The 144,179-nt window shown below is 38.5% G+C and overlaps 3 protein-coding genes across 4 annotated transcripts in view; 1 reads left to right on the top strand and 2 right to left on the bottom strand.

Moving 5' to 3' along the window:
* ABI3BP (ABI family member 3 binding protein) overlaps positions 1 to 26,981 on the top strand; it is a 288,504-nt gene extending 261,523 nt beyond the window's left edge. Inside the window, exons 59-63 of the mRNA XM_059890043.1 lie at positions 20,962 to 21,041; positions 21,749 to 21,778; positions 22,526 to 22,687; positions 23,944 to 24,066; positions 25,747 to 26,981. Coding sequence (XP_059746026.1) covers positions 20,962 to 21,041; positions 21,749 to 21,778; positions 22,526 to 22,687; positions 23,944 to 24,066; positions 25,747 to 25,862 — 511 coding nt within the window. The 3' untranslated portion in view covers positions 25,863 to 26,981. The remainder of the gene's footprint in view (positions 1 to 20,961; positions 21,042 to 21,748; positions 21,779 to 22,525; positions 22,688 to 23,943; positions 24,067 to 25,746) is intronic.
* Positions 26,982 to 27,290: 309 nt separating this feature from the next.
* On the bottom strand, positions 27,291 to 59,603 carry TFG (trafficking from ER to golgi regulator). The gene is given in 8 exon segments (NM_001192976.2): positions 27,291 to 28,105; positions 31,642 to 31,740; positions 37,547 to 37,687; positions 41,440 to 41,607; positions 45,467 to 45,613; positions 50,013 to 50,096; positions 53,855 to 54,081; positions 59,333 to 59,603. Coding segments are annotated over 7 exon segments (1,206 nt in total). The 5' UTR covers positions 54,039 to 54,081; positions 59,333 to 59,603; the 3' UTR covers positions 27,291 to 27,722.
* A 10,715-nt stretch (positions 59,604 to 70,318) lies between these two features.
* ADGRG7 (adhesion G protein-coupled receptor G7) lies at positions 70,319 to 133,581 on the bottom strand. Of its 2 annotated transcripts, NM_001083702.1 has the most exons (16): positions 133,241 to 133,581; positions 113,337 to 113,450; positions 111,886 to 111,990; positions 108,117 to 108,229; positions 104,986 to 105,135; positions 103,584 to 103,687; positions 98,932 to 99,071; positions 98,710 to 98,817; positions 95,177 to 95,340; positions 94,471 to 94,626; positions 91,235 to 91,347; positions 85,770 to 86,116; positions 84,691 to 84,787; positions 80,480 to 80,635; positions 78,258 to 78,414; positions 70,319 to 71,020 (listed from the first exon to the last, which is right to left on the bottom strand). In NM_001083702.1, the coding sequence occupies exons 1-16, from the start codon at positions 133,353 to 133,355 to the stop codon at positions 70,772 to 70,774; spliced, it is 2,388 nt and encodes a 795-aa protein (NP_001077171.1). In that variant the 5' UTR covers positions 133,356 to 133,581; the 3' UTR covers positions 70,319 to 70,771. The 2 variants fall into 2 exon arrangements, with proteins under 2 accessions (NP_001077171.1, XP_015326343.2); XM_015470857.3 differs by lacking the exons at positions 98,710 to 98,817; positions 98,932 to 99,071; positions 104,986 to 105,135; ... (2 more) ...; positions 113,337 to 113,450; positions 133,241 to 133,581 and having other exon boundaries at positions 70,322 to 71,020; positions 103,584 to 103,647.
* Between the last annotated feature and the right edge of the window lie 10,598 nt (positions 133,582 to 144,179).

The raw sequence follows: 144,179 nt of genomic DNA, 5'->3' as shown, positions 1-144,179 counted from the left end.
AAATAAAGAGGAAGTATGTACAGGATGCAGTTAGCAGGTGGTTTTTATTAGCTATAAAGAATGACTGTAATCACACTTCATCCCTTGTGGAAAATTTTGAGTCAAAATGTACAGTAAATTTCCCACATAGGCCAACTCTGAATGATAGCTGTTAAAACTCCTCCATGAGCTTCTGGAATTCCCTATTTGAAAAGCTGAAAGATAATACCTTCTGAAGGAATATCTATAGCTTTGTTCCTATTCTAGGAGACACATGTAAAGAATTGATTTTTAGTCACCTTTTCCATCATTTGTCCTGACTAGAAAACAGGAGCTCTAAAAACAGGTCATAATTACCGGCTAATTGTTAAACAGTGACATGGGTGGGATAAAGGTTGGTGTAGAACATTTAACCTGCATAATCAAGGCAGAGAAAAGAGATCTACAGAGCCTTTGAGGTTAAAAATTCTAAAAGTTCACACACTCTTTTAGAACCAAAAAGATAGTCAACGATGCTACCTTCTCCTGCCTGTTTTTAATGATGTAGCCAGGTTGTTATTTACTCTGGAGAAGCTTGAAAAATAACCCACAGTAAGAGACTTCAATCTTGGCATTAAAAATAAAGTGGAATACAGGTAGCAATGTCTTGTAAACTGTAAATCTGATAGGACAAAGCAGGCATGTGGAATGGCCATTACGACTGTATCCATCAGCAGTGATCCCGCCACTGGTAGAGTTCAGCGGCTCACCCGGCTTGAGGTGTCTCTGTCTCTAGAGCGCAGAGCTGCTTGGCTGCCCTGGGGAACCAGCTGCAGTTCCCAAGGCAGCACAGTGAGGACAGGCCCAGCCTTGCTGATGGCTGCTCGCAGCTGGGCTGACAGATGTACACAGGACAGAGGGGCTGCTTGGGGGGAGCCAGAAATGTTTAAGTCAAATGACGGGATCTGTTACCAGAGATGAACAGCTGGAGCACAACTCCAGCTCTTTCTCTGGAGGATCCCCTTCTCTCACCCTCCATCCCTAAAATACAAAGACAATGTAGAGATGTTAGTGTCCACTGAAACAGTACCCAACTGGCCCACTCTCCAATATTTATTTTCCCCTTATTTTTTTCCCCATGAAACTTCATTGTGTGCCTCTAGTTGAACTAAAAGAAAGTATTAAGAAGAGTCCTCCTGTCTGTAGCCAACTACTTTGTTTGCAAAGACCACTATGATTATGTTTAGTTCCATGAACAGAAGAAATGATGAAGTATGTAACTTAAAAAATAAGTGTTGCACCACTGCTTAAAGGGACCAGAACTGTGGGCTAATTGACCTTAAAGTCTCTCCCAGATCTAAAATAACATAATCTTAATGCTATCTGAAACCATCACAGAATAAAAGGGAAATCTGGAACTGAAAATAAAACCAAAACCTGGGTCTGTCTTACAGTGAGTAGGTTTGTCCTGATAAACCATTTTTGCTTTGAATCTATGTCTGTGGTCTGCAATTTCTTTTCAGACAGTTATTTTCAGCACACATTTTGGTAATCCATTGATGGGCCAGTTCTTCCTGATAAACTAGTTGGGGAATGTGGATTTACACACAATCACTCTCCACTTACAGAGCCCTCGTATCTCAGTCTTCTCTTCGTATAAGCCCATGTCTCTCCCTGCTTGGCTAAGAAACTGAAGAATTCTGTGTGTGTGCCAGACATACATGTGGTCCAGCAATTTCCTATGGAAAATGCACTCTGTCTGGTAATTAAGATAAATCAAGTTTACTTAACTGGCTCAAGCACTTCTACTGTCGTCTGTGGCTTGGGAGGATCCTGGAGAATAGCTCTTCCTCCAAGATTAAAACCTACCAAAGTTTCCTGTAGCTGACAGCAAAGATAGTTTGGGGCTGTTGTTTGTGTTATATGACTTAAATCTTGGCATTAAAAATAAACTGGAATAGAGGCCGCAACTTCTTGTAAACTGTAAATCTGATAGAACAAAGCAGGCATGTGGAATGGCCATTATGACCTTATTCATCAGGTTTTTGGGAAATTCTAGTCTCTGCAGTATGTATTAACTTTTCAGTATCTCTTCTCATCAGCTTTATAGAAAGGAATAAAATAAGCTGCCAGAGTATCAGGCTTTTTTTTTTTTTTTAGTTTTACTGTAGGTCTGAGCAGCAGAAGAATAATTGCTTCCTCATTAAAGAAATTGAGTTGATTGCTCAGGTTTGCAACAGCAAAGAGGCAAAGAGCATGGAACTCCACTAGTCTATAAAGACAGCAATTCTTCTTTTCACATCACTGTATTATTTTTATTACTTTGTACTTCAAATTCCATAGTATCTAGGGAGGGGGTGCAAGATACTCTTAGCAACACTTCAGTATTAGAGAGCAACCCAGATCTGAAATGTGTGTCCCCCTACAGAAATGCAAGATCAAAGAAATGTCCTTAAAGACCTACTGGGCAGCTGGTTAATGACCCCTGATACCTGCTCCACTCTCTTCTGACAGATTTAGGCTTATTTCATCCTCGCAGTATCCCCCCAGCTCTGCCCTTTGTTTCTGAGCTGTATTCCCAGGCAGCAGAGTGCCTGTACCTGGCAGGTATCCAGAAATCCTTTCCCCAGTCCTGCAGTCCTTGAAGAACTGGTGGGTTTGATCACCCTTTCCCCATTCCATTCCCCTTACTCTTTTTTTCTAACCCCCCTCTTTCCTGTCTTTCCCTCTGACTGAAACCCAACCTGAATGGGGCCCAGATATTTCAAAATGACACTAGGGGTCAAATCAGCTAACAAAACATTTCAAACCAGCAAAGAGCTACCGGGTGGCCTTTCTAAATAAAAAGTGGTTGCTTGAGGTTTAAGAGCTTTTGTTAAGTTTACCAAATAGTGAAAATTATAATTCAGCACTACGTTATGGGTAAAAATAAGGGGAAATCATTATAGAGAGGAGCAAAGGAAGAGAAGGCAGGGAGATGACAGAAAGATGTGTCTGCCCTAACCTGACCTGGAGGTTAGCCTCAGGCTAGATCCCAAAGGGTGGAGCTTCCTCATTTCTGACAGTTTTGCCTGTAAACCACAGATGCCTTTCTTATCACCTTTACAAACACAAGTTTGTGGACATAGTTCTGCCTTGAGAGTTCTATGGTAGGGTTTCTCAAATTCCCCAAGAGTAGAAGCACCTTTAAAAAAAATTCTTTAGGGATATAAATATAATATTAAAGAATAGTTATAATGACTTACTATGTGCATGGTACCTTAAATTTACATGCATCATTTCATGTAAGCCTCTTAAGAAACTCACAGATACTTTTATACACTTGCTGCTGCTGCTGCTAAGTTGCTTCAGTCGTGTCTGACTCTGTGAGACCCCATAGAAGGCAGCCCACCAGGCTCCCCCGTCCCTGGGATTCTCCAGGCAAGAACACTGGAGTGGGTTGCCATTTCCTTCTCCAATGCATGAAAGTGAAAAGTGAAAGTGAAGTTGCTCAGTCACGTCCAACTCTTAGCGACCCCATGGACTGTAGCCCACCAGGCTCCTCCGTCCATAGCATTTTCCAGGCAAAGTTATAATTACTGTATTTAATAGTATCCTCGCAAATTCCATGATACTCATTTTTATATATGAGGCTCAGAGAGTTTAAGTTACTTACCTTAAGGTTACACATTAATGCAGCTGTGAGCCCAAGTCCTTCTGGCCCCTGAACTCATGACATTCACCACAGCGCCATGCTGCCTCCTGATGGGCAACTGGGAAGATGGTTTTTGTTTGAATCCATAACTGTCTGGGAAAAATCGGACATGGCTTCTGCCAGGGGTGTTATTCATTTGGCTTGCCTTCCATGAGGCCCAAAAGCTTGACTGCAGCTGTCACCTAGACTGTACTCCACTTAGATACTCATTCTCATGAAGCAGGTCTTAGAAACACCTTTTCAAATTTAATTTTCATTTTTGTCAGAAGCAGATGTACTTGGTTTTAAAACTCAAATACTACAAAGCAGTTCATTCCTATTCCTAAATTCTATTTGCCAGAAGCAACTATTTTCAATAATTTTGTTCATTTTTCAACTTTTTTAAGGTATTTTAATTGATAAAATTTTTAGATATTTAAAGTATACAACATGATGATTTGATATACATATACATTATGAAAGGATTCCCCTGAATTAGTTAATATATCTATTACCTCATATATTTACTATTTTTTATAACTGGTAAAAACATTTAAATTATAATCTTTTGGCAAACAAATTATACAATACAGTATTTCAACTATCATTGTATTTTTGATCCTTGGATCCTATTCATCTTACAACTAGTTTGAACCCTTTTTACCAATATCTATTTCCCCAGACTCTGCAGTCACTTTTCTACTCTATTTCTATAAATCTGACATTTTTCTTAAAGATCCACGTATAAGTGATACCATGCATGACTTGTCTTTCTCACATGACTTATTTCACGTAGCATAATGCCCTCCAGGTTCATTCATGTTGTTGCAAATGACAGGATTTACTTATTTTTAAAGGCTGAATGATAGTCCACTGTGTGTGTATATGTGTGTGTATACACATACGTACATACAGGTCACCCTTGAACAATATGACTTTGAACTGCGAAGGTCCACTTATACATGGATTTTTTTCCAACAAATACAGTACTTGTATTTTCACTTTACAAACCTTCGAAGTTTGTTTGATTAGAGATCACAGTATGTGGAACCAAAAGAATCAGGGTTTGAGTCCTGATTCTATGCAAACTGTTTCAGTTTCTGCCCTTGGGTGAATCATTTATCAATCCCTTCATTTTTGAGGCAGAGATACTAATAACTCAGATTTTTACCTGACTGGGGGCTTGGCACTTGTAATCCCCCACACTGTTCAAGGGTTAGCTGTGTGTATCTCACAATTTCTTTATCCATTCTTCTATCAATGGACACTTATTTCTGCACCTTGACTAGAATGAATAATGCTACTGTTAACATGGGAGTACAGATATATGTTTAAGATAATGATTTCATTTCCTGGGATATACACTCAGTGGTGAGACTACTGGATCATTCAATTCAGTTTAGTTCAGTCTCTCAGTCGTGTCCAGCTCTTTGTGACCCCATGGACTGCAGCACACCAGGCTTCCCTGTCTATCACCAACTCCCGGAGCCTACTCAAACTCATGTTCATCATGTCAGTGATGCCATACAACCATCTCATCCTCTGTCATCCCCTTCTCCTCCTGCCTTCAATCTTTCCCAGCAATAGGGTCATTTCCAATCAGTCAGTTCTTCACATCAGGTGGCCAAAGTATTGGAGTTTCAGCTTCAGCATCAGTCCTTCCAATGAATATTCAGAACTGATTTCCTTTAGGATGGACTGGTTGGATTCCTTGTAGTCCAAGGGACTCAAGAATCTTCTCCAACACCACACTTCAAAAGCATCAATTCTTCAGCACTAAGCTTTCTTTATAGTCCAACTCTCATGTCCATACACGACTATTGGAAAAACCATAGCTTTGACTGGATGGACCTTTGTTGGCAAAGTAATGCTTCTGCTTTTTAATATGCTGTCTAGGTTGGTCAGAGTTTTTCTTTCAAGGAGCAAGCATCTTTTAATTGCATGGCTGCAGTCACTATCTGCAGTGATTTTGAAGTCCAAAAAAAAAAAGTCTGTCACTGTTTCCATTGTTTCCCCATCTGTTTGCCATGAAGTGATGGGACTGGATGCCATCATCTTCATTTTTTGAATGTTGAATTTTAAGCCAACTTTTTCACTCTCCTCTTTCACTTTCATCAAGAGGCTCTTTAGTATTTCTTTGCTTTCTACTATAAGGGTGGTATCATCTGTGTATGTGAGGTTATTGATATTTCTCCCAACAATCTTGATTCCAGCTTGTGCTTCATCCAGCCCAGCATTTTTCATGATGTACTCTGTATATAAGTTAAATAAGCAAGGTGACAATATACAGCCTTGACATACTCCTTTCCCAATTTGGAACCAGTCTGTTGTTCCATGTCCAGTTCTAACTGTTGCTTCTTGACCTGCATACAGATTTCTCAGGAGGCAGGTAAGGTGGTCTGGTATTCTCATCGCTTGAAGAATTTTCTACAGTTTGTTGTGATCTACAGAGTCAAAGGCTTTTGCATAATCAATAAAGCAGAAGTAGATGTTTTTCTGGAACTCTTTTACTTTTTCAATGATCCAACGGATGTTGGCAATTTGATCTCTGGTTCCTCTGCTTTTTCTAAATCCAGCTTGAACATCTGGAAGTTCTCGGTTCACGTACTGTTGAAGCCTGGCACAGAAAATTTTGAGCGTTACTTTGCTATCATGTGAGATGAGTGCAATTGTGTGGTAGTTTGTATATTCTTTGGCATTGCCTTTCTTTGGGACTGGAATGAAAACTCACCTTTTCCAGTCCTGTGGCCACTGCTGAGTCTTCCAAATTTGCTGGCATATTGAATGCAGCACTTTTAACACCATCATTTTTAGGATTTGAAAAAGCTCAACTGAAATTCTATCATCTCCACTAGTTTTGTTCGTAGCGATGCTTCCTAAGGCCCACTTGACTTCATATTCCAGGATGTCTGGCTCTAGGTAAATGGTTATCTGAGTCATGAAGATCTTTTTTTGTATACTTCTTCTGTGTATTCTTGCCACCTCTTCTTGATATCTTCTGCTTCTGTTAGGTCCATACCATTTCTGTCCTTTACTGAGCCCATCTTTGCATGAAATGTTCCCTTGGTATCTCTGATTTTCTTGAAGAGATCTCTAGTCTTTTCCATTCTATTGTTTTCCTCTATTTCTTTGCACTGATCACTGAGGAAGGCTTTCTTATCTCTCTTTGCTATTCTTTGGAACTCTGCATTCAAATGGGTATATCTTTCCTTTTCTCCTTTGCCTTCTGCTTCTCTTCACAGCTATTGGTAAGGCCTCTTCAGACAAACATTTTGTCTTTTTTAACTTCTTTTTCTTGGGGATGGTCCTGATCACTGCCTCCTGTACAATGTCACGAACCTCTCTCCATAGTTCTCCAGGCACTCTGTCTATCAGATCTAATCCCTTGAATCTATTTCTCACTTCCATTGTATAATTGTAAGTGATTTATGTCATACCTGAATGGTCTAGCAGTTTTCCCTACTTTCTTCAATTTAAGTCTGAATTTTGCAATAAGGAGTTCGTGATCTGAGCCCAGTCAGTTCCGATCTTGTTTTTGCTGACCATATGGAACTTCTCCATCTTTGGCTGCAAAGAATAGAATCAATCATATGGTACTTCTATTTTTCATTTCTTGAGGAAACTCCATACTGTTCTCCAGAGTGACTGTACCACTTTTCATTCCCACCAGTAGTGCACAAGGATACCCTTTACTCCATATCCTCACCAGGTTTTGCTATCTCTTGTCTTTTAGATAACAGACATCCTAACAGGTGTGAGGTAACATCTCACTGGGGTTTTGATGTGCATTTCTCTGATGATTAGTGATGTCTTTAGCATTCTTTCATGTGCCTATTGGCTATGTGTATCTCTTCTTTTCAGGTCCTTTGCACATTTTTCCCTTGGGTCATTGACTTTTTTGCTGTTGAGTTGTGTGAGTTTCTTATGTATTTTGGATATGAACCACTTATCAGATGTATGATTTGCATGTATTTTCTTCCATTCCGTAGGTTGCCTTTTCATTTGTTGATGGTTCCCTTTGCTGTACAGATTTTCAGTTTGATGTAGTCTCACTTGTTTATTTTTGCTTTTGTTGCTTTTGATTTTGGTGTCAGATCCAAAAATTATTACCAAGACTAATATAAAGGAGCTTGTTGTTGCTCTCAATCACCTAGTTGACTGACTGTTTGCAACTCATGGACTGCAGAACGCCAGGCCTCCCTGTCCCTCACCATCTCCCAAAGTTTGCCCAAGTTCATGTCCATTGCATTGGTGATGCCATCCAGCCATCTCATCCTCTGATGCCCTCTTATCCTTCTGCCTTCAATCTTTCCCAGCATCAGGGACTTTTCTAATGAGTCGTGGGTACACATCAGATGACTAAAATACTAGAGCTTCAGCTTCAGCATCAGTCCTTCCAGTGAATATTCAGGATTGATCTCCCTTAAGATTGGCTGGTTTGATCTCCTTGATGTCCAAGGGTCTTTCGGGAGTCTTCTCCAGCACCACAGTTCGAAGGCATCAATTCTTTGGTGTTCTGCCTTCGTTACGGTCCAGCTCTCACAACCGTAAGTGACCACTGGGAAGACCATAGCCTTGACTATATGGACCTTTGTCGGCAGAGTAATGTCTCTGCTTTTCAACACTGTCTAGGTTTGTCATCACTTTCCTGCCAAGAAGCAATTGTCTTCTGATTTCATGGCTGCAGTCACCATCTGCAGTCATTTTTGAGCCCAAGAAGAGGAAATCTGTCACTGCTTCCACCTTTTCCCCTTCTATTTGCCATGCAGTAATGGGGCCAGATGCCATGATCTTAGATTTTTAATATTTAGTCTTGAGTCAACTCTTTTACCCTCCTCCTTCACCCTCATTGAGGCGCTTTAGTTCTTCTTCACTTTCTGCCATTAGAATGGTATCATCTGCATACCTGAGGTTGTTGTTTCTCCCGCCTATCGTGATTCCAACTTGTACAACTTGTAACTCATCCAGCCTGGCATTTCTCACGATGTGCTCAGCATATAGGTTAAACAAAAAGGGTGACAGCAGACAGCTGTGTCATACTCCTTTGTCGATCTTGAACCAATCAGTCGTTCCACACAGGGTTCTAACTGTTGCTTCTTGGCCTGCAAACAGGTTTCTCAGGAGAGACGTAAGATGGTCTGGTACTCCCATCTCGCTAAGAGCTTTCCACAGTTTGTCACAATCCACACGGTCAAAGCTTTAGCCTAGTTGAAGAAACAGAGATAGATGTTTTTTTCTGAAATGTCCTTGCCTTCTCTATAATCCAGCAAATGTTGGCAATTTGATCTTTAGTTCCTCTTCTTTTTCTATAACCAGCTTGGACATCTGGAAGTTTTTGGTTTGCATAATGCTGAAGCCTAGCATGCAAGATTTTAAGCATGGCCTTACCAGCATGGGAGATGAATGCAACTGTCCGATGGTTAGCACATTCTTTGGTACTACCCTTCTTGGGAACTGGGATGAGAATTAAACTTTTCCAGTCCTGTGGCCACTGCTGGGTCTTTCAGATTCTCTTACGTAATGAATGCAAAACCTTGATGCCATCCTCCTTTAGGGATTTGAATAGTTTTGAGGAGTTTTATGATTTCAGGTTTTGTGTTCAAGTCTTTAAACCATTTTGAGCTGACTTTTATGTATGATATAAAATAAGGGATTGTGGAATATCTTTCATTTTATTGGTATCTTCTTTGATATCTTTCATCAGTGTCTTTAAGTTTTCAGTGTACAGATCTTTTATCTCCTTAAATTATTCCTAAATATTTTATTATTTTTGAGGCTAAATTGTTTGTAAATTGTTTCCTTAATTTCTCTCTCTGATAAATTTTGGTATACAGACAATCCAACAGATTTCTATATATTAATACAGGATCCTAAACTTTACCAAATGTATTAGTTCTAGCAGCTTTTTGGTTGAGTGTTTAGGGTTTTCTACATATAGTATCATGTCATCATCTGCAAATGGAAAAAAATTTACTTCTTCCTTTCCAGTTTGGGTGTTTTTTATTTCCTTCTCTTGACTGATTGCTCTAGCCAGGACTTCCAGTGCTATGTTGAATAAAAGTGGTGAGAATAGGGATTCTTGTCTTGTTTCTGAGATAGGAAAAGCTTTCAGCATTTCATCATTAAGTATGATGTTAGCTGTGGGCTTATCATACAAGCCTTTATTATCTTGAGGCATGTTCCCTGTATACCAAGTTTGTTGAGAGTTTTTATCAAGAAAGAATGTTGAATTTTTTCAAATGCTTTTTCTGCATCTATTTAGGTCATATAAATCATATAGTTTTTTAATCCCTCTTTTTGTTAATATGGTATATCACATTGATTTGTGAATGTTGAACCATCTTTGCATTCTTGGAATGAATCCCACTAGATCATGTTTATGATGATTCTAATGTATTGATGAACTTGGGTTTGCTAATATTTTGTTGAGGATTTTTGCATCTATATTTCATCAAGAATATTGGATTATAATTTTCTTTTCTTGTAGTGTCCTTGTCTGGCAGGGTAATGCTGACCTCATAAAATGAATTTGGGAGTTTCCCTCTCCCCTTCAATTTATTGGAAAAGTTTGAGAAAGACTGGTGTTAATTATTGAATCCACCAGTAAAAACATCTGGTCCTGGGCTCTTGTTTCTTGGGAAGTTTTTGGTTACTGACTCAATCTCCTTCCTAGTAATTAGTCTACTCAAATGATCTGTTCTTTCATGCTTTAGTCTTGATAGGTTTTATGTTTCTAAGAATTAATATATTTCCTCTAGATTATTCAATTTGTTGGCGTATAATTGTTCATAATTGTCCACTGATCTCCCCAAATCCCTTGTATTTCTGTAGCACCAGTTTTAATGTCCGGAGAAGGCAATGCCAACCCACTCCAGTACTCTTGCCGGGAAAATCCCATGGACGGAGGAGCCTGGTGGGCCGCCGTCTACGGGGTTGCACAGAGTCAGACACGATTGAAGCGACTTAGCAGCAGCAGCAGCAGTTTTAACATCTCCTCTTTTATTTCTGATTTCCTGATTTTACTTGAGCGCTCCCTTTTTTCCGTTACTCTAGCTAAAGGTTTGTCAGTTTTGTGTATCTTTTTGAAAAGCCAGCTCTTAGTTTACTGATCTTTTGTATTGTTTTTCTGGTCCCTATTTCTTTTACTTCTGCTCTGCTCTTTGTTATCTCCTTCCTTCTACTAACTTTGGGCTTAGCTTGTTCTTTTTCTTGTTCCTTGAGGTGTAAAGTTAGGTTGTTTATTTGATATCTTTTTTTTCTTAATATAGGTATTTGTTAAATTTATTTACTATAAATTTCTCTCATAGAATTGCTTTTGAGGTATTGCATAAATTTTGTTATGTTGTCTTTCCATTTTCCTTTGGCTCAAGATATATTTTGATTGCTCTCGATTTTTTTTTCTTTGACTCATTGGTTTTTCATTCATATGTTTGTTATTTAATCTCCATATATCTGTGAATTTTCCAACTCCTTCTTTTAAATTGAATTCTATTTTCTTACCATTCTGGTTAGAAAATATACTGTATATGATACTAATTTTCTTAAATTTATTAATACTTGTCTTGCATCCTAACATGTGACCTATCTTGAAGTATTAAAGAGTTTGGTCCATTTACATTTACAGTAATTATTGTTAGATATGGACGTACAATTACTATTTTGTTTTGTAATTCTTTTTTTCCTTTCTTCATCTCTCCTTCTCTTCCTTTGTGATCTGATGACTTTCTGTAGTGCTATGCTGTGATTCTGTTCTTTTTGTGTGTATATGTATTACTGGTTATTACTTTGTAGTTACCATTACTTATTACTTATGTAGTTGCCAGATTTACATAAAATATCATAAGTCTATTTTACATAAAGTCTATTTAAGTTAATGACAACTTCAAACACACACTAGCTCTGTTTTTTATACTCTTCCCTCCACGTTTTGTTTTTATGTCATAATTTACATTTTTACACTGTATATCCATTAGTTAATTATTGCAATTATAGTTATTGTAGTATTTTTGTTTGTTTTTTAACTCTCACATTAGAGTTATAAGTGATTTACTCTCCACAGTTTTAACATTAGAGTACTCTAAATGTAATTGTATATTTACTTTTACCATTGAGTTTTATACTTTTATGTTTCCCTGTTACTAATTAGCATCCTTCCATTTCTATTTGAAGAACTCTCTTTAACATTGTTGTAAGGCTGATGTAGTGGTGATGAACTGTTTTGGCCTTTATTTGTCTGGGAAACTCTATTTTCTCTTTAATTCTGAAGACCAACTTCGCTGATTTTTTTTTTAATTCAGCACTTTTGACTGTATCATGCTGCTCCCTTCTGGCCTGAAAGTTTTTGCTGAAAAATCTGCTGATATTGTTATGGGAACTCCATTGTACATAACAAGTTGCTTTTCCCCTGCTGCTGTTACGATTCTTTCCTTATTTTTAACTTTTGAAAATTTAATCATCATTAATGCAGGTCTATTAATGTTGATATGGAGCTCTTTGGATTCCATTGGAACTCTCTAGCTTTCCTGGGTCTGAATGTTTCTTTACCCTGGTTAGGAAAGTTTTCCTCTATTTCTTTGCATTGATTGCTGAAGAAGGCTTTCTTATCTCTTTTTGCTATTCTTTGGAACTCTGCATTCAGATGCTTATATCTTTCCATTTCTCCTTTGCTTTTTGCTTCTCTTCTTTTCACAGCTATTTGTAAGGCCTCCCCAGACAGCTATTTTGCTTTTTCGCATTTCTTTTCCATGGGGATGGCCTTGATCCCTGTCTTCTGTACAATGTCACGAACCTCAGTCCATAGTTCAACAGGCACTCCATCTATCAGATCTAGGCCCTTAAATCTATTTCTCACTTCCACTGTATAATCATAAGGGATTTGATTTAGGTCATACCTGAATGGTATAGTGGTTTTCCCTACTTTCTTCAATTTAAGTCTGAATTTGGCAATAAGGAGTTCATGATCTGAGCCACAGTCAGCTCCTGGTCTTGTTTTTGCTGATTGTATAGAGCTTCTCCACTTTGGCTGCAAAGAATATAATCAATCTGATTTCGGTGTTGACCATCTGGTGATGTCCATGTATAGAGTCTTCTGTTGTGTTGTTGGAAGAGGGTGTTTGTTATGACCAGTGCATTTTCTTGGCAAAACTCTATTAGTCTTTGCCCTGCTTCATTCTGTATTCCAAGGCCAAATTTGCCTCTTACTCCAGGTGTTTCTTGACTTCCTTCTTTTGCATTCCAGTCCTCTATAATGAAAAGGACATCTTTTTTGGGTGTTAGTTCTAAAAGGTCTTATAGGTCTTCATAGAACTGTTCAACTTCAGCTTCTTCAGTGTTACTGGTTGGGGCATAGACTTGGATTACTGTGATATTGAATGGTTTGCCTTGGAAACGAACAGAGATCATTCTGTCGTTTTTGAGATTGCATCCAAGTACTGCATTTCGGACTCTTTTGTTGACCATGATGGCTACTCCATTTCTTCTGAGGGATTCCTGCCTGCAGTAGTAGATATAATGGTCATCTGAGTTAAATTCACCCATTCTAGTCCATTTGAGTTTGCTGATTCCTAGAACGTCGACATTCTCTCTTGCCATCTCTTGTTTGACCACTTCCAGTTTGCCTTGATTCATGGACCTGACATTCCAGGTTCCTATGCAATATTGCTCTTTATAGCATCGGACCTTGCTTCTATCACCAGTCACATCCACAGCTGGGTATTATTTTTGCTTTGACTCCATCCCTTCATTCTTTCTGGAGTTATTTCTCCACTGATCTCCAGTAGCATATTGGGCACCTACTGACCTGGGGAGTTACTCTTTCAGTATCCTACCATTTTGCTTTTTCATACTGTTCATGGGGTTCTCAAGGCAAGAATACTAAAGTTGTTTGCCATTCCCTTCTCCAGTGGACCACATTCTGTCAGATCTCTCCACCATGACCCGCCCGTCTTGGGTTGCCCCACGGGCATGGCTTAGTTTCATTGAGTTAGACAAGGCTGTGGTCCTAGTGTGATTAGATTGACTAGTTTTCTTTGAGTATGGTTTCAGTGTGTCTGCCCTCTGATGCCCTCTTGCAACACCAACCAGCTGCAAACACTTACTTGGGTTTCTCTTACTTTGGGCATGGGGTATCTCTTAACAGGTGCTCCAGCAAAGTGCAGCCATAAATGGGAGAGACTAGAGATCTCTTCAAGAAAATTAGAGATACCAAGGGAATATTTCGTGCAAAGATGGGCTCGATAAAGGACAGAAATGGTATGGACCTAACAGAAGCAGAAGATATCAAGAAGAGGTGGCAAGAATACACAGAAGAACTGTACAAAAAAGATCTTCACGACCCAGATAATCATGATGGTGTGATCACTGACCTAGAGCCAGACATCCTGGAATGTGAAGTCAAGTGGGCCTTAGAAAGCATCACTATGAACAAAGCTAGTGGAGGTGATGGAATTCCAGTTGAGCTCTTTCAAATCATGAAAGATGATGCTGTGAAAGTGCTACACTCAATATGCCAGCAAATTTGGAAAACTCAGCAGTGGCCACAGGACTGGAAAAGTCAGTTTTCATTCCAAGCCAGAAAGAAAGGCAATGCCAAAGAATGCTCAAACTACCGCACAATTGCACTCGTCTCACACGCTAGTAAAGTAATGCTCAAAATTCTCCAAGCCAGGCTTCAGCAGTATGTGAACCGTGAACTTCCTGATGTTCAAGCTGGTTTTAGAAAAGGCAGAGGAACCAGAGATCAAATTGCCAACATCCGCTGGATCATGGAAAAAGCAGGAGAGTTCCAGAAAAACATCTATTTCTGCTTTATTGACTATGCCAAAGCCTTTGTGTGGATCACAATAAACTGTGGAAAATTCTGAAAGAGATGGGAATACCAGACCACCTGATCTGCCTCTTGAGAAATTTGTATGCAGGTCAGGAAGCAACAGTTAGAACTGGACATGGAACAACAGACTGGTTCCAAATAGGAAAAGGAGTACGTCAAGGCTGTATATTGTCACCCTACTTATTTAATTTATATGCAGAGTACATCATGAGAAACGCTGGGCTGGAAGAAGCACAAGCTGGAATCAAGATTGCCGGGAGAAATATCAATAACCTCAGATATGCAGATGACACCACCCTTATGGCAGAAAGTGAAGAGGAACTAAAAAGCCTCTTGATGAATGTGAAAGTGGAGAGTGAAAAAGTTGGCTTCAAGCTCAACATTCAGAAAACGAAGATCATGGCATCTGGTCCCATCACTTCATGGGAAGTGGATGGGGAAACAGTGGAAACAGTGTCAGACTTTATTTTTGGGGGCTCCAAAATCACTGCAGATGGTGACTTCAGCCATGAAATTAAAAGACGCTTGCTCCTTGGAAGGAAAGTTATGACCAACATAGATAGCATATTCAAAAGCAGAGACATTACTCTGCCAACAAAGGTTCGTCTAGTCAAGGCTGTGGTTTTTCCTGTGGTCATGTAGAGATGTGAGAGTTGGACTGTGAAGAAGGCTGAGTGCTGAAGAATTGATGCTTTTGAACTGTGGTGTTGGAGAAGACTCTTGAGAGTCCCTTGGACTGCAAGGAGATCCAACCAGTCCATTCTGAAGGAGATCAGCCCTGGGATTTCTTTGGAAGGAATGATGCTGAAGCTGAAACTCCAGTACTTTAGCCACCTCATGCGAAGAGTTGACTCATTGGAAAAGACTCTGATGCCGGGAGGGATTGGGGGCAGGAAGAGAAGGGGACAACAGAGGATGAGATGGTTGGATAGCATCACTGACTCGATGGACATGGGTTTGGGTGGACTCCGGGAGTTGGTGATGGAGAGGGAGGCCTGGCGTGCTGTAGTTCATGGGGTTGCTGATGGTTAACTAAGCCAATTATTTTACTTGAGGTATAATATGCCTTTTATTTTTTCAATATTTTATATAATGTTGAAAAGTGAAAGTGTTAGGTGCTCAGTAATGTCCGACTCTTTGCAACCCCATGAACTGTAGCCTTCCAGGCTCCTCTGTTTATGGAATTCTCCAGTTAAGAATACTGGAATGGATAGTTATGCACTCCTTCAGGGGATCTTCCTGACCCAGGGATCGAACTCACATCTCTTGTGTCTCCTGCATTGGCAGGCAGATTCTTTACCAGCTGAGTCACAGGGGAAGCCCCTTCATCTAATGTTACCCAAAACTAATTTCTGAGGGTCATCCTTGTTAAGGAACAAAAAAGGAGAGAGTTTTCTTCTTATTCTCTTCCCTAGTAATGGACTCCGGGAATTGGTAATGGACAGGGAGGCCTGGTGTGCTGCGGTTCATGGGGTTGCAAAGAGTCGGACACGAGTGACTGAACTGAACCTGAGCTCCTACTTGTTTCTAAAACCTCTGAGATTGTCCAAGCAACTTTCTTTAGCTTTAGTGACTCATAGTATTTGGGGGTGTGCCAAAACTCATTAGTGTCCCAAAGGGGAGAATCACAGTCACCATCTAGATGCAGACTGATTACAAGCTGAACACTAGGTAGCAGTTGGGAGATCAAGTAGTTAAGCCCCTTCTAGGGAAACACTAGGAGATGGCTGTTTGCCTGCTGAACCCAGGATATAGTTGGGGCGGGGAGTGGGGTGAGGTAGGAAGTATGCTCTGTGTGCATTAAAAACTGGTTCTTTGTTTGCTGCTGCTGCTGCTAAGTCGCTTCAGTCGTGTCTGACTCTGTGCGACCCCATAGACAGCAGCCCACCAGGCTCCCCCGTCCCTGGGATTCTCCAGGCAAGAACACTGGAGTGGGTTGCCATTTCCTTCTCCAATGCATGAAAGTGAAAAGTGAAAGTGAAGTCCTTCAGTCGTATCCGACTCCTAGCGACCCCATGGACTGCAGCCCACCAGGCTCCCCCATCCATGGGATTTTTCAGGCAAGAGTGCTGGAGTGGGGTGGCATTGCCTTCTCCACTAGCCCTGTGTATTTGTGAACACAAATTGCCTCTCAGAGCAGGCAATATGGAGACCTATCCCTTGGGCAGTAGTTGTGAAAGCTGAGACTCAGCCATTTGTACAAGTCCCTTCCAGGGACATATTAGTGATTTATTTTTATTGTTGGAGCAGGCTGGAGGGAGAAGGCAGAAGAAGGTGTCTGCCAACTTCCCTGTCTCTGGAGAAGATCACAACTAGTCTCTAAATATGTGCTAAAACTAGAAGCCTCACCCTCAGGTGTCAGCTTTTAAACTATGCAGTTAAACCCCTTTCAGGGAAAAATAGGGAGATGGGCATTTTTGTCTGCTCCCTCTGTGCTGAGCCCTAGGGGACTAGCTAGTTAAAAATTGCTTCTTTGCCACAGTCCTGTGGGACTCATGAATGCAAGGCCCCATTGGCTATCAGTCAGGTGATCCAAGGATTCATCCCTTTGGATGGAAGCTATAAACTTAGGGCACAAACATGTTACAACCTCCTTCCAGGGAGATACCAGCAACTTTCCAATGGCTTCCCTGGTCTCCAGGGAGGATCACAGGCCCCAGATACTTGCTAAATTAAAATCCTGGCCCTGAAAAAAAAAAAAAAATCCTGGCCCTCAGGCATTGTCTTTTAACACTGGCAGAAAAAATAGGTGATTTTGCCCTTTTGCTATCCAGTAAGGGCATAGCCATCGTGACTGCTCATGCACTTGTAAGAACAGCTTATTTGCTATATCCTTATGGTTTTCATAAACACAAGCCCTGCTGGCTTTCAGAGCCAGGTGCTTAGGGGACCCATCCCTCAGGTGAGAGTCTTAAAAGTTGGGATGTTAGATGTGGGTTATAAACCCTTTGCTCCTCAGGAAGAAGTTGGGGGTTTCCTCTTGATTATATGGTGCTGTGTCAGGGGTGGGCTTTATGGCCAGTGTGTCCCAACCCTTGCTGCCCATCTTGATACGGGTATTCTCTCATTTCCCCAATGTAGAGGAGTTGCTCAGCTACTTTCTGGATCTTTTTCAGAGGGAACTGCTCTATGTGCAGATGTACATTCAATGTGTCTGTGGGAGGAGGAGGGCTTGGGGCCTCCTATTACATCTTAGTACACCCTCTCTCATTTTCAATTATTTTAGGTGTTTCTTCTGTTAATTAAATCCGTATGTCTAGAATATTTCTCCAAATGGCCAAACATTCGAGTCACCTGTTACATGTGTTTGTTCATGGCAACATCTCCTGGGACCCCTCACCATCATCTCTTGTCTCTCTCCTACATTAAGGATAATTCCTATGTCCATGTCTTCCTTGTTTACTCCCTTGCTTTCTGGCATTTCTTGAGAAACACACCTTCAAGAGAGGTTATAGAAGTTATTTTGGGGTCCTTATGTGTCTGAAAATATCCGTGCTTTACTCTACTCTGATACTGTTTAACTAAACATAGATTGTTGGATAACATGAACCCTTCAAAGTATTGTTCCATTGTTTTCTAACTTCTGGAGTTGCTGTCACACGTCATTCTGATTCTGGATTCTTTGAATGTGACCAGTTTTCTTTTCAGAAACATTTAAGATCTACTCTTTATCCTAGTACTCCAAGATTTTGCAATTTCTATGCATTAGTCTTTTTTTTCTTATTGCTTGGCAAGTATTAGGCCTTTTAAACCTAGAAACCCATGTCTTTCAGTTATGGGAAATTACTTAAAAACTTCTAGGGTAATTTCCTACCTTCCTTTTCCCCTCCTCTCTCTTCTAGAATCTACTAGTTTTGTATTCCCTGAAATAATCTGCTCATTCCTGTATTTTCTCACATTTTTCATCTTTTCCCCCTAATATTTGTGTTTCTTATCTTCCAAATATTCTATTTGAAATTTTATTCTGTACTTTTTATTTCAAATAATTTTCTTCTGCAAGCATTTTTGCATAGCTAAAATGCTATGCTTATTTCCTATGTGCAATCAATATTTTCTCTAAGACATTACTTAAAAAAATTTTTTTTATTGAAGGATAATTGCTTTATAGAATTTTCTGACAAACCTCAACATGAATCAGCCATAAGTATACATATACCCTCTCCCTTTTGAATCTCCCTCCCATCTCCAGCCCCATCCCACCCCTCTAGATTGATACACAGCCCCTGTTTGAGTTTCCTGAGCCATACAGCGAATTCCCCTTGGCTATCTATTTTACATATTTTAAGTTTCCACGTTACTCTTTCCATACATCTCACCGTCTCCCCATGTCCATAAGTCTATTCTCTATGTAAGACATTACTCTTATACCTACAGTGTCATAAATCTCATGACAAAATGTGCTTCTTGGGGAAAATTTTGCCTTTTAAAATATACCATTTTTATATTGTTTAATATAAAGGCAGCCAAAAGTATCTGCCTTTTAGTTCCCATGCTATTAATTAAACTTAGTTTAAAATAATTTCTTCAAAACTTGTCAAGTATCATAAAATGGTGGCCAAAAAAAGCCCCCAAAAGTAGCTTATCAGTTTGTGGCCATACTACAAATATAGCTGAAGAGTAAATAACTGTGAAATAAAAAAGACACGGAAATAATTTCATCAGACTTGGCCAAAGCAGAGATTTTTGGCAGTGGCCTAGAATGTGGAATGCATTGCCCACTTGAATCAAAGTCTAGATGCCTGTGATTTCTTTTTTCCATTTTCAGTTCACCATAGTGGGATGATTTTTTCTTTCTTTCTTATAAGTTCATGAGGCCTCTGAGCTAGAATTTAATCTGTGGAAATATTCTATGCCAAAGCACCTGATGTATGTGCAATTTATTTAAATGAGATGGGTGGCTTTATATCAGCAGTCTCTTATGCAAAGGATAACGACACCTTCTACCAGCTGATTAGTTTACAAAAATTCTTTCATGTGCAGTCTCTCACTATAAAAACTGCATGTTTTAATTTCTATATCACAAAGTTTGGAAGTTTAGAAAAGCAAAAGCAATGAGTACAATAGTTAAGAGCCTGATTGTTCTCAACTGATAAATAGGATTAATACTTATTTCTTGGGGTTTGTGTGTATTGTATTACTTTTTATATGTAGTGTACTTTTTGAGTACATAGGAAGCACTCAAAAAGTGGTTGACATTGTAATACTAGAATCTGTCTTCCTTGTAGATTGCAGCAGTGTTTTAATGCAATGCCTCAGTAGCCAAAAATCTTTTGAGCCCCAGAGTTTTCCTGTTATTGCTCACTTGGTTATCCTCTGTACCAAACTGAGAGCTGTCATCCTTCTGTTTTTCACTTTTTTAATAAATTTGTGTGTGTGTTCTGCACTTAGTCAATTATAAACTTTTCAAAAAGGGGAATTATCTCCCAAAGTCTTTCAAAATTTTGAAACTCACAATTCTCAGCTGACTCAAGCTGGTTTTACATTTGAAACTACTTTCCTACCAAGTCTGCAACTAAAAGGAACTCTTAGTTTCAGGCAAACAGCAAACAGCTTTACTGTTTGAATTTAAAAGGATTTGCTCTGCTTGAGTGTTCTATGGGTGAAATTTGTCAAATATTGCCTAGCAATTTAGTGAATAATTCTTAAGGACAGAAATCAAACAAACTATTAGGGATATGAGCTTGTTTTGTCCTTTGTTTTTTTAACATAAAAGGTTAAGGACCTGGTCCATATGAATCTGGTTTATAGAGGGAGAGGGGGGTGTCTTTATGCCCATGCTTATCCTGAGGTGACATTACCATGCCATTACTCAGGATATATCGTGACTTCGTATGATCCACATAAGATGCGAGTTCCAGGTGATATAATCAGCAACTTCCTGCAACATAGTATTTTCATATGCATCAGTTCCCATAGTTTATCTAGTTCTCATGTGTCAGTGGCCACAGGATTCACCTCAGAAACTTACTATAAATACCTTTCTGGAAGCCCTCACAAATGGATTCAGTAGCTACCATAGAGCAAAAAAATCTGCATTTTAAACTTTCTCCACTACAACTCTATCATGTGATTCTCACATACATAGTTCAAACCCCACGGTAAGAAACACGAAGTCTAAGGCAACAACCCAAGTTGGGAGTTTTGCAATTCTTTGCTCCCAGGAAGTAGTTAATCCTTTGAAGAAAACTGAGACTCCTAATTACTGTAATTAGCCTGGGTCCACCGAATACTGCTTTCCTGCATGTCTATTAACAACCTCCTCAGCTATTTTTATTCTGTTAATTTGGAGATTTTAAAAGAGAAGTTTTTTTTTTTGTTTTTTTTATTAACCCCTTTCTTTTAGAAAACAGACAAGCTGTTTGAACAGTTTCCTGAAGCTGCTTCTAGAACATAAGTCCATTCAACATCATGATGATTTCAAAACAGAATTGGGAGGAACATTAAGTATGACCAGATGTTTCCTACTTCTGAAGAATGTTGTTCTCTTTTTCTCCCCCTTCAGCTATGAATTCCAGGTGAAACCCATAAACCCACTTGGTGAAGGGCCACCCAGCAACACAGTGGCATTCAGTACTGAATCAGGTAATTCCATCAGCCGGAATTCCCAACAAAGATATAAAGGGTCACAGTGTTTGCATAGCTTGTCTGAAACCAGCTAAACGAGGTAAAGCATTTCTTGATTTCAAAAACCCATCTATTTGAAAAACCAATGAAGCAACACCAGGGTTTTTCCTCGTTTATTTTCATGTCAGAAAAATGCTAGGCTTATCAATGTAAAAGAGAGGAAGTATAAGGTCTATACTAAATAGTGAATGAATGCTCCTCTCTATGCCTAGAATCAGAATGTCAGACTTAGTGAGCCAGTTGTATCCAGAATGGGAATTCATGTGATAGCTTTTTATGATGAACAGCTGTGAAATATTCTGATCTGGCCTAAGTTCCAGTTCCTTAAGATACATCTCCACAACTGCAGTTCATGGCATCCTGGTGATTTTGTCAATAGATTTTTTATGAAGCTAAAAAGAGGAAGATTTGAAAGTGGAAGTAAAATCTAGTACAGCAAAAAAGACTCCTAACTACTTAAACCACATATAAATGACATAGCTGAGCTTCTCCAACACAGAACCATCCCCAAAACAAAACTCACAATTTTCAAGTTTGGACTTTAGTAGGAGTGTATGTTGTCCAAGACTCCATAACATCTGTTAAGCACCCATCTTCTTTGCCACATCACTGGAATACTGGGACTTACCTAATAAACTCTGACTCTGTTTGCTATTTCTCCTCAGCTGACCCAAGAGTGAGTGAGCCAGTTTCTGGTAAGTACCTACCTCAATGAGAACACAACTGCATGCTTTTCTACAGTGATTCAGCTAAATGGGCATGGTAGAATTTTAGTCATGATTTCACTTTAGTCCATTTAGTCTTCTTCAATTACCTGTGAATGCTTACCTAAAATGTTCAGTAATACTGACAGCCTATGATGTTTTGGGAACAAGTTGAGTATTCTGAAACCTGCTTTTCATTCATATAACAGACTGGCTCAAATCTTCTGTTTAAGATATAGCACCCTCAATTCCACTTTTGTTTGTGACTTTATTTATTTTCACTGCTGTGTTATATTCCACTGTGTAGGGTTAGGGTTATCCATTCTTTTATTTTTTTATTGAAGGATAATTGCTTTACAGAATTTTGTTTTCTGTCAAACTCATCTCCATTTTTAATAACAAGTCACATTAAAGCAACTGTTTACACTGAAACAGTTTATCTCAGAAAAAGAAACCTAATTTTGTTCCTAACGTGATGCTATGTTGAGCACTGAAGAAACTAATCAAGTTTGACACGTACTGCTCCAAGATTCACCTCACTATTAACAGAAAATTAATGGGGGGCTTACGTGTTTAAACACCTGTATTTTTTCACTCCAATATTTAGCACTGGAGAAAACCAGGTATCAGCAGGTTGACAATGAACTTTGCAAACTGCTTTTTTAAAAAGCTTTTAAGATAGCTCTTCAGGACCCAAAGTTAGATACTAAACTCAAACCATGTGCTTTCTTTATGCAGCGGGAAGAGATGCCATATGGACCGAAAGACCCTTTAACTCAGACTCTTACTCAGAATGTAAGGGCAAACAGTATGTCAAAAGGACATGGTATAAGAAGTTTGTAGGGGTGCAGCTGTGCAACTCTCTCAGATACAAGATTTACCTGAGTGACTCCCTCACAGGTAAGACCAGGAAATGCTCTGTAGCATTCTGTGACCTAGACTTTTCTATGGATTCTGCCAGACACGACAGAAATACGGGTTTTCTTTTTGAGTAAGGTGTTATTGGAATCTTAGGATCTGAGAAATGCTGTAAGAAGGTAAATAATGAAAATGCAATTCGAAACAGTGCCATCATGGCAAAGTTGAATGTAGAGAAACTAGTCATATCCAAGCTCAATTATGTTACAGCCAATCCAGAATGAAAAGCTTACTGGTAGTAAAACGAGTGTATCTAACAATAATCATGGAAGGAGTATGACCTATTTAATATTTTAAGTCTGTCAGAGACAAGAGCAAGGTTAAGACAATCAGCCAGAAGGGCTATAACCCCTTGCTCCAGACTAAATGGGTTCTTTCCTCTTCTGTATTCATACAGTAGTAATTTTAAACCCCAACATAGAAAGGTAGACATTTGTTCCATCATTTAACAAATAATATATGTTTTGTTTTGACGTTGCTGGGGACAAAGCAGGACTGTTCCTGCCCCTTTTATAAGGCTACATATTAACACATGACTTTTACAAAGTCATTTTCTTGGCATTCCCAACCATTTCTAGTGGGGAGAGACAGAAAACAAATATGTAAATAAGAATTTCACATAGTACTTCAAAGGAAAAAAGGGATGAAAGAAAATGGTGGAATGGAATGAAAGCTCCTTTAGTTAAAATGTTTAGGAAAAGCTTTCCTCAAACGGTAACACTTACCTTTTGAGAAGAAAAGGTAAGCTGAGAAGAAAACTGGGAAGGAACCAAGAAAGACCAAGGGATAAAGCAGCAGAAGTAGAGGGAAGGTAACATGAAGACCTGTAGCAGAAACCCCTCTCCAGTTTACCAGCATGGCTGAGGCTGAGTAACATCAGGAAGATCAGGCAGGCGTGCGTAATCACGTGGAGCTTGGAAATTGGGTAGGGACTGGGTTTTATTCTGAGTGTAACAGAAGACTGCTGGAGAGATTGATCAAGGCAATTATTATCTGAGTTGCATGTTTAAAAGATGACTAATCTGTGAGGAGGAGGAGGAGAGGAAGAATAGGGAAAGCCAAGAGTAAAAGCAAGGATGCAGCTGGGAGATTCTATTGTTCCCTTAAAGAACACTGTGACTTGAACTAGAATGAACAGGTGGGGAAGTACAAGAACATGGAAGACAGATTATTTGAAACAATTTATTTCAGAGTTGTCCCAAATCAAAGAAATACCTCATGATCCTTTTAATTTCCAGGAAAATTTTATAACATAGGCGATCAGAGAGGCCACGGGGAAGATCACTGCCAGTTTGTGGACTCATTTTTAGATGGACGCACAGGACAGCAACTCTCTTCTGACCAGTTGCCCACCAAAGAAGGTAGGTTTTCTGAGCTTGCTCAAAAGCAAGAGGCTTTTACAAATGAACCCAAAAACCATTCAGTCTGAGCAAAAAGTTAAAGTGTCAGCTGCTCAGTCACGTCTGACCTTTGTGACCCCATGGACTGTAGTCCACCAAGCTCCTCTGTCCATGGGATTCTCCAGGCAAGAATACTCGAGTGGGTTGTCATTTCCTCCTTCAGGGTATCATCCGGACCCAGGGATCAAACCCAGGTCTCCTGCATTGGAGGGTGAATTCTTTCCTGTCTGAGCCACCAGGGAAGCCCTCAGGCTGAACAAAGCAATCACTTTAAAAATCATTCTGTAGCCTTCCTACTCTACCTGCCAAAGAAAAAAAGACTGTCTACATAAGACCTTAACATGAAGACTTTAATAGAAGTTTCTCAACTTTCACCCCATTCCTCAAGACTCTGTTGCTTACACATACATTCTACTTTAAGAAAACCTGAATCTGCAAAAGCAGCTATTGAACTTCAAGAAAACCTGAATCTGCAAAAGCAGCTATTGAAAGAAACTTTTCCCAAGCTTAAATCATTCATGTACTACCTTTATAATTTGTCATACTCAGCACACAGGCAGGTTTTAATTCCTTCCTAAAAAAAATTAAAGCTTTACTACTATCATGGAGAAGGACATGGCAACACACTCCAGTATTCTTGCCTGGAGAATCCCACGGACAGAGGAATCTGGAGGGCTACAGTCCATGGGGTTGCGAAGAGTGGGACACAACAGAGCAACTCACACTTTCACTTTCCTACTGTCATAAAAGGAAAAATATTTTTTGCCTTATAAATAATTATATAACTACGCAATTAAAATAGAAGAATTCTGCTAAGAAGTGACTAATCACTGCAACTTTCTAAAGACACTTTAGCACCAAGCTGTGTCATGAGGACTAAAAAGACTGAAAATCAATCCCTGTCCAGGTAGGGTAGGAGAGGGTAAATTATATATCCCTTATTACTCAGGAGCTACCAAGAGAGACTTGTTAAATACTTAAAATCATTTGATTGGTCTTTTTAGCTACATATTTTGGTCACTGGCATTAAAAATAGCAACCATAGTAAAAGATGACTGAATAAGATCTGTGAACTCATTAACAGAAAATTGAAACTATAGCCGCACAGGAACTAGATAGAAAAGATAAGTTCTGTCTATTTCCATAACATTTTACATTCTCAGCAAAATTTTAAATCATTTAGTGTAGGGTCCTTGAAGGATGATTTCACCAAATTTTAATTCTAGACATTTAGCAATCTTAGACCTACCCTTTCGTTTCCTAACATTTTAGCACAACACACCTCTCTACCCAGGTCACTTCTTCAGACTACCTCTAGGCTATAATGTGCAGAAAGTACACTTTCACGTAGAACAGTGTATACTGAACTTGGTCAATGACACTCAAACATAAAACCCTTCCAACTCCTGTCCCTTTTCATTTCAGCTTTCAAGTATCAATAGTACCAACCCATCCTAGGCATCCGTATGTTTAGCCCACCATTACCACCTCAGGAAAGACACTGGGGCCTCTGTTGCTATCCACTGTCTAAAACACTCTGCTTCACCTAGACTAACCTTCAAGCATTCAAAGGCACCCTTCAATCTATGAGGACAAAACATATAACACAGCAGCTATTAATTTTAATTATTTCCCTCTTAGGCTATTTCAGAGCAGTTCGTCAGGAACCAGTCCAATTTGGAGAAATCGGTGGTCACACTCAAATCAATTATGTCCAGTGGTATGAATGTGGGACCACAATTCCTGGAAAATGGTAGATGCTGCAGTCACATTCAAAAGTGCCTTCTGTTTCATCGTTTCAAAAAATAATTGGAAACAGTATGGTATTTGCCACATGCATTTAAAGCTCTTTTGTTTACTATGTATAAAATTTTAAAATCTAATAGCAATATTAGATGTTTATTAGAAAGATTGCTAAGAATATTTATCAGGTTTTACAAAGTCATTTTAAGAAAGCAAGATATTGATATTAACAGAATAACATTTTTGGGGAAGCTGGCTCCCTATTCATGGTATTTTAAGAGATCATTTGTATATTATTTATCACACTGTTGTAATGATGTTCTGAGATACTTTTATAACAAAATTAACATCAAAAAACTAATATACTTTAAAAAAATATTTACATTTATTGTGTACTCTTCCTACTGTTAATTCCATAAATCTCTACTTGGCTTAACTTATTAGATCAAATTATCATCAACATATTATATCTGGGGAGAAAAGGTCCTAATATTCACATGTTTATTTAAACTTCAACTTTTTAGTAACAGTTGAGTAACTTTTGAAGCATTTAAATAGCCATTCATGCAAATATACATTTCATTAATTATCTACAAATTATTGCAAAGGTTGTTTGAATCAGTAAATTTCAGTTGAAAATGGAATTGAAAATTTGATATATTATTTCAAAAATACGTATTTTGTGCTTTGTCTACCCATAAGTATGCTACAATGTCTGAATGTTCTTTGTCAAACTATCCCTTTAAGCAGTTGTGTTCATACTGTTTTTAATTCTAATCAAGCTGTATCCAAAGACTGTAGCAAAGTCTAAGCATAAAAGGATAATCCATGATGAGAAGCCTACCATTTTATGATATTTACTCTATTTTTACACAGAAGATCTCTAGGGAATGAATGTATCAGAGGCTGTTTTCTTAATTCTAACAACCTGTAATGAAAATCTGACTTATTTTTATTTAAAACAGTATTATTCTCCTTCATTGGGGAGGAAGACAGGAATGCTGCATTGGTGCCCTCATTCTTAAAGGACCTTTCTGTGCTTACCTTTGAACATGCTTCAGTTTTATCAATACTTCATTTTATATTTTTCAAACAGTATAAACTCTGCAATAAAGAGATGTAGTTTTTTTTAAGACTGAGTTCTTCATTTCTAAATGGTTGATTTCTATAAGGAAACTCACAGGTTGTTTAGAATCTACCAAGCTCCCTTTCATCTTTTAATATTGTATCTACTGTGTTTATATATAATGCTAGTCTTGATCTATTTTAAAGTTTTGTCATTTAAAACCAAAATCAGGACAGAATACAACAGCACTGTGCTTCTTTGAATAGAAAGGCCTAAAATAAAATGTATTTCAAGACCAAAAACATCATTAAGGATTTTTCTCATATATACGCATATATAGAATACCAAAGACTAAATTAAGTTACAAGACCACTAATGGATTCAATCATCTTTATTAACCTATCAATGTTACATTTTATACATAATAGCTAGTCTTCTCAAAGGGATCTACTTTAGTACATCGTGTTAATAATAAAAAGCCAAGTAAGAGGGCTGAACTTCAACCTAGCATTTTAATATCCTCTGGACAAGGCAAGCTAGAAAATCAATCACTTTGCACACATGTAAGAGTAGTGTTCCAAAATAAGTAGGAAGCTGCTATACTTCTAAGCAGGGGAGGAAAAAAACTTCCATTTTGGTCTTTTTTCTTCCAGTAAATTATACTTTCAATTAACTGCAATAATGGTATCATAAAAAAATGCTCTGCTTTTTAAATTCCTGAACTTCAATACAAATTAAAATAGTAGTATTGGAGTCTTTTGGGAGGCAAACAGCTAGCAGCTACATTCATCAGTGTAACTGAGCCTCTTTATCGATAACCTGGTCCAGGTTGGGTATAGCCCTGACCAAAGGGAGGACGGCTACGTGCATATGGGTTAGACCCACTTGCAAGAGGGGTCATGGTACTTCCAGGAGGTGGGGTGAAACCTGGTCTTGGCTGGTAGGCCCCGGGTTGGCTTGGAGCCATTCCTGGTTGTGAGGCAGGGGCCACAGTGTAATTAGTGGGCTGAGAAGTTTGGGTAGTGTAAGTTTGTTGAGGGTAACTGCTCGCCTGATACTGCTGTGGAGGTTGAGCAGGCAGTTGCTGAGGCTGACCAGAAAAGGCAGGTGCCGGTGCCTGGGAAGTTGGTTGCTGGCCATATCCTGGGAACTGCTGAGGTTGTTGGGGTCCAGTCTGCTGACTATAGCCTGCTGAAAAGGCAAAACATATACCTCTTACTTTTTCTTTTGGTGAACATTTTCCAGAGAATTAGTCTTACTGTTATGGACAAAAAAAATAATAATAAATGAGAAATTTAACAAACTTAATCCTAAGTATTTAAGCACCAAGTAGAGTAGTGGATTTTATATTTCAATACCATATAGTAACAAAGAAGCATTTTCTAGACAATTTTGTAAACCCTCTAAAATGAAAACCACTATATATATATATTTCTTCTACTTCAACTCCTCCTAGACTGTATAATCCCTGAGAGTAAACGCCTGTTCTAGCATAACTCCCAGTATAGAGTACATGCTCAAATGACAAATGTCAGAATTAATGCAAAAGCTAGTCATTAACCTGGTTTTGAGGGGCCTGTTTAATAACAGTACCAAATAAAAACACATTGTAGAGAATGAATGTTTTTAAATGAAACAATGCTGCTACAAATACAACTTACTATGTTAGTGAGATGCTTTTTAGGCTTATTCATCCTATAAAAATTAATAAAACATTTAAGAATAAACATTAAGTGCCATTTTCACAATCCTTAAAATCTTTTAGATTTGGTATCATGGTTTGCCTTTACAATAGCAGTAACAACAGAAAGCACATTATACTGCCCCACAAAAATGAACATCTATATTCATTAGGTACTAGGATGTAAAGCTTTTTAAAAGAAAAGGTCTGCTTCACTAAAAACTTTTATCTCTACCATGAAACACACCTGCAGCTACTTGCAATGAAACCTCTCCATTGACTGGAATCCTGTCAGCATTAAATACCAGATACATAAGAAAATTATTAAAATATGTACAACCCTGCATTAAAAAAAAATAAAAAGGATTCAATGAACTGAGTATATTCTGAACTCACCTTGAACCTGGGTTCAAAATTTACTCATGAAAGAAAGCTTTTGACATAGTCCATGAATAAAACTGGAAAAGGTCAGAGGAAAACTGCCAAACCAGCAGAGTGCCAAAGATGGTCCAATGTTACCACAAGCACTAACAGTCTCCAAGCAGAGTATTTAGGTGACTGTTTCCATATCTCCCAATTTCAAGTTAATAGGACTAGCAGGATCAGAAATACAAAAATAATACTTTGAAAAGAACTAAACTTTACTCAGTGAAGATCCTAACTAATCATTATGAGCAAGCTTAATTTTTAACAAGTAACTCAAATACCTAATGCATTTTACTCATGGCAGCACCTAAATCAAACTAAATTCATGAAAAAACACTGATGTCATACAATTTCTTCTATCCTCTACATAAAAACATAAAAATTTTTTTACTGTAAGTTTTTGGAGAAACAGGAGGTTTTATACTGAAAATGTCTATTCAATTTAAGACTGTGAGCAAAAAAAAAAAAGCTGTGTTTTCATCCTGCCAATTGATATCTAAACTGGCTTTTCAACAGACTCTGGGGACAACTAAATCTTTATTTTTCAAGAGAGAGGATACTGCCTAAGAGCCTAAGTTGCTGTTTCATTAGCAATCTACTGTCTTTGACCATAATATAAAATACCTCTGTATATATAAAAATCCTTCCTTCCACCACTATCCCCTCCCTTGAAAAACAAAATAACTTTGGTGAAAATCACCATAAATGGCAAGAAATGGAGATTGTGTGGTTGTGTGAATAAAGTAAAATTAAGGACAAAAAGTCACGTGATCCATAAAGCCTAAAATATTTACTATTTCGTTTTTTATAACAGAAGTCTGCCAAGCTCTGGTTGGTGCTGAGAGAGTGAGAATGATGTAGGGAAGTAAGTCATTAACTGCAAAGTCAAGTGTACCAGGTTCTGGTCTAGTCCCCCACTAAATAGCTGCTTGTCCTTCGATGCATCACAACTCTTTGGACCCTAGTTGCCTCATTTATAAAATGAGTGGGTAAGACAAGATCAGTGGTTCCCAATTCTCACTACACTTTAGAATGACCTGCAAACCGTTTAAGATATCAATGCCTGTACCCCACCCTCAACCAAATAAAACAAGATCTCTAGGAGTAGAGCTCAGGCACCTGTAAGTTTTAAGAAACACCTCTCCAGGTGATTCTGAAGCATGGTGAAGATGGAAATTGCCTGGATTAGACAACAGTGAAAAAAACTTATTATTTCTACAAATTGCCAATATATAATTGGTAACAGATTTTCTCTAAAAGACTGCATTCTGAAAATAACCTTCCCCCAATATTATAGTCCAAGTTTAAATTCATTCCACCTAGTTTATATAAAAACTAGCAGCTACAGGTTAAGTCACTCTACAGCAAATCCAATCCAAATCTTTGTGTTAAAATATGTCAAACTACAATGGTAGAATTTTATGGTCTAATTCAGGGAGTCAGCAAATGTTTTTCTATAAAGGACCAGATAATAAACATTCTAGGCTTTGGGGACCACATGGTCTCTGAAACTTTTAAATGAAGGCGTGGTGTTTTCACAATGAGTTTCAAGTAGATTAGAAAAATAAAAAATAACAGAGCAATGTACTTGCTTTAAGAATAGTTGTCCCCTGTCATTTTCTATTGAGGAACATTTTAGACTTCTTTGAGTGGGAGTTCCTTTGGCTCACTGGCAACAGTCTACTATGTGGAGCTTCAATCTCAGACTTTTCAATGATACCTAGGTTAACATTTATATTAAATGAGAATGTGTACAAAAACTCCTTTTAAAATAATGCTCTAGAGTTATGCCTGGCTTCCAATGATGGTTCCTACTAGCTGTGATGTACTGACCCAAGGTAAGTTGCTTAACCTTTCTGTACCTGAAATAGGGACTGATAATGAGGCTAACTTCCCCCCATGTATTTATTGTGTGTTCACAGCTCATTTTTGTAATTTTTTTGTAATTTTTTTAAATTAGTTGAAATTCTGATACTTAAAATATTTGACTATAAGAGTTGAACATAAATTCTCATATAACAAAGGTAAAAATTACCCAAATTATAATTATTTGAATTATGATATTCAAAGCTATACTGAGAGATTTTTATGTTCTTAGTTGTCTGAATTACATTTCACACAACTCTACTTTTATGGACTGTTTTTAGTATTCCTACATACTTCTGGGAGATTTAAAAACCTATGTAGCTTAATTTGGTTCTTATTTAATAAGATCACCTCTTTTTACATATGAGGGAACTGTTAAAAAGTTTTTCCAGGTACTACAGTACACTGGGATAATGTGCTACATAAAAAAGAGGAAAAAAAATTGTGCATTTTGCTCTACATCACCAAGCAGGTAAGTTGATCACATGAGTAGGAGATATTAAAAACTTCTTTATACTACAGGTTATTACTGAATCATCTACTATGACTGTGTTTTACCTGCCCACTGGAACTGAAATGGTGATTTACAGTAAAATTTCTATGTAAAGTATTTATAAATAAATGATACAAATGTTATTTCCCCCCCCCCAAAAAATAAATACTTAATACTTACTATAACAAATCAAGGACCCAGGAGGAAGGAATTTTAAGGTTTCATGAATATAGACACAGCTCTCTCTGGGCACCTGCTCACCTGAATACTGAATACCGTACTGCTGCGGCGCCTGGGGGGGCGCCTGTGGCTGCTGAGTGCCATAGCCGGGCTGCTGCGAGTACTGCTGGTACATCTGACCTGGGGATGAGACAGGGCAGAGGCAGGTTTAACTCAGCAGAAGAGAAACATCTTTAAGGCACCTTTAATTCTCTCCCCATTCACACACATATACACTCAGAGAACTAAGACACAGATTGTGTTTGTTCCTCTTTAAATATCTATGAAGAAGAGAACAAAGAACAATTTGACAAGTGTGGCAACTCTGCTGTGGATTAACTGTGGAGAACTCTGACATCAAATAATGAGTGGTTACTTCAGAACTCCAAAAAACAAAGGTTTTCAAACTCAACTGCCAAAAGATATGTACTACTAATGTTCAGTAAAAATCAATAAAGAAAAATGTGAAAAAAGGGACAAATACCATGAATAGCTGCTGTGATTTCCAAACATGTAAGTACTTACTGGTTCACATCTTACACCTCTCTACACCACTTACAGTTGTTCCAATGCCTAGATCTAATGCCTAGAGCAGCAATAAAACTTGCTGTAATATCTAACTAGCACTTAAATTTTTTAAAAACCTAGCTAGTATTTAAATCTTTAAAACAACTTTATGTTGCTGATACTTTAAAAGTATTCAAATTACCTACTGTTAATCAAAAGACTATAGGTAAATAGTATACTTTCAGCAGAAAAAGACAGTGACTAAAAGTCAATGCATTATCTAGTGCCATTCAAACTGAGGTACAGGAAATAGCTAGTTCTCACAGCTGAAATCTCAAGACGAAACCCACTTTACTAGACGGGGTGTCCAGTCTTCTGTACTGCAGCACTGAATACGTTATGCCCCTACTGACAGCTAGCTTCTTTCCTAGCAAGTAGTGGTATGCTTTCATGATAGGAATAAAACTGAAAGAGTAGCACTGACATATATACACTACCACATGCAAAGCAGCTAGTGGGAAGCTGCTGTATAACACAGGGAGCTCAGCTCAGTGCTCTGTGATGACCTAGAGGGCTGGGATGAGCACGGTGGGGTGCGGGGGGCAGGCAGGCTTAAAAGGGAGGGGATATACATATGCTTATAGCTGATTCACACAGTCGTACAACAGAAAGTAATACAGCATTGTAAAGCAATTATCCTCCAATTAAAATTTTTCAAAAAAAAGAAAAATTTGCTTATTTTTAAGTTATTAATCCTCTTCCCAAATACAAAAACCGACAAGAAGTTTGTTAAACACTTTCTTAACACTTTGAGATTTATAGACAACATAAAAACTACTACAGAAGCTAACCACCTTTTAGAAGATACTGCCTTAACTGTATCTCAAGTTGCCTAGATTATATCTCAAAACTAAATTTTGGAACAGAAGTGACAAGGATCTGATACAGAAATATGATAAAGGGGGGAAATACATGTAGCATTTGACAATGGGTTCTAATTCTTACAAAACAGAAGGATTAACTTTACAATACAAAAATGAGCAAAGAACATGCAATGAATATATGAAGGGAAAAGTCAACCTCATTAGCAGTCCCTATTTCAGGTATAAAAAAGAATAAGCAACTTACCTGGGGTCTATGCATCATAGCTAGTAAGAACCATCACCAAAACCCAGGCATAACTCTAGATTGCTATTTAAGGAGTTTCATACATGTTATCTCATTTAATACAAATATTAACTTAGGTATCATCAAAAAGTCTGAGATTAAAGCTCCATACAGTAGAATGCTGCCAAGGAGCCCAGAAACTCCCCACTCAAAATTTTAAGTCAAATCATTTTCCTCAATAAAAAGTAACAGGTACTACAACTCTTCTTGAAGCAAGTGCTCCATTTTTTTCTTAATTTGCTTCAAACTCCTTGTGAAAATGCCCTGGGGATTAAACACTATCTCAACAAAGTATTTCTCTTATTTTAAACACACTTCCTTCAAGTCCAAAGTGGAACTCTCATTCTCTGTCACAGTATTCTGAAAATTAAGAAGTCTGTGTTCAGTTGTAAATGAGGAGGAACAACCTGACCTAATTGAAGGAGAAAGCTACAGGATATATTAAGTGAAAAAGCAAGGTGCCAACATAGTTCACCGTAAGTTTATGATTTGGGGGGGGGGGAAATATATATATATATATAAGCTATGTTTTGTGCATTGTATTTTCAGAATCGATGATAGAAAAAAGTAAAAGCAATAAAACATATTACCTAGGAGAAAGAGAATAGGATGAAGCAAAGAGTAATGGTGAGGATTCTGGTACTATATGTGTGACACAGATTGGTAGTCAGCCTCTATAATGACCCTCAATGACTCCTGCACAGGTATAATATAAGATAATGGGTTGGTATCCTCATATTTTTAGAAATTAGAAAGATTAACTCCACCATACAAAAAAATGGCAAACAACAAGCAATAAATACATGTGTATTCATTCTCATGTGTAGTCCCCTCACACTGAATCAGGCTGATCTATATATATACCATTAGGACCTGGCATGCTGAAGTCCATGGGGTCACAGAGTCAGACAGGACTGGGTGACAGAACAACATATACCATTAGAATACATGAAATGATATTTCTGAGGACATTTCTGAGGACAAGTTGAGAAAGACAAGTATCTCCTTTTACTCTGTCTTGACCACTGGCTCTGGTGGAAGTTTCCGTGTCATGAAGTCACCCAGGAAGCCCATGAGATCCATTTGGTGAAGAAATGTAGTCTCTTGCCAACAACCGTATGAAGGAGTCATCTTAAGATATGAATTCTTCAGTTCAAATTAAGCTTCAGATGACTGTAACCTCACAAGAAACCCTTAACCAAAACCTTCAAGCTAAGCTTCTCCTAGATCCTTGATTCTGAAACTGTGAGATAATAATTTTTTGCTGTTTTAAGTATCTATGTTTTAGCATAAACTGTTAAACAGCACGTTCACATACATAGTTTTGACTTTAGAAACATGTAGGGTTGACAGCTATTAAAAAAATAAAAGACTTAAGACACATAATTAAATGAAAAATGTGAATCTTGGGAGACTCTTAATTTGAAAAAGCCCCCAAATGTAACAAAGTAACTATGAGACAACTACGAAAATTCAAATATAGTATGTGCTGACATTAGGAATCACTTAATCACTTAAACCATAATGAAAAAGAATATATACATGTATAACTGAGTGACTTTGCTGTATAGCAGAAATACACAACATTGTAAATCAACCATACTTCAATAAAATATTTTTAAAAAGAACCATAATATTGTTAGGTAAATAGTGACATGGTGGTGACATTAAAAAGAAAAGAATATCATTTAGACATGCATACTGAAATGGCTGAGTGAAAAGCTGGGGGGGGATACGGGACAAGAAAGCTGGAATGTTAAAACATTAAGCTACATGAAAGAAACATGAAGTTATCTTTACTTTTGTATGTTTCAAAACATACAAATTTTATAATTTACATAATAAAAGCTACTTATCCATTATATTAGCATATGATTTTACAGATTCCAATTATATCTTTGTCATCTTTTTGCTTCTCAAACAGCAATACTTTCTAGTCTTCATTGACTTTTAAGTGCTCTTCTCTGTATCCTCACCACTTTATTGTGTTTTTGGCAACTACTCAAGTCACATAGTTTTCCAGTAACAGAAGCACTTGCTTCACTGAAAAAGGATAATACTGCCCATTTTGTTTCTTTTCATGACGCTTAACATTTTGTTGATCCTTTTAAATGAACAATATATTAAGACTTAAATCCTTAGGAAAAAAATTTACAAATCCAAGATCCCTCTTATGGAATTTAAATAACTCAGAATTATTTATTTTAGATTATTATTTCACATTCTAAGAGATTTATATGTTAATTATTAGTAATAGATTTGTACTTCTGTTGGTTATTCTGCTCAAAGCATAACCAGCAGCTGATCTAACTAAATGGTGATACCAGGAACTCATTATATATTTCGCATATATCAAAAGGTATTCATTAAAGTAGCCAGTCTTAACCATGATATGCTATACGTATTGTGAAGTGTTTCAAATCAGTCACACTCCAGATTTCCAATATGTAGTATGAAAACCAGAATGTTTTTAATAATGATTACATGCTAATACACTGGATATACGAGATTAAATTAAATATATAACAAAAATTAATTTTACCATTAAAAAAATTTTTTAATGCAGCTAGTAGAAAATTTAAAATCATATATAGCTTCCACAGTATTTCTTTTGAACACCAATGATCTAGAGATTCACCTCTAAAATGCTAATCTATTGACTGATGTCACATTAGTAACTATACAATTTTTTCTACTGTAAGTTTTAATGTACACTAAAAAGTAACAGCTTTAAGAAGGCATATAATTAATGCCACCATATGGTGTCAATCTGATGACTCGGAAAAAGGGAACTTGGTTGCTGGGTGTCAGAAGTGAGAGATAGCATTTTCCAATTTCCACTGTATATCCTTTTATATTTTTAAAATTTACCTATCTGAAAATAAACTTTCAATTAAGATAAACCCTTGAAAGAATAATTTGAGATATTATTAGCAGATCCTTAAATCCCTTTCCTTTATAAGTGAACAGCAAACATAATTTGGTACAATTACCCTTCCAACTCCCATCCTACAGCCGTATACGTGGCTAAAAATGGGTTGCTTTTTTCTTTTTTAAAGATGTTAGTTCACCTGATATAGCCATTAAACTCCCATCATATCCAAACTCTGCTTTTCCCTGTTTCAGACACATCTGCTTCAATTCTAACTGGTCCAGTTCTGGCAGCTGCACCTTGGTACAAAAGAAAAGACTAGAACTAAAGTTGGTTGAGAAGAGGCTTCAACAATAAGAAAATTCTTCCCAAACTACTCATTTCTCAGCAAAATGACACCTGCTGGTTCCTATCACTACCATTCATCCAATTCATCCAACGGGACAAATCTAAAAGTACCCAAAATAATTAAGAATCTATTACAAAAGTGCCCCTTCATTTAAGGCTGTTTTGGGAGATTTACTTAACTTGACTGATAAACTCAGTCACTTGCTTCTGGTGCTGAAAATACATCTTATCACACTACCTGACCCCTTTATACAGATAGAGCACCACCTGGTGACCTTTAAAGTAAAATATGGGGCTTTAAAAGGCCTAACATGCACAGGCAATTCAAAGAAAGACTATCTGACCATCTAGAAGGAAGCCTAAATCAGTAAGTCTGAGGGCATGTTCTGCAGCGCTTCCAAGGGTTTCAATGAGGCACCTCAGTGTCTGCTATTCTGCACTTGCAATTTCCTTCAACAACAGCAATGACCCCTTACTTGTTTAATGACTGAGCTTTTTTACATTCTGTTTCATTTAGGACTTAAGACATTCTCTGAAAACCACTGATTCGGTTCACTTTTCTGTGGGAGAATATCAAAACCCAGAGATTAAACTGCTCATCTGAGGACGTGATATTTAGAGAGGAAAAAGTCTGATTTAAAATACACTGCTTTTTCTATAAAAGACTTATTGCTAACTGCATAAAAATATAAAGGGCTATTTATCTTTAAAAAAAAAACTGAAGTTATGCTTTACCTTTGTTTTTTAAATCTTTTTAAATTACAAAAATAATACACAGTTGCAAGACAGGAGGGGAGAAGGAAATAAAATAGAACCTAAAAATTATGCCTTATACTTTAGGTTTTTTTTTCTTTTCAATGTTCAGAAGCATACCTGACATTGTTCTATTCAGTTTTTTAACCCGAAAGCATACTACATCAGTACGTCAAAAATATTGACAATTGTGTTCACAGCATGAATGAACATGTAAGCTTTTCACCATTACCAAAAATGTCATAATAAACATTTCTGCACATGTAACTTTCCGCACATGTGCTTTAAGCTCTATTTTACCTTCACTCTGACCTGCTTGAGTCTGAGCTCCTGTATATGGTGGCTGCTGTGGCTGAACTCCTGGTGGGTGAGCTGCGGAGGAGGAGGAAGCAATGCTGTCGGGAGTTCCTGACCGGTCTTCTGCAGGAGCACTGGGAGGCCCTGGGTGGTCATGAAAAGTCAGCTCAGTTTCTAATATAAGATCTGTCCCCAACAAGCTCAATTAGTAAATTTGGTTAAGAGACTAAAAGTAAAGTACTACAGAATAAGCATAACCCAAAGGCAGCCTTCTAAACTGATGTGTGTATATATACTTTTTTCCTTTGCTCCAATCTCACAAGAATCCAAAGCTACGACTAGAAATCCTTCCCTATAGAGTGTAGTGCTACATTCCTGAGTCTTAAACTCACCTCTGCACTGCAAAATATCCACCCCTTTGTACAATCCTATTCATTCCCCCAAGTGATCATTAATTGCCATTCCTTCCACAGTACCAGTTTTACCTATCTAAAACATTCCTTAAATAGTCCTCCACACTTCTAGTGAGCTTTCTTCACTCAAAAATACTTTTCTCCACTTGTGAACTTCTATAGAGTATACGTCTATTAAGACTTTACCAACTTCCACTCTGCATTTTTAAACAGAAAAGTCTTCCCTCTTAGACTAGGAGTTCTTTTGGCCAGGCACCTTTCTGATTCTGTCTCACAAAGTCTACATCTTAAAATATACATGGAACCACTCAAAATTCTTTTAAAATAATGAACAAAGAAGTAAATGGAGAGAATCTGCTGTAGTTCTAATACTATATAATGAGCAAAACAGACATTCTGAAGACAAAAATTTGTTTAAGTTATTTTTGTTTGTGCAATACAGAATAGTATGATTAGAAACACTGGTTTTGGAGCCAGACTGCCTCGGTTCAAATCCCAATGCTGCCACTTAGTAGCTCTGTAAATCCAGGCTTGCTACTTGATCTCTTTCTGTGCTTCAGTTTCCTCATCTGTAACAAAAGCAATACTAATTCCTACTTCATAAGATTACATAAGGATTATGAGTTAATAAGAGCTTATAGCAAGTGCTTATAAAAGTAATTTTATGGGGAGGGGCAAGAGGCATAGGGGAATTAAGAGGTCTAAACTATTATATATACAGTAAGTAAGCTATAAGAATATATTATATCACAGAAAATATAGCCAATATTTTATAATAACCATAAATAAAACATAACCTTTAAAAATTGTAAATCACTATGTTGAACATCTGAAACTTCACATAATATCATAGCATCAGCTATACCTCAACAAAAATATATATTAAAAATAAACATTAAAATATTGTTAAAATATATTAAATATATCAATATGGCTAATATAAAATGTATTTTAAATGAAAATTTTAAAGTGATTATATAACAAGAACTTATAAAAGTGATTACCACTTAAAAAGCCCTACATAAGTACTTGTTATTAGTAGCAGACTAATTTCCCTGAGGCCAAACCTCTATCCTTTCAACTGGTCTAACCCAAAACTTACTAGCACTGTATCAGGCATACAGTTGGAAGCTGACAGTTCAGGTATTCATGAGAACCTAAAACTAGGATAACGGTACTGGTAGTGCAAGAGAAACTGATGAGTGCCAGAGTAAAATGTATGATCACTGCTGTGCACCACCATTTCACTGATATTTATCAACATTAGACAAATACATACACACACATCCCCAAGAAGGGTAACACAGATAACACAAAGACACTATGTTATTATTCTAAAAAAATATTACTTCAATTCTTTTCTCCCCTGCATGTAAGCTATTAATGTTGCTTATCCTATCGTTAATATTTTATCCCTCCTTCCCATGTCTACATTCACTACTGCTACTGAGTTTTTCACATCATAACCCAAGTAACTACAAAGAACCCTGGCATTTTCTACGTGTAGTTTTTCCTACTTCAATTCAATATACAAAGCTACCAGAAAAATGGCCTTCAAATACAATATGAATCATAGTAATCATATTATTCTGGTCTATACTATATTCTTAAACATTTAAGCCTAACTTCATATATAACTATTTACTCCCTCCACCTGGCTTATCCTGAAGTCTTAAATATTAAGAAGCTGTAATATTAACTTGTGTTTCAGTTAATCTACAAAAAGTTTCTGTTTTTCAGATAGACCACTTATCTGATGTCTTCTTTTGCCAACAACATACATGATATACAAGTAGCTGTCTTTTCCAGAATGTTACACACACAATTCTCTTTGATAAATAACCCCATAAAAGTCTCAAAGAAAAAAAAATTAATAGAAAATCCTATTTTTTCAGTTACTGATAATGACAAAGTAAACTGATCAGGTGAAACCTCCCCCAAAATAACAATTTAAAACCCTGGTCAAAGAAGACGAAAACAACTACTTGAAATTATTGGAAGTCAGCCAAATGTTGGCGAACACCAGGAAAGAGTCTACCCTCAATGGAATTACAATGGGTAAGAACAGCAAACTGTGATCTCTGCAGTTTCAACTGCAGAAAACCAGTGTTAACTTCATGGTTGGCTACATAGCTAGAAATTTGAGGAAAATCCATTCAGGAAGGAACGAGAAGAAATGAGATCTAAAATCTGAATATAAGCTCCAAAGCCCGAGCTGACCACAGAATTAGGTGGAGAGAGGGTGACACCAAGAGGGTACAGAATAAAAAGCAGCATCTAGAGCTGAAAGGACTGAGCAGAGCTGAGTCAGAGCTGAAGCAGTCAGCGGCTTCACTCTGGGTGAAAACGGGAGTAGTGTGAATAAATATTAGAGCAACAGTAACAAAAAATCCTCACAAGAATCTAAAACAAAAATACCTTAATAAATTGAAGAGAAATACAATCTTAACCACCTAAGGGCTTCCTTGGTGTCTCAGATGATAAAAATCTGCCTGCAATGCAGAAGACCCAGGTTTGATCCCTGGGTCAGGAAGATCCCCTAGAGAAGAGAATGGCTACCCAGTTCACTATTCTTGCCTGGGGAATTCCATGGATAGAGGAGCCTGGTGGGTTTGCAGAGTCAGATACAACTGAGTGATTAATACTAAAACAATATTAATGAATGAAAAGGTAAGGAATCTTAACAGAAAAAAAATTAAAACTATAAAAACAACCAAATGGAAATTCTAGAGCTGAAAGCACAATAAATGAAAGGGAAAATTCACTAGAAAGGTTTAACAGCAGATTGGCAATGAAAGGAAAAACACTAGTGAACTTAAAGAGAGATCAACAGGAATCATTCAATCAGAACAACACAGAGAAAAAAGAGTGAAGAAAAAGGAACCTCAGAAACCCATGGGATAACATCAAGCTCTCCAATGGATGTGTAATAGGAATCCCAAGAGAAAAAGCAGAAAAAATGTTGAAGAAATGATGCCCAAAATATACAAAGAAAGCACAATAAAGACACTGTTTTAAGGTTAAGAACATTCAAATAAAAGCACTTTCTACACTAAACTGTCCAGAACTCTACATTTAAATTTCCCTAATTTAAGATCAGAGGAGAGATTAAACCATCAAACATAATTTAGGTCCAGCAAGAAATCTGAAATAAGATTATAAAATGATTCATATTTTTTAAAAAATAAACCCTCTGAATTCTACTTTTGATAAAAGTTACTTGAACCAATCACAGGTTTATTCTTTAAAGAGGAGCGTTCTACTGACTGAGAGAGGGCATGAGAAAGCTTTGCAGGAGCTGGAAACCATCTGCATCTTGACCTTGCTGGTGTTTTACATAGTGTATACATACGTAAAGACTTCCTAAAATGAACCCGTAAGATTTGAGCACTTCACCATTTGCAAGTTATCTTCTATTAAAGAAGGAAGGGGAAGAAAGGAAGGAGAGGGAGAATAAAGGATGCAAGGAAGGCACTAACTTACCTGAAACCTGATCATCTGTTAAGCCAAACGCTGACATGACATTTTTATTGATTTCATCTTGGTTTTTTAAAGGATCAAAAGCTGACATACTTGCTGCCATAACCTGAGTAGACTGTTTACCAGAAGAATCAGCAGCAGCAGGCTTTTCTTCCCTACCATCCACAGTATCTATAAAAGAAATAACCAAAAACTTGTTTCTATTTTATCTATATTCAATAAGGCCTAAAAAATACATGATAGCAAAATACATATGTGCATAAAGTCTGGAATGGTGAGGGTATCTCTGAGTACAAGATTATAATCTTCCTTTCTTCTTTGTTGCTATTTATACTTTTTGTAAAATGGGGGGCAAGGTCAAAAAGAAATGAAAGATAAGTAATAGCTTTTATAAAAAATTTTATCTATGTACGTTCTTAAGAATTATCAGATGAGAAAAAAAAATACAAGCATCTTTACACAGAGAAACATTTTACCGTTCTTTTTGGAGTGCTATGACATATATCCTAGTATCAGACACATACTGTGCACTAATGCTTTATTTTCTAAAAGGATAAAAACCTTTTTAAATAAAGTTATGATTATCAACTTTTATGCTTTACTTCTACTTATCTATTGGTTCTTTATCTGTCGGTACATGGAAACCTCAAGCCAACACATATTTTAATTTACAACGTCTTCCTTTAAAATACTTATTACAGATAAAAGATATGTGTCTGAAATGTGCTCAGAATAACATAGGAGGAGTGGAAATGTGTGAGTATAGATGGCATGATACTGTGAGTTGACAACTGGTGAAGTTGTGAGGGTTCATGGGGTTCATTATACCATTATGCCTACTTTCATATATATTAAAATTTTTCCATAATAAAATATTTTGCAAAGTAGAATTTTAAACATTATAAGCAGGAAAAATTTTAAACCACACACTTTTCTTCTAAGGATACTAAGGTTCTGAACACGCATTTATACTACCACCTTGTGAAAGAAAACAGATTCAAGAATAACATACATTTTATAAACAGAAACGTGTAATATTAAAAAAATATTACAAATACTTAAGGCCAACACATAAAAAAATATTACAAATACTTAAGGCCAACACATAAAAAAATATTACAAATACTTAAGGCCAACACATAAAACAATATTACAAATAAAACAAACTAAACAAGTAAAAGAAAACTGCTAACCATTTACTGAAGTAACTGATGTTATCAATTCCTTTCTATTACCAACCAAGTAAATGAGCATTAGATCACCTCTGTGATCATGACCAAAATTGATCTTATGAAAAAATATTATGAACCAAGTGCACTATAAGCACACATGGGCTTGCAGCTCTTTTATTCTTATCATTCCTCTAGTTACATTAGTATCTCCTAAATCTCAGTAGGAAAACTTTTGTAAGTACTCCTTTAAAATGTCTGCCAGTCATCCATCGTCCTCACCAACTTCCCTCCTTCAATTCCAAGACCATATCCCAAGAGCATATGACACCAATTTTAGGATTATTTCCCTTCACACTGCTATCTTTCACTACCTATGTATCCTTCCACTTATGGCAAACTAAATTCATCAGGAAACACAATATATACCCACTAGCCTACTACCTGCTCCAGTAGCTACTGCACAGATACTGCAACAGGTCAATCCAGTACTGAAGGTGACCTACACATCATCTGTCTCACAGAGGAAAGCAACTGTCCAACAAGTCCACTACAGAGGCAGAGTGCTGAAGGACATAGGTAGCTGCATGTTTTGGGCGAGGGCAAGCCACAGGATTCTAAAGAGCTCTGACAGCTGACCGGTACTTTTTTCTGGTAAACTAGACTTTTCTGATGTTTCTGAAAGTTTCTGATGCAGCTTATTTTATGTTTTTGGTTCCCCCCGACCCCCTTGAGAAGATTACTAAATCAGAATATGTTCTAACAGCTTAAAAGCTTAGGAAACTTCATAAAATGAAGCGGGATCAAGAGTTAAGCAATCTAAGTATAGGAGAGGAAACAAAAAATAAACTATAACTGTCTATAAAAATAAAACACAGAATGTCATATTCAGTTCATTAGGCAACTCAAGACACAATAACTAGAAGGATGGCCACATAAAGAAACAATATATGAAATAATTTCCAACATGCAGAGGAGAAACCAATTTTTAACATCTCTTTCCATTAACACAGGTGAGAGGTGAACAATAAAACATATGAACACATGGAATTAAACTCATAAAGAAAAGCAGTATGTGGCAAGAAGTAATGAACAGAAAGGCTGTTCCACCAAAAACAAAAAGCTTATAAATCTATAGGTAATTTCTACACAGTACTGGCTCTACTTATTGAATTTTGATCTAAGACTTCTCTGGTGGCTCAGATGGTAGAGCATGTGCCTGCATTGCCGGAGACCCGGGTTCAATCCTCAGGTCGGGAAGATCCCCTGGAGAAGGAAATGGCAACCCACTCCAGTACTCTTGCCTGGAGAATCCCATGAACGGAGGAGCCTGGTAGGCTACCACGGGGTCACAAAGAGTGGGACACGACTGAGTGGGACACGACTAAGTGACTTGACTTTCTTTCTTTCTTTCATAATACTCTATAGATGCTTCAAGCCCCTAAAATTATATGCAAGTGTTGTTATATCGACATCTATGATTTCTTCTAGGAAAACGGTCAAAGTTTTCATTTTTATGTGGAGAGACAGGTCAGGAAAAGGCAATATGCTTTAACCTGAATACAAAGGCTTTATCATAAAGAGGCTGTAAAGATCTCATTGTATCTCAGCAAATCTTTTTAATATGTTCTAAAATCTAGAGGTAGAACTAGAAATTACTAATTAATCACCAAATATTTATCAGGTCATCTACCATTAACACAATTTCATATGGCTGGAGAAAGCAGGAAATGATTGGGAAAGGCATCTTTATTTAAACTATAACTATAAATTAAACTCCAAAATTTAGAGTATTTCAGAATCTAAAGGTTGCAAGAGATTGTATAATGCTACTTTTCCACAAAATCATCTTCTATTAAGCCCTTTATAGCCAGTAATCCAGAATCTATAAAACCTATGAAACTTACATGCAAACACAAAAGTGGTTTTTTAAAAGTGTATATTTTTAAAGTGTAACATCTAAGAATATTAAAAGTTGAGAAGGCAAGTTTTAAAAATCTACTTTCAAGCCATATTTAAATTTCAGTCTACATTTAATATTTGGTCCCCAAACTACTTTCAGTTCCAAATCTGTCATAACAGAACATAAATAGTATGCCATATTTATCATAACATAAATAGTATGTCTGTAAAATGGGAAAAAAATATTTTTTTGCATATTATGAACACTGTGCTTAAGATAAACATTACAACATTTGAATGTACTAATCTACAATTACCTTTACTTGAAACTACTTCATATATCACATAAAACTCAAGAAATGATTTCCATTTCTGAGGTTCATTAACTTTAACATTAAAAAGGGTTCAAGAGTCAAAGGGATTTGAAAACTGACCTATGTCATAACCCAGGAGTCTAAGACTACCTGTAAAACAATCACGCAGACAGCACTTTAACAATGGGATTCCTGGCCCTGCTCCCCAGGAAGTCTGTGATGAGATCCAGGAACTGGTATAATAAAATCTCCCTATAATCAAGGTTCCCCGGGTAGCTCAAACAGTAAAGAATCTGCTTGTAACGTGGGTGACCTGGGTTCGATCCCTGGGTCAGGAAGATCCCCTGGAGAAGAGTGTGGCAACCCACTCCAGTATTCTTGCCTGGAGAACTCCATGGACATAGGAGACTGGTGGGCTCCAGTGCATGGGGTCGCAAAGAGTGAGACACAACTGAGTGACTACCACAACAACAATCTTGATGAACAGCCAGGTTTGGGAAAACAGATATTGAATATTAGCACAGATATAGAAGTAAGAAAGGGTGACAATGGAGGTACCATTTTACTCCTGCTGAAGAATTTTTTTTTTAATCTGCAAAAAGTCATAAGTAGGATAAATGAGAATAAAATGACTTCATGGTCTACCGTTTTCAGGAATGCTGGAGGACGGGCCTGGTTCTCCAGGTGGTTCCAAACTATCCAGTAAGCGATTCACTTTATTTCGAAGTTCTATCAGTTCTCGACGAAGGTATTTCACCTGACTTGATTCAAGGGGTCTTGGTTGGCCATTAACTGGAATAAAAACATTCATTTTCTTAAACTTAGGAAATATTCCTGAATAAATATATCAGTAGAATTATATGTAACAAGGAAAAATCAAAATTAACTTCTTTAAAAAGTTAATTTTGTTTGAACTCAAACAAGATACCTATTGATATCATTCAAATAACTTTTTCAGGAAAGGATTTTCATTGCTAATTTATTTTTGGAAGAAGTAAATATTCATCAGTCTTTGCTGATGAACTACGGCTTATGACCTGTAAGTTCCCCCAAAAAAATACTCATTAAAAGAATTCAACTACAGTGAAATAAAGTAAAATTACAGAAAGCTTTAATGTATTTTAATAGAAATTATGTACCTTCAAAAGCTTTTACTTCACCCAATTCTTTTATAGCCTTGAAATAATACAATAAACACCTTATTAAAAATATAACATGACTGTAGGTCTGTTATCCTTCTTGCCTACTTCTGACCCGCGCCCCCAAAAATTAGCTACCTAAAATAAATGCCCTAAATAAAAAGTAACCTCTTTTAAAAATATGCAGAATTTACAAATTCACATCACCACTGTCCTTCAAAATAGTTACTTTAAAAGAAGCACACAAGCCAGAAAAAGTCAGATTATTCAATAATCATTGGGCCTTTTTTTTAAAGGGTAATGTTAACCTCATTTACCTACTTTATCCAAATGACTTTCAGCTAACTAAAAAAAAAAAAAAAAAGGATCCTTCTTCCAGCAAGAAAGACTGTCATCACTGAGATTATTAATTTAAAAAAAAAGTGACATAAGGGTCTGACTGCAAACCTCAAAGTAAGAGTTCAAAAATTAAACTTTTTATGCATTTTATATACTTACAATTTGTGTGTGTGTGTATCTTACATATTTACAAACTCCTAAAGCATCAAACTAGAAAAGGACATCTACTTCAAAATAAAGGTTCAAGGAGATTTTTTGTAGAATATGTTTCAAACATCAATATAAGCTTTAAAAGCTAATCCATCAGTATTTTACATACTACCTATATATTTATGAGAAAGTTCAATATAATTTCCTACCTGTATCAATTATTGGCTTTTACTGGGTATTACTGTTTTTCCTTTAATAGCTGAAAAGAAGGAAAGCAGCTCCTGAAAGCTAAGAACTGGCCCTGTACTGTAAGACAGGCTTTTGGGTTGCTCTAAAAGCTGGCATGGTATTCCCATGTAGGTTGTTGAACATAAACAATTTCAGAACATACCAATAGTACATCAACTGCATCTCAATAAATCTTTTTTTTTAAAGCAAATAAAGAACACCACCAACTATTATTAAAGATCACTCTGGGACTGATATAGCTCAAGACAAAAAAGAAAGCCAATCCATAATCATGTGAGAACTTAGACACAAGAACATTGACCAGAATGTCACAAAAATGACCAAACATCCCTGGCTAATTATGAGTGACACTATTTTACCAATTGCAAGCTTTAGCCTCCATTTACTCCCCATATTTTCTGGATAAGATTTAGTAAGATAAATCATAGGACTACTACCTAATAGGTAAATCATAAATCATGGGATTACTACCTAATCATAGGACAACCCGTACTTCCTGACAACAGCCAATCTAGAGCAAAGCCCCATTACTTCAACCTTATGCAAAACCATCTAACACAAACTCAAGCCCTACAAAAAATTCTTTCTAACACATTTTTACTGACATGCTATTGTTCTCCAAGGTGCTCATTCTCCTTCACAGCAATGTATTAGTATTTGAGGTTAAACTCCCTTTCACTCCTAATATTGCTTACTTCTGCCTTTTAAACTTAATAGATAGAGGTTTGCTAGTTGTATATCTTCAAAATTGCTGATCCCTTCAATTCCCCCAACTTCTAGTTCATTTCTGCTTTTTATTATTTTCTTTTTTCTAAGTTATCTGGACTTACACTATCCTTTTTGTATTTAGCTTTAGCACACTCTAAAAACTTTGTCATGTAAAACTCTTCACTAATTTGAAATTTAACTCCTAATTTGATTTCTTCTATGGTATGTTACTTAAAAGCGTATTTTTATCTTCAAAAATATGGGAGTTTGGGTTATCTTTTTTGCCCAATAGTTTCTAATAAAACCAGAAGAAATGATCTCTAACATATTCCTTCTCTGATACTGAGACTCACTGGAAAACCTAGCAGATGGTCAACTTTTATAAATGTCCAAATGCACTAAAACAAAACTGAATCCTGTCCTGATTGCTAAATGCACACGATCAAGCCTGTATCTATTTTGCTTAAATTTTGAGGCTGCTTGATCTATCAGTTTTGGAAAGAAGAGTATTAACAGTTCTCTTATGATTACAAATTTTTCCTTTTTCAGGTGTGCAGCAAAATGATTCAGTTATACACATATATGTGTATATATATGTGTGTGTTTATATTCTTTTTTTAGATTCTTTTCCATTATAGGTTATTACAAGATATTGAATATAATTCCCTATACAATAGATTCTTGCTATTTATTTACCTTAAGTTTTTTTTAATGTTTTTTCCATAATGCCTAGTTCTTCTTCTTTTATGTCTAATAACAATACATAATTTATTAACACTTCTACTAAGTTCTTAGAAATCTAATCCCACTATTAGTTGTACCCATTGTTTCTTGTTTACATGGATGTTTTATGTGTCCTACAGTTTTAAACTCTAAATTCATCAATAGGATTTTATCTTTGAGAAGCCTATGTTGTTTGGATTGAGAACATATACCCTCCAGATAAGATTTCTGCCTTTGTTTCTTGCACTTTTCATGGTGGTATCCGGTTTTGGGAGTTCCCAAAGGACCATGGTTATAAATCCTTAATAGCTAATCCCTAATAGCTCAGGATATATCAGAGTTTCTTTATCAGTTTCTTGACTTTTCCTCTACCAATGAAGAGATATTTTTCTTCTACAATCTGCTTTTTGAGAGTATAGTCATTGAGGGTCTAGGACACAAGACCATGAAGACACCAAGTGACAAGTCCTTAGATTATGCAGACTAAAACCTTCAGCATTACCACCAAAAGCATCCCAAGCCTCAGCTTTTGGTACTTAAGGCCCTGGTTTTTAATTTCAATTATATTTTGGTCCCTGACATCTTCCTCACGTTCCTGAGCAAGCTCAGGTGTGTAATTCAAAAAATATATGCAGTATTGTTTATCCAGTACATTCTCAGTGTTTGAGATGAAGATTTTCGGTTTACCTAATGCCTGATAACTGGCCAATAGTGGTTAGGTTTTTAGACTCAATATTGTAAAGGGATATGTTTTATTTTTTTTTAATTTAGTAGTTTTTGTTATTAGCATTTTAAAGTGATTCATATTCACCCTTCTTAGATGGAGATGAAATAAATACAAATTAAATCAACTGGCCATTGATCCTATTTCATGGAAATGGGTGAGTCAGTGCTACATAATTTTTAAAAATGCTAACCAAAACATCCAGGAAAAAAGTCCACATTTTTTTTCATATAATCATGCTACTAATTTAACTTTGCAATCATTCCTATCTTTTCCCTTTAGTGTTCTGCCTTGCACATCTGTCATGATCTGTAAGAAAATAAAATCTATAAGATTAAATTTAGTCTTATATTTGTTTTTTAATCAGAAATATCTCAGATCTTGAAATACTACTTAAAAAAACAATGTCTAAAAAAAGTATCAGTTCAGTCACTTAGTTGTGTCCGACTCTTTGCGACCCTATGGACTGCACCACACCAAGTTTCCCTGTCCATCACCAACTCCTGGAGCTTGCTCAAACTCATGTATCAGTCCTATACATTAAACCCTGAGAATAAGTAAAAACATACTACATTGGAAAACAATTATATATTCTTAAAGAACTAAACTAAATTGCAGTTTTAACCCTGAAATTATTTTCAATCCTGGAAACACTTATACAAGTGGCATACATTATTATTTAAGGTAACAGCAGATGAGTTATTTAAAATATGTCTACTTTCTATTTATCTTCAAAGGATATAGTTAAGCCTTAAAATTTAAAAATTATGATATAGAAGAAAAAATTATCACTTAATTTTGAATCTTTAAAAGGAATAAACTAAAAAGTATTTCTGGAGAAGGCAGTGGCACCCCACTCCAGTACTCTTGCCTGGAAAATCCCATGGATGGAGGAGCCTGGTAGGCTGCAGTCCGTGGGGTCGCTAAGAGTCAGACATGACTGAGCGACTTCACTTTCACTTTTCACTTTCATGCACTGGAGAAGGAAATGGCAACCCACTCCAGTGTTCTTGCCTGGAGAATCCCAGGGACAGGGGAGCCTGGTGGGCTGCCGTCTATGGGGCTGCACAGAGTCGGACACGACTGAAGTGACGCAGCAGAAAAAGTATTTCATAAAAATACAAAGAAGAGTAAATATATTAGAAAGTTTAGCACTTACCAAATAATGTCAGTTTCAGTATCCTACTACACTGAATTGCAAAGGAAAGGTCAGAACTATCAAAAATTGTTATAAGATCTCCATCTGAAACAAATAAAAATTTCAGATTTGCATCAGTAGTAAGCTAGGATATATATCAATTAAAATGCAAAATGTGGATCACAGAGCATAGAGAATCTTCCATAAAACCTTTAAGCATAAAGGATCTAGGGAAGACGTATTTATCCAAAAGAATACTAAATTAATTTTATTTCTTTCATGGCAAGATATTTCTCTTATTCTCATAAGACGAGCCAACACATATCTAAGATTAATGTAATCTTTTACTAATCACCTGGAGGAAATTACAGTTTAGATTGAAATCTTTTCTATTCTAAAATATTTAAATATATTTACCAGAAATCAAGGTAATAATTATTGTCAAGATTCAAATTTTAATTCTAAGCACAGTAAAACACCACTGACACAAACGGAGGGGAAGCCATATATAACAGTAACTAAAAAGGTTGCAAAAATTTTTTTTCTGCAAAATTGTTCTAATAAATGGGTAGACAGTTGAGTCTTTCAGGTCTCCAATCATCTCAACACTAACATGAAAACCATCAATTCTCCTCAGGAAAAATATTCCTGTACACAAGATTCTGAAATCCCCTAGATCCCAAGGATAAAGAATACTATAATCAGCATATCAATTGCCTGTTCAAAAGCTTTCAAAGGGCTAGGGAAAAAATGGCTAGAGAAAAAACAGAAGAGAAGCCATTCCAAGGTATCCTCACAGACACAGCTGGGGGAGCAGGGCTGTCACGGGGAGGCTGAGAGGCTGCTCCAGCCATGCTCTGTACACCAATTTTAACACTGATTAGGCCGGTTATTTTGGATAAAGATGGCAATAAAAGCCATAACTGAGAGTTTTATCTTCTCTTTACAGCAGACCAATGTTTTGGGTTTTTTTTTTTCACAACACACACATCTAATGCTCAACTTTAGGGATTCTACTCATAAACATATTTTTAAGTACATATGTAAAAGAAGGAAATTTTCTATAACTGATTTTTTCTTTTCTGATTTCCCCAACAGAAATAAAGAGTATCTATGACATCAGGAATTCTTTACCTAAGTCAGCTCTCTAAACTAGTACCCAATACAGTCTATGGAACACAAATCTGTATAATTTAAAAAAGCACTCAAAAACACAATGAAAAACAAATTCAATGTGATAACCAGATGTAGAAGACAGTTTCAACAACGACGATACCCTAAGCTAGGGAGTTACAAACTGCAATCAATGGATAAATTCTGGCTTAAAGAATTCAAACTAAGGATAGTTTTTTATATTTTTAAAAGGTCTACAAAAAAGATTAGCAAGGCCTTATAGGACCCACAATTCTAAAATATTATGTTGTCCTTTAAAGAAGGAGTTGGCTGACCCTTCCATAAACAAAAATGAGTTAAAAGAAAGGCAGTAAAATAGTAAAGTTCATTTAAGATATGCCAACTCTGAGGTAAGAGCAAATCATCTCAGGTTTTGTTGTACAGTCACTAAGTCGTGTCCAACTCTTTGTAACTCCATGGACTGCAGCACACCCGGCCTCCTGGTCCCCCACTATCTCCCGGAGTTTGCCCAAGTCCACTGCCAGCTCTGAGGTAAAAGCAAACCATCTCAGGTAAAACCATTAAAAACTTGAGTTGTAAAGTCAAACAAGAAAAAGAACAAACTCATCACATTTACACACACATTTGGAAGTCAAACGGGATAATCAATATATTGTAAATAGATGACGTTACTAGATCAGTTCAGTTGCTCAGTCGTGTCCGACTCTTTGCGACCCTAGAAAGGCAGCACGCCAGGCCTCCCTGTCCATCACCAACTCCCAGAGTCCGTTACTAGGGAAGAGAATAAGAAAACGCTCTCCTTTTTTGTTTCTTAACAAGGATGACCCTCAAAAATTTGTTTTGGGTAACATTAGATGAAGGGGTTTCCCCTGTGACTCAGCTGGTAAAGAATATGCCTGCCAATGCAAGACGGAGAAGGCAATGGCACCCCACTCCAGTACTCTTGCCTGGAAAATCCCATGGATGGAGGAGCCTGGTAGGCTACAGTCCACAGGGTCGCTAAGAGTCGGGCACGACTGAGCGACTTCACTTTCACTTTTCACTTTCATGCATTGGAGAAGGAAATGGCACCCACTCCAGTGTTCTTGCCTGGAGAATCCCAGGGACAGAGGAGCCTGGTGGGCTGCTGTCTATGGGGTCGCACAGAGTCAGACACAACTGAAGCGACTTAACAGCAGTAGCAGCAGCAGCCAACGCAGGAGACACAAGAGATGTGAGTTCAATCCCTGGGTCAGGAAGATCCCCTGGAGGAGAGCATAACTATCCACTCCAGTATTCTTACCTAGAGAATTCCATAAACAGAGGAGCCTGGCAGGCTACAGTCCATGGGGTTGCAAAGAGTCGGACACAACTGAGCGCCTAACACTTCCACTTTTCAGTATTATATGAAATATTGAAAAAATGAAAAGCATATTATACCTCTAGTGAAATAATTGGCTTAGTTGACCATCAGTGATTTATACTCTCCTTCCACAGGCTAAGTTGTTGTAAAGTGGCTAACCAAGCAGGGACAAGTTCCCAACCCACTAACATCTCAGCACAGTCATGTGACTGGGGTCTGGTTAATGTGATGTGAGCTGAAATATAAACCACCTCAAGGCCTAGAGAATACAATCTCCCATGTGATCCTCTATACTCCATCTTCATGCATCTGCTTGCTGAATGCATGTGAGCTTGTAAGCCATGTACTGAAGACATCAGAGCTTATGTCAACCTGGGCCCCTGAATAATTTCTTGAACGTTAAACCACTGAGATTTTAAGATTTTTATACTAACAGCTGACATTACTTTAAACCAACACGCAGAGAGAAACACAGAAGCTATTAGGAATAAGAAAACTGAGATAGCACAGTGTCAGAGAAGTAAGAGTATTTATAAAACGATGCTGAGGATAGCAGTGCCAAGTGTTGAGATCAAGATGAAACAGACTGGAAATAAATTCAGCAGTAGTAAAGATACTCGTAACCACCTAAAGCCCAATTTCATTAGAGATGTTAACAAAGACAACAGATCAAAAGAAAAAGAAATAGAGTCTACTGAGGCAGGTGTGAAACCCTGCAGTCGGAACAGCAGAACAAACTGTAAATGCAGGAATAATGATTCTGATTATATTTTCATTATCAAGGCCAATTTTTTAAAGAGATTTTGCCTTGATTATACCAATAATAAACAAATGCTTTATGTTTCAAAAAAGAGAAACGACAGTCTACTAATATAATTCCACTATGTCGTTGATGATATATTTGTCAGGTAAAACCCATCTCCATAAAAAGTTTTGTAGTCAAATTAGCCTGGGAACACTGCATAAACTGAGAAAGTACTTCAGCATATTACGTGCTCTGAAAATTCCTGCAAAAAATCAGCTTTTCCATACTTTCACGAATACTTTCTCATTCAAAATGTACTACCATCCCTTTCACTTTAGGAAATATAAGTGTAAGTTTGGTTTTAAAGCAAAAAGGAAGCCAGAATTGTACAGGCATAAAAGAAAAACAAATGGCTTGTAAAAATGTGTGACAGTATCCTATCACTTAAAACCCCTTTCTAATAATAAATCACTTGGCAAATTTTTAACTTATAACTAACTACATGAGCATTCCCTTAAGTAAAGGAAAGTGGTACTCAATTACCATAGGAGGAAACAGAATTTTTATTTGGAGTTCAATGAAAAATGGGCAAAAGAACACATATAATATTTAAACTTCTAAAAACTTGAGAAATACTCTTACCTTCATCTTTATATTTTATTGTAACTTCATCATTACTCAGAAGTTTTCCTCTGAAGACTCGCTGCATCATTAACACTAACTCATCATAAGTAATATCTTCATTATGAATGGGAATTCGTCGAATATCCTCCCCAAGTTGAGCTTTTATGATTAGTTTCCCACTCAGATCCAACTGCCCATTCATGGTGGACTCCAGGATGTTGTATATATATAACTCTAGAGAAAGACTGACAAAATGATCTTGATGATTAAATAGCTATAAAACATACTTAAAAAGCTAAAAAGCAAAGCTACTATTCAGTTCAGTTCAGTCGCTCAGTCGTATCCAACTCTACGACCCCATGAATCACAGCACGCCAGGCCTCCCTGTCCATCACCATCTCCCAGAGTTCACTCAGACCCACGTCCATCAAGTCAATGATGCCATCCATCCAGCCATCTCATCTTCTGCCGTTCCCTTCTCCTCCTGCCCCCAATCCCTCCCAGCATCAGAGTCTTTTCCAATGAGTCAACACTTCGCATGAGGTGGCCAAAGTATTGGAGTTTCAGCTTTAGCATCATTCCTTCCAAAGGGCTGATCTCCTTCAGAATGGACTGGTTGGATCTCCTTGCAGTCCAAGGGACTCTCAAGAGTCTTCTCCAACACCACAGTTCAAAAGCATCAATTCTTTGGCGCTCAGCTTTCTTCACAGTCCAACTCTCACATCCTTACATGACCACAGGAAAAACCATAGCCTTGACTAGACGGACCTTTGTTGGCAAAGTAATGTCTCTGCTTTTCAATATGCTATCTAGGTTGGTCATAACCTTCCTTCCAAGGAGTAAGCATCTTTTAATTTCATGGCTGCAGTCACTATCTGCAGTGATTTTGAAGCCCCCCAAAATAAAGTCTGACATTGTTTCCACTGTTTCCCCATCTATTAGAATCTAAGAAATTCTCAGTTTCAAAGGAAATTCACTGTTCCAATGTTACCATATTTATGGTAAAATAGTCTGGAACTGGTTTTATTATGTGCATAAAAAAATAACTTTTATTATTTTATGTCTGTTATTATTTTACCCATATATTTAACTGCTCATCTGATTTAGATTTCTTACTTAACATGTCTAGAACAAAATCCTGATCTTCCCCTCAAAGTGTGCTTCTCTTGTAGTTTTCTCCATCTCTATTAATGACAATTCTCCTAAGATATTCAAAATAAACAACAAAAAAAACTTAGTTCCTCTCTTTCCCGCACACTTTACATATACCAAATTGCCAATGAATATAGCTGCCACAACTTTCAGAATATCTCTAGAGGTCTACTCTTCACCTCTATCAACTTAATCCAAGCCACCATCATCTCTTGCCTGGATTACTGCAAAAGACTCCTAACTGGTCTGCCTGCCTTTTACCTTTGTTTGCTTAACAAGTGAGTGAGTGAGTGAGTGAGTGAGTGAAGTTGCTCAGTCGTGTCCAACTCTTTGCGACCCCGTGGACTCCTCCGTCCATGGGATTCTCCAGGCAAGAATACTGGAGTGGGTTGCCATCTCCCTCTCCAGGGGATCTTCCCGACCCAGGGATCGAACCCAGGTCTCCCGCATTACAGGTAGATGCTTTACTGTCTGAACTGAAGGGTTTAGAGGCCGTCAAATGGACACGACCTATAAAGGCAATTTTGATGGTTTTACATAGAAATGACCTCTAATGGAAGAGAACACAAATGGGAACTATTTGAGATACATTTCTATGTAAAATGCTTAACAAAAGTACCCTCAACACATCAGAGTTATCCTGTTAAATAAAATCTGGGAGGTATTGGGGGCAGGAGGAAAAGGGGACGACAGAGGATGAGATGGCTGGATGGCATCACCGATTCGATGGATGTGAGTTTGAGTGAACTCCAGGAAATGGTAATGGACAGGGAGGCCTGGCGTGCTGCGATTCATGGGGTCGCAAAGAGTCAGACATGACTGAGTGACTGAACTGAACTGAGTATAACTACTTTAAAATCTTCCAATAGAGTCTCTTCTCACTCTTGATAAAAGCCAGAACTACAAGGTCAAGGTCTGATTTAACTTCATTTCCCACCTCTCTCCCTGGCCACTCTGCTACACTCAGATTTTACCATCTCCTTCTCAAGACTTGGCACTTACTGCTTCCTTAACCTTGACCCCTTTTCCACCCCTCACATGATTCAGATCTCTGATCAAATGCTAACTTCTCAGAGGTTCTTCCTGGCTATCTAATTTAAAATGGCTTTACTGTCACTTTCTTATTCAGCTTCATTTTCTGCAAAGCACTAATCACTACCAAACATTTAAAAAGTATTAATTTTTATTCTTTTCCACTAGAAGATAGGGAAATAAATGGTTTTGTTCACTGTTATTTCTGGAGCCTAGAACAGTGCCTAGCACAGTTAATTATTCTACAGTCATTAAAAGAAGGACAATCATTAAATACTAGCTTCCAAACCCTACTAGCATGTGTATATTAAATGCTAACCCTGAAGAGCAAAGTATGTGAGAACACTAAAATAGTTTCAAAATTTTCTCGCTAAAATAAGACAGACTACATGAGCATTTTCTCCAATTTTCTTATTTTCAGAACTTGAGGATAAAGAACAAATCAGTGACATCCTCCTGAGCTTTCTAAAAGACTGTCCACTATTGTTTCTCCATCCTCCGTAACGCTCCCATCCCCAATCCTGAGTATGTGTGATTAGACAGCACCCTTAAAAATAAGACAGTGTCAGAGAACTAAATACTAACTTGCTATTGAATTCTGCCTTCTTGGGTTTTATCTTAATCTTAGGTATTCAGCGTGCTTCTCCTATAATGACTTTGCAATCCTAAATTCAAAATAATGTCTGCAGTCTCTAGTAATTTATACCATTATCATATAACAACAGAAAATACACTTTCGCTTAATTAATATGTTAATATCTCTTCGTCTCAAGGCCTATCTCTTCTTTCCGAGACCAAGATGTTCATGAACACATTATTTGTAACCACAGAGCATTTCCTACTGGTCACATTCTGGTTTCAAAACTATGCTTTTCTACTAGGAGCATTCTACTTTCTTCTCTTAAATGTGTTATTTTATTAACATATTTAGTTTTCCTAGTTCTCTACATCTGCTCCTTTGTGTGTGTGTGAAAACACTCTACCTGGCCCCCAACACACCAACACTTCAAATATTTGAAGGAAGTTTTCATGAATCCTAATTCATTTAATCAGTAGTATACATAAATGCCCTAGTATCCTCATACAAATGCCACATGTCCTTCCAATTAAGTACTTATTATTGTCTCTAGACTCCCTTGACATCCTCTGAACAAATTAATTCTATGAATGAATCTTTAATGCCCATCTTAAAATGGTGCATTAAATACAGAATCTAACACTCTAAGGTCAGTTAAGAACAGAGTGTACTATGTTCTACCACCCAGATGCTACGCATGTCTTAACATAGAAAGAGAATACAGTCAGTGTTTTATCTGCCAATTCTGAGGATGGACATTTCCTAAAGACTTGGATTAACTGAAACCTCCATACAACCCCCCTTCACCTGTGAGCCAAACCAGCCCTCTTCATTTGGCAAACACTTAAATACCTACTGCGTGCCAAGTTCTGAAATATAATTACTTCAGTAAGATGGTTAAGATTTCTCTTTGTTTGTCTTGCAGCCTGAGAGTAATAAAGAACTTCAAATCAATCTATGTAATCTTCTCTTCCCTACAGGATGTGTAAACCGTCAATAATGCAGTTGAAGGACCAGGGCTTAGCTCCAGCAGGATAGTACTACCTATTCTCAGTAGCTTCTAGAATAGTGCCTGACATACAGTAAGTAAAGATTTTTAATACTTTTTGTTCCCTAAACAAAACATGAATGACAAGTGATAAAGTTCTGATAGATTAAAAAAAGGCAGTACTATCAGGTCAGTTCCTAAGTCAAGCCTTCACACTAGCTAGAGATGACTCCCTACAACTGACATAACCCTAAATAGAGACATTTCCAACAATGAATATAATTGATATAATCCTTTTGATCATAAAGGAATTGTTGCCCAGTTCCAATGACTCTGAAAATATGAGCCCCTTTTTAAATACTTGACACCTGCCATGTTTGCCTGCGAATTCACTTACTGGCTAGTGCTTCTCTTGGACTGTAAACTACCTGTGGCCAGGAACCAGGTCTTCTTTCCTAAGGCTGTCTCCATTTTGTGCAGTCATCGCCATAAGTTATGGTATAAAACAGGTTATCACAAAAACAAAAGCACCTCGAAATTCTCTCTTCCAGAGAAAATCCTATCACCCTATTTTTTATGTAACTGTAGAATCCAGGTCCTCTTTTTCTCTAGCCTCAATCACAAAGTAGAGACTGCTATGAACTACTAGTTCCCAGGGCTGCTGGTGACATCCTCACAGCTTTTTCAGCTCCCCATTTCTCCTTTCATCGTGTCTTTGCCCTACTCCCTCTGAAGGCCAGAAATGACTCGGCCACTAACTTATGAAATCTTCCAACAGGAACACTGTTCTCAGAACTGGACAGTAAAGTGACATGCCCAAGGAAACATGTAAAAAGCCTGCCTCTTTGAACCAGGATCCAGGTTCAGTGACCAAACCTCCAGCTCCACCAGCCCTGTGGTGAGGGCCCTGTTCAGTGAATTTGCTTAGGCAACTCCAGAGGGTAGAAATTTCCTTTAAGAAACCCTAAACAAAACCAACCTTCGAGTACTCCAAAGAATGCAAAGGGCCTCAAATTCTGCCTGACCCAGAGACAGCGTTGATGGTAAAGATTTCTCCCACTAGCTGCGTGACCTCAGGAAATACTTCTTAAAGTCTCACCTTCGTCAACTGCAAAATGGGAATATCTAAATTTGGAAGAATCCTTGTAACGATTAAATGAGACTGTGAATTTAAACTACTTAGCACATTGCCTAGCAAAGTAAACTCTTGAAAAGTTAGTTGTCATCACCACTACTAGACTGGGTTTGGCCTCCAGACGGCGCTTGATGAAGCACTAATATGGTCAAGGAACAAGGCTTCCCCAGGCGACCCCCAATCAACTAATTCCCATAGGCGCCATTCTCCCCACTTCTCACCCTTTCAAGCACCTCTGAGGGTTAGGCACTGGACCACCCCAGATCTCCAAAAATCCCTCTCCGCTCCCTCCGGCTGTCCGACGCCTTGGAGCCAAGCGCGATCGACACAAATGTTCTTGCTGGCACAAACATCTCCTAAAGCTCCCCATAGGTCCGCTTCGTTGCCACGGTGGCCAGTGGCACCCCCACTCCGCCCCTCCCCCGCCGTGGCCTCTCCTCGAGGCGAGGCCCGGCCCGGCCTCAGTCCTCGGCCTCCAGAACCTTCCCACGACCCCTCCGACCCCACCCGCCCCGCGCTCGCCGGTTCGAACGAGGCCCTCGCAGCGTTTCCACGTCTCCCGGCCAGCCTGGCCGGAGAAATCTGCCGCGACCCCGTCTCCAGCGGCCATACCGTCTTCCCGAGGCCGCCACTGCCGCCCCTCCGCGGGTCTCCGCTGATCCGACCCCGTGCGAGGCCGCCACCGTCGGGCTTTGGGGCGTTGGGGGAAGGCTGCGGTCACAGCCCACTCGGTTGCCCTCCGGGGCCGCCGCACCTCGCTGGCAGACTCGCGCGGGCCCCGACCAATCGCACTGACCCACCAAGCCTAGCGAGAGCTCGGGCCCAGTACGTGGCAGGTGGGGAACGAAGAGGGGCGGGAATAAGAAGAAAATCTGTCCTTTCGCTCCGCCTCAGAGCTATCGGACCGACCCAGGACGCATGCGCGACGTCGATAGGGCGGGGACTAACGACGCCGGGGTCTGCAGGGGTCTGAGTCTCTGCTTTCTCACTGGATGACTGGATAAGTGTAGGAAGTGCACGCAGAACGGATGGACGCATGCGCGGGGCGTGACCAGGCACTTCCGGTTTTCCTAAGCAGTAGTATTTCCCGTTTCTCGCCCGTGGGCGGGACGTAATTTGGTCTTCTGGACTCTGAGAGCTAAGAGTAGGCGTTTGTCCAAGTTTGTGTTTTTTTGTTGTTTTGTAGCCATTGTAGTTCTCCTAGTCCTATCTAGAAAAAACTAACCTTTTCCCCGCCTTCCTTCTACAAACTCATTCATTCATTATTGGGCGCCTACGCTTTGTCAGGCACTGTGCGGGGAATGGGAATGAATCAGTTTCTGAACAAGGAGTTCCCAACAGCGTTTACGAGACAGGGCAGATTTTATGGATGTGTAAAAGGTGAAGGCTAGGAAATTAGAAGTCATTAAGGATCCCAGAGCCATTTTGGAAATAAGATACTTGGGCGTGCATTACATACTCTTTTCATTTATCTAAAGCATTTGTTTTGAATATGCGTGTTTATATAAGAAGTATGCTGGCTTTAGACTGAAGCCTGAAATTTGGGAGGAGGCGGGGAATAGGTGATGGAATCGGCATGGGGAGGGGAGTGCTATCTTAAAAGTTGCTGGAAACTTTTGCTTTCTAAGATGAAGACTCAGCAAAAATCAATTTGAACTCACTTGTTCCTCAGTTGTTCACCAGATAAGTAAAGTGAATTTAAGGTGAGAAGTTATGCACTTTAGTAAAGAGTGACATTTTTGCAGTTCTAAGTCTGAAAAATTATGTTTCAGAGTGAAATATTTGATTTTAGAATTCTTTGTCTCTGAAATGTAATTTCCAACATTCTATGTATTATTCTTTGAGCAATTGCTTGGCAGCATTTGGGGAGCAAAAGACTGTAGTAAGAATGAGAAAAGTTCAAGATTTTCTCCAAAGACTTGTTCTTCATTGCTTGTAATTTAGAACTGAATGATGCAGATTTGGGGAAACTAACTTCTGTTGGTAATAGTATTCTGATGTCTTTGAGGTGGTTTGATATTGGATTAAACCACACAAATACAGAGAGAGATAAAATTCTGGCAAACAGTGAATAACACCACTGTCAATATCCCTAAAGAAAACTCAGAGCTTGGGGCAGAGGATAAGGAGATGAACCTTAGCCTGGCATGAGGGGAAAGCATTTCCTCTTTCTAGGCTCCTGGGCAAAGGGCTTGCCATTGAGAAGAAATAAATTGATCCCTACTACACTGGGGCCGAAGACTGTAGTAAGGGTCAACGCCAAAATCAGATTGATTATATTCTTTGCAGCCAAAGATGGAGAAGCTCTATACAGTCAGCAAAACTCCTTATTGCCAAATTCATACTTAAATGGAAGAAAGTAGAGAAAACCACTAGACCATTCAGGTATGACCTAAATCAAATCCTTTATGATTAGACAGTGGAAGTGAGAAATAGATTTAAGGGACTAGATCTGATAGATAGAGTGCCTGATGAACTATGGACGGAGGTTCATGACATTGTACAGGAGACAGGGATCAAGACCATCCCCATGGAAAAGAAATGCAAAAAAGCAAAATGGCTCTCTGGGGAGGCCTTACAAATAGCTGTGAAGAGAAGTGAAAAGCAAAGGAGAAAAGGAAAGATATAAGCATCTGAATGCAGAGTTCCAAAGAATAGCAAGAAGAGATAAGAAAGCCTTCCTCAGCAATCAATGCAAAGAAATAGAGGAAAACAACAGAATGGGAAAGACTAGAGATCTCTTCAAGAAAATTAAGAGATACCAAGGGAACACTTCATGCAAAGATGGGCTCGATAAAGGACAGAAATGGTATGGACCTAACAGAAGCAGAAGATATTAAGAAGAGGTGGCAAGAATACACAGAAGAACTGTACAAAAAAGATCTTCATGACCAAGATAATCACAATGGTGTGATCACTGACCTAGAGCCAGACATCCTGGAATGTGAAGTCAAATGGGCCTTAGAAAGCATCACTACGAACAAAGGTAGTGGAGGTGATGGAATTCCAGTTGAGCTATTTCAAATCCTGAAAGATGATGCTGTGAAAGTGCTGCACTCAATATGCCAGCAAATTTGGAAAACTCAGCAGTGGCCACAGGACTGGAAAAGGTCAGTTTTCATTCCAATCCCAAAGAAAGGCAATGCCAAAGAATGCTCAAACTACTGCACAATTGCCCTCATCTCACATGCTAGCAAAAGTAATGCTCAAAATTCTCCAAGCCAGGCTTCAGCAATACGTGAACCATGAACTTCCTGATGTTCAAGCTTGTTTTAGAAAAGGCAGAGGAACCAAAGATCAAATTGCCAACATCCGCTGGATCATCGAAAAAGCAAGAGAGTTCCAGAAAAACATCTACTTCTGCTTTATTGACTATGCCAAAGCTTTTGACTGTGTGGATCACAATCAACTGTGGAAAATTCTGAAAGAGATGGGAATACCAGACCACCTGACCTGCCTCTTGAGAAACCTGTATGCAGGTCAGGAAGCAACAGTTAGAACTGGACATGGAACAACAGACTGGTTCCAAATAGGAAAAGGAGTACGTCCAGGCTGTATACTGTCACCCTGCTTATTTAACTTCTTTGCAGAATACATCATGAGAAACGCTGGGCTGGAAGAAGCACAAGCTGGAATCAAGATTGCCAGGAGAAATATCAATAACCTCAGATATGCAGATGACACCACCCTTATAGCAGAAAATGAAAAGGAACTAAAAAGCCTCTTGATGAAAGTGAAAGAGGAGAGTGAAAAAGTTGGCTTAAAGCTCAACATTCAGAAAACGAAGATCATGGCATCTGGTCCCATCGCTTCATAGCAAATAGATGGGGAAACAGTGTCATCCTTTATTTTTCTGGGCTCCAAAATCACTGCAGATGGTGACTGCAGCCATGAAATTAAAAGACACTTACTCCTTGGAAGGAAAGTTATGTCCAACCTAGACAACATATTCAAAAGCAGAGACATTACTTTGTCAGCAAAGTTCCATTTTGTAAAGGCTATGGTTTTTTCAGTAGTCATGTATGGATGTGAGAGTTGGACTATAAAGAAAGCTGAGTGCTGAAGAATTGATGCTTTTGAACTGTGGTGTTGGAGAAGACTCTTGAGAGTCCCTTGGACTGCAAGGAGATCCAACCAGTCCATTCTAAAGTAGATCAGTCCTGGGTGTTCTTTGGAAGGAATGATGATGCTAAAGCTGAAACTCCAGTACTTTGGCCACCTCATGCGAAGAGTTGACTCATTGAAAAAGACTCTGATGATGGGAGGGATTGGGGGCAGGAGGAAAAGGGGACAACAGAGGATGAAATGGCTGGATGGCATCACCGACTCGATGGATGTGTTTGAGTAAACTCCGGGAGTTGGTGATGGACAGGGAAGCCTGGTGTGCTGCAGGTCATGGGGTCGCAAAGAGTCGGACACGACTATTGACTGGACTGAACTGAACACTGGGGCCAGCTGGAAGCTGGTAAGAGAGGCACCCGTACTTTTGCCTTCAGAGGGACTAGGGCTTGTGGACTCTGAAAGCAGCTTAAAGTTCTTTATGTTGTTATTCCCTTGTGCTTCATCCTCAAGCCATCGGTGAAGTCTTGTTTAATGTTAAACTTGTCCCTGACTCATTTGAAAAGACCCTGATTTTGGGAAAGATTGAAGGCGGGAGGAAGAGGGGCCGACAGAGGATGAGATGGTTGGATGGCATCACTGACTCAGTGGATGTGAGTCTGAGTAAACTCCAGGAGTTGGTGATGGACAGGGAGGCCTGATGCTGGTCTATGGGGTCGCAGAGAGTTGGATACAACTGAGCGACTGAACTGACTGACTGACTGACTGACCCTGGGTACTACTGAGGAAACTGAGAGATATAGTAGTGATGATTCCTCTGGTCAAAGCAGAAGCAAGAGCTGCCTGGGGAAAGAAGTGAGACATCAGATTAGTAAAGCATCATTTGGAAGCCAGATCAGAGGCTAAGGTGACCTGAGACAAGAAAGACTTTTATGCCACATTAAAGCATTTCCCCAGGATTCTTCAGAAATACACATTTAGAAATTTTCAATGAAAAACTTTGTAAAAGATTTTGCTTCTTGCTATGCAGTAGGATGTAGGCTTACAGTACTGTGACTGGGCATGAAATCAAGGATATTTAGGTTTAGTAATATGTTATATGACAGCATGAAATTATTCTCTGAGTTTGTCAAATTTCCCCCTTTAGGTTATAAACACCTTTATAACCAAAACCATATCCTGCCCATTTTCTTGTTTTAACTAAATTACTAAACTGTTCACAAAAACATCAGTGACCTTTTGTGTTCCTGATCCTATATAAAAATTACATTAAAAAATTAATTTAAGAGCCTCATGAACAGCTGGAGTTCAACACCCAACCCAAAGATAAGAACATTACCCATAAATCATATTTCCCTTTTTGCTCCTCTCTTATGTGGCATTCAGTGAATATCTGTTGAGTCAGTGAAATAAGTTATTGCTCTTCTGTAATGTGCCACAGTTGCTGATGATACAGGTCCCTGTACTTAGGCTCCCAATAAATGCTGGTGATAATTGGCCACGGAACAATAGACTGGATTGAGCCACTTGCCACTCTTACCAAGAACATGCTTTCTCCCACTCTGTGTGTAGACACTGATTTTAGTTACTGCTGCCTTTCGTTAGAGAAACCAGAAAAGCTAAGTTATACAATTGCCACTTCCTAAGCACTTATGGTCACATTTATTGGGATAAGCATCAAACAAACCACCAAGAAGATTGTTCTGGAAACTCCATAAGCACACCTTTAAAGTGCTGTTAGTTAAAAACCCCATCTATTTTTGTGTGTGTGGCATTTGGAAAAATACTGACAGAGTAAATTGAACTTCATGATCACCTGGGCCTCTCCCCTATGTCCAGGAGAATTTGGTTTGAAATGAACACATAGAATAACCCTGAATTAGAAATGTGAAAGGTGGAAGTATGTGAAAAAAGGAGAAACAGTATAAGGAGAGACCTTTAGCTTAGCCTATAGCAAGGGGAGAAATGAGAACTCTACATTTGAAGGTTATTACCAAGTTTCACAGATATCTGAACAAGGGTTATAGCTGTACTGTGGTTTTGAGGAATATAGTCAACTCACTTACCTACCACCTGATCTTTCTCTTCATAAGTCAGCGTGGCTCACAGTCTCCCAATAGAAGAGAAAAAATCCTAAGGGTGAAAAAGGGAGATTCTTTGATAGAAAGTGGGACAAAGATTCGGAGCCTTGTAAACAAGTTGGATGAAACATCTATTTCATCATGTTCTCTTTTAGTAGTTAGTGTAAATCATTTTGAAAGTTTCAATCATCTCAGCTACCCTCAGAGGAACCAAAGAAATGACGTAAGTTCCTTCCAGGGTAAGAATTTCATAGGAGAAGTTAGATCCCTCCCTGAGAGTCAGCTCTGTGTGGCAGCAGTTGGCTAAATAAGAGAACTCCAAACAGAAGGGGAAACTCATGAGGACCAGATAGGGGCCAGTTGGTCAGGTGAGCCTCCCCACCACTGGCCAAACATAAAGATCTATTTGTGTAAATAAAGAAAGCTGCTACCCCATGTAGAAATAATAAAGGAGAAAATGATATTCTTACTGTATACCTCTGAGTTAGTCATTCTTAGCAAAATACTTAGTCTGTCCTACCAGCTGCATATCCACTGAGACCCACTGCCCTACCATGAGGGCTCTACATCCACCTCTCTTTAGAGAAACTGCTCCTTGAAGGCTGTTCTGTATAGGTGAAGGGGCTGGAACTTTGGCTCTATCTGGCATGCTCTATTTTCTTTTTTAAAGGAATATACTCATGTAATATGTAGGTGAAAAAATAATTTTAAAATAATTTCATCCTGTATTTAGAGTCACAAAATTCTAGAGCTGGTACAGAATTTACCTAGTAGTAATAATGTTAATTGCTCAGTCGTGTCCAACTCTTTGAGACCCCATGGACTGTGGCCCACCAAGCTCCTCTGTCCATGGAATTCTCCAGGCAAGAATACCAGGATGGGTAGCCATTCCCTTTCTCCAGGGGATCTTCTTGACCAAGGGATCAAATCTGGGTCTCCTAAACTGCAGGGGGATTCTTTGCCATCTGAGCCACCAGTCCTGCCTTTTACAAAGGTAGAGCCTAGGCTTATGCCCAGAGAGGCAAATGTCTTGCTTTAAGTCACATAACTTGTAGCTGAGACCACACCGCCAGTCCAGAATGCTGCCCTAGTCTGCTATTACTTGGTAGGTACTATGGCAGAAAAATCAAATTTTTGTCATTGCAAAGGTCCAGAAGGTCTCAATATGTCATGATTTCATAGCAGATTATATCAAAGTTCAGCAAATTATCAATGTGATACTTACACGTGTAACGAAACTCTACTGAAAGAAGATAAGAATTGGACTATAGTTCCCTGGGAAATACAGCTTTTAAGAGATAACAGCGTAAGATCATACCACTCTGCTTTCCTTTTATTTTTTTCTTTGTTAAAATAAAGGGCTAACATATCAAGCAATGGGATCTTTCAGAAACATGGTCAACCACTTGCAAAAAGAATTTATGACCTTTTTCCGCTTTTTGAAACAATTCAAAAATCAGGACTTTAAATACTAATTCCCGTATATTGCTACTGAGAGTATAAAATGGCAAAACTACTTTGCAAAACTGGCAGTTTCCTGCATAGTTAAATATACACTTACTTTACGACTCAGTATCACACTATACTAGATATTTTAAGAGAAAACATATCTACACAAAGACTTATAGAAGGATGGTTGTATCAGTTTTATTCATGGTTTTCAAAACCTGAAAATGACCAAATGTCCCTCAACTAGTGAATACATAAACAAGATGTGATCTAACCAAACTGAATTTTACTCAGCAATAAAAAGCAAGCCACTGATATATACATATAACATGGATGAATCTCAAAGACCCTATGCTGAATGAAAGAAGGCAGACTCAAAAGAGGATATGGTCCTATTCACATGGCATTATGGAACAGGCAAAACTAACACACGGTGGTAGAAAGCATACCAGTGGTTACCTGGAGCTGGGAGGGGTGAAGCAAGGTTTAACTGGGGCAGAGAAGGCTACAGGGTGAAGGAAATGTTCTTAATCTTGTCTCACAGGTGTACACATTTGTTAAAACTCATCTAATTATACACTTAAAACGGGTGCATTTTATTGCATGTAAATTATATGGCAATGAAGTTAATTCTAAAAGTTAAAAAAAAAAGGCAAAACAAAATTAACTCCAATAACCCAAATTAAGGAAAACCACTTCTATATTTTTTAAAAACCAAACAAAAATAGTCTTCAGTGACCCACTTGAGAGATTGAAGATTCCTATGGTGCACTGTCTTTGTATTGTATAACTTTTGTATTGTATGCATGTGTGCTAAGTTGTTTCTGTCATGTCTGACTCTGCAACGCCATGGACTGTAGCCCTCCAGGCTCCTCTGTCCATGGGATTCTCCAGGCAAGAATACTGGAGTGGGTAGCCATTCACTTCTCCAGGGATCTTCCCGACCCAGGGATTGAACTCAGGTCTCCTGCACTTTTTATAGCAAAAATATAAGCTCACCAGACATGTTCCTTGGGTATTGATCTTATCCTTCTCTTCTTACTTATTGCTCCTATGATTATTTTCTCTTCTCCAGATTTTCTTCCTCTATTTTACAGCAGCTTTTATATTTTTTTTCAAATACACATTTTAATGTAAGTGAAGTAATACACTTCATGTGTAACATTTGAATCTCCCTAAGGTTTTTGTGCGTGTTAACAAATAGTTGCTAATCTTCTCCAAGATTTAGTGTTTTATTTTAAGAAAGGGTGGATAGATGCCAAAAGAAAGCATGTTGGAGAGGAAAAAATAACTTTGTCATGGAACTCCACCCAATTGTTACACGATATAATGAAGGGTGAGAGATGGCCTGTGTCTGTAATACATGATTCCTTTGGCCGTGGTTGGCATATTTATACCCCTGTTATTCATTTTAGAAGTTTTTACATAATCCATAACCTATTCCTTAATACAAAATCATTCCTTAATACAAAATACTCTGCCTGCATGAAGACATTGAAACTCAAGAAATGCTAAACGCTCCCATAAATCTTTTGGATATCTTGAATCAAATGCAGAGTGAGCATTTTATTATATTATAAAGAGAGGAAACAAACTGAGGGGAAATAATGTCACTAAATGTAATAGTTAAAGGGTTAATAGCCATAATAAAAAAGAATTCATACAAATGTATGAGAAAAAATAACAGTTCAATTGATAAATAAACTACATACACATATGAATAATTTTAAAAATAAAACACCACCAAAGTAAACAGTATACAAAAAACTGTTTATGGTAATCCATAATGTTGGTCACATTTTTGTCAAGACAACAGTATATACAAGGAATTTAAATGTTCATCCCTTTGACATGTTTATCATCATCCTGAGAATTTATCTTCAGGAAATAATTTAAAAGAAAGGAATATATATATATACCAGTTTATTAATCATATGTCACTATAATATTAAAAATTGAAATGATCTAGACTTCATGGCCCTAGTGGTAAAGAACCGGCCTGCCATTCGATCTCTGCGTTGGGAAGATCCCCTGGAGGAGGAAATGGCAACCCACTCCAGTATTCTTGCCTGGAGAATCCCAAGGACAGAGGAGCCTGGTGGTCCAAAGGGTTGGACATGACTGAAACAATGTAGCACAAAGACATTCCATAACAGAACAACTTGGTAAGGTATGCTATACTATGCAATTATTACAAGAAGTGGGGAAATGTAACTAAAAATCAAAATACATTTCATTTGCTATAATTACAGCTGTTTAAATTCTTATGTATTCACACAAAGAGTAGAAGAGAACATTAAAAAAAAACACAGACATTATTGATAGGTCAGGGAATTACTGATTTTGCTATTTTGAAAAAGATAATTTATAAAGATCTTCTAAAATTGCCATAATATGGTTAGCACAAGGTTTTTAAAAATGTAAACAGGAAGCTTCTTCCTCTCTTAGCAACTGGCCCCTCCCCCTCTAGCCCTATGTTTCCCACCCCATCCCACCGCCTCAGCCCCGCCCCTGGGGATGGAAACAATCCTGGTGGCTCTACTTGGACCTCATCTGAGGAGCCAGGTCCTGAAGATCCCAGGGTCACGGTAAGGGGATCCCACAGGGCCTAGAGAGCTCCTGTGGTTGACTGGCTGGTATGATACAGTCAGCACTTCTGGCCCAGGTTTTCCAAGCATTGGCCAAGAATGCCAAGCTCTTCTGAAGGAGGCAATGACAGTGTGCTTGAAAATGATCTCCTTTTGTTGGTAACGGCAGGGGGGGGGGGCGCGGGGGGGGGAGAGGCAACATGAACTTCAAAATGGAAAGGGTAAAAGAAAAAGCAATTCAGACTGATGAACAGTAATCTCTGAATTGTTTAGACCCAGGAAAGGAAACCCTTTCAAAGTCGGGATGGTTTTTCCTCTCCAGTTGGATCACTAAACTAAAAAAAGATTCCCAATCAGTGCATGAGGTAAAGGCTTAAATCAACAGAATTATTTCCAAGAGGTAGAATTTCAGGGAAGGCAGGGGAACATCAATGTTCGCCTGACTTAGCCCCCACAACACGCACAGTATGTAGTTCTTTCGCATTTATGGTAGAGCCTTTCCAGGAATGGTATAGGGAATTTCGGTTTGCTGCACCTCCCAAAATGCTGGAAAAAGTACAGAGAAAACTAAAACCACCAATGGAACACATGTTTCACCCTCCGGCTAAATGTCTCTCTTTGGTGATTTTTTTTCCACATTTAAAGAGGCCTCCACTTAAGGTTTATTTTCATCTGAATATAAATTCCAGGACATCAAGTAGGTCAACCGCATCTTGTAATTTTCCCAAAGTCCACCCCCTATCTAGGGATGTCACTATAACACCACTAAAAACACTGACCTCAGAGAATTGCTTTACTTATTCTCTTCCTCTTATATTTTCCATTATCCTGTAAGGTCTCAATTATACTACAGATGGAGTAGGCCCTTGGCTCACCTAGAAATCCGACAGTCATTTACAACCATTTCTATAAAAAACACATGTTCTTTGAGGCATGGTGAGAATGGTATGCCACAGCTTACTTGACATTTGTTAGTCCCTTAGCTCAGTGCACTCACAGCAGGTGCCTCGTTCGTGACAAAACAGAACACAGCATTTCAAAGACTCTATCTCCGAAGTCCGAAGTCCGGTGGGAGTGCTCTCCAACCCAGTGGAGGTCATTTTTTATTTAGGAAGCCATTCATAATTCCAGTGTTTGAAACCTCATGAGCAGCTGGATCTTTTAGAAGTCATAAGGGGTGATAGTGACTAAGTTTTCATTTTCTGAGCCTCACTGTCATTTCATCAATAAAAGGTTAGATGTATCAAGAACTGGAAGGAAATAGAGGCTTTAGCAACCAGCTCATTTTTCTATGTCTCACTTCCCAATTCTCATGGAATCAATTGCTCTGGGCATAAAATATGCTTTTTGTTTTAACAGGAAAAAAAAAAAAGCCTTTCCAGAGGTTAAATAAGTGCAAAGTTCTTGACTGGAAATAAAAGTACAGGCACATACAAATTTAATATATTCACAGATCAGAAGTATGATACATACAAGCAACTCCTTGTAGTGTTCACCAGAAATCATTTTGTTCTGGGGGGGTAAATTTTTCTCTTCATGTCCTTTTTGGTAAATCATAAAAGAATTTGTTTTAGGTTCTATATTTTTATCAAACTTTGTCACACAGACTTTATGATGTAGGGAGCAATGATAATCGAATTATCTTGAAAGCTGAGTGGAACTCTTCATTTCACTGGGGTAAGACTCTATTGAATAATAGAAAAACTACCAAATCCACCATTCCTGATGATAATAAACAACAAGTGTTATCTAAGTCTTAACTTTAAGCAAAATATACTGAGGGAGATTTTATGAGAAGACTGGATAATAAAGGAAGGAAATGGAAAAAGTGAGCTGAATAAAAAGAGGGCCACAAAAGGTAACAGTTTTACTGTCTAGGTGCTTGGGTTTACTTGATCACTCTCAGACATCTCCTCGCTAAGTGTAGATGGCTCCAGCAGCCTAAAACGTTCATTTAGGGCTGGAAATGACCGGATCATGTTATACATCCTCACATGCAGCCTCGGCTTTGACGGCAGCACCTTCACTCTCCCAGCGGTGGACGACAATGACTTCAATACTTCGGAAGCTTTGCTCTGGAAGATTTTTGTTCTCACAGTGTAGAGGATAAAAATTTGCAATCCCTGGCAGACAGAATAAAAGTTTAATATTAGATAAGTATTGAGACACAGAATCAGGGAAGAAATTGTATTTCACCCTGCCACCCCACCCTTCTTTGTGGCTGAGAACCTGAGTTTACCAGTCTGCAACGAACTGCTACATACTTTTTTTTCTATGAAGATTGAGGCAATGTTCTTCTCATATTTGAAGAACTGTATGTAAGTAGTAGACTTAAGAGACCTGAGTTCAGGTCCCCATTTGTCACATGTTGGCTGTGCAAAGGACAGGCTTCTTTTCCTCCTGACACCAACCAATTCTGATACCAACTGGGTGTCCTACAATTCAATTCTGATGCTAACTACACAGAGTCCATGTCAGACCCTACAGGCAAAGGGCTCAGTCCCACAGGACTGCCCTCATAATGGTGCCAGTCATGGGTATTATGTCCCCAGGCAATCTACTCTTCTGTTCAACTTGACTACTGCCTCCCCACATCAGGTTGGGTAATTTGCTAGAAGGACTCACAGAACTCACTCACAACAGAGTTTACTTACTGTTACCTGTTTACTATAAAGGATACAAGTCAGGAACAACCAGTCAGAAGAGATTACAGGGCAAGAGCATGGAGCTTCCATGGTCCCTCTGAGTGTCACCCTCCCAGCATTTCAATCTGTTCACCAACTTGCAGGCTCTCCAAACCTCTTCATTTAGGGTTTTTTATAAAGGCTTCAATGGTACCCCACTCCAGTACCCTTGCCTGGAAAATCCCATAGACGGAGAAGCCTGGTAGGCTGCAGTCCATGGGGTCTCTAAGACTGAGTGACTTCACTTTCACTTTTCACTTTCATGCATTGGAGAAGGAAATGGCAGCCCATTCCAGTATTCTTGCCTGGAGAATCCCAGGGACAGAGGAGCCTGGTGGGCTGCTGTCTATAGGGTCGCACAGAGTCGGACACAACTGAAGTGACTTAGCAGCATAAAGGTTTCATTACACAGATGTGATCAATTAAATCATTAGCTGTTGGTGAATGACTCAATATCCAACCCTTCTCCCATCCCTGGAGGTTGGGGAGTGGGCTGGAAGTTCCAAACTTCTAATCAAGCCTTGGTCTTTCTGGTGACCAGCTTCTATCCTGAAGCTATCTAGGGACCTCAGCCACCCGTCATCTTATTAGCATGCAGAAAACTCAGGGAGTCCAAAGATTAAAGGATCTGTGTGCCAGGAACTGAAGACAAAGACCAAATATTTAGTATACCACAGTAACTTTGTTCTTTTTTTAGTATCTGTGATCTTCAGTTTCCTAAATGGGTAGATTGACCATGGGTTCCCTAATTCTTCTTACAGTTCTAGTATTCTGTGATTCTACATTTCTTGAATTTTTGGTAAAATAACTAGAAATGTGATACATTTAAGGACAAAAAAAAAAATTTAATCCACTTCTATTCACTGCTTTTCTGTACTTTACATAAGAAGACCAGATATGCATGAGGAATTAAACCACAGAAGACTGAACACTATTTCCCATACATTTTCAAAATGTATAGAACCACTTTTTGCATTCTTATTAATATCAGACACATGCTTGTCATTCAATATTCATCATTTAATCCTTCTCATTTAGTCCTAATATCAATCCTATAAAATAAGGTTTATTACCCTATGTTATGACTTCCCTGGTGGCTCAGAGGTTAAAGCGTCCGCCTCCAATGCAGGAGACCTTGGTTCGATCCCTGGGTCAGGAAGATCCCCTGGAGAAGGAAATGGTAACCCACTCCAGTATTCTTGCCTGGAGAATCCCATGGACAGAGAAGCCTGGTAGGCTACAGTCCATGGGGTCCCAAAGAGTCAGACACAACTGAGCGACTTCACTTCACCCTATGTTACATATAAGGAAACTATGGATTTTCCAGGCAAGAGTACTGGAGTGGGGTGCCATTGCCTTCTCCTAAGGAAACTACAGTTTAGATAAATTAAGTAACTTGCCTAAAATTAACACAACCAGTAATCAGTAGAGTCTGGAACTAAACTATATGTTTGGCTCCAAAACTCCAGTATCTGATACATTACTCTGTCTCTTGCTTGTAATATAAAGGTCGTATAAAGTACATTATAGCATCTAAAAGACCCCTGATAATTCCTCATTAATATCCTTTGTGGAAAAGTAAATAACATCCATAGTTGAGTTGAGAGTATTGTACCAATGTTCATTTCTTGATTTTAACAATGTTATACAAGATATTATCATTGGGAAAAGCTGGGCAAAGAGTATAGGGGAACTGTATACTGTCTTTGCGATTTCTTATGTAAGACTATTTAAAAATATAAAAACTATTTTAAAAAATTCATGGATGTCTCCCAGATTGATACCTACTAGGTCCAAGCCTTAAAAAGATTATTTCTAGAATCATATATGAATACCATTACAGGAGACTTCTGGTGCTATGGTTAGATAACTCTGAGCGTTTGACTAATAGGATCAATACATATTGGCTAGGGATACACTAGATCTCTGGCCAAAAGCAGGAAGATTAACTTGATTGTTACCCAATGGGTGGTATCTACTCCCCTGAAGAAGGCCTTGATGACACGAGGGTGTTTTCAACGGGACATAGGTTTCTGGAGGACAAAAGTGGCCACTGGTCATCCTGATTATTCAAGGGAGAGAAATTTGCTTTGGAGACATGAAGATCTGGGCCCTGGAAAAGCATCATTTTTGTGCAGTACATGATTTCACCTGGATTTTCCAGAATTCAAACTCTAAGGTAAAGATAAGGCTGGATAGAATTTCTGGTTGTACAATAATTAGGAAAAGACCTAGACCATGAAGAATTCATAAAGACACCATCCTGCAGGATCCTGTGCTCCCTAAAATCCCAAAGATGTTATCTGAAAAGACAAAATGTATGGGTCAAACTAATTCTCGCTAGCACAAAGATCAAATTGTACCTTTTAAGTAATACTTGTAACACTCAGTAAAATATTTATTAGAATTATAGATTATTCTAAACCTAGAAGGAGCCTTCCATGTGAACTAAGCTAGTTGTTCCTACTCCTTAGTATCCATAACAATTATTTGGAGCCCTTGTTTAGCATGAAGATTTCTAGCTCTTACCTCACAGGTTCTGACTGAGTAGGTAAGGGGTGAGGCTCAGGAATTAGCATTCTAACACATCATGTAAATTCTGATGTAGGCAATATTCAGGCCCACTTTGTAAAACACTGTGTGAATGTTAACAGCCCCACTTCATTATATATTTTACCTGCCTCAATCAGAAAAGTTGTGTGACTCCTAAAATCATATGAATCATTCATTGTAAAGCTGGAAGATAGCTTAAATCTCTTTTTAGTTCAATGCTCTTGCCAAATGACCACCTTCAACTTTACCATAAAGTATTAACATTTTGCAATGAGTCTCTATTTTGTAATATGTCTCTCCTGTGCATGGAGGAGAAAAATATCCTTGCCTAGCTCTTCTTTTAGATACTTTTCTAAATTACCAGTCACTTTAGGTGATAATTCCATGATTCGGCTGGCAATCCCAGACTAAGCTTACACTACTTATTGTCCTTCTGGGGAGTTTCCCTTGGGTGTTGCAACCAGTAAAGGTCTGCCTTATAGCCATTCAAATTTGGTGGCAGGCACACATCTACTTTTTTTTTTTTGAAGGATAATTGCTTTAGAGAATTTTGTTGTTTTCTGTCAAACCTCAACATGAATCAGCTATAGGTATACATATATCCCCTCCCTTTTGAAACATCTATTGTTTAATGGAATTATTCTCAAAAAATGCCTGAGAGGGCTGCCTGGGATACAGGGCGAGGTCCTACAAACATTAAACATGGTGGCAGCAATTCAGACAGCCAAGCAGCTCCCCACACTGCACACAGCTCCCTGCACTTGAAGCTTACAGGTAAATAATCTATGTGGATTGTATCAGTGTCACTTTCCTGAGTTTTATTATACATATTATAGTCATATAAGATGCTATCACTGGAAGAGCTTGGTGAAGGCTACATAGGAACTCTCTGTACTATTTTTATAACTTCTTATGAGTTCAAAATTATTTCAAAAAATATTCTAAGGGGTTATATAAGACTGAGAAGAAGAAAAAAATTCTGACCTGTCTCAGTTTTTCCACAACATAAAAATCTCAATAAAGTCTATGCGATTTCAATGGGAAAAAAAAAAGATTATTGCCAAGAATTAAATGCCAAGCTAATCTGGAATCCATGTGCCATGGTACCTAAAGAAAAATTATCAGATAGAAAAGTCCTCATTAGTATTTACTAACTAACCATTAAACAATTACTCCAAAAACATCCTATCATTAATGAGAAATTCATTAAAATTAAAAAGTCAAAATAACATGACATTCCAATATAGAAGGACTGGCAAAAGGCATTGGCGGTAATGTAAGCTGATGCAGCCACTGTGGTACACAGTATGGAGGTTCCTCAAAAAAACTAAATATAGAACGACCATATGATCAAGTGGTTTCACTCCTGAGCATATAGCCTAAGAAAACAAAAACAATAATTCAAAAAGATATGTGCACCCAAATGTTCATTAACAACATTTACAATAGCCAAGATATGGAAACAACCTAAGAAGAAGAGTACATTAATTATACTGAAGTATAAATTCACTCTGCCAGCTCAGAAAAGATGAAACTCCATGTACTGATGGAAAAGCCCTTGTAATACATTTCATCAGAGCAAAAGGCAATGTTCACTATAGGAAGAGGCGCAGAATAAGAAGCACAGAGAGAAATTCCTGATCTTAAGGTAAGTCTTTCAATAATGCCTCCTTGTTTTATTTGAAACTTTTGACATTCCCCCTGTATAATACATGGGCTTCCTGGTGGCTCAGTGGTAAAGACTGCATCTGCTAATGCAGGAGATGCAGATTTGATTGCTGGGGTAGGAAGATCCCCTGGAGAAGGAAATGGCAACCTACTCCAGTTCCAGTATTCTTGCCTGGGAAATCCCATGGACAGAGTAACCTGGCAGGCTACAGTCCATAGGGTAACAAAAGAGTCAGACACAACTTAGGAGCTAAACAACAACAATATATAATACACAAATACGAATGAATAAAAACAAAAATGTTCTGAAGTCAAACAAAATTTTTTATTTTCAGTTACCATTTGGATTCATCTATATGACTATTTTTTCATGATGAAAATCAGAAGGTGACCATAATTCTTAATCTAAATGTTGAGCTTCTCACAGTGGATACTCCCAAAATGTTAACAGAATGGTTTCCAAAGAAGGAAAGAATATAAATTTTCCATTCAGATATTTTAAACAAGTATGAATGAAATTTTTAAAAGATTTATTATTTTAAATATATTCTTGAGATAAGACTCAAGAATAAAAGCATTTTCAGTCTTATGTGTGACATCCTACGTATGTCACAAAAACAACTTCATAAGGTTCTGTTCCTATCAAAGCAATTATTTCCAATTATTTTTCAATAAAGTCTTTTAAAAGTTAAATAATCATAAAATTTCAAAAAAGGGAGAAAAAAAATTCAGCCAACCCCACAGGGGTCCAGGCTCCAGAGACCAGTACAACACTGACCATACTAACCACCGTGAGGCTCCTTGGACCTGCTGCATGGAAGAGAAGGAAAGGTGGTGCTCGCCAGGCTAGCTGCTTGACAGAACCCCTTCTGCTTGGAGGACTAACATGGTTCAACTGTATTGAAATTATATTCCATGAACTCCAGCTCAGGAAAGGATATAGTAGATAAGCCATAAAAATATTTTTCTTCCGCTTTCCTCAAAGTGTATTAAGAATAGAGTCACCTAAAGTTAACTAAGCAGTGACCTTCAGAGAGTTTTAAGATAAGAAAGTTTGATCCAAGGTGGTATCATCTCTGCCACTGCATGGTCTGCTACTGAAAGGTTGTTACTGAACGAAAAGACGCCGGGATTCTTGGCCTCCAGAGGAGAAGAATTCAATCCAGGGCCAGAGACAAGGCTTGATCAGATCACTCAGAGCTTTTGTGTAATAAAGTTTTATTAAAGTATAAAGGAGAAAGAGAAAGCTTCTGACATAGGCATCAGAAGGGGGCAGAAAGAGTACCCCACTGTTAGTCTTCAGCTGGATAGTCACTAGCAGTCTGTTAATGAAAGAAAGGAATATCTTAAAACTCAGAATGGCACCAGGCCCCTCATCCATAAGAAGCATTTAGGGATAATCTTGGCACCATATGATTCATCCCGGGCCATAAAATGATTGACTTGAATCTTATAGAAGGGCAGATTACCATACAAATAGTTTTGTTTACATAGATTGCTGCTGCTGCTGCTGCTGCTAAGTCGCTTCAGTCGTGTCCGACTGTGTGCGACCCCATAGACGGCAGCCCATTAGGCTCCTCTGTCCCTGGGATTCTCCAGGCAAGAATACTGGAGCAGATTGTCATTTTCTCCTCCAGGGGACCTTCCCAACCCAGGGATCAAACCCTGGTCTCCTGCATTGCAGGCAGATTCTTTGCCATCTGCTGCTGCTGCTGCGTCGCTTCAGTAGTGCCCGACTCTGTGCGACCCCATAGACGGCAGCCAACCAGGCTTCCCATCCCTGGGGTTCTCCAGGCAAGAACACTGGAGTGGGTTGCCATTTCCTTCTCCAATGCATGAAAGTGAAAAGTGAAAGTGAAGTCGCTCAGTCATGCCCGACTCTTAGCGACCCCATGGACTGCAGCCTACCAGGCTCCTCCGTCCATGGGATTTTCCAGGCAAGAGTACTGGAGTGGGTTGCCATTGCCTTCTCCATTACATAGATTAGGGGAACAATATCTGAGTATAACATACTGGTTTGTCAAGTAGGTTCTGAGCCATTAGGCTGAACCAACTTGAAGACAGAGTCTGGGGTAAATGCATAGTACATCAACATAGCTTAAGACAAACATTTCCCTAAGAAAAATGCATTGTTAACTCAAGGTTTGAGAATAGTTAACTTCAGGTGAAACCAGGTGTCAGTATGGCAACACAGCATTTTAAGAAAAACCTCCTTTTAAATTTGTATGGCAAAACCAATACAATATTGTAAAGTAAAAAAATAAATAAATAATAAAACTAAAAAAAATTTTTTGTATAGAGAAGGAAAAAAATATCGCTAGTTTGTTCCTCCTCCCTCTTAAGAGAGATAAAAAGGTCTGACACTTGCAGCCTATTTCCTCTGACACTTGCAGCCTATTCCCTGGCCTTCCTGCCTGTTACCCTCTCACTACCTTCAGACTAATCCATACCATACCTGAGTTGTGTTGAAAACGCAGAATATGTAGCTGAAGATGAGCCTGATATCATCATTATCAGTTAGCATTAAGTATGCCAGAATCCAAGTAATTCCAAAGACGACTGCAACAGATAATGTGCTAAGAATCTTCTTTAGGGATGAAACCTTCTTTGTGCTAAATAAGAGAAAGCAAGAAAGAAAATAGGGTTCAATTCAGGTTCTTGTTTTTTTAATATCATTGTTAACCTCTTATTGAAAATACATGTCCAGCTCCACATATACACTGTTCATTAAACAACATTATGCTTCAGGTAGAAAAACCTATGTCACTCTGGATAAAATATATGTATATGAAAAGAAAGAGAGAGAAAGAAAGCAAGGAAGGAAGAAAAGAAGACAAAACGGTGGTATCTGTTTAAAAGCTCAAGCATAAATACTTCCTTAAATATAGGCAAATTTCACAAAGAATCAAGTTTTCCTTGGAATGAAATTTGATTTTAGTGATTATTACTACCGGATCAGTAATTCCTTTTTCAGGGATCTGGGACCTTTGCATGCTATAGGTTGATAAGCCTTTAAAGTGTAGACTTTCCTGTCAGGCTGTCTATATTCCTGGTATCTGAGCTGGGCCTTCTGACTTGCTTTGATCAGTGGGACATCAGCATTTGTTCCCCAAACAGAGGCTTGAAAGCATTCTGCTCATCAGAGCATGCCTTTTCTTATTGCCCTTTGAAACCCTGAGAGTACTATGTTAAGAAACCTGGACTGGTTTAATGGACAGTGAGACCACATGGAGCAGAGATAAGCTTCCCTAAGTAGTTCCCACTCAATACCAATCAACTACCAACATCAGCATGAAAGTGACTCATCCTAGATTATCCACCAGCATTCAAACTGGCCAAGACCAAAACAACCACCTGACCAACACTCAAACGTATGACAAATAATAAATATTTGTCAGTCTAAACTGTTAAATTTGGGGGTAATTTGTTATATAGCAAAACTTAACTGATACATAGAAGATAATTTGTTAAAAATTAAATTGTAACCTACTCTTCATTGTAATAAGTCAGTTTAAGAACCATGGGCTGTCAGTCAAAATTTTGAAATGAATTTGTTTGATGGCTATGGCCTAAATGATACTCCTCTGTATAAAGGAAATTTAAGAATTCACAATTAGGCTAATAAGACTTTACCAAAATTTTCTTCACTGCTAAAAAACAGGTTTGAATGAGTATAAGTGATAGTCTTTTCCCCACAGCTCCTCTCAATATAGGCTATCATCCATATAGGAAATATGATAATTACTCCTGACTGGTAAAGTACACATTTAAGATTACATTCATACTAATTATGATTGTTTTTCACCCATCTTTTCATACAAAATAGATCTATTTAGTGATCAATAAAGTTCACAGATATATTTACAGTAAGTCCACTTGGATTAAGCAGTCTTATAGAATTAAGCCTGAATTCATAGCTTCATTAGCACTGTGTTCTAACCAGTTCATGCTGTAGGATATGGAAGTGGGAGGACTGTATGTGTTTAATAGTTTCTCTTCTTTGTCTCTCCAATCAAAGCTCTTTCTGTATGTCAGTGACGACAATGAAAATGCTTATTGAGGTCATAAAGGTTACAGAGAGGAATAATCAGTTCACGGGAAGTAATAAACCAGAGTGCACACACCCTATCTGCAGGGAATGTGGGCCCAATCTTGCCAGATGTTCTAATTTTTTCCAAGAAAAAATATAGTTTTTAAGTGAAATCTTTCAATTTTTATGTTTGCAACTAATATTCAAAAATTTAAAGTCATTATGTGATTCAGGCAACACATGTAAGATACAACCTACAGTTACTAGTCTGTGAAATGAAAATACAGTCACTGGCCTCTCCTTACAACCCTCTCATATTTTTAAGTATTTACATCTGATTTCATGAATATTTGGGACTGGGAGATAAAATTTTTTCCTTGATGCCTTTGAGTTTAGTTTTGTTAGGCTTATATAGCACAAAAGTAACTTAAGTAATGCAGTAGACTCACATTATAGCATCGATGTTGGAAGATGAGACGATTTACTTTCTGAGACAAAGTGTAAGAAAAAAATCTGTCCTGAAAACCACATATTCTTGCATTTTCCTGGAGTCTGAAAACTCTTCCAGGAGCAGTGAATATATCACTGTGCTATATTATGTACTATATGAACATGCCTGCCAACTTCTCATTCACTGGGAATCTTACCTTGTCAGATTCTGATTATTCTTCCACAGTACTTTGACTACAATGATAATAAACATAACAATGTTGCTGATGATGATAAGGGTCACAGGTACAATGAATGACCACAACAATGGACTTGCTATCAAACCACTGCTTCCTTGAGTTGCCAGCCAGCAGCTATGGAGAGAAAAGAAATGATTTCAGCAAACTAAGAAAAGTATACAAACTCTTCTCTATGCTGTTCACACTACTGATATTCACTCGACTGAAAGACCTGCTAAAAGTCAGTATCCCTTTGTCTTATATATACTGGACATGATTTTCAAGAATTCAATTGACTAGAAAAATGAAATGCACTGATACTGCCAAATTTCTCTGTGAGACTGTATTGTCTAGGAGAAAGGAAGTAGACTTCTGAGTCAGGTGGTCCTAAATTTAAAAGTCCCTCTCTGTCACTTAAAAGGTGTTTGATGTTAGGTAAATTATTATTTTATATTTGAATATGTAACACACTCAGATGGCTCAAAATTTTAAAGGTATAAATTATCATAGAGAGATAAGACCCTTCCTACAACTATCCCTGGTCACCTAGTTTTTATCTCTGGTGGTATTCACTGTTTCTTGTGTATTCTTCTAGAGTTAGGCTATGTATACACTGGCAAAGGTATACATTTTCCTAATTCTGAAGCAAATGATAACATATGATACTTCTTACTTTAATTAAAAACATATCTTAGAGATTATTCCATATCAGAATATAAAGATTATCTTCATGATTTTTCACAGCTGCATATTATTCCATTATTTCATTATACCATAAATTATTTAAACTCTCATTAATAGACATTTTTAAAAATTTAATGATTAAAATTATTTGATTAGTTCTTTAAACTTGCTGCATCTGTTTTTATATATATATATATATTTTTTTTTTTTTTTGACTGTGCTGACTGTGCTGGGTCTTGGTTGCTGTGTGGGGTTTTCTCTAGTTACAGAGAGCAGGGGCTTCTCTCCAGTTGCAATATGTGGGCTTTTCATTGTGGTGGATTCTCCTGTTGCAGAGCACGTACTCCAGGCATTCAGGCTTCAGTAGTTGCAGCACATGGGCTCAATAGTTGCTGCTCCAGGGCTCTGGAGCACAGGCTGTACAATTGTGGTGCATAGGCTTAGTTGCTCTGCAGTATGTGGGATTTTCCAGACAAGGGATTGAACCCACGTCTCCTGCATTGGGAGGCAGATTCTTTACCACTGAGTCACCAGGGAAGCCCTCATTGCATCTGTTTTTGTCTTTTTGTTATTGTTGGTGGCAGTTTTGGTGGCATATTTTTCCTAATTTATGAAATTCAGTAATCATCTCCTGGCATTGTTATAAGAATAAATTCATTCATTTAATAAGTATTTATAGAGTACACGCTATGTGCCACATTGTTCTAGATACCAAGATATTAACAGTGAATGAAATACCAAAATTCCTTTCTTTAGTGAAGTTATTCTGGTACAGGAAAAATAAATAAAACTAATGCATTAATAAAATATATACCATATATCAGATGTTAACAAGTGCCATGGAGAAAAATAAAACAGGTAGTGAGGGTAGTTACTACCATGTATATGTGTATCTGTGTGTGTTGCATAGGGGAATTGGGAAGGAAGAGTTTCATTTTAAATAGAGTGATCAGGAAAACCCTTATGGAAAAAAATATTTGAGTAAACATCTGAAGTAGATGAAGAGGAAGGGTGTTCTTGGCAAAGGGAACAGCAAGTACAAAGGCTCTGAGCTGAGAGCTTAAGGAACAGCTAAGAGGCCAATGTGGCCAGAATAGAGTAAGTAGATGAGATTAGCAAAAAGATGCAAATTATGTCTGAGTTTTATAGGTGACTGAATGTACTCTTGGCGAGAAAGAGAAACTTGACATGATCTGTCTTTAGTTTTTAAAGTATTATTTCAGATGCAGGAATAACAGAAAAGCACATCCAAAAGGAGAAAGTTGGCTCAGAGTCTACTGCAACAGTCTGGTGGCCTAGACCCAGGAAGAGGAGATGCTGAGAAGTAGTCTGATTCCAGATATGTTTAAAAGTAAAGCAAAAGGATTTATTGATAGGTTAGATGGGAGATATAGGAGAGTTAAAAGTGATTCCAAAGTTTTTGGCTTGAGTACCTGGAAGATGAATTCTACAAAGAGACTGATCCTTGTAGGAATGGGGTTTCTAGAATTAAGATTCAAGAGTCACAAGCTCAAAGTTGAATCTGATGAACAGCTATGAACCTGAGGTCTGAAGAGTATTATAAGTGAACCTCAGATGAAGCATTTAACTCCTTGGTGATTTTGTCAGGAAACATGGGAAAAGATAGCTGTAGCAGATAGAGCATAGCTTCCACAAAATTCTCCCTCAAGCATTATAATTTCGCAATGGTTACTATAACCCTTCAGGAAAGTCTGAAACAGCCTATATGGTGGGACAGAGATCTGGGGGACAGAGCATTAAACAAGCGTGTGGCCTGTCCTGCAGTCACACCTTAGCTGGGTCCTGGCAGAAGTAGCAGTACCTCAAGGGAACTGGGGTAAGGATTTCAGACATGACTGGTAGAACTGGGAGCCATGGTTGGGGGACAGGGAGTATGGTATATTGAGAAGCAATTTCTGGAAGCATAACTCAAGAAAACCCAAAAAAGTCCTTCCTCTTTCTAAATATATCCTGAAGAAATGTGAACTTTGATGCATGTGTACAGGGTGGAAAGGGAGAAAAAGGGTCCAAGATGAAGCTGATATTCATATTACACATCCTTTCCTTTCTTCCCAACTCTTATTTTCAGTTGCCAGGGTCTTGCCTAACATCTAATACTGTACTCAGGAAAGAATCTGCTCTCAGTTCTTTACAGCTCAGTGTGAATAAATTTAAGACAGCAGGCATCTTTCTACTGAAGACTTCTATAGGCGTGGGTCTAACCCTGTGGCTCAGTCAGGATAGGAAATTAATAATAATGCAATTTGAGGTGAATCACCTCTCCCATGAGATATTTGCATCTTACTCTTGATCTTCAATTGTGGAATTAAAATTTTAAAACCCATCAAAAGATATTTATTCTCAATTAAACAGAAAAAAATAGTGCCTGGAGCATGTGGCTGCTAAAGTCAAGCCAGACAGTTAGATCCCTATTTTACACTTGGTCATGGTCAGCCCTAGAAATAGGTGAGCGCCCTGACACTACAGCCTTCCCTTGTGTATACTTGCACATTTCCAAGAGTTCTGTTCTGATCTAAGTTGGTCTGAGAATTAAAGCAGAATCCAAGGATAAGAATGGTTGCATTTATAAAATAAGAAAGAAAAATAAATTAAAAAGCAGTTACCATTTGGCAGCAGAAATACACATAGAGCTTTCTTCTCAATTTCCTCATACGAATACCATCTCCTCAAGCAAATACCATGCATTCAGGTACTCCCATTGTTTTTTCCCCCAAACTTTAAACTTTTTATGTTGTATTGGAGTATAGCCGATAAACAATGCTGTGGTAGTTTCAGGTGAATAGCAAAGGGACTCAGCCATACATATACTTGTATCCATTCTCCCCCAAACTCCCCTCCCCCATCCAGCCTGGCACATAACATTGAGCAGAGTTCCTTGTGCGATACAATAGGTCCCTGTTGGTTATCTGTTTTAAATATAGCAATGTATACATGCAGGTACTCCCATTATTGACAGTTGATTATTCACGCTGGAGTCACAGAGAGAATTGATAAATCATCATGAAATACTCATTATAATCATATCAACACAGAACTGGTTCATAAGCATGGATAGTGCTCAAGTTATAAAATGTTTTCACACTAGCTTGATCCCTCACAGTAACCCCAGAGCAGGTATTACTATTATTGTTATTCTCAGTTTTTAGATAAGAAACTAAGATAAGGGGTTACTAAGGATTACATTTCTTGTTTCCTATGATTTTCAGAGGTAATGAAAGAAGAAACTTAATATTAAAAAGTTCACATTTATAAATTTAGAAGGAAGGTAATTACTTGCTTTGTAAATGGATTTATCATAGGAAATTTTCATATCATTGCATTTAAAATATAATGTGCTCTTTGAGAATTTGAAATACACAGTTATAATATGACAATTATAAAGTGAGATGCATATTACAAGGACCTTTGGACTCGATGTCATTGAGTAGTTACACTCAAAAAAAAAAAAACACAAAAAAACGGGCATTTAAAAAATAAAAACTTACATTTCCTCTTGCCGGTAGTCTAACTCCCACTGTGAATTATTTCCATTCTGAGAACAAATAATTCCCACTGTCAGAGCTACCACTATAGCCGGGACTCCTATGTCATAAAGAGAATTGCAGAATAAATAATTTACCCAAACCTGGGGTTAATTATAAAAGACTGTGAATGAATTATATATCTGACCTTTTTCAGGATACATTGTTCTTTCTACTATACACAATGTACTAAGTGATCTACAGATGCAGGTTAACAGTGGACATAGTTTTTCAGTGTTTTATTTTCCCTTTCAATGTTGGCTATGTGTACCAATCCTATACCATTTCCAATCTTTTTGTAACTGTTAACACAATGTCCACTCTTAAATGGCTCAATTTCTCTTCCATTTGAATAAACTTAAATTTAGATAACACTAAAACAACTCTCCTTTGCAGGAACCCATTAAATTTTTCAAATTACTTTTCTTAAAAGAGTCCCTCTGACTGTCTTGAAATATTTTTTTTAAAGTAGTCAGAAGGTTGATTACATGTGGTCTAAATCTCAAGTCTAATTAACAGAGATGTTAAAGGAAATAAACATTTAAAGTTAGCTCATAATGTGTTACCCCACTCCAGTACTCTTCCCTGGAAAATCCCATGGACGGAGGAGCCTGGTAGGCTGCAGTCCATGGGGTCGCTAAGAGTCAGGCATGACTGAGCGACTTCACTTTGACTTTTCACTTTCATGCATTGGAGAAGGAAATGGCAACCCACTCCAGTATTCTTGCCTAGAGAATCCCAGGCATGGGGGAGCCTGGTGGGCTGCCGTCTATGGGGTCGCACAGAGTCGGACACAACTGAAGCAACTTAGCAGCAGCAGCAGCAGCAGCAGCATGATGTGTTTAGGATAGCTGCTTGGTCATATCTGCCCTCTTCACAGAAGACACTCCTTCACTAGACAGAAGGCACTCTTAGTGATTGCTGGATTTTCCGTCTCCCCTATCTGGAGGCCTTGTACTACTAGGTCTTCAATAGGTGTTTGTTTAAATTAAATGATTTCAACAAAATTAAATTTCTGAGAAAGTGTAGAAGCAAACACTTACCCCATCCAATTAAAGAGTTAAAAAGGATGAAATGCTGAGGAAGAGGCTTCATGGTCCTAATTAGAAGGAAATAGAGCTGGGCAGCACTGAGTCCCATCCAGACAAAGGTCGCTAACCCAAAATAGTGCAGTAAGATAGCAATTGCAGTGCACTTGGGATTCGAGATGACAACAGTGTCTTGTCTGAGCATTACATTACTATTCAAGTCAGTATTATTGGTCTCACTGTTACTTGTCTTTATGTTCTTATTGGAGTTTTCAATTCCAAACACGAAGAAGAGGTTGAAGATCAACATTGATGCACACAGACTAACCAACACCCAGGTTACTGAGGTTTTTCTGACTTTCCTGAAAATAAAAAATATAATTAAATAAACAAAACAGCTACAAAAAAGAAACTCTAGTGAAATCGTGAGGTAAAAAAAGGATATTATTACCCATGTAAACCTAGCTCATAGCCCAGTTGGGCCAGCTGGTAGATAGACCTTCCCAACTACATCAGAGAAACAATCTCTCCTCATCTGATTCCCACAAAGAAGTGAGTTCAAGAAAACAGATTGATACCTCCTTTCTTGAAACTGTGTTCTAATCAAAGGTGCTAGCTGTTCTCCAGAAATGCCCTTCTGTGAACTCTATTTGCGCGAATTTCCAGGCCCTGTGTATCTCCCTCCAAGTGACCTGATACAACTAAAGGAATGCAGTAGATGGCCTGGCAGCCAGGACCAAATATCCATCAGACAAAGTGGTGCTTAGTCCACAGTATGTTTATATTTCTATGGCCCACAACAAGGACTTCTAATGTAAAACAGAGCTTCTAATGTATACAGGTCAGGAAGCAACAGTTAGAACTGGACATGGAACAACAGACTGGTTCCAAATAGGAAAAGGAGTATGTCAAGGCTGTATATTGTCACCCTGCTTATTTAACTTATATGCAGAGTACATCATGAGAAATGCTGGGCTGGAAGAAGCACAAGCTGGAATCAAGATTTCCGGGAGAAATATCAATAACCTCAGATATTCTGATGACACCACCCTTATGGCAGAAAGTGAAGAGGAACTAAAAAGCCTCTTGATGAAAGTGAAAGTGGAGAGTGAAAAAGTTGGCTTAAAGCTCAACATTCAGAAAACTAAGATCATGGCATGCAGTCCCATCACTTCATGGCAAATAGATGGGGAAACAGCGGCAGACTTTATTTTGGGGGTCTCCAAACTCACTGCAGATGGTGATTGCAGCCATGAAATTAAAAGATGTTTGCTCCTTGGAAGGAAAGTTATGACCAACCTAGATAGCACATTAAAAAGCAGAGACATTACTTTGCCAACAAAGGTCCATCTAGTCAAGGCTATGGGTTTTTCCAGTGGTCAGTATGGATGTGAAAGTTGGACTATAAAGAAAGCTGAGTGCCAAAGAATTGATGCTTTTGAACCGTGGTGTTGGAGAAGACTCTTGAGAGTCCCTTGGACTGCAAGGAGATCAACCAGTCCATCCTAAAGGAGATCAGGCATGGGTGTTCATTGGTAGGACTGATGTTGAAGCTGAAACTCCAATACTTGGGCCACCTGATGCGAAGAGCTGACTCACTGGAAAAGACCCTGATGCTGGGAGAGATTGAGAGTCGGAGGAGAAGGGGACAACAGAGGATGAGATGGTTGGATGGCATCACCAACTTGATGGACATGGGTTTGGGTGGACTCCGGGAGTTGGTGATGGAGAGGGAGGCCTGGCATACTGTGGTTCATGGGGTCTTAAAGAGTCAGATATGACTAAGCGACTGAACTGAACTGAACTGAATGTAAAAGAGGGCTTCCCTGCTGGGTGAGACAGTAAAGAATCTGTCTGCAATGCAGGAGACCTGGGTTCGATCCCTGGGTTGGGAAGATCTCCTGGAGGAGGGTGTGGCAACCCACTCCAGTATTCTTGCCTGGAGTATCCCCATGGACAGAGGAGCCTGATGGGCTGCAGTACATTGGGTTGCAGAGTCGGACACAACTGAGCAACTAAACACAATGTAAAACATGCCTGAGGACTGTTCCTTCATCTGAAGATATAATCTGAGGGTGTAAAACCAAGTATTCTTTAAAACTTATGACATATCATTGCTAAGTGAGAGGGTAACAGGCAGGAAGGCCAGGGGTCTCCAAATAGAGGAAATAGCCTGCAAGTGTCAGACATTTCTATCTCTCTTAAGCGGCAGGAGGAAACAAACTAGCAATATTTTTTCCTCCTCTATACAAATTTAAAGGGAGGTTTCTCTTAAAATATTGTGTTGCCATAATGACACCCAGCTTCGCCTGAAGTTAGCTATTCTCGAGTCTAGAGATAACCAATGCCTTTTTCTTATGGAAATGTTTGTCTTAAGCTATGCTAATGTACTATGCCTTTACCCCAAACTCTGTCTCCAAGTCGGTTCTGCCTCTTGGCCCAGAACCTACTTGACAAACCAGTATGGATATTGTTCCCCTAATCTATGTAAATGAAACTATTTGTATGGTGGTCTGCCCTTCTTCAAGATTCAAGTTAATCATTTTATGGCCCAGGATAAACCATTTGGTGCCAAGATTATCCCAAAATGCATCTTATGGGTGAGGGGCCTGGTGCCATTCTGAATTTTAAGACATTCCTTTCTTTCATTAACAGACTGCTAGTGACTATATAACATCCAGCTAAAGACTGGCAGGGGGGTACTCTTTCTGCCCCCTTCTGATGCCTATGTCAGAAGCTTTCTCTATCTCCTTTATACTTCAATAAAACTTTATTACACAAAAGCTCTGAGCGATCAAGCCTCGTCTCTGGCCCCGGATTGAATTCTTCTCCTCCGGGGGCCAAGAATCCTGGTGTATTAGCGTGATTCAACAACAACCTTTCATAAGTCACGTCAGTCGTGTCCGACTCTGTGCAACCCCATAGACGGCAGCCCACCAGGCTCCCCCGTCCCTGGGATTCTCCAGGCAAGAACACTGGAGTGGGTTGCCATTGCCTTCTCCAATGCATGAAAGTGAAAAGTGAAAGTGAAGTCGCTCAGTAGACTCTTAGCGACCCCATGGACTTCAGCCCACCAGGCTCCTCCGTCCATGGGAGTTTCCAGGCAAGAGTACTGGAGTGGGTCGCCAGTGCCTACTCAGTTCTCTGTATATTACGGTATGAAAGTGAAAGTGTTAGTCACAACTCTTTGTGACCCCAGGACTGTAGCCAGCCAGGCTCCTCTGTCCATGGAATTCTCCAGGCAAGAATACTGGTGTGGGTTGCCATTCCCTTCTCCAAGGAATCTTCCCGACCCAGGGATCAAACCCAGATCTCCTGCACTACAGGCAGATTCTTTACCGTCTGAGCCACCAGGGGAGCTTACAGTCCTGTATTAAAAAATGTTACAAAATTTCCGCTCACTATCATCCAGACCCTTCTGTGTTTTTTAGACTACAAGGCCTCTTGAAATAACTATTTCCCCTATTAATGTGCTTAAAGTTCTAACACCTTCAAGTACTTCTCTATTTCTAATGTCTCAGAATCTGATGAACAAATCTGTTTGCCAATTATATTAATATATGCTTTATGATTTTATAACATTGATGACAATTAGAAGGAGTAATTACATTAATATATGCTTTATGATTTTACAACATTGATGACAATTAGAAGGAGTGAAATCTTAGGCAAACGTATTAATTATACAGCTACCACAACTTTTCAGATGGGATCAAATAAATGTTTTAGTGTCTTTTCAAATGAAAGCACAGACAGAAGAGTTTCACTTTATGTGACAGACTTGTAATTACATGGCATGTAATTTTCCTTCAAGGCACTTACCACAATGTATAATTATATATTTATTTCTGTATATATGTGTATAATGTCTGTCTTCTCCCCAAGAATGTAAATTCCAAGGGAGATGATCTGTCTTGTTCATAGTTTTATATTTACCTCCTCACATGTTGCTTAGAGCCTCACACTGTAGGCCAAAGGTGACTAAAGAGACGCAATAACTCAATAAATTGAGGGAGGTGGAAAACAGCTAAAATAGACATTACTGGAACAACCGGAGAAATGTGAATACATATATTAACATGATAACCTTATATTAATGTTAAATTCTTGAGTTAAATTCTCTGAGGATAATAATATTATGTAGGAGTGCCCTTGTTCTTAGGAGATACATACATGCTTGAAGAATTTAGAGATGATGGTCATGATATTTACAACATACTTTCAAAATTTCAGGAAAAAAACAGAAAAAGAGAGAAAACAAAGTATTAATAACTGGTGAATCCAAGTGAAGGGTATATGGGTATTCAGTATTCTCTTTCAACTTTTCTGTAGACTTTTAATTTTTTATAAATCAAACTTCACGGAAAAAAATGTTTAAGTAGCAATACCTTTAGAACAAAAGACCCCTGAATCTACACATCTGAGAAAACAGTTGTGAAGGAATTTATCAGGGAGAAATAATTCTGAAAAAAAGAAGCATGTGAGACATCTTGAGTTTGAGAAGAAACCAGGTGGGAATGCACAATCGACCCAATAATTCCACAGATACCCCTCCATCACGGGCCAGGTACGGTGCTCAGCCCTGGGAGGGACTTATAAAAACAAGAGAAAACAGCAACAACGAAAGCAAAGAAGGCCACATCAATTTTCCTGCTTAACGGGAAAACAGTAGACCAATAAGCTACTGAAGGAACATGCTTACATTTACAGATTGTTACAAATGCAGCACGTGACAAAAAATAACAAGTGCTATGCAAAATTGGATCTTGAGTGAGGAGATCAAGGTAGAAAGAAATATGTGTTTATGCTTATTTTAAAAATTAGTTTTAAAAAAAAACTATGTATTTAAAAATCTTTTAAAATGTTTTACCATTTGAAAAATTAATATAGTTTAAAATTTACTTTTATCCTTAAAAACTTGCTAATTAGCAATGTTTCTTTCTTTCGCAAAAGCAAATTGGTAGTTATGCTTCTATTGAATACAAGGAACTATGGCATTAATGAGTTAGTGTTGTTATTTACTTGTATCTGACTCTTTTGTGACCCCATCGACTGGAGCCTACCAGACTCCTCTGTCCATGAAGTTTTCCAGGCAAGAATATTTGAGTGGGTTGCCATTTCCTTCTCCAGGGGATCTTCCTTACGCAGGGATCAAATCTACATCTCCTGCTTGGCAGGCGGATTCCATACCACCGAGCCACCAGGGAAGCCCATTAATGAGCTATAGGACCACATTAATTTTATGTGATAAACATGGTATGTAATTTTCCTTCAAGTCACTTAAATAGTTTGTAGTTATATATTATTTATGAATATGTCTTAGCCTCTCCAGGGCTGAGTATTCTATAAAATGAGCATGATGAACTAAATCTCATTTCCTTTCTGGTTCCAAGAGGCTGTATTCTAATGGAAATATGCTGAGAGGAAATAATATCAGGGTAACAATGTCTCTCATGAGATGAGCCTGCTTCCCTTCTTACCTGGTGCCGATCTGAAATATAATTGTGAGAGCCAGACCAGCAATGGACAGTGCACATCCAAATGTGGAAAATACATCTAGTGATTCAGGATATTTATATTCCTTTTTGAAACTCTGGAAAATAAGTTAAGACTCATTATTTTAAAATAGCTACTCTGAAATAGTTATGAAAGTCAACATCACAAAGAGTTACATTGGTTAAAACAGTCTGGATATTGGTCAAAATATCCATATATGTCTTTTTATATAAAGATATATTTTAAAAGGAAATAAATCAACCCCTTCATCTCTAAGCAATATTCATGAAATAGCGGCTTGAGAACAGTTATCTAATTCAGTGAGGGAAGACATAAACACCATTCCTCAATGTCTAAAATCAAAGTTGTTTGTGTTATCTAAATTGGCTGCTGTTGCTGCTGCTGCTGCTGCTGCTAAGTCTTTTCAGTTGTGTCCGACTCTGTGCGACCCCATAGATGGCAGCCCACCAGGCTCTGCCTTCCCTGGGATTCTCCAGGCAAGAACGCTGGAGTGGGTTGCCATTTCCTTCACCAATGCATGAAAGTGAAAAGTGAAAGTGAAGTCTCTCAGTCGTGTCCGACTCTAGGGACCCCATGGACTGCAGCCTACCAGGCTCCTCTGTCCATGGGATCTTCCAGGCAAGAGTACTGGAGTGGGGTACCATTGCCTTCTCCGCTAAATTGGCTGGAGTTGTTTTATTTACCTGTTACATTATTTGTATGCACAACTGTAATCCAAGGGGAAACCTGAATATCTAAGCTCATGTACTAAAATTAAAGTTGCAGAAGTATTTTTCTGTATATGAAAAGATATTCACAAGATCCTGTTCATTTTTGCTTTTGGAAAGGGGGACCTAACCTTTGTGAAATATATCCATATCCACCCCAGAATTTTAGTATATAGTCTCAGAAAATTATGTTCCATATGAGTATGTACTCTTAGAAATGTGGAGAGGTAATAATGGTGATCACTGGGTGAATAGAGACATACATACAGAATTATTTTTGCCTTCCTGTACTTTTTAATTTTTCAAATTGTTATTATTAGAAAAGCTGTATATGATTATTTATAAAACATGAAAGTTAAATATAGAGATATAATTTTAAAACACACAAGTTCCTTTTTACTGCTATTACCCCACATCAAACCCTACCATCTCTTCTCCAGAGGTGATATTTTTATTTTTGGCTCCGCCAGGTGGCTTGTGGTGTCTTTGTTCCCCAACCAGGGATCAAACCCGTGCCCTCTGCAGTGGAAAAGCACACCCTAACAACTGGACCACCAGGGAATTCCCCAGAGGTGACCTTTTTTTAATGTGTTTACAAATATTACCTACATCTCTTGCACAAATATACAGGATTTTGTTAACATAATCAGATTATTTTCAAATTGCTATTTTACTGTTTAAATATCATAAACATTTTCCCATATCAGTATATTTCTGCTTAGTAAGTAGACTTTTACTCTATATGCATTGAGTATGTATTGCTTTAGTAGGAAAAAAATAAAAAAATAAACTTCATTTTAAAAAAATCATAAGGGCTTTCCTGGTGGCTCAGTGGTAAAGAATCTGCTTACCAATGCAAGGGACACAGGTTCAATCCCTGATCTGGGAAGATCCCACATGCCATGGAGCAACTAGGCCCATCCACCAACCACTGAACCCAAGTACACAACTACTGAAACCCTCGCACCCCAGAGCCTGTGCTCCTCAAGAGAAGCCACCACAATGAGAAGCCTGTGTACCATAACTAGAGAAAAGCCCATGCAGCAACAAAGACCCAGCATAGCTAAAAATAAATAAACATAAACAAAACTATGTTAAAAAAATTATAAGACAAAAATGTCACATTACTTCCTATGTGTAATATACTAAGTAGATGACACAGAATCATAGAATATATAGATCTTTAGATCTTAGAAATCATCTATTCACTCAGAGTTTATCTGCTCTTAAACTTTACATATTAATACAATTCTAATCACCTTTTTAAAAATTTTGCAACTCAAAAGTAATGATAAATATTAATATGTGGGCATTGAAGCAGATTCAGATTTTAGTAAGAACAATTGAAAGTCTGACCTCAAAACAGGAGAAAAAAAACTATGAAAGTATAACCCGTATCATTTAATATGTAAAGCAATCTGAGTTTTACACAGCTATTCAGTAATACTAATGATCTTAAGATATCAAAAACGTTAAAATTGTATCTTTACTATTTACTGACTGAGAAAGCAGATCTCTCTATAATGCAAGTTATAAAATAATCAAAATCAATTTTAAATATTTGGTAATTAAAATAAGAAAATGATAATTACTTCAAAAATATTTTAAAAGCAAGACTCTATAATTTGATAGTCTATGCTATACCAGTATGCTCTGATCCCCATTGGCTTCCCAAATACAAATATTTCTTAGCTACAGAAACTTAAAACATCCACTTCTTTGGAAGATTTACAGTGTTAAGAGCCCCTTAATAAGGGGAAGACAGTCTACACCCCTCCCCACTCCACTGCAGTATAAAAACATTCCATCTAGCATAAAAAATAAATATTTTTCCTTTTGCCAGAATAATAGATTCCTGGAAATGCAATAAACGAATCTCCTCTTCCTAAAAAGGTCAGTTCAAGAACTCTCAAGAGGTGTATAAACACCTGGATACCAGAGCTGTTACCAGTTACTCATACAGGGGAGCACTAGAGTGAAAAGAACACATAGAGGAACTATGGGACAAGTTGAATTAGAAAGCTCTTCCTCTTATACCTTCTGGCATACACTTAGTAACTTAGATGCTTATAATGGAAAAAGCTCTGGGTAACTTATTCAAACTCACCCACAGCTATGTACATACTGAACCATCTTTAGCACTCAGCTATACAGCCTTACCTCTGGCTGTAGCAACTTCATGCTTCAGACATGCAAGTTAGTTGAATGGAGTCTGTCAGCTCCTCTTTTGCACATGGGCTCCCTTCTCATTATTAAATGCACAATACTGAATTCATCTATTTTGAGACTATTTTGCAAAAAGCACTATTCTAATTGCCTTTACCAGCACTTTTTTTTTCATTCTCTAACTTCATTCCTTGTTTTCCCATTTAATCAAAGTTGAGTTGAGTGTCTATGTAAACTAATCCCCAAATTATCTCCAGTTAGCACACAACACAATTGCATGTAAGTAAAACTCTTGTCCAGAAAGAGATTACCATGTAAACCCTTACCATCAATACTGCAAAGTTAGTAGTATGGTTGCAGTGGCAGTGTAGAAATCCATCAGTGACCTTCTGTTTGTGACAGCCATGCGTGTCCCAATCCTTCATGGAAAAATTCCAATAGACGCAGGCATAGGAATGAAGCTGGAATTCTGTTCGGTTGTACTGTGAATAAGACAATGGCAACTGATTTTTTCAAAATGCTTAATTGTGTGGAAAAAAATCAAATAGGCTAAGATAAGCTTGAAGTGAAAGTTTTAGTCACTCAGTCATGTCTGACTCTTTGTGACCCAATGGACTGTACAGCCCACTAGACTCCTGTCCGTGGGATTTTCCAGGTATGAACACTGGAGTGGGTTGCCATTCCCTTCTCCTGAGGATCTTCCCGAGCCAGGGATTGAACCCAGGTCTCCTGCATTGCAAGCAGATTCTTTACCATCTGAGCTACCCATATGAGAAATCAATTGTATGATTATGTATGATATGTACTGATACAAAGCATAGCATCTTTATTACAGATTAAGAAAGAGAATATAAAATTCAAAGTAGTTAATTTTACACTTAGTGTTATAAAAATATGGATGGGGGAGAAGTTAAAGTTAGTCTTGTCATATAAACTTTCAAAGAGGTGTTCTGTGGATTTCTTTTGCCCAAACTGTCCCTGCTTTTGTAATCAAGAGTGGGCTGAATTATTTCTATTAATGGGAAAACTCACCCTTGGATTAAAGACCATTTCAACAGAAGCGCTCTGATCTTCCACATTTTCATCTGTTTTGCTTGAGACAATTTTTTGACTAAAGTCTGATTTAGTTATAAAAGTTTTTGATTGGAAAAGCTTGTTGTTTTGATACACTACAAAGCCACATGCCTTGACATTAGCTGTGAGGGGGGAAAAAAGACACTAAAATCAATAAGGGAACCCTAGGTAAGTAAGAAAGTCCCATACCATCACCGAACTGCATGACTGCTTAACACTCCAGTGAAATACAGAAAATAATGGTCTGCTGACTGCCTTTATTTAACTGCAGCATCTAATTAACACATATAACATATGGTTGGCCATTCCATCCACATTAATTTCTTTCCTAAGATTCCTTATGTTCTAAATGGAAACCATAATCTCTGCCTAATCCACCTAAAAAAAAAAATACCAAAAGGATCTCATGTATAAAGTAAACATTCTTGCTTTCTATGCAGTGAGACAGTGAACACAATGAGCAGGTAGCTCAAGACCATGTTGCTTTCCCCCCTGAGTCATTGAATAAGAAACAGCAGAGAGTGATCATTAGGACAGCAGTGCCTAGAGGACTGCTCTGGGAGGTCTGGCTCCTATGCAGAGGGACTGAGCAGAAACCAGTTTATTAAATCACAGAGCCAGCAGCTCAAGTTGTGCATATCAGGGATTCTTTCAACAGACTAAATACTTTCCATCAGCTCTTGAACTACTGGTCTCTGTTATTTCAAGACAACGACAGGCTTTTGCCCAAGGCTGGAAAATGACTGGGACACATCCCTTCAGGACACTGGAAAAACTGGTCAGCTTTTCCTAAGAGAGCCTGCAGGAGCATGGCTGCAACAGGGGGTTCTGCAGCGGGGCTGCTGGCCATGGCAATGGTCAAACAGAACCACCTTTGAAATGCCTCCTGACACTTCATAGAACTCTTGGCCATATTTAAAACAACAGATGCAACAACAATGAATATACATTTTAGCTGAATAAATTCCCTAAACTCTGATATCTTTTACAAGTGAAAAGCTTGCATGTATTTGCGTGGGTGTGTATGTGTCTCTGTGTGTATATACATACACACATATATATTATATACTTAATAAGTACAAAGAATACTAAAATGGTGGTGGTGGGACCAGAATAATCAGTCTTGTGCTTTGAGAGATAGGTAGGTAAGGCCCTGACAGCCCCCAACACATCCTCCACAGCCCCCGCTTTGCTCTGTCCTCTTCTGAGAAATAAAGACATTGGCTTCTGAAGAGTTTTTACATCACACTGAGCCCACCAAATTGTTCCTTCTTTGTCACACTAAGTGACAAAGTTAACCATAAAAATGTAGTATGACTGCTTTTTAATCTTATTTTTATAAAAGAATGACATGCTTGATGTAAAATTCAAATCCATATAAGTACATACATTTAAAAAATGAAATTCTCTACTCACCCCTTTCCTCATTCCTACAGGATTCTGGTTGTTTATTAGAAAATCATCTTTTCATCTAGATAATTAGATTCACTAGAACAAATTATACTTACCATTATCTTATGATTTTAAAAGAATCTCCATATTTCAAGATATAATCCTCCTTGATGTTTTTTTATATTTTCTCTTTCTTTTCTTGATCAAATTTATCAGAAGCTTGTGTATATTTCATTAGCCTTTCATGGAATCAATATTTTATTTTGTTGACCCATCTAGCATTTGTTAAGTATGTCCCATTTTTATTAATTTATGCCATTTTATTAATTCTTTTTTTCTAGATTTGCTATCTTACTTTTTATGCCTCTTTAGGTGAATGATTATTTTTTAACAATTTCTCATATTATCTAATAGATTTATTAAGGGAAATACACTTTCCTTTAATTACATCTTTGTCCACATTCCATAGGGTTTCATCTAAGGAGTTCTCATAGCTATTAATTTTCAAGGACTCTGTAATCTGTCCTTTAATTTCCTTTCTAACAATGGTATTTTAAAATTCTTAATTGGATAAAATTTTGGCTATTCTTAATGGTACATTTATAGTTTCATTGCATTGTGGTCAGGAACTATGTCCTGTATAGCTTTATTTTTTAATTAATTAATTTTTAATTGAAGGATAATTGCTTTACAATATTGTGTTGGTTTCTGCCGTACATCAACATGAATCACCCATGGGTAAAATATGCAAGTTTTTCTATTTGGCCTAATAGTTTTTGAAGCACTCCATAGATATTTGAAAATAATTTTTATTATCTATTTTCTGTCTATAAAACTACATACACAAACAAATGTATATAAAGGCCAAGTTTATTAGCTATTTTTTGTCTACTTGATCTTCAGTTTCTGGAGCAACTTTATATTTCTCCCTATAACACAAGGTTGTTGATGTGACCCTGTATTTCCAATAATTTTTGCTTATACACTTCAATCTTGAAGTCTTTTTAAAAAACTTAATATAAAAACATGTTCCTTTCAGTCCAATCTGAATCTTTGACTCTAGACAGTGTTACTTCAACCTGTTTGACTCTAATGATAGTTTATATGAAATCAAAAATTAGATCTACCTTTCACCAAATACAAACACAAATTCCAGGTTCATTAAAGATCTAAATGTAAACATAAACACTAAAAATATTCAGAAGACAATATAGAAGACTATAATTGTGACTTTAGTAGAGCAATGAATTTAAATATCAGTTATAGAAAAAAAGATTGATGCATTGGACTACATTATAAAGTAAAATTTGAGTATGACAAATGACATGAAAAACCAAGTAAAAGATAGCTACAGACTGGAGGGAAGATATTTGCAATTTATATAACCAATAAAGAATTAGTTAGCCAATTAGAATTATATAACCAATGAGAATTATGAATTTAGTCTCTCTAAAATATGTATTTTTTGGCACTGGATTTTTTATTTGGGGAGAAAATAAAAGTAAATGTGTGCATTCAATCTGCTTTATTGTATTCAATTGTCAATTTTAGACTTTGAATAGTACAGGCATGACAAGTTAGACACAAGAATTTCTAAAAGGTTATATGCACAACAATAAGGAGCTCATGATGAGCACCATACAAGGAGATAACTGAAAATTAGTACTGCTATATGCTGACTGTGTCAATTACATAAAATATCCCAAGGACAAGTCAATAGGATGAATTTAAGCCTGTGAGCACCATTCCACTAGTAAACATGGGCAAAGTTTATGACTGAATGCTTTTTAAGTGTATTTTTAAGTATAAAACTGAGCCATTTGGCTACATTTTAGGTGGAAAATAGATTGTGTTCATAAGCCAGAGCATTTCAATTCTGTCACCCTCCAAGTGTTTTTGAAAAGACAGGGGAAGAAAATCATCTCTGGGGCTAGAATAATAGACTTGAGATTACCAAAATTTGTTAGAGCTCAAACATACTTACATGCAAATTACTCAGTATGTAACTTAAGTAAACATAATTTCTTGCTCAATGAATTTTAAGCTATTAATTACATGAATTTGAGTGCATTTTTCAAGTAATGTAATTTGAGACCTACTTTTCGAGGTGTTGAGCAAGAGCTGAAGTTCCGTCTGTTCGTTGGGATTCAGTTTGTCTACGTCCACGTTTACACGTGTGGAACCAGGAGTCAGAGAATTGCTAGTTCCTACGAGAAGGAAAAAAAGCAGAATTTTATAAAAGTCTACATTTTCATGAATAGAGCATATATTGGTAGCAGAATATTCTCTGCTATTACAAGAACTTAAAACAAACAGCTGACCTTTCAGTACAGTGAAGAGAACACCTGTAGACCCCTCGTTGCCTCCTGAATAGACATTAACTGACTGTATTGCTATATTAGGTTCTACCACTGGCTGGTCGCTCAACGACAAGGAATAAGTCTCCATTTGCTCAATAAGCCTGCATAGAAAAAAACATTAACAACACACTATTATTGAAATTTGTTATAAAATCAGTTGTGTGTGTCCCACATTCCAGTGGAAAGGCATGCCCACAGAACTCAAGCAATCACAATATTGGCACAATCCTGTAACAATATCGATTTTTTTTTTAATCAGAGTCTTACTTTGTTACATGTACTTTCTTCTTCTTTTTTTAACTGATTCATGTTGATGTATGGCAGAAACCAACACAATATTGTAAAGCAACTATCCTTCAATTAAAAATAAATTAAAAAATAAAGTTATACAGGACATGGTTCCTGACCACGATGCAATGAAACTACAAATGTACCATTAAGAATAGCCAAAATTTTTCTGGTAAACTTTCCCCACTGTAGGGTACCTTGGACATAGATGCCAGAAAGCTGGAATTCAAGAAGGACAGATTTCCCAATAGAAACAGTCTTTGTTACGTTGGTCTTCTCATAAAAGGACTGCACTGCCATGCCCTCCCATTGACCAGTCACGTGATTGTTGTTTCTCCAGTGTTGAGACTCAATATTCACTTATTTAACTCTCTCCTCTCACCCAAAGCCCACAGTTTTCAAACCATTTAAGTGCTGACTCCTGAGGTGACAGTTCATAGGGAATTATGGAAGCACAGAACACTGAGCTCATTGCCTCAGCTATTAACTAAGCATTGCAGCTTCTCACAATATTTGTTTCTACTCTGGATAAGTTTGAAGATAGATTAGATGGACAATGGGAGGGAGTGGGGGGAATCTTAATTTGGTGTTCTCCAAAGATAAATTGGCTTAGACAGTAAAGAATCTGCCTGCAATGTGGGAGACCCGGGTTCGATCTCTGTGTCTGCAAGATTCCCTGAAGTAGGAAATGGCAACCCACTCCAGTTTTCTTGCCTGGAGAATCCCATGGACAGAGGAGCCTGGTGGGCTACAGTCCATGGGGTCACAAAGAGCCAGACATGACTGACTTTGACTTTCAAAGATAAGTCATAAGATTGTTTCTTTTTCCTGTTTCCCATAAAAATATTTGCACTCTTTCTGTTCTTGACAAAGCAAAATGTCTATGTCTAAGACAACTGGTTCAATCTAATTTTCCCGGTAATGAAAGAATTTCATTAGAATGTAATTATTCTTCATTCTAAAACTTTATTCCTTCCATTAATATATCTTTTCCCTTCCCCAAGTGACATTAAAAAAAGAAAATTTTAAATAATTAAATTTCATAAAGAGAATGTGGTAACCATTCATAAGGAAACAGTCAAGTAAAGTCATTATTTCAAAAGTTTTCCTTTCCTAATACTATTTTCCATAATTTTCAGCGATTCACACTATGTATTTCCCACTTAATGAATAACAATGAAACCTGAGAGCTGCTTTCAACAGGAGGAACACCTAACAAAGCTCCAATCTGCTAGGAACATGATTCATCCAACCAACAGTATCTGCTGAGCATCCAACAAAAAGCTCAGTACCCGTGAAACACTGAGGATACTAAGGGAAGCTCCTTCAGGCATTGAAAACTAACAGGAAAAATGTGCTAGATGCATGAGAGTGTTTGCCGTTTTTAAGAGTTGCTCTCACCATGGCCGTGTGTAAGGGGTTTATTCCTCCCATATTATTCTTTCCTCCTCTTGTCATTATGATTGGATGATAGGTGGGTGCCGGTCAGGAGACTGGCCGTCAACCTGGTACAAATAACTAGAAAAAGCAACCAGATCCCCTTTCACTCAGGAATCTTCCATTAGTGCAGCAATGATATCAGAAAAGCCTGGCTTTAACAGGGCCCCGAGAGGTCATTATGGCTGGCCCTCCTTATCTCAGGTTTTGCATCCGTGGTTGGTTGAATCTGCCAATGTGGAGCCTCCCGCTGATACAAAGAGCCAACTACACCAATTTATATAAGGGACTTGGGCACCTGGGAATTCTGGTATCTGTCAGGAGGAGATGAGGTAAGAGAGAGTGTGGTCCTGGAACCAACCTCCCATGTCTACTGGGGAAAGACAGCATATCATTGTAAGGACAAATACAAATTTAAAATGAGAGGCTTAATTATTCCTGTTGAAAATAAGGGAAGGTATTTCCCTCCCCTGGGAATGAAAGAAGGGAAAATCAGAATGAAATGCACCAGGAAGGTTGGTGTCTATCAGGAGAATTTGCACCTGGTCTCAGGTCAGTGGAAGAGTTGCCTCGAGGAACAATATCCTTCCAAGGGAGAGAGGAGAGAGAGTACCTTTGCTGGCAGGTCACCAGGATTTTTCTCTGGAGGAGAGCTAACAGGTTGGTGACCTGATCTTAGGGCTGGAAGCTGAAGATGAAAGTCTTATCTACATGAATAAAGACCTGAGTCCATAGCAGTTTATGCAAAAGATCACCTGGGAGAGGGTAAACTGATAGCCCATCATTAGAAAAATAAGTCGACTAGAAATTCAGAATGGGAGGAAGGAGGGTCTGAGTGTGGTTATATAAATTCATATTTCAACACGTCCTATATTTAAATGTTTCACTTTTTCCTTTACACACCTTCTTTGATGCCATTTGGAATTTACACATAAATCACACAGCCTTTTTTTTATCCTTCCATGCCTGCTGCTAAGTCGCTTCAGTCATGTCCGACTCTGTGCAACCCCAGAGATGACAGCCCACCAGGCTCCCCCGTCCCTGGGATTTTCCAGGCAAGAACACTGGAGTGGGTTGCCATTTCCTTCTCCAATGCATGAAAGTGAAAAGTCAAAGTGAAGTCGCTCAGTCGTGTCTGACTCTTAGCGACCCCATGGACTGAAGCCTACCAGGCTCTTCCGTCCATGGGATTTTCCAGGCAAGAGTACTGGAGTGGGGTGCCATTGCCTTCTCCCCTTCCATGCCAGAAGGCAACAAAAATCATAACTGTTTATGTTGTGACTGAGACAGTGTTGAGACAGTGTTTTCGTCTGTCTCATCACCTGTGACTTTCTCAGCCGAATCCCACAATGGCTCTTTCTTCAGCCTTCTCACCAAAAACATCCACTTTTCCCCTTTGCCTCCAGCAAGACTGCAAACACAGAGCCTCCAGCTCTGAAGGGAGTTCACTGGATCTCATGGCTGCAACCTTCTCCAACTCCAAGAAAAAATGGGAGCATCAACACTGCCAGTGAGAATGATCCAGACTCCTAGAGAAATCTGAAGTCATGAAATATACCAGTTCAATTGTTTACACCTCTACCACCATCTCTCAGAAGTATAATCTTGTGAATGTCCTGTTTCCTGTTTTTGTGCCTTTTCCACTTTGGAGACTCAATACTAAATAGGTACTGGTCATAATTATTAAAGAACTGAGAACTACTTCTAGGAAATAATAGGTGATGCAAACAAAGATTTCGTACAAGAATGTTGATTGCTCAAAATATCAAAAGACCTGAAGCTATCTAAATGTTCAGCAGCAGAGAACTGCTTAAATAACAGTTCATTCATATTATGCGGTAATCTAAAACATGATGTAGATGCATAGGTATTTATGTTAATTAGATGTTTATAAGGTATTATAAAGTGACAAAAACAAGTTCTATATTTAAAAAACATGTAGTAGAGACCTCCCTGGTGGTCCAGTGGTCATGATTTCACTTTCCAATGCAGTAATGTGGGTTCAATTCCTGGCCGGGAAGCTAAGATCCCACATGCCATGTGACCAAAAACCAAAACATAAAACAGAAATAATACTGTAAAAAATTCAACAAAAGACTTTAAAAAATAACCCACATCAAAAAAATCTTAAAATAAAAAAAAGAGTATGTAATAGGATATACACACACAGAGGAAAAAATCTTGAAGAATATATACCAACAGATTAAGGTGAGACGATATTTAAAATTTCACTTCTCTACATAGTTTCTTTTTCTATTATGAGCATGCATATTTAATTAAATTTTTAAAGAGTTAAGAAAACTGTATAGAAGATAAAATCACATCGAATCCTAGTGAGAGGCCTCTATGAATAAAGTACACAAGTTTTAGTATAAATGCACAACCAGAAGTAATCTGTGACACAGGAATCCAAAAGAGAGAAAGCAGGCAGAGTTGGATCCTCTTTTTTTTTTCAGTGTAGCCTTGAGAAAGCTAAAGAAAATTTAATCAAACTACACTAGGATCTTGGGGAGAACTACACTAGGATCTAGGGTGGGGTTGGGGGCGCAGGGGAGCTAGAAATGTGTCTTGCAAAGCTATGCTGTTATTTGCAGTTCTGTGCACTGAGAAAGGAGCTAAAAGAATTATGCACACAGTGGTTCCTGGGCCATGCCAAGCTAAGGCTGGGAAAACAAATCCTAATCTGAATCATCCCAGTTACTCTATATCCCAGGCCATGCCCACCCCTGCAATGAGGAGTTAGAAAGCTATGGCTTTAGTCTGCACTCCAGAGAATTAGCCATTTTGTGTATCCACGAGAGAAATAAAGACACCCCTGTTAATGCTGTAACCTGGGAAAGTAAGCAGCAATGCATTAGGTTTTCCTTCCAAACTGGAATTGTACTTACGTTGAAAAGGTATCATCACTATCAGCAGCAGTAGCAGCTCTTTGAAAAACATCTTCACTAGCATCTAGAAGTTGACTCACTGTTGTCACAGCAACTTTTTTCGCCTGCCAGGAAGAAGGCATTGATTATCACAGAAGACACATTGCATACCACCATCATCATTATAGTTACCACGAATTATTACCGTATCAAGTGGCACCATTGGTATGGTAATCTAGAGATGTTTTTCAAAACTGAAGTTTTGAAAGTATTCTCTCTACCTAAGAAGGCAGAGAAAATAAAGGTAAGGCACAGTGAAAATATAAACTGAGTTAATTAGGAGGCTTAGGTCTCTGAATCTCACCTCATAGCAAGGTGTTTTACAGAACCTCCACCCTTACCCCCAACAGCACAAAAGCAGGTGCTTGGATACAGAAGCAGAAACAAAATAAGAAGAATACAGGGCTCTTTAAAACATTACAGTCCATAATACTTAATATAAGACCTTAATTATACTTACTCTAACTGTTAGTAACTATTAGGCTTAGTAAAATTATTTCCAGTTTTCTTAAAATTAAAAACTCAGAAGTATGTCAGACACAATGTCTCCACACCTGGTTACATTTTAACTGCCTTCTTTATGGATATTGACACCATTCTGTCCTTATGGGCTAAGCCTGTCGTAAATTCTATGTTTGGTGGTCATTATATTTCTTTCAATTCCATATTTATTAACTTGCGATTCGAATCCCACTTTCTTTCCAAAGGACCTCAGATAACAAAAAACATTTTTTAAAATAAACTATTTAAAGAGAATAGAATAAAACAGATGTTTTCAGGCCATGCTGATATCTAACTAGCAGAAACTGGGTCCTTCCATATTGGTGGTTTATAAACCCTGCTAGGCACAGTTTATAAACTGTGCCAATTGGTGAATGCTGCCTGCAGTTCTCATTTTCAGGTACCAGAGTTTAACAGGTTATGATATCAGAAGTGTAAACTAGGCTCAATTTTTTGGAAAACCAAGACTAAAATTCAAATATGCTCAACAGAAAGGGATCCCAGTTTAAAACAGCATGATCTAAAGTGAGTTTCTTAGAACTCTAGTTATTTGGAATTGAATAGAGGTGAGAGGTCAAATACAATTGATAAACATGTTAATAAAGTAAAATAGACTTGTTCATTCCAGGACTTCCCAGAAGATTTAACATGATAATCATTTGTGACTATCCCAAAAGAGAATATTTGGACAAGCAGCTCTTTTTTTATCGATATTCCTTTGAACATCTCTCAGAGAGAGTGCTCTGCAAAATGGTTTTGAGCAGCTAAAACCCTGCCCAAGTCCATACTTTGTAGTAAGGAGTAGAGTTTGAAAGGTCTTTCTTTGTTCCCCTCCCTTTTTTAAAAACCATATGAGTTTTACCTCAGATGAAGCATTTCTGGATGTGTTAAAAATCTGTCCGACCACTCTAGTAGCAGACATGATGTTCTCAGGAGTTAAGTTACTGGCATTCGATGTTAAAATCTGGGCTTCATTAGAAATATTTTGAGACTGTGTTGAGATATTGACAATCTGTTAAAAAAAAAAAAAAAAAGCCCTAACTTTATAAACTATATCTGAACACTTTGCAAGCAACACAGTTGAATAAGCTGGAACTGAATTGACCCTCAACCTCATGAACATCACATCCACTCCATTTTTCATTTTTGCTTTTTCCCTTGCATAAAGGACACAGTACATGTAGGCCAGTGGTTTTCCCAGCCCTTACTATTAATACTTGCCAGGATTAATTAACTATGCCAGGTCAGGGCTCCTCAAGGTATAACCCATGGACCAGTGGTGGTTCACTGATTGCTACAGGGTCCAAAGGGAGATAAAAGCAGAAACTGAAAGTGGTCAGAAACATAACAATTCTGTGCTGTTGAATCTAATAATTTGTAAAATGGATTTTTATCCTATAAGCATTTTTTGTTTTACTTTCCTAGTAATTCATTAGTATTTTACAAAATTATAGCCTGCAATGGGCTGGAAATTTTTTAAGCTGGCTTTGCAGCACGTAGAGTTAGGGAAGTTAGGAAACCTCTCCAGGTACCAGTGAACCTTCAGGCTCTAGGTTGTGAGGCTAAACATATTAACCCATATTATCTTTAGTGGAGCCAAGTGTTAATACGTATGTGTCTATGTGGCTTAGTTTTCACTAGATGGCAGCATCATTGCAAAAATCAAACCAAGGTCCCAGACTATTTACTCTTGTGGAAGAGTCAGAAACAATGTCGAATCAGTAGAAACAAGGTTCTCATTCAAAGGCCAGGTCTCTGCTATGTGTAAGGCATTTAACTAGATGTTTTATAGGGGTTATCACATTTAATATGCAAAACAATATTGCGAGTTGAGCACCCTCATTCCTATTTAAAGGCTTGGAGGGGTTATGGAGCTCACCCGAAGTTCATGCAGCTTACCAATGACAGAAATGACGATCAAAAACTGGCTTATCAGACTCCAGAACATGAAGCCTTTTCCCCAATCTATGTGAAAGTGCAAATGTTAGTCACTCAGTCATGTCTGACTCTGTGTGACCCCATGGACTGCAGCCCACCAGGCTCCTCTGTCCATGGGATTCTCCAGGCAAGAATACTGGAGTGGGTTGCCATGCCCTCCTCCACAGGATCTTCCCAACCCAGGAATCGAACCCGCATCTTTTGCATTGCAGACAGATTCCTTACTGTCTGAGCCACACAATCTATGTGGTTGGCAGCCATCTCCACACTCTACCCTCATCTTCACCCACTCCCTTGCCCAACTGAGATTAGGGAGCCAGTGTGGTACAGTGTGGACTTTAAAGACTGGCTCCATCACTTTTTGGCTGTGGTTCACTGAGCAAAATAGGACACTCTCAGAGACCGTTTCCTCATCTATAGAATGAACACATCAATGCTGATCTATATAGTCACTTTTCGGAGAAAGCAATGGCACCCTACTCCAGTACTCTTGCCTGGAAAATCCCATGGATGGAGGAGCCTGGTAGGCTGCAGTCCATGGGGTCACTGAGGGTCAGACACGACTGAGCGACTTCACTTTCACTTTTCACTTTCATGCACTGGAGAATGAAATGGCAACCCACTCCAGTGTTCTTGCCTGGAGAATCCCAGGGACGGTGGAGCCTGTGGGCTGCCGTCTATGGGGTCGCACAGAGTCGGACATGACTGAAGTGACTCAGCAGCAGCATAGTCACTTTTAAAATTAAAATAACACACATAAAATGTTCAGCACAGTATTTAGCATGCAGTTAGTACTCAATAACATGTAAGTGTGATTAGCTAGAATAATCTATAATATGAGAATGAAAATATAACTCACAGAGGTTGTGTGTGTGTTAGTTGCTCAGTCATGTCCGACTCTTTGTGACCCCATGGACTGCAGCCCACCAGGCTTCTCTGTCCATGGAATTCTCCAGGCAAGAATACTGGAGTGGATTGCCATTCCCTTCTCCAGAGGAACTTCCCAACCCAGGGATCGAACCCTGGTCTCCTGCATGGCAAGCAGGTTCTTTATCGTTTGAGCTACAGGTTATGTAAGGACTAAATGAGATAACACATGTAACATGCCTAGTGCCAAGAGGAACACATACATATAAATTTCTTCTTCCTCCCCTTGCTCAATCCCAGGTACTAACAATTCCTTGCATTTGCATTTGAGTATATCCTTAGTCAAAATAATCTAATTTGCATTAAAGAATAATTATATTTCCCACTTCACCTGCTCATGAATACAGCCCCTGAGACCAGCATCAGGTTCTGAACTTCCTGTTTCAAAGGGGTTTTGATCATAGTTTGTTTCTCTTTATTCTGATCCAAGAGACCATAAAATACCTTCCTTTTGGTATCAAATGTTAGGTATCTATTTTCAGTCAAAACTTCAGTGGTCAAACATATGAGGCCATTTAAAAAATAGTTAAGGATTTAGGGAATGTCTTGTACACACTGCTATATTTAAAATGGATAATCAACAAGAACCTATTGTATAGCACATGGAACTCTGCTCAATGTTATGTGCCAGCCTGGATGGTAACAGGGTTTGGGGGAGAATGGATACATGTATATGTATTGCTGAGTCCCTTCACAGTTGACCTGAAACTACCACAACATTGTTAATTGGCTATACCCCAGTATAAAATGCTTTTGGTGCTAAAAAATAAAATTTTATTAAAAAATGTACAATACCAAAAGTAAAGTGAGAAAAGACATATTTTCGTTTTCTTTATAATATATATCAAATGTAAAATGCAGCTATTTAAAATACTGAAATAGTTCTAAAAAATAAAATATGATATAAATTATCATTTGCTGACCTTTGCCAAACAAACATGTCCAACTGTCCGTTTTCACAAATGGATATCAACTTTAAAATATAAGGATGGTTTTAGTTAATAGTCTTTGCTATTTCTAGTCTGAGAGTTTTGAAAGCATTAATTTCGCATCAAGTATCTGAAGAACAGAGAGTATGTACAGTCTGAACTTTTCCCCATTGCCCATCTCATGGAACATATAGCCTACCTGATTTTCCAAGTTTTCCAGAGTTTGATTACAATTTCCTATCGTCACATTTTGTAATTCTATCTCTCCATTTTCATTAAGACTGCACTGCCGAACTGCCAACGGATTGCCCGCTTTAATAAAAAGAAGAAGCAGGGAAGGATAAATTATGATTATGGGATTAACAAGTACATACTTCCATATGTAAAATAGATTTTAAAAAACCCAGGTTTATTGTTTAGCACTGGAAACTATATTCAATGTCTTGTAATAACCTACAATGGAAAAGAAACAAACAAAAAAAGAATACACATACACATATTCTTAGTTGCTCAGTCATGTCCAACTCTTAGCGACCCCATGGACTGCAGCACGCAAGGCTCCTCTGTCCATGGGGATTCTCCAAGCAAGAATACTAGAGTGGGTTGCTATGCCCTCCTCCAGGGATCTTCCCAACCCAGGGATTGAACCCAGTTCTCCCTCATTGCAGACGGATTCTTTACCATCTGAGCCACCACAGAAGCCCCCCTGCCCACATATATATATATATATATATATATATATATATATATGAATCACTTTTCTATATATATGAAACTAACACAATATTGTTAATCAACTATACTTCAATTTTAAAGAAAAGAAGAAATAAAGAATACTTGGAAAAATCGAAGCAACCACCTACTCCAGTACATAACCCCTTCACAATATGATTTTACTGCTCCTCCCATCAAGAAGTGAAGTCTGTTCCTCCATTTCCTGAATCTTGCTTTGATCAACAAAATGTGGTAGAAATAACATTGTTTGATTTCCAAAACCTAGATCATCAGGAAGACTTGAACTTTAGGTCTTCGCCTTCCTGGAACACTGTTCTGAGACCATCATGTAAGGAAGCAGGTCTAATCTACTGGAGGTGAAAGGCCATGTGAAAGAGACCCGAAGACCTCCAGCCAACAGGCAGCACCAAAGCCTCATGTGAATAAGATCATCTTAAACCTTCCAGCACAATCCAGCTGCCACAGTCAACCCACAGGACTATGAGGAGCTTATATCTTTATTGTTGTCAGGCAGTAAGTTTGGGATATTTTGATACACAGCAAGGGAAAAGTGAATCAGCCAGTCACTGCATGAATATTTCAGGCAGATACCACTTGTCTAGATTTTTAAATCTGGAATTCAAAAGATCAGTCAACTATTTTCTTCCTTTGAAGTCTGCAAGGAAGGTTTGCCTTCCAAAAACAAGGGACATAAGGGCATTGAATTGGATATGACAGAGCATACTAGTCTGAAAGACCAGAAACAATGTGAAAAATTCCTCCTAGAGATTGAACTATATGGGCTTCCCTGATAGCTCAGTTGGTAATGAATCCGACTGCAATGCAGGAGACCCTGGTTCGATTCCTGGGTTGGGAAGATCCGCTGGAGAGGGGATAGGCTACCCATTCCAGTATTGTTGGGCTTCCCCTGTGGCTCAGCTGGTAGAGAATCCACCTGCAATGTGAGAGACCTGGGTTTGATCCCTAGGTAGGAAGATCCCCTGGAGAAGGGAAAGGATACTCAGTACAGTATTCTGGCCTGGAGAATTCCATGGACTATATAGATACTGAATTCTATAGTGCTCTTTCCTTCTTCACCCAAATCTGGGTAACACGTGAAAGGCAAAGAGTTCCACAGTTTTTGCAGCGTCTACAGAGTATGTTACTGGCTCTCAATAAATCATCAGGTTTATTTCCTAGGATTATCACCTGAGCCTCGGCATCTCAACGTCCTCCTCTGGCTAGTACTTAAGAGGCTGTAAATAGATAAAATCACTGCCAGTTGTCATTAGTGGGACAGCTGATCAGTAGGTGAACTCTTCTCAGGACAGCTTTGGGTAGCTGCTTAAGGGGCAACCACTAGAAACACAAAAACTAGAGGTTGCTCCTATAACACTTAAAGCAGAAGGTTAAATTCACTCTTATATGATCACTCCACTTCTACTCTATGGCATAATGAAAATTTTAAACATTTATGTAGGATATTATTTTTTATGTGGCCATAGTTCAAATGCATCTTTTCCTCTATATTACTTACAAGTATGAATCTATCCACTCAGAATCATTAAAAGTATTTTATAAAGCCAAATTAATTAGAAGTAATTATTAATATAATACTAAAAGCAAATTTACCAATTGTTGACATCTATATCGTTTTTTAAAATTTATTTATTTTTAATTGAAGGATAATTGCTTTACAATATTTTGTCAGTTTCTGCCATACATCAACATTAATCAGCCATAGGTATACATATGTCCCCTCCCTCTTGATCCTCCCTTCCTAGAAATCTATATATTTAAATTATTTTATGGGCTCAATCTGAAATTCAAAGATAAGTGTAACAAACATTTTCATACTAATTACTAAGGAAAGAAAAATACATAACCAAGTGAAAGGTGGTGATTCTCTTGTTCAAAAAATGTAATATATTTCAAGCAATTGTGATATCCCTTGATGGGTATATAACTGATATTTTTACTCTTCCCAGTTCAATAGCACAGTTATTTTTTGTAGCCACATCTCTTTTGTAAATTATAATGAAATATTTAAGACATAAAAAACATAAAAATTAAGACATTATGTATCTATTGACATATCACTGGAAGTAAGGACCAATATAATTGAAGCTCCTCTTTTACCTCTGAGCTCTTATCAAGAAGCTAGAAATAACTATGTAAAGAACAGAATAATGAATACTTGAATAAGTGTAATATATGTGGGCAGAGGCAATTTAGATTCGGCAAATGGAAAGCTGGTCTCAATAATCTCTTAGAATAAAGCAAAGAAAGGCATTGGAAGGAGCAATACATGTAATTTATTTAGTGCTTCAAAGAGTACTTGACACATATAGAAATAAATATCTAAATAAAATGTGAACATTTTCTCAGTTTCATTATTGGCAGAAGTTCAATCAAACACTTGCATAAAAAAGCTAGAGTTAGTTACTGAGATATCCGGTTCTGCAGGAAGTGAATGATGACCCACAGGAAGGTATGAGAGGCAAGGGGACTGGTCAGATAAAAATCAATACTAACTAAGAGCTGTTAAAACATTTAGGGAAATCACATGGCACAGTGGGCTCTAAGCTGTCAGGAAAGGAGTCCATGAATTTAAAGGGCTACTCTTAGAAGATATTACCCAATCTGGCATTAAAATCACATATGTCATCAAAATCCTGGATATCATCAGAATGCATATCAGAAATAAAAAATATCATTTGCTCCTTTATTCTTGGAAAGCTTTTATGCAAAAAACATTGTTACACTTCAGGAAAGGTATGCTGAAGCTAGAGAATATTCCAAGATGAAAAACTAAAATATTCAAATAGGTGAAGGACTACTAACTGGACAGACTCAACTGCATTTCTACCTAGAAAGATGAAGTCTCAAAGTAGATATGGTATAAATCCACAGTCTAGCTAATCTTTAAAATTGAGATAAATTATGTAACTGAGAGAACAGATCTCAACTTGGTCAAACTCCAGGAGATGGAGGGGGCCTCAAGAATAAATCAATTGAAGAAGAATTAAAAGGAATTTACTACTGATCTATATTTTAGTTTTTAGGAAAATTGGAATTATGTGTTAACACCCAAAACTCTGAACACTGGCATCATGAAAGGGAGCCAATGCCTTCAACAAAATCTTCCCTGATGCCTCTTTCAGGGATCTAAAATTAGTTGGAGAGATGATAGGTATGATCCCGTGGCGCAATTCATATGCCTAGACAGAGGAGATGCTTGGGAAAGCACATACCGTTTAGAGTGCTCTCATCACATACTTGCAAGGAAGATCCATATCTTCCCACGGGAATTCTGTTAAAAGTAAACCTCCCATACGTACTGTTTTCACAGAAATTAACTGTAATGGAAAGAAAAAATATTTTTCAATCATAAATTCATCATCATCAAGAATTTTTCATTATTAATTTTCATCATTTTTCTTTCTGAATTTCAAACCAGACTAAAGCCAAAGTTCAAATCCTACAGAGTGTAATTTGAAGGGTAACAGAAGGCTTTTAGGCCTCACTGACCACCCAGCAACCTCATATTTTCTTATCTACTTAAGTTACTACCATTACAGTAACTAGTACATTATATAACAGGTTCAGTTAAAATGTGCACAATATATAACTCAGTATAGGTAGGATGTGATCACTAACACATCAGAAAGGATAGTGTATTACATTAGTTGGAACCTTGAAAATCAAAGATATAGAGCCTACAGTGGCAAAGGGATCGAGGGTGGAGGTTAAAGCAAACAGCCAAAGGCATGGGTTTCTGTGGGGTACCCGGGCTGTTCAGAATGTTGTAAATTATAGGAGTGAGTTCTAAGGCTCTGAATCCTTAGCAGGCAGCATGAAGTGTATAGAGTGCTGGGAAGCACACTGCAGATCAAGAAGTGCTTTTAACTTTGATTCTGAGATACCATTGAGTGAAGTCAAGCCACTGATTTAATAATATCTCTCCAAGAGAAAGATAGAAAAAACAAAAACTTCACCTAAGTAGATATTTGGACAAGTAGATGCATCTTGACTTCAGAAAAGTTAAATATGTTAGAATTATGATATTTGAAATGATGTAACATGGCATATTCGGAGAAGGCAAAGGCACCCTACTCCAGTACTCTTGCCTGGAAAATCCCATGGATGGAGGAGCCTGGTGGGCTGCAGTCCATGGGGTCGCTAAGAGTCGGACACGACTAAGCGACTTCCCTTTCACTTCTCACTTTCATGCACTGGAGAAGAAAATGGCAACCCACTCCAGTGTTCTTGCCTGGAGAATCCCAGGGACAGTGGGGCCTGGTAGGCTGCCGTCTATGGGGTCGCACAGAGTAGGACATGACTGAAGCGACTTAGCAGCAGCAGCAGCAGCAGCAACATGGCATATTACCATTTGAAAGGACCTGGGAAAACCATATTACCCATTGCCCTATAGTAGACACTGCAGTCAGAAAGAAGAGCAACCATTAGTTTTACAGAGAAACTTGACAGTTGGAAAATAAAGGCAGTGTACTGAACATACAGGTAAATAGCACAAGAAAACTCAGTTTTTACTCTTCAGCTAATAAACACATCTTAAATTCGTGATCATTATGCCCATTGTTACTATGGCAATTGACAGGAACTTCGAGAAGCTTTGCTGCTGTCCTTAGAAACGTAAGATTCACCTAAATCTCACACCCTAGTATTATCCCAAGTAACTTACTGATTGTACATCTCAGTCCTTTCCACTCTTCTGGACAAATGCATCTGCCATTTTGCCGGGTTCCACCATTCTTGCAGAACTCTATAGGGGTGCTTGACGTAGAGGTAACTGTTCCTAAAGAAACAATAAATAACAGAATAGTGTATGAACTGGCTGATTAGTTTCCTTTTTGGGGTCTGTGGCCTTTGATTTCTATATGTAAAATCACTATGTTTGAAGACCACTGCTGAAAAATATTCTTTGTAATATGATCAAAAAAAAAAAAACAGAATTTACACAGGATATACAATGCTTACTAGATGCTATGGATACCAAAAAAAAAACCCCATATTTCAAAGATATAACACCCTGTCCAAGGAGATTTGAATCTACTGAAGGAAACAGGAGGTTATGTCAATAGATTAGATAGATATAGTCAAAACATGTCAATGCAGATTTACAAGTGCTATAAGAACTCAGAAGAGAGATGAAAACAGAGGCAGACCATCCAGGAAAGACTGGTAACTATTCCAGAGAAGAGCGGATGTTAGCATCAGGTTTTAAGACTAAATCTAGAAAAGTCAGATAAAACGTAGGCAGGATACAAAGAACAAAAAATTCAAAAACATGGAAAGTTCTAATGTGTCCAAGTACAGAGAAAAGCCTAACACATCAGGAGCATTGGTTCTTCGTGGATCAGCAGCAGAACATAAGTGGCACTGTGAGCAGCTTTATAGACCAAGCCAAAAAGAGTTTATCCTGCAGGAGCCTGGGGCAGGGGGCTGGGGCGGGGGAGGTCTTAAAACAAGGGAGTAACATCATAAGGAAAGTTTTTTAGGAAGACACCTCAAGCAGTATGGGAAATGACTGAGGCTGGGAGGCAAAGGAGACCAGCTAAACGAGAACCTGATCTAAAACAGTGGCTCTAAGGAAGTTAGGGATCAATCAACTCAGGAGCACTCCTGAGACAGGATTTGGATCTAGTGACTGGTTATTTTGAGCTGAGGACACTGGGACTCTAAACCAAAAGACAGGGTGGATGGTGAACAAATTAACCAAGCTTAAGAATACAGGAGGCAGAGTTCTGGTCCAATAATGATGGAGTCGATGGTACCATATTAATCACCCTACAGGTGATAGTTTAAAACTCTGGACAAAAATTTTAAAATAAGTAACTGAGGACATTGGACAGCAATAAAAAACAGAAACTGAAGTCTATGGCAAGTTTATAGAGTTCCCCTGCTAAGGGCACTACCCAGTCTGTATAGCAGGAGTGGCTGAAACACCAGCAGAAAGCTACAATCTTAATGGGTGAAAGTATGAAGATCTGGGGTTACCACACATCTGGAAATTGAAGGGAGACAGCCCAGAAAGGAAGGAGCTATATAAAAGGGAGACACGAAGTCTGGCTGTAAATTCCCCTCAAATCTGAAGAAAACATATATTTTTAAAAATAAACAGAGTTTCTAGGACATGTGGGAAAATATCAAGAAGTCTAACCTATAAGCAAATACAGTCCCAGAGAGGGAGATGAGAAGGAATAGAGCAGATAAATATCTGAAGGAATAATGGTCGAAACTTCTTAAACTTGATCCAAGAAATTCAGTAAAGCCACAAGCAAAATAAACACAGGGGAAACCACATTTAGACACATCGTGGTAAAACTGCTAAAACTCAAAAATAAGGAGAAAATCCTGAAAGCATCCAACCACCAGTCCGGACAGTTTTACTGCTGAGTTAGGGTAGAAATAATACCCATCTTATATAAATTCTGTTGGAAAATAGAGAAAGGGAGAAACTTCCCAAATGATATTATAAAGCCAGGATAACCCTGATACCAAAATCTGACAAAAAACACCTTAAAGGAAAAAAAATTACAGACCGATAAACTTCATTTATCGGAGAAGGCAATGGCACCCCACTCCAGTACTCTTGCCTGGAAAATCCCATGGATGGAGGAGCCTGGAAGGCTGCAGTCCATGGGGTTGCTGAGGGTCGGACACGACTGAGCGACTTCACTTTGACTTTTCACTTTCATCCATTGGACAAGGAAATGGCAACCCACTCCAGTGTTCTTGCCTGGAGAATCCCAGGGACGAGAGAGCCTGGTGGGCTGCGGTCTATGGGGTCGCACAGAGTCGGACATGACTGAAGTGACTTAGCAGTAGCAGCAGCAAACTTCATTTATACAGATGCCAAAACCTTTTTGAAAAGTAGCAAATCAAATCCAGCAGTATATAAAAGTGACAATCCATCATGACAAAGTGAGATTTATACCAGGAGTGCAAAGTTGGTTTAACAGTAGAAAATCAATTATTTAATTCACTATGTGATAGAACAGAGGGGGAAGACAATATAGTCATTTCAATAATCATAAATTCAAAAATCATTTCAATAAAGGTGGCAAAAAACACCTGACATATTTTTTTAACCTCTCAGCAAATAAGGAATAAAAGGGAACTTCTTCAAACTGATAAAACAATCATCTATGAAGAACCTGCCTCTAACATCATACTTAATAGTGTAATATTAGATGCTTTTTGGACTTTCTGGGTGGACCAATGGTGAAGAATCCTCCTGGCAATGCAGGAGATGAAGGTTTGATTCCTGGGTCAGGAAGATCCCTTGGACTAAGAAATAACAATCCACTCCAGTATTCTTGCCTGGAAAATCTGGACAGAAGGGCCTGGAGGGCTGCAGTCCTTAGGGTCGCAGCAGGACACACCTGAGCATGCCTGCACATTGAATACTTTCACCCCTGAGATTGACAGAAATAGTTTAATATAACTGCTATAACCACTTTTATTCAACATTGTGCTGAAGATGCTGACCAGTGATATGAGTATGAAAAAGGAATAAAAACCATAAAGAAAGGGAGAAGTAGAACTGTCTTCTGTTGCAGATGATATCATCAAATACATATAAAATCCTAAGGTGTCTCAAAAAGAAACACTACTAGAATAAGCAATCCCACTGCTGGGCATACACACCGAGGAAACCAGAATTGAAAGAGACACGTGTACCCCAGTGTTCATCGCAGCCCTGTTTATAATAGCCAGGACATGGAAGCAACCTAGATGTCCATCAGCAGACGAATGGATAAGAAAGCTGTGGTACATATACACAACGGGATATTACTCAGCCATTAAAAAGAATGCATTTGAATCAGTTCCAATGAGGTGGATGAAACTGGAGCCTATTATACAGAGTGAAGTAAGCCAGAGAGAAAAACACCAATACAGGATACTAATGCATATATATTGAATTTAGAAAGATGGTAATGATAACCCTGTATGAGAGACAGCAAGAGACACAGATGTATAGAACAGTCTTTTGGACTCTGTGGGAGAGGGCAAGGGTGGGATGATTTGGGAGAATGGCATTGAAACATGTATAATATCATATGTGAAATGAATCACCAGTCCAGGTTCGATGCATGATACAGGATGCTAGGGGCTGGTGCACTGGGATGACCCAGAGGGATGACATGGGGAGGGAGGTGGGAGTGGGGTTCAGGATGGGGAACACGTGTACACCTGTGGCAGATTCATGTTGATGTATGGCAAAACCAATACAATATTGTAAAGTAATTAACCTCCAATTAAAATAAATAAATTTATATTAAAAAAGCAAAAAAAATAAATGAAGTTATATTTATTTCCACATGCTAGCATTAAATGTAGAGAAGGAAATGGCAATCCACTCCAATGTTCTTGCCTGGAGAATCCCAGGGACGGGGGAGCCTGGTGGGCTGTCGTCTCTGGGGTCACACAGAGTCAGACACGACTGAAGCGACTTGGCAGCAGCATTAAATAATTGGAAAATAAAATTATTAAATCATCTTCATTCAAATTAGCTTAAAACTCATACAATTTTTGGAAATAAATTTAACAAAATGTGTGCAAGACATCAGTACTGAAAGAAATTTTAAAGGGTCTAAATAAGGGGCCTCCCTGGTGGCTTAATAGTAAAGAATCCACCTGCCAATGTAGGAGACATGGGTTCCACCCGTGGTCTGGGAAGATCCCACATGCTATGGAACAACTAAGCCCGTGGGCCACAACTACTGAGCCCACACTCTCTAGAGCCCATGCTCAGCAACAAGAGAAGCCACCACAATGAGAAACCCATGCATCACAACCAGAGAGTTAGCCCCAGCTCACTGCAACTAGAGTGCAACGCGAGTGTTGCTCATGCAGCAACAAAGACCCAGAAAAGCCAAGAAACAAACAAATAAAATTGTATTTTAAAAATATCTAAATAAGTGGAAATATAGACCATGTATGTGTCAAATACTCATAGTTGTTCAAGAGTCTATTGTCCTCAAATTGATAAAGCCAAAATCTAAAACAAAAGAACTTTTTTTTGTAGAAATTGACAAACTGATCTCAAGATGTTATGGAGGGCTTCCCAGGTGGTCCAGTAGTTAAGACTCTGCACTCCCAATGCAGGGGGCCTGGGTTCGATCCCTGGTCAGGGAATCTGGATCCCACATGTAGCAACTAAGATCCAGTGCAGTCAAATAAAATTTTTTTTAATATTATGGAAATGTAAAAGACCTGGAAAAGCCAAAACAAACAGGGAACTGTACTCAATACTTTGTAATGGCCTATATGGGAAAAGAATCTTTAAAAAAAAAAAGTGGATATTTGTATATAACTGATTCACTTGGCTGTATATCTGAAACTAACACAACACTGTGAATCAACTAAAGTCCAAAAAAAATTAAAACAACAAAACAAAGAGTTGGATCACTGACATTACTAATTTTATGATTTATTATACAGCTATAGCAATCAAAACATTATGAGATCATCATAAAAACAGCCAAACACACCACTGAAATAGAATAAACAGTTTAGAAATAGATAAAATATATATAGTTGGTTGATTCTTTGAAAAGATTCCAAGGCAATTTGGTTGGAAAAGGAAAAATGTTTCAACAAATAGTGCTAGACTAACTGGATAATATACCACGCTCAAATGTCAGGGCTTCCCTGGCGGCTTGGTGGTAAACAATTCGCCTGCCAATGCAGGAGACACAAGTTCCATCCCTGATCCAGGAAGATCCCACATGCTGCAGAGCAGCTAAGCCCACGCACCACAGCTACTGAGCTTGTTTTCTAGAGCCAGGGAGGCACAATGATCGAAGCCTGCGAGCTCTAGAACCTGTGCTCCACAGCGAGGGAAGCTACCACAATGTGAAGCCCACGCACCACAACGAGAGAGCAGCCCCAGCTCGCTGCAACCAGAGAAAAGCCTGAACAGCAATGAAGAGCCAGCACAGCTGAAAATAAATAAAAATTAATATTTTAAAAAAACTGGAGCCTATTATACAGAGTGAAGTAAGCCAGAAAGAAAAACACCAATACAGTATACTAACGCATATATATGGAATTTAGAAAGATGGTAACAATAACCCTGTGTACGAGACAGCAGAGACACTGATGTATAGAACAGTCTTATGGACTCTGTGGGAGAGGGAGAGGGTGGGAAGATTTGGGAAAATGGCATTGAAACATGTAAAATATCATGTATGAAACGAGTTGCCAGTCCAGGTTCGATGCACGATACTGGATGCTTGGGGCTAATGCACTGGGACGACCCAGAGGGAGGGTAAGGGGAGGGAGGAGAGAGGAGGGTTCAGGATGGGGAACACATGTATACCTGTGGCGGATTCATTTTGATATTTGGCAAAACTAATACAATTATGTAAAGTTGAAAAATAAAATAAAATTAAAAAAAAAATAAAAAAACACAATACGAGATGGACCTGAGACACAAAAGCTAAAACTACAAAGCTTCCCTGGGAAAACAGGAGATGAATATCTCCACAACTTTAGGACAAAGATTTTTATTTAAAGAAGATGTAAAAAGCACTAAACATAAAAGAAAAAAAATATTGATAAACTGTACTTAAAATACTGCTCATCAAAACACACCATTAAGATAATAAAAATAGAAGCTACAGACTGGGAGAAAATATTTGCAGTACTTCTCTGTCAAAGAAAGTGTTGCTATAACTATAAATTAGGACTGTAAATTGTAGACAGTACACATTATTAGTAACACAAACAACCCACTTTTTTAAATGGGTAAAAGGCTTGAATACATACTTCATAAAAGAAGATATACGGAAGGGCACTAATCACATGAAAGTGATCAGCATATTAGTCATCAGAGAAATGCAAAGTAAAACCGCAGTGAAATATCATCTCACACCCAACTAGAATGGCTAAAATTACAAAAGGATGATGCCAAATGTTAAGGATGTGAAACAACTGGAACTCTAGCAAACTGCTGCTAAGAATTTCAGATGGTACGACCGTTTTGGAAAGCTGTTTGGTACTAACATGAAGCTAAATAAAGATACACATACATATGATGAGAAATTCCATGCCTACATAAATATGCAAAATAAAGGAAATATATGTCCACAAAGAGACTAGAATGTTTCTAACACCTGCAGTAAATGCAGTCAATCATATGCCACCTTTAGGACTGAAGCACTCACTCCTCCAGCTTTGAGTAAGTTAAGTAACTAAGTGTTAGTCACTCAGTCGTGCCCTACTCATTGTGACCCCATGGACTACAGCCCACCAGGCTCCTTTGTCCATGAGATTTTCCAGGCAAGGATACTGGAGTGGGTTGTCATTTCCTTCATCCAGGGGATGTTCCCAACCAAGGGATTGAACCCGGATCTCCTGCACTGCAGGCAGATTCTTTACTGACTGAGCTACCCCCAGCTTTGAGGGATGTTGACAACTAAGAAAACAGCTGAATCCTTTTCTAGGAATTGCCCTCAACTGAAGAGAATCAGCTCATACAAGAGCCTTATGACACATGCCATGACTAGTCAATGCTAGGGAATAAAGTCTCATTCCCCAGCCTCAATGCCTCAAAGAAAGTATTTTCCAAAGACAGCTGTACTACATGTTCCATCTCATTCACTCTTCTTGTAATGATGACACTTCTCCATCGAGAAGCAGGTTTATGGTCTCTCCTTGGATCCAGAGGAATTTTGTATCTGTCTTGACTAATACAGTGTGAGAAATGTGCTGTGTGACTTCCAGATGGGATCATAAAAGGTGGTTTGGCCTCCACCTAGCTCCTTCTCACTCAGAGGGAGATGCTTTAGAAGCCTTGAGCCTATAGGATACATGTAAGAAGCCTGGCTACTCTGAAGCCTCCATGCTGGAGATATCAAGTGGGGAACTACACAGACACAGGAAAGCTGGAGGAGCTTCAGCTGTTTCAACTTTCTGAGTCTTCCCAGCCCAGGCACTGCACATGGGTGGAGAAGCATTTAGGTGACCCCAGCTCCAGCCACCATCTGAGGGCAACTTTATGAGACATCCTAATCCAGAACTACATAGGCAGGCTGCTTCCAAATTCTGAATTCTGACAGATAATAAATAATTGTGGCTTTAAGCCACTAGGTTTCGGGGTGATTTCTTCTGCAGCAAGATAGCTAATACACAGAGGGCAACTCTGAAGGGCCAGCCCAGCTCCCACTGTGTTGCAGTTCAGTTTCTTCTTTCACCCAATCCTGCCTGTCATTCCCCGTGAGTACTGATCCCTACACCACCTGTTGAAATTTTTAATATAGTAAAACTAAAACCTTCAACTCAGAATTTGTTTCCCAGGGAATCCAATCTCAGAAGTTTTCAGGTTTTTAAATTTTTTTTATTTTTTGGCCACACTGTGGCTTGTAGGATTTTAGTTGCCTGACCAAGGATCACCCCAGGCCCCATGTAATCCTAACCACCAGACTGCCAGGGAAATCACTCGGAAGTTTTATTTATTGTAGTTAAAAGGGAAAAAAAAAAAGGAAACCACCATCAACAGCAGACTGAATAAATGAATTATAGTATATCCATATAATAGACTATTCATTGTTTAGTAATAAAAAGATATACAACATCAATGAATCTTAAAAACATGTTAACAAGAGTATTCAGACATAAAAGAGTAAATCTTATATGGTTCTTTTTTGAAGTTCAAGGATAACAATTAATCTACGGTGATACAATCAGAACAGTGTTTGCCTAAAGGGTGGGAAGTAGTTGTGGGAAGACTGACTGGCAAGGAACACCTACAGCTACTATAAATAGAAAACACAGCCTAACATAAAACCTCACATTAAAGGCACCTCAATCTCTTTTACCTAATACATCATGTCAGATTCTCAACTAAAAATTACAGGGCATGCTGATAGGCAAAAAATGACTGAGGGGACAAGCCAACCATCAGAACCAGATTTATAGACAGCAGAGATTCTGGAATTATCAGACCAGGAATTAAAGATAATTATTATTAATATACTAAGAGCTTTAATGAAAAAATGGGCAATCTTTAAGAACAAGGAGGTAATATAATCAGATAAATGGAAATTCTAAGCAAGAATCAAAAAGAAATGCTGTAATCAAAAAACACTGACAGAAATGAAGAATTCCTTTGCTGGGTTCATCAGTAGACTGATAAGAATCAGTGCGCTTGAAGAATTCAGTAGAAGCTTCCCAAACTAAAAGGAGGAAAAAAAAAAAAACTGTGAAAAATAGAATATCTAAGAACTATGGGACAAAAGGTATAACATATATATAATGGGAATAGGAGAAGGAGTGGTGGTGGTTTAGTCGCTAAGTCATCTCTGACTTTGCAACCCCATGGACTGGCCTGCCAGGCTGGTCTGTTCATGGGATTCTCCAGGCAAGAATGCTGGAGTGGGTTGCCATTTCCTTCTCCAGGGAAATCTTCCCAACCCAAGAATTGAACCCAGGTCTCCTGCATTGCAAACAGATTCTTTACTGAGTGAGCTATAAGGGAAGTCCAACAGAAGTAGAGGAAAGAGCAAAAAGAACTGAAAAGACATTTTAAGTTTTGATGGCTGAGACTATTCCAAAATAAATGACAGACACCAAATCACAGAATCAGCAGTCTCAGAGTCAGAGAACACACTAACTCAGATAAAAGTTAAAAATAAAACAAAACCCTATACTTAGGCACCTCCTATTCAAACAGCAAAAAATCAAAGACAAAAAGATCATTTCAGAAGAAGTCAAAAGGGAGAAAAATACCTATAAAGCAACAAGTATAAAAGCTATACTGGAACTCTCCTCAGAAATCATGCAAGCAAAAAACGAGTAGAGTTAAATATTTAGTGCTGAATGAAAACAACAAAATATTCTGCATCCAAATAATTATCCTTTAAAAGTAAAGAAGAAAGACATTCTCAGACAGAAAAATTTAGGGAGTTCATCACCAGAAGACTTACCTTGCAAGAAATGTTAAAGGAAATTTATTCAGAAAGAAGGAAATGATACAGGTCAGAAACTCAGATCTACGTAAGAAGAGAATTAGAGAAGGAATAAATGAAGGTAAAATAAGTCTTCCAGTTTTTTTTTATTCTTAATCGATCTGATAACAGTTTGTTCAAAATAATAATAATAATGATACATGAGATGATTAAAGCTTATGGACAAATGAAATGAATGACAAGAAATGTTATAAAGAAAGAGAATGAGGAATTGGGAAGATCTGCTATAAGGTGGTGGCATTACTCATGGGACTATATATTATTACTAGAAAGTGAATTTAGATTAATTAATTATATATTATATATATATATTAATTAATTATATATTAATTAATATATATTGCAAACTTTAGGATGCTCCTAGGCATTCACCCAAATAAGTGTAAACTTGTCCCCACACAAAAAGCAGCACCTGAATGTTTATAACAATGGTATATATAATCACCTAAAACTGGAAGCAAATTAGATGACCTTCATGAATAGATTAAAAAAAAATAACACCTGTGGAATATCCATACAATGGCATATTATTTAGCCATAAAAAGAAATGATCTATGAAGCCCACAAAAGATATGGAGGAATATTAAACATGTTTAGCTAAGTGAAAGGAGCCAGTCTACATACAGTATGATTTCAAATATATCATTCTGGAAAAGCCAAAACTACAGAGACAGTAAAGAAATCAGGGGTTGGGGAAGGGAGGGTAGGATGAATAGGTGAAATGAACTGGATTTTCAGGGCAGTAAACTATTCTGTATGATCCTGTAACAGTGACTATCTGTCATTATGTATTTGTCAAAATCCACACAACACTATAACAGAAGAGTGAACCATAATGTCACCTATATATAATAATCATGTGTCAACATTGGCTTGTCTATTGAAACAAAAGCAACACATCAGTGTAAGATATTAATAAGGGAAACTATAGAGGGGGTGGGGTGATGAGAGAGAGAGACAGTAAATGGGAATTCTCTGTACTTTCTGCTTAATTTTTCCGTAAACCTAAAACTGCTCTAAAAACCACTACAATATTATAAAGTAATTAGCCTCCAATTAAAATAAATAAATTAAAAATAAAAAATAATAAAAATAAAAATAATTAGTTTTTTTTTTTTTTAAAGAGATATGGATTCTGATCTCAAACAGCTTACAATCTAGCAAGAGAAATTTAATTGAAACTGTTATGTGAAAAACTTCTGTGTAACCAAGGAAATGTGAAAATCTTTTTAAATTATAAAATATTTAAAATATGCAAGGTATAGGAAATAACAAGACATCTCTAGCTACCATATCCTGGTTTACAAGAGTAACTTTCTCTCAGATTTGCTTCAGACATTAGGGCTTCCCTGATAGCTTAGTCGGTAAAGAATCCGCCTGCAATGGAGGAGACCCTGGTTTGATTCCTGGGTCGGGAAGATCCCCTAGAGGAGGGATAGACTTCCCACTCCAGTATTCTTGGACTTCCCTGTGCTTCAGCTGGTAAAGAATCCGCCTGCAATGTGGGAGGCCTGGGTTTGATCCTTGGTTGGGAAGATCCCCTGGAAAAGGGAAAGGTTATCCACTCCACTATTCTGGCCCGGAGAATTCCATGGATTGTGTATGAGCAATGAAACTTTATACAAAGAGCTGAAACCCTTTGAGTTCCTTCATATTAATATTTCTTCACCCCCACCTACATATAACACTATTCTGAAATTATCTTCCCTGTCACAGTTTATATTATAAATATATCTAAGATAGTCAGTATGTAGCATTCGCATGTAATTTCTTAATTTAAAAAAAACCTAATAACTTTTAATGGTTACAGTTCTATTCTTGTTTTGTCTCTTCATTTTGGAGTAAATTTTGGTCATTTACATTTCTTTAAGAAAACTGCCACTTGACCAAAGTATCCTACCAAAGTAGGATAAGGTTTTCCATGGTATTTGCTTATGAGTTTCCTCACTAGTTTCTGTGTTTTTTTTGAAATCACTGTCTTATTTTAATATATATTTTATTAGGTAATATTTCAGAGTTGAAATATAAAAATAACACTTATCCCCATCCACAAATATACACAAGTAATTTCTACTTATTTTTTCCAATCTTTCTTTTCACAAGGATAAGCAAATATGAATCTATAGTCTTATTTTTTCCCCCGTTTTCTGTAGCTTGCTCTTACACTTAATGAATGTCAAAATCTTTTCATGTGGTTCAGAGAACTTCCACATCTTCCTTTACAGGTGCATTATATTCCATTATCTGATTGTGTCCTAACTTACTTAACCCCTTATCGATGGCACTTTCGTTGTTTTCAGTTGTTGCTTCAAAATTGCATTCTACACATTTTACTTCGCCCGTTGTACAAATCCATTTGTAGAATCAATTTCCAGACATGAAATTACTGAGCCAAAGAGTACACATTCGCATCTTGAAAGTAATTATCATCTCGCCGCAGGAGTGGTACTAATTTGTATTTTCGCCAGCAACACAACCCTATGTGAGGTCTGGGACAAAGTACAATGAAGACCTACCTACCATTTATACAAAAGGAAAAGGAAACCTCTAACGCCGTGATAAAATACCTTCATAAGGACCTGAAAATCCAGGTCTGAATTTAGAAACCGTGGGTTCCTCGGAGCCCTACCTCAGGAGGGCAGTGGCTGGCAGCTGCCCCTTCTTGCCTTCTGTCCGTCCTGCCCCACACTCAGGCAGCCTTGCGCTCACACAGGCGGACACTCCAGGCCACACCGGCAAGCTCTTCTCACACCACACTGTGAACAGCCTCCCCTCACAGTCAGGGGAGCCGGAGCAACATGGTTGGCCCCAGAGTGGATGACGAGAAAGGGAGGCACAGTCCCAGACGCGGGGCAGGGCTTCTGAGGGCCCGGAAGCTGACGAGGCGTGCAAGGGTTAGAACTAGTCTTAAGGAATCTCGCCGGAAATATATATATATATATTTTTTTTTTTTTTTTAATTTATCTTTCCGGAAAACTAGCTTCTGGTTTTGTTGATCTCAGCTCTTGTTTCTTTGATTTCCATTCTATTAATTTGTTCTTATTTTCATTACTGCGTAACATAGTTTAGAATTTACTCTTTTTTTAACTTCTAAAGTTAGAATGCTTATTATTTCACTGTCTTGATTTTTAATATATACCTAAAGCTATGTCATTCTAACTGTATTTTTATTTTATTGGAATATAATTGCTTTACAATGTTGTTTCTCCTGTAGAACAATGTGAATCAGCTGTATATAGACATACATTCCCCTCCATGTTGAGGCTCCCTCCCACCCCTCCCCATCCTATCCCTCTAGGTCACACAGAGCACCAAGCCCAGCTCCGAGCTCCGTGTGTTATGCAGCAGCTTCCCACTAGCTATTTTACACGTGGTAGTATATATGTCAATGCTACTCTCTCAATTTGTCCCACCCTCTCCTACATCTTCTGTGTCTTCATCAGTTCAATTCAGCTTAGTTCAGTCACTCAGTTGTGTCCAACTCTTTGTGACCCCGTGGATTACAGCACACCAGGCCTCTCTGTCCATCACCAACTCCCAGAGTTTACTCAAACTCATGTCCATTGAGTTGGTGATGCCATCCAACCATCTCATCCTCTGTCATCCCCTTCTCCTCCTGCCTTCAATCTTTCCCAGCATCAGAGTCTTTTCCAATGACTTAGCTTTTTGCATCAGGTGGCCAAAATATTGGAGTTTCAACTTCAACATCAGTCCTTCCAATGAACACCCAGGACTGATTTCCTTTAGGATGGACTGGTTGGATCTCCTTGCAGTCCAAGGGACTCTCAAGCGTCTTCTCCAACACCACAGTTCAAAAGCATCAATTCTTCTGTGCTCAGCTTCCTTTATAGTCCAACTCTCACATCCATACATGACCACTGGAAAAACCCTAGCCTTGACTAGATGGATCGTTGTTGACAAAGTAGTGTCTCTGCTTTTTAATATGCTGTCTAGGTTGGTCATAACTTTCCTTCCAAGGAGTAAGCGTTTTTTAATTTGTGTTCTATTGTCTGCCTCTCTATTCTCACCCTGCTGACAGGTTCATCTATACCATCTTTCTAGATTGCTCACATGTTAATTAATATTTAATGTTTGATTCCAACTATATTTTTAGCTGTGCACACAGTTGTTATAGAGAGTGCCTCCACTGAAGTTCTGAGTATTTTGTAATTTTCATTTGATTTCTTCTTTGCATCATTTAAAACAGTTTTTTCAACATTTATTTGAATCTTCTTGGTCAGTTTATACATTACCTTCTAATTGTATTGCATTGTAGTCACAAAACATAATCTATGAAATTGATTCTTTGGTACTCAGTAAGACTTTCTTCTGAAAATAATAAATTAACCTTTTTTTCCTGGCAATTCAAATATGTAAAATCTACTGTCCAGTTTGTTAGATATAGTTTTCAAATTTATGAACCTTTATTCATTTTCTCTACTTCATCTGTCAGTTTCTAACAGGAAAGCATTACTTTCAACCAACCTAATTGTAAATTTATCTGAATAAGCTTGCCTGTTTTGTTTTATATATTATGAATCTGTGTTATTTGATATAGGCACAGGGTTGGGCTTCCCAGGTGGCTTAGCAGTAAAGAATCCACCTGCAATGCAGGAGACATAGGTTGGACCCTGGTCCAGGAAAGTCCCATATACTACCGGGCAACTAAGCCCATATGCCACAATTATTGAGATTGTGCTCTAGAGCCCAAGACCCGTAACTACTGAGTCCAAGTGCTGCGTCTACTGAAACCTGCATGCCCTAGAGCCCGCGCTGCACAAGAAGAGAAGCCACTGCACTGAGAAACCCAGGCACTGCAACTAGAGAAAAGCCCAGCCAGCAATGAAGACCCTACACAGCCAAAAATAAAATAAGGAAAATTATTAAATAAAAAAGAATACTACTTAATAGTGGTATTTTTCTTTTCTCATTTTCTTTTATAACTCCAGTGAGATAATAACATTTCCTTACATTCTTTTAAATTGTGATAAGTAATACTTCCAGAAATTCTAGCCCTATTTTTATACCTTAATGCACATTATGGAAAATTAAATACTGGACATATGTGACACATTTCATGCTGCTTTGAAAAGTAGCAAAAAATACTTAAAATTCCAAATGGAAAATATGAATTCAATTTCTTCTCCTAAACTAGACAAAATTAGAATCTATTTTGAAATGTCTAGTTTGATTAAGTGGGGAAATAAAAATATCTTTTATTTATTAGTCAAAGAAATTCCATCAGGAAACTCTAGTGTCTAGCTCAGAGTCTTTAGGGATTTAAAAATCCAGGGATCTGTCATTTGTCCCAGACCAGGAATTTGAAATATTTGGGTGAAGATAAAGTTTATTATTAAATGAGAGGACAATGTTTATGAAAGCTTACTCCACAGTGGGGGAAAAAAACGAAAAAACTTAAATTAATACACAAAAAGTATAGCCTTTAAGGTGAAATTTGTTCAACATTAACTACCTGGTTACATATTCCAATAAACTAGTTAAATGATTGAATAAAAATTTCTCCTTATGGTCTGCTGCTGCTGCTAAGTCACTTCAGTCGTGTCCGACTCTGTGAGACCCCATAGACAGCAGCCCACCAGGCTCCCCCGGCCCTGGGATTCTCCAGGCAAGAACTCTGGAGTGGGTTGCCATTTCCTTCTCCAATGCATGAAAGTGAAAAGTGAAAGTGAAGTCGCTCAGTCGTGTCCGACCCTCAGCGACCCCATGGACTGCAGCCTTCCAGGCTCCTCCATCCATGGGATTTTCCAGGCAAGAGTACTGGAGTGGGGTGCCATTGCCTTCTCTGCCCCTATGGTCTAGTGAAGTGTAAATATTGAAAAATAAGAGCAGAGAGATATGGCAGTTCTTAGAACTGTTTCTGTTTCTATTTGAGCTAGTCAGCTGAAATTTATGATTAAACTTACTGCAGCTCCAGCTTGATAAGCTGAGTTTCAATCCAAAGGTCCAAACTAGATCAAGGGCATCTATTCAAGGTACATATCTGGGAGTGGAGAAAACTGCACTAAATTATCTAAAAATACATACATGAAAAATTTGAGTACCTACAGTGTACTAGATATCATCTTTAAATTGTAAATGTATTAACTAATCCTCATAACAGCCCTATAAGATGGGGTTTATATGTTTATTATATTTATAATACAATTAATAGAATGGAGGTACAGAAATGTTGAAACTGGCTCCAGTTTACTTAGTAAAAACCAGGCAGTCTGGCTGCACAACTTTTTTCCCCTACTCATGTAATTTTTCGACAACTATTATGTACACACTCTTAGTCACCATGTTATACAACAGATGTTCTTCAATAATATGTGTAATCAAAAACCCATGGGTGAGGTTAAATTCAGAATTCAAAAATCAAGGAAAAATTCACTAAACCAAAGTTCTGGTCTCTTAATTTAAAAAAGTGACTTGTAAAATGGGATCAGCTTCCCTGATAGCTCAGTTGGTAAAGAATCCGCCTGCAATGCAGGAGACCCTGGTTCAATTCCTGGGTCAGGAAGATCCCCTGGAGACAGGAAAGGCTACCCACTCCAGTATTCTGCCCTAGAGAATTCCATGGACAGTCCATGGGATTGCAAAGAGTCGGACACGACTGAGCCACTTTCACTTTCAATACTGATGTTAAAACAATGCATGCCCATCAGCCAATTACATAAGAAAATTTCTTCCTCAAAAAAGCCCTTCCCTTTCATAGGAATTATTTTCTTGATTTAAAAAGCGATTATATGAGGAAGCAAGAAGGGAGATTGGAAAAGGAGCAGAACAGAAGTGTACAACAGCAAGATTAAAACTAAATGAAAGTATAGCTGCCTAAAACCCAATTTCCTCCGTACTGGACTTTTTTTTTTAACCCCCATATGGAGTCTGTCCTCTACAAACAGTCACCTGAGTTTGATTTATTATCAAGTTTGTCTCTTGAGCAAATACGTACTTGAGTGAAATGAAAGCCAGGGCTTTCCAGGTGGCTCAGTGGTAAAGAATCCACCTGCCAAGCAGGAGACTTGGGTTTGATCCCGGGGCTCGGAAAATCCTCTGGAGAAGGAGATGGCTACCTACTCCAGTATTCTTCCCTAGGAAATTCCATGGACAGAGGAGCCTGGTGGGTTACAGTCCATGTGGTTGCAAAAGAGTTGGACATGACTTAGCAACTAAATAACAACAGCAAAATGAAAGCCAAGTATCTTTAACATGGATATTAAAAAAAAAAAACTCCCTCAAAGATACTTGTTAGAATTAAATGAGAGAAGGTATGTGAAGTTTTCAGCATACTACAGTAAAAAAAAATAACTGTAAGTTTTATAATAGTGAAATACATACATTAAAGTTCATTCTATAACCAAGCAACAGCAACTCCTAATTGAAATTTACTTACAGCAGAATTTAAATTTTTTTCTACTTTTTCACACAGAGGCCATTACTTCTTCATGAAAAATAAAAATGAGAGAGACATAATTGCCTAAACATTATATTAAACATAAACCATGGAAATATATTCTGTTTATATTGAAAATAAATTTTGAATGTGATAAAATTAATTTACCCCAAATTGTATGTATATGTTTATTTTTTCTAGGGAAGGCATTCATAGTTTTCATCAGTTTCTCAGAGATATCCAAGACGCTCCCCTTAAAAAAATAAGTTTAATAACAATTCACCTTGGGATTTCCCTGGCGGTCCAGTGGTTAAGAATCCACCTTGCAATGCAGGATACATTGGTTCAATCCCTGGCCGGGGAAGTAAGATCCCACGTGCTGCAGGGTAACTAAGCTCGAACATCACAATGACGATCCAATGCAGCCAAAAATTTAAAATAACAAAAACAACAATTCATCTCTATACCCAGTAAAGGGACAAGAGTGAGAGCATTCGATACTTCCATGAGATGGAATGGGACAGGATAGAAAGCGGCGGCAGAGAAGTGGAAAGGAAAGGAGTGAAGTGGAGGAACCAGAACTTCCTAACTAAGGCCATGTCCAACCATTGTGTACAAGGCAAAACAGTAACAGCAAACAGTACCAGTATTTCAATCTTTGTCTTTAGATGAGAACCCCCTTCTTTTCCACTGCTGCTGCTGCTGCTAAGTCGCTTCAGTCGTGTCCGACTCTGTGTGACCCCATGGACTGAAGCCTACCAGGCTTCTCTGTCCATGGGATTCTCCAGGCAAAAACACTGGAGTGGGTTGCCATTTCCTTCTTTTCCACTAGGTTTACCCAAAACTGAGGGATGTCCCTTACATAAAAAGCCTTCTTAAAAAAAAATCTGCTAGAGCAAGGAAATGTTTGTCTTTTCTGAAGAGCTGGTATGCTTTTATTGTTAAACATGAGTTCTCTGTTATTATGTTACTTGGATCTATGTTACTTATTATGCATTTTTGGCATAGTCCTCAGGAAACACAGGGATATGTTTTGTATTTGTTTTTAGCAACTCATTTGATTTTTATTTACTTTCTATCCTCAGTCTTGTCCTGTTCTTGTAGTGTTTTTGTACTTTGGTCCTTGTTTTACGGCAGATGGTGATTGCAGCCATGAAATTAAAAGACGCTTACTCCTTGGAAGGAAAGTTATGACCAACCTAGAAAGCATATTCAAAAGCAGAGACATTACTTTGCCAACAAAGGTCCGTCTAGTCAAGGCTATAGTTTTTCCAGTAGTCATGTATGGATGTGAGAGTTGGACTGTGAAGAAAGCTGAGCACTGAAGAATTGATGCTTTTGAACCGTGGTGTTGGAAAAGACTCTTAAGAGTCCCTTGGACTGCAAGGAGATCCAACCAGTCCATTCTAAAGGAGATCAGCCCTGGGTGTTCATTGGAAGGACTGATGCTGAGGCTGAAACTGCAATACTTTGTCTACTTCATGGGAAGAGCTGACTCATTGGAAAAGACCCTGATGCTGGGAGGGATTAGGGGCAGGAGGAGAAGGGGACGACAGAGGATGAGATGGTTGGATGGCATCACCAACTCGATGGACATGAGTTTGAGTGAACTCCAAGAGTCGGTGATGGACAGGGAGGCCTAGCGTGCTGCGATTCATGGGGTTGCAAAGAGTCGGACACAACTGAGCGACTGAACTGAACTGAACTGAATTGATTGTAGCTGTGGTCTTTGTAAGTTACCACAAATTTCCCTTTAAAAGTAGATATCTTATAAAGGAAGAAAAGAAGGGAAGGAGGAAGGAAGGGAGGTGGGAGGGAAGGAAGGGAGGCAGTTCTTAAAAGTATATCCTTTAGATAAGGTCTTATAAATTTAGTAGCCTTAATAGGATAAAACCTGCAGTTCATATTTTTTTTTAAAACCTCAAATTATTTTACAAACCTTAAATAAAGAAAAACAAATTTTCATCAAGTTTGAATTTTACTGTTTTTGTTCTGATAAATTTTCTCTTGCTTGTTCTTTAAACCCTACCAATACTGTGTTCTCTAAATATGGTCTTTGGGGGAGAAACACCAGATCTATTCTCAGTTATCACTCCATAAGCAGCCAACATTCATGACTCCTTTTGCTCTCAACAGTGGATCTTTGCAGGTATGCCCTGTGTTCCTGCTGGGTCTCTCAGCCTTCTCCCTGAAATCTTCTGTCTTCACCCACCATTTCATTAGAAACTCTCTCTCTCTCTCTATCTCTTTTTAAATAAAAGGGAATGCTCAGAACATCCAGCTTTGAATCCCTTTATGGAAAGGGACTAGCATTAGGATTATGGAAACTCTTTGTTATGAGGTTCTAGGGCTTTCCTTTAACATCATTCTTTGCTTAACACTGCTGCCCTTTACCTCCCTTTCTCAGGGTCAGCTCTACCATGTAACAGGTGACTAACAAATATCTATTGACTAAACAGGAAAATTGTTTTCTAAATGACATTAATTTTTAAGTAGCTTTCAATACCTGAAAAGTAGGAACTTTGTGTGAAAAACATGGTCATTTTATTTACAGTCCTAGTGAGAACATTCCTAAACTTTCTTCTTGAAATGAACTTTCATTCTGCATATGTTTAATTATTTGTGTATGTGTGTGTCCAAAACTATTTTTCTTCCTTAAAAGAAAATGAAAGTGAAAACTCACTCAGTCATGTCTGACTCTTTGCAACCCCATGGACTGTAGCCACTAGGCTCTTCTGTCCAGTGAATTCTCTAGGCAATTCTACTGGAGTGGGTAGCTGTTCCCTTCTCCAGGGGATCTTCCCAGGGATTGAACCCAGGTCAGCCACATTGCAGGCAGATTCTTTACCAGCTGAGCTAGCAGGGAAGTTTGTTAAGCTTGGATTTAGCTTAACAAACCTAAACATGTGCTACTAATGATCTTAATTATTACTCTGCAATTCATTTAATCAGGTGTTAAAGGAGCAGGAAGAGGCCAATTCAACTGGTTGCTCATCACCTTGCTCACTTACACACACACACACACATGCACTCACACACTCATGTATATACAACCATATGCTAGCCATAAATTGACCCTTGTCTTTTATATTTCATAAATGATTCTCAGCCTCAGCCTGGACATGGCACTTTCTAGTACTGGTATATCAGGTGGCAGCACAGAGGCTCAACACCTTCTCTTATTCTGAGTTAAAAACAGCAGGACAACATTACCTCTCTGGATCCTGATCACAAGCCTCCAGATGCCCAGTCCCAAAACAACGGCAGTCAGCAGGCCACACACGACGGCCACCAGCACCCTGAGGTTACATGCGTGGCTGGAAGCCATGGGGAATCCAAACCACAAACCAACGTCTGGGTGAAAGACAACTGGCTTCTTTTCTTCTTCAGCCAAGAACTTTAATCAAAAACTCTTCTAGAAAAACCACAATTGCTTCTCTCAGGGTTCTGTCAGTCAGATATCTTCATTAGGATTTCTGATGTTAATCAGGCAGGAAGCAGTTCGAATCACCTAATAAAAGGAACACAGTCTGCTTGCTATTTCCTCATCCTTCACTGAATGGGATCATGCAAAAAATGATTGGTGTTATGAGGAAGAAAGATAGCTCAGGGCAATAAAGGAGAAAGGGAGGGGATAGCTTAACAGAGTCAAAGTGCAAATGTCCTGACAAGCAAAAAGTAGGGAAGAAAAAAAAAAGGAAAAAACAAAAACAGAAAAGTCAGGAAGGCAGTGGACCTGGAGGGTCACCTATAGTTTAGCTTCCTCTTTTTTGTTAGGAGCCTCTAGCAGAGGTAGAGGAGAAGGCGGTGGCACCCTACTCCAATACTTTTGCTTGGAAAATCCCATGGACGGAGGGGCCTGGTGGGCTGCAGTCCATGGGGTCGCTAGGAGTCAGACACGACTGAGCAAATTCACTTTCACTTTTCACTTTCATGCACTGGAGAAGGAAATGGCAGCCCACTCCAGTGTTCTTGCCTGGAGAATTCCAGGGACGGGGGAGCCTGGTGGGCTGCCGTCTATGGGGTCGCACAGAGTTGGACACGACTGAAGCGACTTAGCAGCAGCAGCAGCAGAGGTAGAATCACAAACTGGACTCAAGACTGCCAGGAGAAATACCAACAACCTCAGATAGGCAGATGATACCACTCTAATAGCAGAAAGTGAAGAGAAACTAAAGAGCCTATTGATGAAGGTGAAAGAGGAGAGTGAAAAAGCTAGCTTGAAGCTCAACATTCAAAAAATTAAGATCATGGCATCTGGTCCCATCACTTTATGGCAAATCAGTTCAGTTCAGTCGCTCAGTCGTGTCCGACTCTTTGCAACCCCATGGATTGAAGCACACCAGGCTTCCCTATCACCAACACCCAGAGCTTACTCAAACTCATGTCCATTGAGTCAGTGATGCCATCCAACCATCTCATCCTCTGTCATCCCCTTTTCTTCCCACCTCCAATCTTTCCGAGCATCAGGGTCTTTTCCAATGAGTCAGCTCTTCGCATCAGATGGCCAAAGTATTGGAGTTTTAGCTTCAACATCAATCCTTCCAATGAATATTCAGGACTGATTTCCTTTAGGATGGACTGGTTGGATCTCCTTGCAGTACAAGGGTCTCTCAAAAGTCTTCTCTGACACCACAGTTCAAAAGCATCAATTCTTCGGCACTCAGCTTTCTTTATAGTCCAACTCTCATATCCATACATGACTAATGAAAAAACCATAGCCTTGACTAGATGAATTTTTGTTGGCAAAGTAACGTCTCTGCTTTTTAATATGCTGTTATGTTGGTCATAACTTTTCTTGCAAGGAGTAAGCATCTTTTAATTTCATGGCTGCAGTCACCATCTGCAGTGATTTCGGAGCCCAGAAATAAAATCTGTCACTGTTTCCATTGTTTCCCCATCTATTTCCCATGAAGTGATGGGACCAGATGCCATGATCTTAGTTTACTGAACGTTGAGTTTTAAGCCAACTTTTTCACTCTCCTCTTTCACTTTCATCAAGAGGCTCTTTAGTTCTTCGCTTTCTGCCGTAAGTGTGGTGTCATCTGCATATCTGAGGTTATTAATGTTTCTCCCAGCAATCTTGATTCCAGCTTGTGCTTCATCCAGTCCACCATTTTTCATGATGCACTCTGCATTTAAGTTAAATAAAAGCAGGGTGACAAAATACAGCCTTGATGTACTTTCCCGATTTGGAACCAGTCTGTTGCTCCATGTCCAGGTCTGACTTGCTTCTCGACCTGCATAAAGATTTCTCAGGAGGAAGGTGATGGCAAATAGAAGGGGGAAAAGTGGAAACAGTAACAGATTTTATTTTCTTGGGCTCCAAAATCACTGCAGATGGTGACTGCAGCCATGAAATTAAAAGATGCTTGCTCCTTGGAAGGAAAGCTATAACAAACCTAGAAAGTGCATTAAAAAGCAGAGATACCATTTGCCAACAAAGGTCCATATAGTAAAAGCTACTGGTTTTTCCAGCAGTCATGTACAGATGTGAGAGTTTTTCCATAAGGAAGGCTGAGTGCCGGAGAATTGATGATTTTGAATTGTGGTGCTGGAGAAGACTTTTGAGAGTCCCTTGGACTGCAAGGAGATCAAATCAGTAAATCCTAAAGGAAATTAACCCTGAATATTCATTGGAAAGACTGTTGCTGAAGCTAAAACTCCAATACCTTGGCCACCTGATGTGAAGAACAGACTCATTGGAAAAGACCCTGATTTGGGGAAGGATTGAAGGCAAAGGAGAAGGGGGTGGCAGAGAATGAGATGGTTAGATAACATCATCAACTCAATGGACATCAATTTCAGCAAGCTCTGGAAGATAGTGGAGGAGAGAGGAGCCTGATGTGCTGCAATCCATAGTGTCAAAAACAGTCAGACACGACTTAGAGACGGAACAATAACAAAAGCAAAGGCAGAGCCACAGGTTCTCCAGGCTGCCTAGAGATCAAACAGTGATGCCAACACATGATTCCAGTACTTGTGCTTCTTTAAGGAGCCCACGCTTTTGACAGTGACAGTTGGTGAGTGGGCATTATTGGCCCAGTGTGAATTTTGAAAAGCATGGAAGCCCAGCCTTATAACCCATCTGCTATGGGCTGAATTGTATTCCTCTAAAAATTCATATACTGAAGTCCCAAACTCCAGTACCTCAGAACGTGACCATAATTGGAGATAGGGTCATTAGAGCAGTGATCAAGTCAAAGTGAGGTCATCAGAGTATCCCTAATCCAATCTGATTGGTGTCCTTATAGGAAGAGGAAATTTGGACACAAGTATGCTTTGAGGGCAGAGAAGGCAATGGCACCCCACTCCAGTACTCTTGCCTGGAAAATCCCATGGATGGAGGAGCCTGGTAGGCTGCAGTCCATGGGGTCGCGAAGAGTCGGACACGACTGAGCGACTTCACTTTCACTTTTCACTTTTCATGCATTGGTGAAGGAAATGGCAACCCACTCCAGTGTTCTTGCCTGGAGAATCCCAGGGACGGGGGAGCCTGGTGGGCTGCCGTCTATGGGGTCACACAGAGACAGACACGACTGAAGTGACTTAGCAATAGCAATAGCAATGCTTTGAGGGAAGAAGATATAAAGGGGGGAAATGGCCATCTACAAGCCAAAGAAAGAGGATGGGGACAGAACCTCCTTTCCCAGCCCTCAGAAGGAACCAATGCTGCTAATGCCTTTAATTTGATCTTTTAGTCTCCAGAACTACAAAGCAAATTATTTCTATTGTTTAAGCCACAGCAGCTCGAGCGAACGAATCTACCATCTGAGTCACGGTCAGCTGGTGTCTCTGCTGCTGTTACTCTGACCCTCTCCTGCCCACAGACCCATCTTCCCTACCCTTCTCCGTCCTCAACTGAAAGAATGAATGAATGCATATCCACCTCTTCAATTATAGTGGATTGCAATTAGAGTTCTGTTCCTGGTAGAGTAGGAGAGGGTTTACAGAAGAGGACACATTTAAGCTGACTTTTCAACCCGCAAACAACTATGTGTTTTCCCTATTCTCTACAACACTCACTTAATCAAACTAAAGCTTGGATGGGCAAACCTATGGCTGATTCATGTTGATGTTTGGTAGAAACCAACACGATGTTGTTGTTGTTCAGTGCCCAGTCATGTCCAACTCTGGGACCCCATGGACTGCAGCATGCCAGTCCTCCCTGTCCCTCACCATCTCCAGAAGTTTGCCCAAGTTCATGTCCATTGCATCGGTGATGCCATCCAGCCATCTCGTCCTCTGATACCCTCTTCTCCTTCTGCCCTCAATCTTTCCCAGAATCAGGGATTTTTCCAATGAGGTGGCTGTTTGGATCAGGTGACCAAAATACTGGCACTTCAGCTTCAGCATCAGTTCTTCCAATGAGTATTCAGGGTTGATTGCCCTTAATATTGACTGATTTGATCTCCCAGCTGTCCAGGTACTCTCAGGAGTCTTCTCCAGCACCACTGTTCAAAGGCATCAATTCTCTGGCTTTCTGCCTTCTTTACAGTCCAGCTCTCACAACCATACATGACTACTGAGAAGACCACAGTCTTGACTATATAAACATTTGTAAGCAGAGTAATGTTTCTACTTTTCAACACACTGTCTAGGTTTGTCATAGCTTTCCTGCCAAGAAGCAATCACCTTCTGATTCATGACTGCAGTCACTACCTGCAATGACTTTACAGCCCAAGAAAAGGAAATCTGTCACTACTTCCACATTTCCCTCTTCTATTTGCCATGAACTAATGGGGCTGGATGCCATGATCTTAGTTTTTTTTAATATTTAGTTTCAAGCTGTCTCTTTCACTCTCCTCCTTCACCCTCATCAAGAGGTTCTTTGGTTCCTCTTTGCTTTCTGCCATTAGAGTGGTATCACCTGCATATCTGAGGTTATTGATGTTTCTCCTGCCTATCTTGATTCCAGCTTGTAACATCCAGCCCTGCATTTTTCATGATGTGCTCAGCAGATAGGCTAAATAAACAGGGTGACAGCAGACAGCTCTGTCGTTCTCCTTTCTCAATCCTGAACCAATCAGTTGTTCCACACAGGGTTCTAACTATTGCTTCTTATGTTTATTGTGTTCTAACCAACATCTATTTCTGCTTTATTGACTATGCCAAAGCCTTTGACTGTGTGGATCACAATAAACTGTGGAAAATTCTGAAAGAGATGGGACTACCAGACCACCTGACCTGCCTCTTGAGAAACCTATATGCAGGTCAGGAAGCAGCAGTTAGAACTGGACATGGAACAACAGACTGGTTCCAAATAGGAAAAGAAGGACGTCAAGGCTGTACATTGTCACCCTGCTTATTTAACTTGTATGCAGAGTACATCATGAAAACGCTAGGCTGGAAGAAGCACAAACTGGAATCAAGATTGCCGGGAGAAATATTAATAACCTCAGATATGCTGATGATACCACCCTTATGGCAGAAAGTGAAGAGGAACTCAAAAGCCTCTTGATGAAAGTGAAAGTGGAGAGTGAAAAAGGGCTTAAAGCTCAACATTCAGAAAATGAAGATCATGGCATCCGGTCCCATCACTTCATGGGAAATGGATGGGGAAACAGTGGAAACAGTGTCAGACTTTATTTTTCTGGGCTCCAGAATCACTGCAGATGGTGACTACAGCCATGAAATTAAGAGACGCTTACTCCTTGGAAGGAAAGTTATGACCAACCTAGATAGCATTTTCAAAAGCAGAGACATTACTTTGCCAACAAAGGTTCATCTAGTCAAGGCTATGGTTTTTCCTGTGGTCATGTATGGATGTGAGAGTTGGACTGTGAAGAAGGCTGAGCACTGAAGAATTGATGCTTTTGAACTGTGGTGTTGGAGAAAACTCTTGAGAGTCCCTTGGACTGCAAGGAGATCCAACCAGTCCATTCTGAAGGAGATCAGCCCTGGGATTTCTTTGGAAGGAATGATGCTAAAACTGAAACTCCAGTACTTTGGCCACCTCATGCGAAGAGTTGACTCATTGGAAAAGACTCTGATGCTGGGAGGGATTGGGGGCAAGAGGAGAAGGGGATGACAGAGGATGAGATGGCTGGATGGAATCACTGACTCGATGGACGTGAGTCTCAGTGAACTCCGGGAGTTGGTGATGGACAGGGAGGCCTGGCGTGCTGCGATTCATGGGGTCACAAAAAGTCGGACACGAATGAGTGCCTGATCTGATCTGATCTGATTATAATAATAAATATATCTATTATTTCTTCAATAATAAAGGGAATAATTTTCAATAAATAAGAAACATAAAAAGAATACCAAGCATGGTGCTATGCACTTTACATAGTTTATCTAATTTATAAATATGTACAACAATCCCATGGAATGGATACTTTTGCCCATTGCATGAATGAAGAAATGAGACTTGGGCAAGTACTACTCTGAATAGGAGCTCTGTGGTTAAGGACATGGGTGACATTAGGTTATGCAAAGGTAACAGCTTTCTTCAATTATAGATTTCTCAGAGTCTATCATATGCTTGTCTGGAACCCCATGGACTATAGCACACCAGGCCTCCCTGTCTATCACCAACTCCCAGAGTCCACTCAAACCCATGTCCATCAAGTCAGTGATGCCATCCAACCATCTCATCCTCCGATGTCCCCTTCGACTCCTGCCCTCAATCTTTCCCAGCATCAGGGTCTTTCCCAATGAGTCAGCTCTTCACATCAGGTGGCCCAAGTATTGGAGTTTCAGTTTCAACATCAGTCCTACCAATGAACACCCAGGACTGATCTCCTTTAGGATGGATTGGTTGGACCTTCTTGCAGTCCAAGGGACTCTCAAGAGTCTTCTCCAACACCACTGTTAAAAAGCATCAATTCTTCAGTGCTCAGTTTCTTTACATTCAAACTCTCACATCCATAAATGACCACTGGAAAAAACATAGCCTTGATTAGATGAACCTTTGTTGGCAAAGTAATATCTCTGCTTTTTAATATGCTGTCTAGGTTGGTCATAACTTTCCTTCCAAGGAGTAAGTGTCTTTTAATTTCATGGCTGCAATCACCATCTACAGTGATTTTGGAGCCCAGAAAAATAAAGTCAGCCACTGTTTCCAGTGTTTCCCCATCTATTTGCTATGAAGTGATGGGACTGGATGCCATGATCTTAGTTTTCTGAATGTTGACCTATTAAGCCAACTTTTTCACTCTCTTCTTTCACTTTCATCAAGAGGCTCTTTAGTTCTTCTTCACTTTCTGCCATAAGGGTGGTGTCATCTGCATATCTGAGGTTATTGATATTTCTCCCGGAAATCTTGATTCCAGTTTGTGCTTCTTCCAGCCCAGCATTTCTCATGATGTACTCTGCATACAAGTTCAATAAGCAGGGTGACAATACACAGCCTTGACGTCCTCGTTTTCCTATTTGGAACCAGATAGGTTTTCTGTTGTTCCATGTCCAGTTCTAACTGTTGCTTCCTGACCTGCACACAGATTTCTCAAGAGGCAAGTCAGGTGGTCTGGTATTCCCATCTCTTTCAGAATTTTCCACAGCTTATTGTGATCCACACAGTCAAAGGCTTTGGCATAGTCAATAAAGCAGAAATAGATGTTTTTCTGGAACTCTCTTGTTTTTTTCGATGATCCAGCAGATGTTGGCAATTTGATCTCTGGTTCCTCTGCCTTTTCTAAAACCAGCTCAAACATCTGGAAGTTCACAGTTCACATATTGCTGAAGCCTGGCTTGGAGAATTTTGAGCATTACTTTACTAGCGTGTGAGATGAGTGCAATTGTGTGGTAGTCTGAGCATTCTTTGGTATTGCCTTTCTTTGGGATTGGAATGAAAACTGACCTTTTCCCGTCCTGTGGCCACTGCTCAGTTTTCCAATTTGCTGGCATATTGAGTGCCACACTTTGACAGCATCATCTTTCGGGACTTGAAATAGCTCAACTGGAATTCCATCACCTCCACTAGCTTTATTCGTAGTGATGCTTTCTAAGGCCCACTTGACTTCACATTCCAAGATGTCTGGCTCTAGGTGAGTGATCACACCATTGTGATTATCTGGGTCGTGAAGATCTTTTTTGTACAGTTCTGCTGTGTATTCTTGCCACCTCTTCTTAATATCTTCTCCTTCTGTTAAGTCCATACCATTTCTATTCTTTATTGAGCCCATCTTTGCATGAAATGTTCCCTTGGTATCTCTAATTTTCTTGAAGAGATCTCTAGTCTTTCCTATTCTATTATTTTCCTCTATTTCTTTACACTGACCACTGAGGAAGGCTTTCTTATCTCTCCTTGCTATTCTTTGTAATTCTGCATTCAGATGCTTATATCTTTCCTTTTCTCCTTTGCTTTTTGCTTCTTTCTTTTCTCAGCTATTTGTAAGGCCTCCTCAGACAACCATTTTGCTTTTTTGCATTTCTTTTCCATGGGGATGGTCTTGATCCCTGTCTCCTGTACAATGTCATGAACCTCCATCCATATTCATCAGCCACTCTATCAGATCTAGTTCCTTAAATCTATTTCTCACTTCCACTGTATAATCATAAGGGATTAGATTTAGGTCATACCTGAATGGTCTAGTGGTTTTCCCCACTTTCTTCAATTTAAGTCTGAATTTTGCAATAACGAGTTAATGATCTGAGCCACAGTCAGCTCCATGTTGTTTTTGCTCACCATATAGAGCTTCTCTATATAATTAGTCTGATTTCTGTATTGACCATCTGGTGACATCCGTGTATAGAGTCATCTCTTAGGTTGTTGGAAGAGGGTGTTTGCTATGACCAGTGCATTCTCTTGGCAAAACTCTGTTAGCCTTGCCCTGCTTCATATGCTCATATACCTTGTAAATTATCATGTTCGTCAGATTATTTGACCACAGAATCCTCTTCCTGAGAAGAACCTTTCAGAGGTAGCATTCTTAGGAGTGTGCTTTGGAAGCACTGCCCTGCATTAACATCAGCAGAATGGTCTTAGTTGAGCAGTGTGACTGTAGGCACTGGTCATGTGTATGGAATGCCACGTGTTAAAGGCATTCATCTTGTGTCCATTCCAGCTATTTTGAAGGGGTTGTACTTTGGTGGTTGAAAACCAATTTTGGTGGTGCTCATTTTCTTTTCCATACCTGACAGAAGTGCTGGAATCCTGGGATCTTACAATAACCATAGCTTTTTAGTGTCTCCATGTTTTCATCTTTCCTAGTGCCTCAGATGGTAAGAATCTGCCTGCAGTGCAGGAGATGAGGATTCAATCCCTGGGTTTGGAAGATCTCCTGGAGATGGAAATGGCAACCTACTCTAGTATTCTTGCCTGGAGCATCCCATGGACAGAGGGCCTGACCAGCTACAGTCCAGGGGGTCACAAGGAGTCAGACACAACTGAGTGACTAACCCTTTCACTTTTATCCTATCTAAAGGTCACCTATCCAGATGGGCACTCTAGAAATTCATGAAGAAATCCCGAGGCACAGAAATTTACATGTTAACATTTTCATAAGAGCATTTATTTCTATTGGTTATTGACAAATATTAATATAAAAAGTCATTATTTTATACCATATTAGGGTGAAAAAGGGGAGAAGGCAATGGCACCCCACTCCAGTACTCTGGCATGGAAAATCCCATGGATGGAGGAGCCTGGTAGGCTGCAGTCCATGGGGTCGCTAAGAGTCGGACACAACTGAGTGACTTCACTTTCACTTTTCACTTTCGTGCATTGGAGAAGAAATGGCAACCCACTCCAGTGTTCTTGCCTGGAGAATCCCAGGGACGGGGGAGCCTGGTGGGCTGCCGTCTATGGGGTCGCACAGAGTCAGACACGACTGAAGCGACGGCAGCAGCAGCAAGGTGACAAAGAAGGAAAGGAAAAGAACTACACAGGGATCGATTCATTCATTCATTGTATTCATGCAGACTTCACTCTAGGTTCTGGGGATAAAGCAGTGAACAAGAGAGGCAGGTTCCCTGCTCCCCCAGCTGCCAGGAAGACCTGGATTTGTACTGACTTTTTCTCTGTCTTGCTCTGTGACTAGGGACAAGCTACATTAGCTTCTGAATCTGTTTCTTCACACTTTTTTTTTAAGTAAGATTTTTCTCTCTATGTTTTAAAATGCATTTATTTGTGGCTGTGCTGGGTCTTCATTTCTGAATGCAGGCTTTCTCTCATTGCAGCCTGCAGGGGCCACTCTCCAATTGTGATGCTTGGGTTTCTCTTTGCATGGCTTCTCTTGTTGCTGAGCATGGGCTCTAGACACAGGGGCTTCGGCAGTTGCAGCACATGGGCCCATTAGTTGTGGCACACAGGGCCACATTTTAAACAGCCTACTTGAGGCCTTTCCTTCCTGAAAATTTCTGTCCTAAAGTCATGGGGATATAGAGGACCAGTAGCCCAGAGCAGATATTAGAATTCAACTGAATAAGGAGGGGATTTACAGTGGGGGAGTGCAAAGGATGGGGAGAGCCTGGCATGAGATGTCAGACCCCAAACAGCATGAATAAAGCATCGATGTGATAGGAAGAGGCAGCCTGGCATGAGGTATCAGAAGCAGGTGAGGAAGGTGTCCAGGTGAGAGACAGTCCCTTGTGGGAAATCAAAGCTAGAACAGAGAGAGGAGGGCAGTCCTTCAGAGATCAAGACGGGTCAGGAAGACATCTACATGGTGGGCTGACTGATATGGGAACTCAGACCCATGGTTAGTGAGAAGGGTATCCATGCAGAGTGGCAGCCTAGAATAGGGAGTCAGACCCCAAGCAAGAATAAAAGAGTGTCTACACATGGGTGGAGGTGGGGATGAAAATCAAAGGTTAGTTACATATAGGATGATCAAACTTGGGAATGTTTAAGAATAATCAGAGCCAGTTTCCTTACTCAAGAGAGTAACAACAATGCAAAGGAAGAAAACTTGAATTCCATGAGAATTTCAAAACAAGTAATCAGAAACATGGAGAAAAAAAAGAAAAACTGCATGCAATCAATTCTGAAGGAAGCAATATGCTCCAGGGAAAGTAGATGTCAGACAAATGCATAAACACAGTCATGAACTTCTCATCCAAAAGCTGAAAACTTATGGCTACAACAGAGACAAGTATTCAAAGAAAGTATGTGATATTCTCTTTACATTCTCAGTCGTTTCCAACTCTTTGTAACCCCATGGACTGTAGTTAACCAGGCTCCTCTGTCTATGGCATTTTCCAGGCA

This window comes from Bos taurus, chromosome 1 (genome assembly GCF_002263795.3).
Source record: "Bos taurus isolate L1 Dominette 01449 registration number 42190680 breed Hereford chromosome 1, ARS-UCD2.0, whole genome shotgun sequence".
NCBI classification, from domain to species: Eukaryota; Metazoa; Chordata; class Mammalia; order Artiodactyla; family Bovidae; genus Bos; species Bos taurus.
Note: the sequence above shows the minus strand (reverse complement) of the source record. Positions and strands in the feature narration are given on the sequence as shown.

What these genes read in the sequence shown, in the direction of transcription:
- ADGRG7 (NM_001083702.1), bottom strand. Translation starts at nt 133,355, where the DNA reads ATGGCTTCCAGCCACGCATGTAACCTCAGGGTGCTGGTGGCCGTCGTG. An exon ending in CTAACTTTGCAGTATTGATG is followed by an intron (nt 91,348 to 94,470) that starts GTAAGGGTTTAC and finishes CTTATTTTCCAG; the next exon opens with AGTTTCAAAAAGGAATATAA. An exon ending in ATATTTCAGATCGGCACCAG is followed by an intron (nt 86,117 to 91,234) that starts GTAAGAAGGGAA and finishes TTTTATTTTCAG; the next exon opens with GAAAGTCAGAAAAACCTCAG.